Source organism: Nannobrachium achirus (genome assembly GCF_963921795.1).
Source record: "Nannobrachium achirus genome assembly, chromosome: 20".
Classification (NCBI taxonomy): domain Eukaryota; kingdom Metazoa; phylum Chordata; class Actinopteri; order Myctophiformes; family Myctophidae; genus Nannobrachium; species Nannobrachium achirus.
Window position 1 is genome coordinate 49,373,752 of NC_137827.1, and position 113,010 is coordinate 49,486,761.

The 113,010-nt window shown below is 41.7% G+C and overlaps 5 protein-coding genes across 5 annotated transcripts; 2 read left to right on the plus strand and 3 right to left on the minus strand.

Annotated features, from left to right (window-relative positions):
• Positions 1 to 33,807: 33,807 nt before the first annotated feature.
• Positions 33,808 to 68,497, plus strand: exoc3l4 (exocyst complex component 3-like 4). The gene is made up of 14 exons (XM_080751218.1): positions 33,808 to 34,062; positions 36,933 to 37,211; positions 38,622 to 38,747; positions 43,090 to 43,305; positions 44,858 to 45,497; positions 46,825 to 46,942; positions 47,993 to 48,148; positions 48,958 to 49,058; positions 50,058 to 50,159; positions 54,699 to 54,822; positions 55,354 to 55,476; positions 57,964 to 58,116; positions 59,215 to 59,336; positions 67,487 to 68,497. The coding sequence occupies exons 2-14, from the start codon at positions 36,935 to 36,937 to the stop codon at positions 67,701 to 67,703; spliced, it is 2,475 nt and encodes an 824-aa protein (XP_080607344.1). The 5' UTR covers positions 33,808 to 34,062; positions 36,933 to 36,934; the 3' UTR covers positions 67,704 to 68,497.
• A 554-nt stretch (positions 68,498 to 69,051) lies between these two features.
• Positions 69,052 to 70,341, minus strand: LOC308305408 (saccharopine dehydrogenase-like oxidoreductase; the record flags this gene model as incomplete). The annotated part of the gene is made up of 1 exon (XM_080750209.1): positions 69,052 to 70,341. One exon carries the CDS (start codon positions 70,339 to 70,341, stop codon positions 69,052 to 69,054), a length of 1,290 nt encoding a protein of 429 aa, XP_080606335.1.
• A 9,079-nt stretch (positions 70,342 to 79,420) lies between these two features.
• On the plus strand, positions 79,421 to 91,148 carry LOC308306223 (tumor necrosis factor alpha-induced protein 2-like; the record flags this gene model as incomplete). Its single annotated transcript, XM_080751122.1, has 10 exons — positions 79,421 to 79,430; positions 79,548 to 80,214; positions 81,112 to 81,211; positions 81,865 to 81,984; positions 83,814 to 83,821; positions 84,923 to 85,049; positions 85,322 to 85,441; positions 87,198 to 87,353; positions 90,181 to 90,302; positions 91,001 to 91,148. The coding sequence occupies 10 exons, from the start codon at positions 79,421 to 79,423 to the stop codon at positions 91,146 to 91,148; spliced, it is 1,578 nt and encodes a 525-aa protein (XP_080607248.1).
• A 6,696-nt stretch (positions 91,149 to 97,844) lies between these two features.
• On the minus strand, positions 97,845 to 98,612 carry tmem81 (transmembrane protein 81; the record flags this gene model as incomplete). Its single annotated transcript, XM_080751123.1, has 1 exon — positions 97,845 to 98,612. One exon carries the CDS (start codon positions 98,610 to 98,612, stop codon positions 97,845 to 97,847), a length of 768 nt encoding a protein of 255 aa, XP_080607249.1.
• Positions 98,613 to 103,048: 4,436 nt separating this feature from the next.
• LOC308306225 (histo-blood group ABO system transferase 2-like) lies at positions 103,049 to 104,113 on the minus strand (the record flags this gene model as incomplete). Its single annotated transcript, XM_080751124.1, has 1 exon — positions 103,049 to 104,113. One exon carries the CDS (start codon positions 104,111 to 104,113, stop codon positions 103,049 to 103,051), a length of 1,065 nt encoding a protein of 354 aa, XP_080607250.1.
• Between the last annotated feature and the right edge of the window lie 8,897 nt (positions 104,114 to 113,010).

Here is a 113,010-nt window from a genome sequence, read left to right on the forward strand (position 1 = left end):
AACTAGACTCTGAGCTGGTTATTATGACTGCACACCTGTTGTGCATCAAGATAATCGATGCACACAGGATAAATTAGCCCCCCCACAACGAGAGGCCCTCCGACATGACAGCATGATCCATCTGTTGTGTCTTGTATCTCTGATTCGTGCAGTATATAACTAATACAGTGGAAACAAAACAAGCACAAAAATCTCTACAATGATAGCTTAAGTAGTTTTGCGGGGTGTACGACTTACGTAAAGCAAGAAATGCCAGCACTCACGACTCAAGTCCATCTGGCCGAAACGCATTGGTGTCTGCCCATGCCTTATACATCTAATTAAAAGTACCAGAAGGGCTTGAGAGTGCTGGCATTTCATGTTTTACAAACAATATAACTAGGCTACTAAGACATGGTAAACAGTGGAATGTGTGCTTTGGCTTCCTTCAGAGTGCAGGCAAATCCAATTTGTTTCTCAAATTCAGTCTTTAGGAGTGTTCTCCATGCTGTTAGTTGCAGGCGTCGATCATGTTTGATTTGTGTATTCAGACATTGTTAACCTATCTGTGTTGGTTGTTGTGGTGACAACATAAAACCCATAGGCCTACGTAACAGCTCAGACAACAACATGAGCCACTGATGCAAGCAGTGGTGTAGAGTAACTAAGTATGTTTACTCAAGTACTTTTACTTCTACCCCACTACATCTCAGAGGCAAATATTGTACTTTTACTCCACTACAATTATTTGACAACTATAAGTTACTTTGTAGATTTAAATTATTATCACAAAATAGGCTATACATTGACCACTTCAGCCCTACATTTTGGCCATTTGAAAATAGCCGATCTACAAGCTCACAATGCGTTGCATCTGCTATTTTGAAATGGGACATTCTGCATAATGAGTACTTTTTTTTTTAACTTGTGGTACTTTTAGTGCATTTTGATACCAATACTTTTGTACTTTTATACATTTTGAATTCCAGACTTTTACTTGTAACAGAGTATTTCTGTATTGCGGTTGATACTTTTACTTAAAGGGGGCGTGACACGGCCAAAACAGCTAATTATGGCTATCAAATTAGCCAATTTTTTTAATGATGTCATGTACGCCCATGTTAAATGACCCAATCAAATTAATTTATTGTAGTTACTGTACTGAAAGTAGTACTTTCTGTACAGTAACCGAAATAAATTAATTTGATTGGGCTAATATGGGGGGAGGGGCGGAGTCGATTATCCATATCATTATCTTTTGAAACTGCCCCAAAAAAAGCTGTCCGAGGTGTCTTATCGACTTTCTAAACCAACTTTAAAACTATCAGTTCTAGGGGTAAAAATGATATAGCATTCGCTATAAAATCAATGGTTAGACCGAAAAAAAAGTACATGTCTTCTTCAAAAAAGGTGTCAAAAAAGGTGTACGAGGGTCAACACGCTTCTCCCCGTCTATGCGACGGTTTTGTCGGCCATACCCTGCTGTCTCTTGCCCTAACCTGACTGGAGCACCCGGGACACCGGAGCAACCGTAGAACCAGCGATCTCCTCCTCCTCCTCCTCCGCAGAGGAGGTCCGCGGCTCATACACTCTGTGTGTGTGTAGCCTGTGTGTGTGTGTGCTTTCGCGCATGTGTGTGTGTGTGTGTGTGTGTGTACACACATAATAGCTCTCGCAAATAGCCGTGCGGTGCAGCGCTAGCCACGCTACACGCACACAACGGACGAAGTATACATTGCGCGGCACCGCACGACGGACGAAGTATACATTCACTACTAACTGATACGGCCCGCCTCCTTTTCAGACTGTGTGAAGAAACACCACGTGACCTACTGTATCATAATGTGAATTTTCGGCCGGTGTCGCCACTCCTTTAAGTAAAAAATGGGGAAAATGTTTTTCCGCCACTGGATGGGAGAACGGAGAGCTGTCACCTCGCCCTTCATGCCTTATCACTCTCATCATGATGCAGGACTCCTCTGGAGGAGGCTGATAGGTTACACGCAGCTAGCAGCCATGGCAGACATTTCTCTGTTTCTTCCACTTACTGTACCAAAAACCCTGCTGTACCAAAAACACGGCTATCATGACATTTTGGAGGATTGTCATACAAATACTTGCGATTCGTGATTTACTTGTGTTGTCTTAGTACTGAACCGTGGACCATATAAATAGAAATTACACTTCTGTTGCCTTTTAGGCTTTGTAAACACAAATTGCACAGTGCAGATATGACAAATAACTGATAAATAATAATAACTAATATACAAAGCCACTGACATACAAAAGAATGACAGACAATGGCCAGTACCAATCATAAAAATAAACATTGTACTATGACGATCCTGGACAACCGCATATCCGCAGGGCTTCGCTTGGTGGTGGGCGCCGCACTCTCCTGAGTCCTTGCCGATGCGTGCGCCAAGTTTGAAGTCAGTTGGTCCCATATATGTACATGACAACCCATCTCCATATAAACCTATATATGGGGCATATCTCGTTTGTTTATGGTTACTGTATCACAGTGACATGGACCACAATGGAAACAAGTCCCCAGGACCTTTTCATGTTTCCTTTTAGCTTAATGTCTGACTTTAGCTTGTGCTGTTTACATTTCTGACTAATAAAGTATTCAATCAATCAATATTATATTATATATGGGCTTAGCGGGATTGTTTATGGTTATATGAGTCATGGTCAAGAGGTGCACTGCACGCACATCCAAACATTTCGACAGTTGCTGGATCAAAATGGATAAACTGTAAAGAAAGAGAGAGTCAGCTGCTTTTATAAAGATGAATTGTAACACTTCAAATTATTTGTGATTATAATAATAATTATTTGTGATTGATAATTATGAGGCCTATTGCTTACTACTGCCACATAGTCCTGCCACAAATATATATATATATTATTTGATGCCATTTCTGTTTTTATCGAAAAGTATACTGGGGAGAGTGACAAGAAAGATAGGCATACCATATAACTAATGCAGCTAGCAATACTACTGAAACGATGGATTATCATGTCATTTCTCAGCCTCAGACGGTCTTGGTTCCTTCATCTAACCATCCATTATTTGTAATCTAACCTCCCTGTTATCTTTCTAAAGGTTTTGTTCTGTGAATAAATGGCATCCTAAACATAAAAAACATAACCTTGTCCTCTCAACAGATCTTCCCTGGTTCCCATGAAAGGCACCCAAAGCTGTCTAAAAGGCTTCCTTCCATTGTGGTGGAGCCCACCGATGGAGCTGAAGTGGAGAGCGGAGAGCTCCGCTGGCCCCCTGATGACCCTGGCTCTTCAGAGACCCAGACAGAAAAGCGGATCTGCACACACGCTGCTCACAGCACACAGGACCAAACTGCAGGTGAGGTGGCGTGACGTAGGTGCTATTTGTGTATATGTGCCGGCTCTACTGTATGAATATGTACAAAATGTGCCTATGTAGTAGGCCTGTCACGATTCACTCAACTCACGATACGATTCGAATCACGATTCAAGGTTCACGATTCACGATGTCACGATTTTATCAACACAAATTTATTTTCCAGAAAAATGACCCCCCAAAAATCCACAATTCTTACAATTCCAGTATTTTCTTTTCTTTTAACAATACTGTTTTCTCTTATACTCTTTTCAATACAGTAGAACTATCAAATAACAAAAAACAATTACATTTCAGTTCTCTTGTCTTCTCTTACAAGGAATCCTGTATTTTTTAGATGTGCTCTTATCCTCTATACAGTAGCAAATAGCAAATGACAGAAAAGTGTAAACTTATCAATCTTAAATGTCAAATCCTGTTCTTTTTTTAAACAACACTCTTACCCTCTTTTCAATACTGTATCAAAGAATGCATTTTTCCTGTGGTACATAGCAAGCCAACTGTACTGTAAGCCAGGCACAAACTAAGGCATAACAACAACTCTTACCCTCTTTTCAAAATTAATACTGCATCAAAGTCAAGACCTAGTGTCTCATTGTGGATAGACGTTCAAAGTCCCTGACTTTCTAACCCACCATTTCACCTGGTTATATATATTGACTGTGTCAATTCTTGTTTTCACTAGAAACATATTTCCCATTGGCTACCATTGCCTTCTAAAGTTTGTGTATGCGACCTGGCGGTCGCTTACCTCCCGATTTAGGGAGTCTTACTGGTAATGTTTTATTTGCGACCGTAGGTCGCAGTTTACTATCAGAACCCTCACAGCTTGTCCGTGTCTGTCGGTTCAAGGTTCGTTTATTTAGTGTCCCCGAATGGGCAAATTGGGTTGCAGCGGCATACACAATACATCAAACAATACAATAAAAATAAAAACAGCAAATACAGAACACATGTAGCAGACAGATACCTGAATGTAAAAAAGTGCACATTGACCATAAAGTGCATGCGTTAAAGTTATACTATGTAAATTTTTTTATAAAACAAATCTTAAAATTGTCCTAACTGTTAAATCGCTAAAGTTTTAGAACCCCCACTCCGTTAATTTCAGCCCTAAAAGCCTTTTCTTTATATGTTTTCTACTTAGCCGTGACAGGGGCGGAATTTCCCGGCAAAATTACGTCATCTGCATCATCCGTATACGTTGTGTATACGTTGGCCAATCACATCGCGGATCATACACACATGATACACTACCGGCCAATCACAGCGTGTGCTGCGTCTCTTCAGGAAGTAGCCTCCCTCAGCTACAGTGTTTACGATGGTGAAGGATTCTTAACCTCTTAATCCCCAAATCCTGCTCAGAAAATTACGTTCTACCCTTCTACGGAATCGTATTGGTCGCGGTGGTTTGCGGTGCCGCTCCGGTGGTCCGCGGCGGCGGTCCGCGGCGAAAAACGGCCGAAAAAAGCAATACCGCGACTGACCACTAGTTTAGCAACTTACACAGTATCGCTTTAAAGTGCCATGCAATAAAGTGCACATTGTCCGTGAAAGTGCATCTACTTATAGGAAATACCAATAAAGTGCACATATGAGGAATAGGTTATCTCCTGGACCTACCCAGCGCAGTGTTCAGTGTGCAGATAGACACAGGAACAAATGAATATTTGTGCCTGTTTGTTTTGGCACAAGCGGCCCGCAAACGATGGCCAGATGGGAGGAGTTCATATTCTTTATTTAATGGGTGAGCAGCATCGGAACGGATTGACAGAGCTTTGTTGAGCACCTGTCTGTTGAAAATCTGTCCTAAGCTGTTCATCTGTGTGCCAGATACGGGTAATGCCTGACACTGTGGTTCCCCTGTCACATCACTGTGACGTCACAGGTGACATCACAGTGATGTCAGATACTCAGAGCAGGGATCTCCATAAATGGGCATAAACAGGTGACATCACATTGATGTCAGATACTCAGAGCAGGGATCTCCATATATGGGCATAAAAGGGATTCTGTTAGGGATCTCCATATATGGGCATAAAAGGGATTGTATCCCAGATGATGCCCTGTTAGGAGAACCACACTAACAGAATCCATATATGGCCAAGATAGATATATGGCCTTAGGCCTCTTACTGGTATACTGTATCAACAAATCAACCTGAATTGATTTTGTATAATCAACTAAATTGATTACCGGTAGTCTGATTAAGAACTTAAACCCTATTTTATACTGTTGCGCAATAATAGCAAAAATAGCTAATAACATAAATACATAATAAATAGACTATGTCTGCTCTTCCTGCTATTTCTGAAAATGTATTTAAATCATTTTTTCTAAATAACCAGTAAGACTCCCTAATCGGGAGATAAGCGACCGTTGGTCGCTTATCTCCACACACTGCTGACATCAGTATGACATCACACCGTACACAAATGACCCTTATATAAGACCGGCATTGTCTGACCTCACAAGCCCCATATTTGGACACGAACAACATATAACTCCATATGTTAAACAGTTGGTTGCTAGGGTAAAAAACATGGTTGCTATGGTAAACAGCTCGTTGCTAGGGTAAACAGTTGGTTGCTAGGGTAAAAAACATGGTTGCTATGGTAAACAGTTGGTTGCTAAGGTAAAAGAAACATGGTTGCTATGGTAAACAGTTGGTTGCTAGGGTAAAAAAATGGTTGCTATGGTAAACAGTTGGTTGCTAGGGTAAAAAAACATGGTTGCTATGGTAAACAGTTGGTTGATAGGGTAAACAGTTGGTTGCTAGGGTAAAACCATGGTTGCTAAGGTGGTTGCTAACGTACACTAACAGACCAGCAACAACAGACTGTTGCCACAGCAACGTACACAAAGGTTTGTGTACACATCACACTGCTGACATCAGATGTCATACTGATGTCAGCAGTGTGATGTCATACTGATGCGGAGATATGAGCAGGGCAAAGGTGTGACGTGTGACGTGATGGACGGCCGGTGGAGGTTTTGATACTAAACTGCGACCTTACGGTCGCAATCAATTAAATCGTTTGTTTGTTTGTTTGATTGATTAGTTGTTGCATTGCATCCCTAGAGTATGTGGAAGTAAGCTGTATGTTTGTGTACTGTTTGTTTGTGTGCATGTGCATGTGCATGTGCATGTGCATGTGCATGACGTGCATGTGTTTATTGTTCATGCAAGCTCACAGTTGTATGGTCCTACCATCTACCTGTTATTCTTCCAGAAGAGGAGTTGGACTTTGGGGTGGATGACTTTGGTGAAGAGGCATCTGGAGAAGTGGAGGACTCAAAATGAACTTTGTTCCTAGTCTAAACTCTACTGTAACTGTGAGTGGGCCCAGACTTGTATAGATAAAGACTTAGCGATTCTCAACCGTCTTCATTTCAAGGACCCCCAGTTTGTTTTGGAGTAGGCTACGCGCACAACCATTTGATACAATGTATTTTTAATCCGTGGGACCCTCAATCTACTCTGTAAAAGGGTGAATGTAACTCCCAGAGTGTACTAATGTTCCGTTTGTGCAGTCTCTGAGTTACAGACCCATGAGGGACAATTTAGTTCATAACTATCATTCATTTAGCTGGGTGCGTCCTGGGGGGTCCCCCCGTTGAGAACCACTGGCCTATGGTACAGAAGCAGGGGCGTCAATTGGGTATGGCAGGGGTATGCAGCTGCCATACCCTGGGTCCAGGGGGGGAAATAAAAGTTACTTTTAAATATAAATCCATGAATGTCTCTTTGTCTATTATGTTGTTAAATTACAGTAAAATAACTACAAATGCAAAATTTTACAAAATGGTCACTTTAACAAGGTATTATATTCTCCACACTTGTATTCTGCCCAGCTTGACAAAATGGTATATTCCCAGGTTCCGCAGGTCAGCTGCACAGGTGCAATGCATTATTGTTAATTGTGGCGCGTTTACTAACATGCTAAGTTTAGCTGCACTTTCCAGCCCAAGAAACCGTAGAAACCTGTGTAAAAAAACTTTCAAAACTCTTTTTTTTTTCAGACATTGTGAAAATAGCCGATCTACATGCTCACAACGCCTCGCAGCGCGAGGCGTTGTGAGCATGTAGATCTGCTATTTTCACTATAGAACCGTGTTATACTATATATTATATGAGGACTCCCATCTTTGCCATACCCTAGCTTTTGCTGAACTGACGCCACTGTACAGAGGACAGCTGGGATGGGGAGAGGAGAGGAGCAAAGGGGAATCAAACACTTCATCCCGAGGGCTTGGAGTCATCATTGTTCAAATTCATTTAGACTTTACAGAAGATATTATGTTCATGTTGTATGTATTGTTTATGTCATTTTTACTTAATCTTCATTTAATGACAAAGTTGCATTGAGGAAATACGTGTACCATTTTTAATGTTTCAACTGTCAGATGTAAACAAGCAGAATTAAGAACAAAGACAACATAAATGTCACTATACCGGTATTTCAGCAAAAACAATTACAGCACACTAGAGTCGACGTTCCCTCTTTACGTTATGAGAACGTATACAGGGTCTTATGATTAATTCCCCTCGTCCTTTAACTTCACATTTTGAATCTTAGATGGGTTGTGGCCTAGTTTCTTTATGCTCACAATTACAACAACGGATTGGAAACAAATCCCACCTGGTTTCAATACTTGAATCATAAACAACTTAAACCCTATATACTTGATCGTTGATCGTACTCATTCACGGCTCTATACTAAGCCCCCTTCTTTTCCCCCTGTACTCCAGGTATCGTTGCCCAAAATAACCAATCTACAAGCTCACAATGTGTAGCGCTGCGATGCATTGTGAGCTTGTAAATCCACTATTTTGCCAAATGTTTACCCCCAGAATAGGGACAAAAGGATTCTAGTGATTAAGCTAATTTATTTCACAAACAAACAAACTAACCCTTATGCCTCTCTTGCTCCAAGCTCTCATTGTTCAAACCAACACAACCAAACCACATCATCTGCATATTGTGACCAGAGAGACGGATGTCCCTAAACGCTGTCTTAAGTATCTAGTTCACATGTGCCATAATGTTACTGGTAGCTACTGTAACTTTGTTTTTACATTTAACATACTGTAAATGTAAATCACATCACTCTGCTATAGTAGAGACGCTGAATGCTTCAGTGACGTTCTCAGTGATCCATAGTTACAGATCCTCTTGTTGTTGATGATGAGTCTGTGTTGATTTTCTAACGATAGCCAACATGCTTTGAGAAATATAATTTTCGAAAATCTGTTTCTACATTGTGTTACACTGTGTATACAGTTTCTGCTGTAGGTCTGGCATAGAAGGAAATATACAGTAAATGCTTAATTTATTGTATGCTCCATCATAAGGACTGTGTTGCACACCGAAAATAACAGATCTACAAGCATCGCGATCTGCAACAAGTCAGCTTACAGATCAGATATTTTCGGCGCGCAACACTGTTGTACGATAAGGTGTAGATTGGGGCTTAATGGTTGTGACTGTTCTTTCTTTCTCGTATACATAGTATATTTGGAGCAGAAATCTATAAACTGTTTTTCTGTTACAGTGACTTAATAATAATATACAATAATATATAAATAAAAACAAACAATATTTTTAGGTGTTCGTAGCATCAATAGTATTTTTTTAGTTATTAATTACACAATAAAACATTTCAAAATTCCGTGACCATTGTCTATTTTCTTACTACAAAGTTATCTGTGTTCTAATGCTGTGTTCAGACCAGTTGTAGTTGGAACCAGAGGGTGTATTTATACATCGATACAACAGATTGGCAGTGGTGGACAGTGGTTCTGTGCAGTAGGTACAACAAGGCACCAAAAGATTTGTTTCGTTGCGGGTCCACCCTCATTATAAATGTGTACTCTCATGGCACTGATGGTAAAAAATGTCATGAAAGGTGACGGCACATGTGCCATCATGTGAGACAATAACATGTTGCTTTGCATTTCTTTCTTTAAAGGGGAAGACCACCCATTTTCAATATTGAAATATGTCATTAATATACCTTAGAGGAGTTGGTGTGGAAATAGAAAAAAAGTTCCCCCCCTTCTGTGTTGCCTAGAACTGGAGGATTGATTTGGGGGTTTGTATTGTAAAGTACAATGTGTGATGTCATCAAGTTGTAATTTACAATACAAACCCCAAAATCAATCCTCCAGTTCCTCCAACACAGAAGGGGGGGAACTTTTTTTCTATTTCCACACAACTCCTCTAAGGTATATTAATGACATATTTCAATATTGAAAATGGGTGGTCTTCCCCTTTAAGTGAAATTGAGCTGGAGATAGTGTACATTGCGGTGTCGAACTCATTTTGGGCCACAGGCCGGTTTGGGCCAAATTTGACTGGTAATTGTCCTGTGTAGTATTACATTCAGTATTCCTATTTTTTGGAAAAAGTCACAATGAAGGTCAGAATTTGCCTACATAATCCGAGAGGCAGTAAAAGGAATATTGGTCGTCCAAGGTTTGCATCCGCAGGTGCATTTGTGTATTCCTACTGTATTTGGTAGCTTTTCTCAGACTAACACTGCTTTCCCTGGAGGCTTTGGCATACTTCCACCCTCCCTGTCCCCATTTTAGTCTCTGATTTATGTGGCTTGTCTCCTAGTTATTCAAGGAGATAAAACATCTGTTTTAACTTGGTTTCTCCCGGGCCAATCTAAGCCGAATGTGCAAAAAGCCCCACTTGCTTTTTCAGGAAGTGAAATAATTCAAGATCCAGGTGAAAGCAATGACTCCAAACTAATCTAAAAAAAAGAAAAAAGAAAAAAAAAAGTAAATCAGATGAAGACTGCAACACAGGTTGAAGAATTATTTTTGAACCTTGACACAATTAAGGCATGTATGTATTGGTAATGCTTTTCTTGTTTTGTACATTCAATGAACTCCAGTCTCTGTATCCTTTCTATCTCCTCTCGTTCCATCTCCCCATCTCTCTCACTCGTATATGTGCAAACAGACAGGACACAACTCGCACAGTGCTGCCAAAGACAGCTTGATAGCTTGTTGTGGGCTCGCCTGGAAGGCGAGCACACGTATGTTATCTTCATTATTTATAGCTATATGTGTATCTCCTCAAAACTTTGGCGCGCTTCATCTCTTAAACGCATACACCTTTCAACACCATTCAAATTTTTATGTGTTCAGCTTACTGAGGACACGTGTGCTTGTATTTTTCGTTTTGAAATGTTTTGTAGAATAATTATAAAAAAATAAAAATGTTTAACTTTAAGCACCCAATGCATTCCCAATGAGTGGAGAGAAGGATAATAGACCCATGTTTATGTTAAGGCGCTGTGGCTGCAGTGTTCACACTTCAGATATGCTATCTATATCATTGCGTTCACACAGGTCTGCTCTCTGATTTGATCCAAATGTCTAAGCTGTGTGATGTATAAAACTATAGTTATAGTTAAAACTATAAATAAATGTCCCTCTCCACTCTACTGATTACACAGCTGTGATCAAGAATCAAGTCCGGGCGATGGGATGTAAATCCCATAGCCATATATCCTAGAGCCCGCAGGGACAGTCAGCCATATTAGTGGTTGTTGTTGGTTGTCAGGGAGATATCAAAACCAATGCATTTCCAAGTCAGATCCACAAACACAATAAAAGCCATGCTCCACTCCTCAGTCTGGAGTGGCCACATAGAAGAACGCCTTGGTTATAGACATAGTGGAGGACAGATGTGATCTGGGATTGTTAGCCTACAGCAGGGGTCCTCAATAGGCGGACCGCGGTCCATGTCCGGACCGCGAGGCACCGCCGACCGGACCCAGGACGAATTATAGTAAAGAGAAAAAAAAAGGAAAAATATCTCCACGCTTCGTTTCACTTCATTGCATGCGCTGTGAGTGTGTGTGAGAGAGAGAGAGAGAGAGAGAGAGAGAGAGAGAGAGAGAGAGAGAGAGAGAGAGAGAGAGAGGGGGACAACGACGAGCTGATTGGCTGATGCCAGCTGGGTCACTAGAGTTCATTCACAGACCCAAAATCTTCCTTGCACAGACCACGGTGACGGAAGCGAAGCGTCTCAGTAGTAAGCGTTCGGAGCTGCAGCCTGTAACAGCGCAACTATAAACCAGTGGGTTTCTTTCACGCACAACAACATCAACGTGAATACGTTTGTAGGATTGTAATCTTCTCTCCAGAGAGTTTGTCGGGACGTGCCACCGCCGTCTCTCTCTTTCTGCATGGATATGCAGCTAGCCATGCAGCTAAGCTAGCTGTGAGCTGCACGCAGTAGCCTCCCTACTCAGTACAGGAGTGAGCTACGAGCCGCTTTAGTCTCTGACGCGCGGTACTTGTTTTCAGATCGATATTCATGTTGTGAGAACTTGTGACACAAGCATAAATTATTCAAAAATTATCCCAGTGTGTTAAAAGAAAACAAAGCAACAAACATTAGCGCAAAATATCTCTGCTCCACTTTGATTTAAACATTCTGTAATCTCCCTTCAATGGGTTGTTGCACTTCAGTCAAGTGAGGTCCCCAAATGATTTTTGGAGGAATCCCCAGGCCAGATGACAGTCATAATTTAAGGACCTAAGACCCTTTTAATAAAGAATCTGGAAACAGACCATTAGCCTACTTATATATATTTGTTTTTCCGGACCCGGACCTGGTTCAAAAAAATATTTGTGGACCTTCAAGATTTCTATTTGAGGACCCCTGGCCTACAGTATATGCACTCAATATACTCCACTACAGTTGGAGTCCATTTGACAGTTGCTGGTTCCCAAACACAGAATCAAAAATGTAGATCTAGAACACATATAATATGTACAGTACAGTAAGGTTCAGTAGAGTACAGTAAAAGTACAGTAAGGTTCAGTAGAGTACAGTAAAGTACAGTAAGGTACAGAAAGGTACAGTACAGAAAGGTACAGTAGAGTACAGTACAGTAAGGTACAGTAAAGTACAATACAGTACAGTAAGGTACAGTAGAGTACAGTAAAGTACAATAAAGTACAGTAAAGTAGAATAAAGTACAGTAAGGTACAGTGGAGTACAGTAAAGTACAGTAGAGTACAGTAAAGTACAGTATAGTAAGGTACAGTAGAGTACAGTACAGTAAGGTACAGTACGGTACAGTAGAGTACAGTATAGTATAGTACAGTAAGGTACAGTACAGTACAGTAAGGTACAGTAGAGTACAGTACAGTAAGGTACAGTAGAGTACAGTAAAGTACAGTAAGTTACAGTACAGTACAGTACAGTACAGTACAGTACAGTACAGTACAGTACAGTACAGTAAGGTGCAGTACAGTATAGTAAGGTACAGTACAATACTGTAAGGTACTGTACCTTACAGTACCTTAAAGTATCCTATTTGTTGGGTTGGAATCGAGCCCACACTGTTTCGAAGGAACAGTATTTCTAGTTGAGATTGATATTGTCGGAAACCTTGGATGTCCAAAACCTTTACTTCCAATGGATACAATGTAGTTATTATTTAGTCACAAGCTAATATTAATATTAGTTAGATAGATCTTACATGACTGACTTAACCACTTATAACCCGGTGTCTTTATTTTGACCATGTCAATATAGGTGAAATTTTTCAGAAATGTTCAAGCCTTTTTCTAAAAATGAATTCCCTTTTGGCCCTACTGTACATGTAAGAAACCGAAGGTTAGATCCTGTAAAAATGTGTTTTATAAGCAAAATGGGCAGTCCACTGCCATTTCTATTCTTGTCATGTATTCTGGTCGTTTGAAAAGGTGAACAGCAGACAAGGAACAGAAAGAGATAGTGTGTTTCAGGTCAGGAAGGGGTAAACGTTAACCCACAAAATAAAATCTTCAGTGTTAATTTAACTCTGGATACGTATATAGGATATATATATATCTATATACCCAACCCAGACACATATATTTATCCAACCCAGACATAGTTTCTGCCTGACTGAGTGATTATATGCTCTTAAAGGTTAGATTGGTCTCTTGATCCAGACAGCAAGATGGATGGATTGCTGGGTTCTCCTTTTTTAGTTGTTATATATCCCTGTTTTCTTTCCTCTGGACGTGACCTTTCTGATGACAGCCCTGTGAAGAGCACTTCATCGGTGCAAACGGGGTCACCCCTGGGAAAATGAAGGGCTCGGGAAAGCAACGCTGTGAGAAGGGGAAAATGCAACACCAATTAGCTGTCAAATGTCACAAGCTGTTTTCTCGGAAAGTGACTCTAGTTTGAAAATAGCCATATACAAGATCACAACGCAATGTGCCTCGTTGTGTGCTAAATGAGCTTGTAGATCGGCTATATCCAGCGAATAGATTTGTTGTAAACTGTAAAGGGAAAAAATTAGAGAACCAAGGACAGAGCAGACCCCGGTCTTGTTTGATGGTGGACAGTTATTTTTCTAGACATGGTTGCTGAAGCACCACCAAGAGTGGAACATTTCCAAGGATTTACTGTATACTATTGTATGACTTTTACATGCAGAACATGTACCGGTACTTGCATCTGTCTGGTTGTCTGCTGGCCTCTCTGGCTGAATATCAATGCCTCCTTAGCTATATTTGTATCTACAGTATGTGCCTCTATATCTGCATCTATCTAATGGAGCCTGCGGTAGTTCTTTTATTTGTGGAAGGCAGGATGTGTTGTTGCCATCTCCCCGGACCCCCTCTTCATTAAGTAGTTAATTCATTCACACTCCCACAGAGCAGTCCGTCACCTCATGTTCATTCTCATTGGCTACAAGCTTAATTCTCATACGCCCTCTTACCCACAATGAATCTTAAGCAGTCTATTTAAGCAACTTCCTGTTCTATGTTCATTCTAGATGTTTAGCTGTTACTACTGGTTGTGCAGCTGTATGTGTTAAAAATCGCAATAAATGGTATGGTTAATCTTAATTGGTGTTGTTCCTCCTGAGCTGAAACATATAAAAGAACTCTATTTGTGATTTTGCACGTTTATCACTGAACCTGACGTTGGTACTGACTCCAATCAACCCATTCAATACAGACCTTAAATCATTTTCTTTAATGTGATTTTATTTCCTCATCCACCACATCGGCCAGTCAGCTGCTCTCTTAACGTCTCTATTATGTGCTATACCTTCATCTTCAATTTCAAACAAGGACACAGTAGACAATGGCGTGTGAGCTGCAGTCCACTTGCACGTCTCAAGTGTTTTTTAGCGAGGAAGTGTCTGTTTTAATGATGTCAACGTGTTCCCGTACGGTACCAGGACTCTCATCTCCCTCTCCTGCTGTCATCAAACGGGTCTTTCAAATGTGTTCGTGATAGGCCAAGGTAACCCACCCACTCACCCTTCATCTCCAGCTACCTGCGCTATATTGTGCTCTTCTTTTAAATGGACAGCTGGCAGCCCACTTCCCCATGTATTCCTTTGTTTAAAAAGCAGACAGGGAAGGGGAGGACCAGGCACGGTAAAGCCTCATTTATACTTACAATTTAATACATTTTCAAGTGCAGGTCATGACTAAAAATTAACCCAAAGGGTAGACTCTAGAAGTAGAGCTTACAACTCTTATCTGTTTCTACTTTTTTTTTTTACTTTTCTGTATTACTTTACTCATTGAAGAAAGACAGGACATGTGTGTTAGCATCTCCAGTTATGAAAAACAATGAAAGAAACACTGGTGAATTTCAATATTTTGTTATGAAAAATTCACATGCTGCCATTTTGTCATTTCACGGTTGTAAAGAGGAGATTATCTGTGTGCATGATGCTGGACCACATACTATACACACGTGCGCACACGCACAGGACAGGCACACGCACGCACACGCACACACACACACACACACACACACACACACACACACACACACACACACACACACACACACACACGCACACAGCACCTCCAGGTTACTCCAGTAACCTTTGCTATGAATAGTAAATGTCACCATAATCCATTTTAGATAGGGTTGCTCTGCAGGTGGAATCCCGAGTGGGTTGGTAGGTAGAGTAAGATGAAAGGTTGCCGTTACAACAGCCCTGCATGCAACGTCCCTGGATCCAGGTGTGCCACCCCATGCCATAGCGGATACTCTTAAATGGGCATCGTCCGGAAGAAAAGACTCACCTGGATACCCCAAAAAGCCCAAATTATCATCCCTGAAGGGTTTTGTTGGTGGAAGTGATGGATTCCCTTTTGGCCCCACGTGTAAGAAACTGAAGGTTAGATCCTGTAAACATTTGTTTTATAAGCAAAATGGGCAGTCCACTGACCTTTCTATTATTGTCATTGAAGCTGGTCGTTTGAAAGGTGAAAGTGAAATAGCAAACAAGGCACCGAAAATGTAGGCATTATGGTGATAATGGGTTTCACTTTCAGGTCAGGAAGGGGTAAACGTCAACCCACAAAACAAAATCTTCAGTGTTAATTTAACTCTTAGTGCACAAATGTGCGTCAAACCATATAAGGCATATGAGTTTACTATGACTCACTCAAACATAACCATACTATATGAGTTTACTTTGACTCACTCAGATATAAACATATAGAGTTCCCACTGCAGCTACACCCAAATGTGTCATCATCAGACTCAAACAAATCCTATAAAGATCCTTTGGGTACAGCTAACTTAGAACTCTGGTCGTTATGGTTACTACTCGGTCGGTCAATCTTCCAGAGACACCCATGCACATATTGAGATCCGGTGGTCCAGAGCCACACATCCGACCGCTATGCCCATACTGTATACAGCATGGTCATGCGCACCATGCGAGTGACGTCGTCCTTTAAAGGGAATAATCTGGACAGTATGAACCATTCAGAGCCATGGGCTCAGCGGCGTCAGTTCAGAAAAGGCTAAGGTATGGCAACATGACTGGTGTCTTGCACGCGCGCCCTCGCGCGCGCGCAAGACACCAGTCATGTTGCCATACCTTAGCAACAGGCACGATGAAAAGTACATTTTATTATTTCCCCCTGTAGCCAAGGTATGGCAGGTGCCATAGCTTGCCATACCCAATTGACGCCTCTGCATGGGCTGAGTGGAGTCACAGAAAGTATAATGGCTCTCGGGTGTCCCTGCCCTGGCAAACTCAATTTCCATCTCTCCATCTCTTGACCCCAGCCAGTAGACATGGTGGAAGATGATGATGTTACAGCATGCATTATTAAAAGTATCACCATCTCCCGTGTCATTGGACTTTCATATTGTAGATGTCCTCTTATGAGCTATCCTGCTGTGGTTTATATTACAAGTCCCAAACGTGGACCCCCCCCCCACCCCCTAATTGTTTTGATACAAGAGTTTTACAAACAATGTTGTGAAGAGCGCAGAGAAGTCATGAGGATGATGATGAATATAAATTATAATGGAGGAGGATGATGATGATGATGATGATGATGATTATAGCCCTGGGCTATATGCACAGATGGACATGACAGGGAGGTGAGGCTAGCCTGCAGAAATACATGCCTACTGTTATGTACTTAATAGTTTGTTAGATTTATGTTAGAGTATGTCACAATCCCATCTATATCACCTATTTATGGCAACAGACAACCTTCAAGAGAGGCTCTCCTCCTTTTTTACACATAGGCCTACCAATCGAGGTCAGAAATGGCTGCAGCCAGCTGATGTGTCTGATGTCTGAAGTCTCTGAACCACGAAAATAAACATCAAACTCAATCTTTATCTCTCATCTCCAGTTATTCTGACTCCTCAGAAGCACTCGGCCCAATTGGGACGGACAGACAGACAGACAGACAGAGAGGTAGTTGCGACCGTAGGTCGCATTTACTACCAAAACCTCCACAGGCTGTCCGTCCGTCCGTCCGTCTGTGAGTCAGTCACACTTTTGCCCTGCTCATATCTCCACAACCGTTGCCCCCATCCATGCCAAATTTTGCACACATACTCCTTACCTGCCAAACTACAACCTCCAAGGACCCCCAGAGCTCAGGTCCCTGGGGGACCCCCAGGTGTAAAAAAATGTCCCTCCGTGAGTGACACGTCACACGTCACACTTTTGCCCTGCTCATATCTCCACAACCGTTGCCCCCATCCATGGCACATTTTGCACACACACTCCTTACCTGCCAAACTTCAACCTCCAAGGACCCCCGGAGCTCCAGGGACCCCCAGGTCCCTGGGGGACCCCCAGGTGTAAAAAATGACCACATGTGCAAAAATGACCAAATGACCACCCCAACGGGGCTGCTCACGGGGAATTCCTGGGGACCACCCACTCCTGGTGCTCCAGAACGGATGCAAAAGTGGTGGCGCCCCCAGTGGAGGACCACTGCAGCTCACATCAAATGCCGTAACTCGGGCTAGGAGCGTCCGGGAGAGCCGGGGCCGGTACCTATTCGTCCGCCAAGGCAACGCGGAGACCCCACCCCTCATTTCTCACATGGCCCTCTTCTAGCGCCACCTGCAGGCCGATTTTTAAAAACACATTTTTGGACACTGCTCCTACAGATTTTGCCCTAAAATCACGGAAATCACTACACAGCATGTCTACACTCATGTCATCAACATGGATCAGGAAGATTTAGGAAAAACCCATTTTTGCCCTATTTGTGGAGATAAGCAACCTACGGTCGCTTATCTCCCGATTAGGGAGTCTTACTGGTACTATAGCAGGAGCAGGGGGAATTGTGAGGACTGTGTGTGTGTGTGTGTGTGTGTGTGTGTGTGTGTGTGTGTGTGTGTGTGTGTGTGTGTGTGTGTGTGTGTGTGTGTGTGTGTGTGTGTGTGTGTGTGTGTGCGTGCGGGCGGGCGTGTGAGTGTGTGCGTACGTGCGTTGAAGGCCTGTCAGCTTCTTCCTCTGTGGCAGACTGTCACACAGCTGGAATACCCAACACTCTGGAGCAGGGAGTCCACAGGGCGCTGCTGGGTTATTTTAGGAACTAAAACTGGAGGAGGGAGAGAGTACTTATCCTCCCATACCCCTATCAACATACACACACACACACACACACACACACACACACACACACACACACACGCTGCCTCCTCTGCTCTGTCTGACAGTTCGGTCCCTATGTTAATTTGCACAACCTGAATTAGCCACTGATCGGGCGGAAATAAAAGGAGATTGCTAGTCGAAAGGGCCTATTCATCATCACGCAAACGTGCATGTGCACGCACGCACGCACGCACGCACGCGCGCACGCACACACACACACACACACACACACAGAGGGGAGTTATTAATACATCTGAGACCTGGCTAGTGTTTGATGTTTGTGCGCTGGCGTTGAGATGGTTCCTGCTCTTACTTAACAAAACGTTTTTGAAAGCCCAGAGTCCTGAGCCACGGCAAACGCTAGTATAGGGCAAACATGGTCATTATTCACTTTCAAGTTAGTTTTTTTATTAAATATATCTTTAATTTCCAAGGCATCTATTTATGCTTTGTTTGATAATTCAATAGTCTTTCAGCTTTTTGAGCGGTGGTCACACCGTCTCCATAGCGTGGCCGTGTGTGTATGCGTGTATCCGTGTACGGTATGTACCGGTATGCATGTGTGTCACACACACACGCACACACACACAGACACAGCCTTGAAATTAATGGACACCACCGCTAAGTTCACACTGGTGTGATTTTTTAGATAGCTGAGTAGTGGAGAAACAACAGTATAGTTGTCCTGTCCAGCACCAGAAGTGTATGGAGAGGAGACCACCTCTAACCACTTTATATTCTATTAACATTCATTCACACCTAAATCAAATTGTCCTTTTACCTTTTGATTTTAATTATGATATGGCGACTTTGAGTATAAATGTATCTAGAAAAGCACTATATAAATTGGATGTGGCCTATATTATTGTTAATTCATTTTATTCAATTATTAGGACCTGAGCACTTGCTGGACCAGTGTGAAGCAATACAAATGAAATGAAAGGAATTCATTATTATTCTTTCTATACACAAATAAATTGCATTTTGCAGAGTCTGAACATGCTAAAAGAGCACACACATCACAAGTGGCAATGCAATAGCGTTCACATACATGTACAAATTCAGTATGCACATGTATCATGCATGGTTATGGTACAGACTTACAAACAAGCCTCTTGGAGACTAAACCCAACCTAAACCCAACAGGAGGTCAGCCATTTTGATCATTTGACCATTTACAGGGGTCATATTACTTAAATGAAATCCTCTTAGGAGGAGTTTGTGTGTCAAAAGCGTGAGTTTTCGTCCACGCTGTGGCCGTGGCAAAGCGTTGAATGTCCATGTTTCGCCAGCAAACAGTATGGGGACTGCTCTCCATTCCGACATGTCTCCATTTCGACATTGACTTCTTATTGTCGGAGTGGCAACACTTCCATAGAGGTTAGGTTTAGGGTTATAAGGGTTAGGTATAGGGTTAGTGTCGGAATGGAGACAAGTAACCAAACAGTATAAGTGATTTGCAACTCCACTGTGAAGCCCCACATTAAGATGTAAATGTGGTACAGATACTGTATCTATTATGTCTAAACATGCAAGAAAGCCTCCAGGTGCCATGACCTAATCCCAACAGGAAGAGCTATATGCTGTAAAAAAGGAGAGGAGAGATAAAAATAGAGTTGTTTTAGATGTTTTCTGTGGTTCACTTCACACAAGACGCCATACAGTGGTTGACCTTGATTGGTGTAAAAAGCACACACCTCTCTGAACTCGTGTGTGTGTGTGTGTGTGTGTGTGTGTGTGTGTGTGTGTGTGTGTGTGTGTGTGTGTGTGCGTGCGTGCGTGCGTGCATGCGTGTGTGCGTGTGTTTCCAGTCAGTGGTGGAAAAAGTACTCACATTGTTTACTTAAGTAAAAGTATCAATGCTGCAATATAGAAACACTTTTGCCAGTAGAGGATTTCTGCAAAAAACTCTCCATTCTCATTGGAATGCATTGGCGGATTCCACTCTAGGTATTTTGGTGTGAGGGCACCCTTACAAGTAAAAGTCTGGAATTCAAAATGTACTAGAGTAAAAGTAAGAAAGTGAGCTTAAAATATACTTATGTACCAAAAGTAAAAGTACAAAATGTTTGAAAATAGCAGATCTACTAGCTCACAACGCATCGCGATGTGACACGTTGTGAGCTTGTAGATCGGCTATTTTCAAATAGCCAAGGAGTAAATCGGTCTGAAGTGGATTATGTTTTATAATATAATCATTTATATCTGCAAAGTAACTAGCAACTAAAGTTTTCAAATAATTATAGTGGAGTAAAAGTACAATATTTGGATCAGAGATGTGGTGGAGTAGAAGTAAAAGTACTGAAAACTGGAAATACTCAAGTAAAGTACAGATACCTCAAAACTGTACTCAAGTACAGTACTTAAGTAAATCTACTTAGTTACTTTACGACACTGTTTCCAGTTCAGGATGGAGATATGATCCTCCATTCGGTCTGCCCCATGGTCTCTGATAGATATGAATTATGATACATAATTGTATGACTTACAGTATAGGAGACCATATTTTGGTGGTACTGTGAGTTCAGGCTTGTTTTGGTTATACTGTATGTCACTAGTGGAAAGTTACCAACACTCTACGTGTCTGTCTTCTTGTTATGATATGGGAACGAATCAATGAGTCCCACGATCATATTCTGTCATATACTGTATCCTTATATACTGTATGTTAACTTCCATCTTGGAAGAGAGAGAATAAGCAAAGCTGCCACTATATGGTATGCTCACTGTTTGTCTTCCTTGTCTGACTCTCTTCAAATACAGCAATTTATTGATAGTCCTTTGGCTCGTCTCTGTCTTATTTTGGTTATGGATTTATCCATATCCATATTTATTTTACTTTATTAATAATTTATTTAACAGTCTCTTTTACAGTACAGCTGGAAAGCCTCCATAGGGAGTCGCTCAGGAGGAATCTGTATTAGATGCCCAAACCACCTCAACTGGCTTCTTTACATGTAAAAGAACAGCAGTTCTACTCCAAGTCTCTCCTCGACCCGACCCTTATGACTGAGCTTCTTACCCTATCCCTAGGGAGCCACCGGGAGGGAGGGGGGGGGGGGTCACAACGGAAGTATCTACTTAGCAACCTACTGCCAGTGGCTCTGTAGCTACGAAACCACTCACCACTTGGTACAGTAGCATCTGGAACAGTCTATGGCATACATGGGCAACTGGCGGCCCGGGGGCCACATGCGGCACCCACCTTCACTTCACGCGGCCCGCAGGTTAATACCGGAATACTGTTATATTATTGATTTCAGCTGTTACAATTCCAAACATGACCTGCTTTAATTCCGTCAGTCTATATTAGTAGCTTAATGACTAGTATAGTAGTATTAAAATGTATTTTTTTATGTCCAATGTATTTGTATTTAGGTTCATGAAGTTAACATGAGTATATAACTAAATGCGTTTGAAATTAATTCAAAATGTTATTCCAATTAAAAAATAACAAAACATAATTCAGGATTCCAATTCAAAAGAAGCAAAAATAGCCGATCTACAAGCTCAAAACGCATCGCAGCGCGATGCGTTTTGAGCTTGTAGATCTGCTATTTTTGCTTCTTTTGTATGAGATACTAGAATGACAAAGTAGGACGTAGCGATATGCAACGTGGCCCTCTGGAGTGAAGGTGGAATATAGTGGCCCTCGCCATCATCAAAGTTGCCCACCCCTGGTCTATGGACACGTCTGGCTGTTTGATCTGGTCCCATCTTGCTTTGAACTATAGTCCGAACTCTGCTTGCCCAGTTGTCCCAGGTCTGCTCCCTTTTTGAGGTGAAAATCGTATTTTACGTTATCCTGACTCTGTGTTTTGAGTGTCTGCACTGGGGTACAATTGTTCCTTGACAGATTAATTGGCTACTCTAAGTCAAAGAAAGCATCACTTTTGAAGAATACTCTCAAATGGAATGGGTTTTAAAGGAGTTTGTTGACTTTTCAGGCACGCGGCTGACAGTTGGATTGTGGGAAATGGTTAGTGAATCGCTCCACTTACCTCTCTCCCCTCTGCTTTGAGTGTATGATTGACACGAGAGTCTGGGTCACCTGTCAGCCAAAACGACTGACGGGCTCATTTCCATTTCTAGCCCCCAACGAGGAGCTCTAGGGATGGTGCAGTTACCCAGCAATATAAAATACTCTTAAGTAAAAGGCATGTATTCAACATTTGACTTGACAAAATAATGAAGTACCAATGCCTACTGGATGTTTTACCATGGACAAAAAGATATGCTGCCCACTTCATTATGGCTCACTCATTTTGAGTGGTATATAAAATGATTTTGTATTTATAACATAACCCAACCCAGGATACAACACATCACATCACTTCACACACAAAGCTCCCATTATATTCTTTGCCAGTCCAACCATTACATAACTGCCTCCATCCCAACCACAGCCATATGGTACAGTAGGACCTTCTACATGTACCAGTGATGTTGTAATGTAGTAGTTATTTATTTTACATTTATTTCACTAGTGAAGACTTCTTCTAATACTTCAATCAATCAATCAAAAACAGTATAAATTGTCATTTTATTTAAGACAATGGATAGACGAAAGCCTGCATGGAATAAAAGGAATGAAGGATGGGGGGATGAAGGGAACATGGGGTCCAGGGGATGAAGGGGTGAAGGAATTAAATGGCGATGGGATGGAGGGTTGAGGTGAGAGATGTCTGAAGAGAGGGAAAATAGGCACATTTTGGAAAGATATTGTCTCTTCCTTATGTCCAGGTGTTACCAATGATACCAATTAAGGCTCTGTTCCATTTCGTTTAGCACAGTGGTTCTCAGACCTTTTAATTTCAAGGAAACCCATATCTCTGCAAGTGTACAAATGGTGTCTACACTCTTAGAGTTACGCACCCATAATGGGGCCATTTGAAACCCCCTCAAGTCCATGAGGGTCCCTATAAGGTCCAGGGAGGCTCAAATTTCTTTCCAATATGGCTGCTGTGCTGAGTTTATTATGGGATTATGGAGAGATGAGGGAAATGATTGAGAGATGGAAGGAAGGAGTTAGCCTATCAGATAAGAATGAATTGTATGCCTTTATTTGATAGGACAGTAGACTGACAGGAAATGAGGAGTGACAGGTCATCCAGATCGGGAATCAAACCGGCGACGCCGAAGCATCAATGCCTATGTGGCAATGCCTTATGTGGTATGCACCTGAACCAGTAAGCCAGCTGGCACCCCAAAATGAAGTTATTAGTATAGAGGGTATAACATGATATCATTGTACCTGGAAGTTATGCGGGAACGTCTAGTGAGTGGCAAAAACAGAGCGCTTCAGCGCTTCCAAACTCCAATGCTTCATTCACGCTGCTTTATGTTTGCCACTCAGTCTAGAATATGAGTGACATATGATGATTGAATAAGGCAATAGGCATTTATAGCATGGAGATGTTTTTTGATTTTGGTGTTTGGTGTTCCTCCTGAACATACTTTATTCCAACTCCATTTATAATTCCCATTGAGATTGACCACTTCAACCTATACATCCCTATGATGGGCAGGTTATTAAAGGGGCCATTTTTACATAATAGCCTACGTTTGTACATATACTTACATTCATACAGACAGATGGCCAGACAGACACAGGCTTAAGTGTGATGAATGTCTTTTTCAAGGGAGACCTTGAAAGTTTCAGAGAATCAAACATTAGTTAGATTAAATGACATCATCAGGTATGTGCCTCTTTAGCTCTGTACAATGCAACAGCATGCGCAACGAGCAAATAATCTCAATTATACATTCGGCAGCATGACATTATGTCATGGTGTAATGACATGTGGTCAAACCCATGGCTTAGCCCGTGACCTTATTCACTACGATTACATTATATACGGAAGTGATAATCCCATGGACATCTGCATCGGGCAACTGCTAAATGCATAGCAGCAGTGTAGACGTTGTATACTGTAGGCCTACATACATGTTCAAATGGATGCCTGCTCAAGAGAATGCATGCACACGCACGCGCGCGCACACACACACACACACACACACACACACACACACACACACACACACACACACACACACACACACACACACACACACACACACACACACACACACGCATGCACGCATGCACACAAAGACATTATATTCACCCCCAGCAACAACATCCCTGTCATTATAGTCCAGTCATTATATGAAAAAACCTAAAACAAATTGCAATAGTAGCAAACTCAACTGATTCTGTATCCTCATTATGTCCTTAGTGAGGGAAAAAAAGTCCCAAGGAATCCCATCAGGGCAAAGTTTTGAAAACGACCTACCTACCTTCACTTACTATACACTACACTATAAAGGAAAATATGACTCCCAAAAAATCTGCTTTAAGTGGGATGTGAGGGGTCAAACTAGGGGTTTTTAATTATTCTGAATCCATTGCAAGCATTTGTTTTGCATGAAAAACATTCCTTGGGTTAAAAACGGACCCCAAAAGACTGTGAAAATTGATGACTCATCACTAAACCATCATTTTGAGGGGCCATTTCTTACCGCCAGTTTGCTACTATTGCAATTTGTTTTAGGTTTAGCCTAATTTTGGCCTAAAATGACTGGACTATTATGCAATCCTAATCTGGGGTCTGTTGACACTAGCCTTTGTGTGGCAGGCAGCCTTTCTGAGTTCAGGCAGAGGAAATCACTGGATTACTGGTTCAGCCATACATGCCATTATGAGTCAGATAACACTTTCACCATCTACCGCCACTGTGTGCGTTTGACCCTTTGCATTTGTGCGTGTGTGCGTGCGTGCCTGCGTGTGTGTGTGACTGTGCGTGTGTAGGCTACTTGTGTTAACAAACCACTCTTGGCAATTCACTATCATTTCAGGGACAATGACTTGGTATGGTAGTCTGTCAGACCAACAACATTATTCGTCTCCAGACATTGTTCCATACATACATGTGACCGTATGAATATGACCAGTAGTTCGTTTTATATTTTGCTAAAACATAACTATATCTAGCAACTGTTACAAAGGTTTTGTGCTACCATTTAAGTAGGCATATATACAAAGCTGTGAGCGGGGATTAAGTAGTGTATTTGGAAATAAACAAGTTACTGATGACACTAAAGAGAGAAGCTGCAAAATGTCCATTGCATCCCTGTATGGCTGTGTAAACTGAGAGCACCATCTACTGGTACTCACGGCGTTCTGATGTAATATGAAGTAATAGAAGGCACAATCCTACTATGCTATTATAAAACAATAATAAAATGAAATGAGGAAAAAAAACTGTCCTGACAAACATTCGCTCTGTCCTCATCCACTGTTCGCAGTGGTTTGACCAATCCATATCTGAACTAGTACATTGGCATTGAACAATATGCAGGGATGAGTCAGGAAGTGGTTTTTAAACTTGAACCAAAGTGTAAGTTATGAGATAGGCCTATGTAGTCATGTTTGCAGTCCCAAGCAGTGGTGGAAAAAGTACTCACATGTTTTACTATACAAAATGTATACAAATCTTTTGAAAATAGCTGATCTACAAGCATCGCACGCATTGTGAGCTTGTAGATCGGCTAAATGGATGAAATGTATAGGCTATAGGCCGGGTTAAAGTGGTCAATGTATGTTTTGTAATAATAATCAAAATCTACAAAGTAACTAGTAACTAGTTGTCAAATAGGCCTAATTGTAATGGAGTAAAAGTACAATATTTGCCTCTGAGATGTAGTGGAGTAGAAAAGTACTGAAATTTGGAAATACCTACTCCAGTAAAGTAAAAAATACCTCAATATTGTACTTAAGTACAGTACTTGGGTAAATGTACTTTGTTACTTTACACCACTGGTCCAAAGTCTGCATGTTGTTCATTTGGGTGCACCATACCATGCTCGCATCCCGCATCCCCGGGCAGGTATGGACTAGCCTACATCTGAAGTTGCATCGGGGCTCTGTTATGATACAGTAGCATGAAAAAACTATCAAGTCGCTGTAGCTCTGGGGCTTGGTTATAGTGTTGCCACCTTGGGCTTTTTTTTAACCTATTTCCTAATATAGTATTACCTGGTGCAAACATCAAACACCCACAAGATCAGACCGAGAGCTGTTGCCTAGACCCCCAACACCTGAAATCTATTCAGTTCCTCGAGTCCACATCGAGGCCCCATGATGACCAGAGACATGCAGACCCCAGCCATCAGACAGAGTACTGTATGTATGTCGGGCTACATACCTCCCTAGAGAACCTCCTTACAAAGGACGCTTTGTAAGGAGGTTTAAATATCAGATCCTGGTAGATCATCTAAAATTCGAAGAAGCACTTTCTCATCACAGACTAGTTGTACACAAACACCACAACCTCCTTAACAGAGCATTATGGGCAACCCCACCTGTACATACATACATACGTATGTACATACATACGTAATACAGAGATTCCCTGCATTTATTGTAAGATGATAAGATGTTTGAGTCATTTAACTGATACATTGTGTTCGGCCTATGAGAGAGGGACTGGCAGCTAATTACAGGGCCAGGTGTGTTTGATTTAGTTTTAGCCGGGTGTGTTTGATTTTGTTTGAGCTATTAGTTTGTCAGTTCAGAATGTTTTCAAGCATTCACTTACAACTTTTGTCATTATAGCCTGGAAATAAAAATACTAAATAGCAGATCCACAAGCTGTAGATCAGCTATTTCTACGAGTTTAATATAAAATAGGGAATTAATTTATGAAAAAATAAATACTAAATAAATATAAAGATACTAGGATTCTGCCCAAAACAAAAGCCACAGATTCCATCTTCCTCTCAGTATAGCACACATGCAGAGCCAACAGATGATGTGATTCTGTGTCACTGAAAGGGGTCAGAGTCAGGAATGTGTGTGTGTGTGCGTGCATGCGTGCGAGACACGTGTGTGTGTTTGTGTATGCTGAACCATGTTGAATATGTGAAAGGAGTGAATTTATAGGAAACATCAGTATTAGTCTGAGCGTTTCAGGCAAACATTGTGCACTTTATGAAAGAAGAATGAAATTTAGCACACAGTTAGAACATGCCATATGGAACATTTGTGGCTATAGGGGCATCGCAGATTTGTCTTGGGAAACTTGTGGGAGCCAATCAAAGTTGCTCTCATAGACTTTAGTATAGAGAGTCAAATAATACAAAAAATAGATATGCTTTAAGTAGCATGTGAGGGGTCAAACTAGGTGTTATTCGAGATTCGGAATCCAATGCAAGCATTTGTTTTGCATGAAAAACATTCCTTTCCGAGAAACGGCCTCCACAAAACTTTGAAAAGTGATGACTCATCACTAAACCATAGTTTTATGGGGTCCGTTTTTAACCCAAGGAATGTTTTTCCTGCAAAACAAATGTTTGCATTGGATTCAGAATCCCAAAAAACACCTAGTTTGACCCCTTACATGCTACTTAAAGCATATTTATTTTTTGTATTATTTTACTCTATAGTAAAGTCTATGAGAACCCAACTTTAATTGGCTCCCACAAGTTTCCCAAGACAAATCTGCGATGCCCCTATAGCCAAAAATGTTCCATATGGCATGTTCTAACTGTGTGCCAAATTTCATGCTTCTTTCATAAAGTGCACGATTACATCAAAATACTGCCCGAAACGCCTGGACTATATGTGACAGTGAATCATAGATGAATGTGCAACATGGGCAGACTGATAAAACAAGGAGGTGACTAACATCTCATAGAAACAGCCACCTGTTAGCTCTTTGTGGACAGAAGCACATCTATTCTGGGTTGTTATTCTATCTTTTAGATGAATCTGCTTCTGGTACAGTAAATTGCTCCCACTTCAAAATGTTTTTTTCTTTAAAATAAAGAAACACTCTTGACACCTTTATTGTTAGTAACAAAACCTACAGAAAAATGCATCCCTGTGAAACGTCATTGTTTGCAGGCCAAGAGTAAGTGCTCCTAACTGTTTTGAGATGACATAATAATGCACCACACTTACGAAAGTGTGGTAGCCTGCAATGAGGGCCGGTATAAGGGATGCTGTGTTTTTGGGCACGTACCTTTTTGGCGAAGCCCGAACTGGCGAACAGGGGAAATGTCCCCTACCGTAGCGATCTGGCGAAAAAAAAGGGAAAAAAAAAACCTTCTGCATATTTTTCGTCTTTTTCGTTTAATCCTTCTGGACAGGGCGTTTATCGTGCGCTTGCCCAGGCCTTACGGCCTGGGCATAAATATAACGATTGCATTCACCACGGCTTCGTAACTCGCGCGCCGCTTGCAGTGTCGTGGACAACCGAGCGGCTCCGCCTGGAGCTGCGGCGTCATTTACAATAACGCCACGGGCAACAGGCGAGACCAATGCGCAAGCACTCAATAACTACGAAAAATGCCTTAAAACAGAGCCATGTTTAAGACAATAAAACGATGACTGTTTTTTCGCCAGATCGCTACGGTAGGGGACATTTCCCCTGTTCGCCAGTTCGGGCTTCGCCAGATCGGGACTTTCCCGAGTTTTTGCCCCTAGAAACAGCAGGGTGAATATCAGCATTATATGTCGCATTGTTGAATTGGTTTTGCTTCAAAAGGTATTTGCATATGCTTTGATCATGTGTTTCAACTCTTTGTCAATGGTTGGCCACCACTCAGACACGCTCTCTCCCCCAAATCTACAGTATGATGCCTTGATGCCAATCATGTAACTCATCATGTAACTCTGTCCTCGTGCAGTGTGGTGGGGCCATCCTGTCTCCATGAAACATGCTCCTTTGATGTGGTGAGTTTGTTCCCAGAGAGGAAGTATTTCTGCATCTTCAATTTACTGACATGTTTAGGCCCGCCATGACTGATAACACAACTCAGCATCTGCATTTCCACTTACTCTCCAGTCTGTAGCTTTATTTGTAATTTTGGAAATTCTTTGCTATAGGAGAGTATAGAGAGAAAGTGGGGGGAGAAAAAAGAAAGACATCACATGGCTCTGGCTGGAGTCGAACCAGAGATGCCACAACCATAAAGTCGGTGCACTAAACCGTTGCACCGGTCTGCACACCTATGCTATTCGTCACAATGCTTCTGCATTAATACACCACTAAGTCCAGCTACTGGCTAGACTGATGGTTGTGGCATCATGGAATGCAAGTGCCAGTACCAGGATGATCAGTTTTACCTTTTTAAAAGCATCATCTTGTGCCAACTAGAGTCAAGATTCAATAACTTAATTGCCATGTCAACATACGGTATACAATAGTTTATAGGAATTTGTCTTGGTTCACTCTCAGACATAAAACATAAAAAGGACAGGGCAGCAGCACAACATAATACGAACATCAATAAACACAGAAAAACACTTGTTGGTCTATAGCAGATCATTACCCAGAACTCTCTACAAACCATGAACTCCTGATAGTGGCTGAACTCATAGATAGAGCTCACCTTTGCAGGGGTTGGGGTGGATTCCATTTCCATTATTGCTGCAGTGCCATGTGTGAATGTGATCGTCTCTAAAGGCACTTGTCATTATTTCGTTTCAAGCCAGCATTTTTCAGGATTTGCTTTGCTGTCTGTAGTAGTCTCAACTGGTGTTCTTGTGGTGTCTTGCCAAAGACCAATAAGTCATATGCTCTGTAAGTATTTATGTCAGGAAGTGCTGATGAACATTGGACTTCTAAGCACATTGAGTTGCTTATGCTGGATGTGCTCTGTAAATAAAGTTTGATTGATGAATATAATTTGGTTTGTGCGTGTGCTGTAACTTGTAACTTGGTTAGTTCGTGCACGTGTGTGCGTGGGTGCGTGCGTGCGTGCGTGCGTGCGTGCGTCCGTGCGTGCGAGCGTGCGTGCGTGCGTGCGTGCGTGCGTGTGTGTGTGTGAAGATAACGAAAGCTGTGAGAAGATTTTATACATTTTAAAACAAACAAACAAATCTAAGAAATTCCATAAAGAAAAAATAATAATTAAGAAGTTGTGAAAATATCCGATCTAGTGCGAAGCTACGCGTTGCGCATCTATTTTCACCAGTCCCGGGTAAATGTCTAATCTCTATTTGGGTCTCGACCTGAAAGGTTTGGGAACCACTGGTGTAGACTAATAGACTAAGACTAATGGGGATCCTTAATAAATAAACAACGGTCAGACATAAAGTATGGAGAGGGAGAGGAGAGGATGCACTGTGGTTCAGTTACAGTATGTTAAGCTCGTGTGGACCTGTGACAGCGGGGACTGCCCATAAGTCCGAAGGTTCATTAGTCCGAAGGTTCATTAGTCAAAAGGTTCATTAGTCCGAAGGTTCATTAGTCCGAATTTAGTTAGGTTTACTGAGGTTAAGGTTAGGGTTAGGGTTTGAGTTAGGCATAGTACCGTATTTTCCGGACTATAAGGCGCACCGGACTACAAGGCGCACTGTCAATGAATGGTCTATTTTCGAACTGTTTTCATATATAAGGCGCACCGGACTATAAGGCGCACATAATAGACGCTACCTTTGCGTTATGCATCCAACAGATGGAGCTGTGCTAAAGGGAATGTCAATGTCATTGAATGATCCATATACGGTATAAGGCGCACTGGACTATAAGGTGCACTGTAGTTTTTTGAGAAAATGAAAGGCTTTTAAGTGCGCCTTATAGTCCGGAAAATACGGTATTCTTAACAAATTCGGACTAATGAACCTTCAGACCAATGCCATGGCACCGTGACAGCAGATACCAGCTCATGACTTTATACCAGGGGTCAGCAACCTTTTTGAAATGAAGTGCCATGTTTCTATTGTCTAGAGTGTTAGTGTGCAAATATTTTGACATATTTGTTTGGCAGGACATTGTTATAATGATCATTAGACCCAGAGCAACAATGCACCTATCTCCCCGACTCCCTCCCCAGTCAGAGTACAGAGTTTTAATGAATGTAGAATTTTGTGCAAGATGTAATTTGCTATAAATGAGCTAACTTCATTTAATTGACCACGCTTAAAAAAAGATTTGTTTTTAAAATAAAAATCCTCTCTCTCACACTTCTGCCAGTGTGCCGGTGATCACCCTCCCCTGTGCCAATGTTGGCACCCGTGCCTAAGGTTGCTTACCCCTGCTTTAAACAGTATCATCAGATGGACTGTAATCTTCCCATTCTGTTTGTCTAATACACAGAAACATAATAACACTCATAACATGTTAATATGTGTATATCATAACAAAACACACACATTGAGATGCTTGAAGGTGCTGCACCTCAAAGTTTGTTATGACTAATGTGCATTTAGTACTTTGATAATTATTACTTATTACTATTACCAAACACTGGTACTTGTTTTTATTTAAAGGTATTTCAGGTATGCTCCCCTCATATAGGTATTTGTTCCATGCTTGAACCAAGTGAAAGCACATTCATACCCACTCCAGTGATCTCCTTATGTTAAAGGCTCCTCCAGTGCACACAGTACTGAGAGAGGCAGCTTTCTCCATCAGCGGGCCAACAACCTGGAACTTACTTCAAAAATCCTTAAAACTGTCCTCCCTCTTGGCAGGTTCAAAGGATTGATCCTTACTACCTTTAATCATGATTCACTTGATTTATTAGTTGCTGTTCTTTTGTAAATTACTCTGTTTAATTTATCATTTTAATATTGTGTTTTTATTGTTCTGTATTGTAAACCTCGGCTACATTGAAAATGAGGGCTTGCCCTCAACTGTACTTCGAGTATAAATAAAGGTGATGATTACTATTCCTCATTATTTCTATTGTTGTTGTTATCACTGTTGTTACAATGTCGAGTAACCAAAACCAAAGAATTTTTCTGTGAGCCTGTATATAAAAATGCAATAACAATGTTGAATCTTGCACGCACGCACGCACGCACGCACGCACGCACGCACGCACTCACTCACTGACTCTCACGCACGCACGCACGCACACTATACATGCTTATTGTACACCAGCTGGTTAGTTTAGCAGTAATCTGATAACTGTGACCTGGCTGAACTATGAGAGGTTATACAGGGGCCTGGCTGAACTTATACAGAGGTTACACAGACCTACAGTATAGGAGAGATAGCGGCAGTAAATAAACACATTCTGTAAAATTACACTTTAAGCCTTGCCGAGCCATGAGGCCCATAGGAAACATTCTTTAAGTGAATAAAAAACTAAAACTAATCAAATCTAATTAATGCCAGTAATTTGAAAACCTCTGGACTCAGGGACTGAGCTGGGCCATTAAGTGTGTGGGAAGATGAACTCCTGACATTGGAGAGACATGGGACCTTGAGAGTCTGATTTCAGCTTTCAGAACATACAGTATACCTACTGTGTGTCAACAGCTGATAATATTTTTTTCTTTTTTTTTTAATATAATTTTTATCCCACAATTTTGTAACCCATTTTCACCCAGTGCCTATGTAATCCTGGGCTCTGCTCTCCCTCTGCCGACGCCTGGGGAGACAACGGACTGACCTCATGCTTCCTTCTATGCATGAGGAGTCCAAGTTGCTTCTTTTCACCTGACAGTGGGGATTTCCCCGGTTTGGACGTAGCGCATGGAAGGAACACGTTATTCCAACCAGTTCCATTCCCCTCCATCAGGCACCCCGGCTGGCCAGGGGGAGGCATTATAGAGGCAAGATTACTGCATGTTTTTGTGAGGGTATCTACCCTAAAGGCCTCTCCATACTTCGACCGAAATGTTCGGTGAGTTGTGTTTTCCGACGTGCAAATTTCCGAACTCTCATTCGGTCCAATGCTTTTCAGAAGTCCTGAGGGATATAATTTTATGGTAGAAAAGGACCTTTTGACCGAAAACGGCGGTTTCGGTCAAAGTATGGACAGGCCTTAAGAGACACAGGGAGAACATGCAACACAGAAAGGTGCTGATGACGCGGAGGAGGGAACATGCTAGCCTAGCACAGCTAAACAATTCACCCATGTTAAAACAAGGTGGGGATACTGCAGTTAGTTAGCTGCATTAGTATATAGTCTGGCCAAGCCAGGCTAGGAACACGCCCCCAGTGCAGTACATTGAAATAGACCCTATGACACATTGGGCATAGTCTATAGACCTACATTTAGGGCTATAGGCCAATGTGTTTTTCGTAAAATGGTTATTTTGCATGTCCGTGGCAAAAATGTAACATTAATGAAAATGTCCACCAGGAGCTGCCATGGTGATGACCCCATAGGGATGACCCCTGCTAAAAATTAAAAGAGAAACATGTTCAGTAGTGTCACGTCTACACGTTAATTTGCTACATGTCGCCCTCCAGTGGACTCGATGTATCATAGCAGGCCTACTAGTAGGTTGTTGAAAAGCAAGATTTTGCATTTGTGAACAAAATGCATAGAGTGAAGCCTAAGCAACGACAATAGTTTGTGCCAAATTAAATCTGCCAATAATTGTCATTCGCAGAGCTCTCGCGTACATAGTGGTTGTGGACGATTTCCCAAACTCTCATGGTGATTTATTTGACCCACCACAACCCTATTCTTCGTCTAATAATTAACTAATAATAAATCAACCATGCAGTGGTTGAAAGGTGATCCAGTTCTGCGCTTAGCCTACACGCCATTGACAATTCCCGATCAGCTGTGGTTAATTTGCCCGACGGAATTTCCCCCCTAAATGCCCGTTTAGTCTTTGTCCATCTGACTAGAAGGATCGGTGCCAACCAGGGCAGGCCCATTCCATTCAGCAGAGCGTTATGAAGAAGTGAGGAAAGCGAAAGCAGGTATTTTATACGGCAGGTGACCGCTTCACAGGAGGACGAAGAGAAGAGGGGACAAAGGTTGTACAGCCAGCCTGAGCTACAGGGCAGGCTACGCAGGTAAGGAAACATTCATTTACATAATTTGTCCTAATTTATCACAATGGGACCATTGTTTTTTCCTTGCATCGAGCCAACAACACAGCACATTTAGATTAGACTCACAGACCGTTAAAGTTCACTGTTGTGGAGAATGTGGGCGGAGTTGTAGCCAGGTTTACAGTATTGCACTTTATAGTAGTAGTGGGAAAAGTAGGCTACTCACATTCATTATTAGGCCTATTATCTTAAAGTATCAATACTGCAATGTCTAGAAGTAAAAGTCCGGAATTCAAAATGTACTTGAGTAAAAGTACAAAAGTATTTGCATCAACTTGTACTTTTAACCAAAAGTCAAATTACTTTTGCAGAAGGGGAGATTGGGGGTAAACTGAGACACCCCCTGTATCTAGGCAATGGAACACATTTGTGGTCATGTTACCATTATATTTTCAGGCCCCTTGAATGTCCCCTTGCCATGAAGGAGAGGACCTGATAGTGCTGTGGAAAACATAAAATATGTTTTTTTGCATGTAAAAGTACATTTTTTTGCTGTCAACATAATCAGCTGTTGTGTCAAAGCAAATTGATTTAGAGATTTTATATCATACATGTTGATGAACTACCAACATAAATCCACGTGATAAATGCTAGCTGAAGATTACCCTGAATTTATAAGAGCTCTTATCAATTCAGGGTAATCTTCAGCTAGCATCTAGATGTCCTTTTTTGGGGGGTAAAGTGAGACAATTGCTTCAGGGTAGTAATGTGAGACACTATCTCACATTACCCCAACATGATAGACAGGGAGAAAGCTGTAAAAACCTGATTAAAGGGTGTACTTCTAATAAAGTCTTCTATCAATCAATCAATCAATCAATGTACCAAACCTTTCTCATTTGATTCTTATGTATTTTTCCCTGTAGAATCCATTTCTGCAATACACATTTTTTGTATTGTGCATAATTAATGAGATAATTAGCATATTTGACTAAATATGCTTGTCAAATATGCTTGCAGATCTACAATCTCTATTTTCAAATGGACACGATAAGGCTGAAGTGGTTAACTTGTAGGCCTATGTTTTGTAATAATAATCAATATACAAGGTAGAATAGGCTATATCTACTTTCAAATAAATGTATTTGATTGATTGAAGACTTTATTAGAAGTTTGCATAGGAAAGGGTACCGTTTCATGACGGTACAGTATAGTGGAGTAAAAGTATAGAAGTAAAAGTTGCACTCAAGTACAGTACTTGAGTAAATGTAGCATACAAGTTACTTTACACCTGTGTTTAACACCAGCTCTTATCAGCAGCAATAACCTAATTAAATTGGGGTCATTGATGATGTTTTCCAATCACAACTCCAGCTGTAGCTCACATAGGCCTATGCGTTCGATTATAGCCTGTACGACGTTATGGCGATGTTCTATTTTAGCTTAATAATTTCGTTTCAAAGATTAAAATGTGTTGTTCAAGGTGTATCATGGGGAAAGCATCTACTAACTACAAAATATAGGCCTCTATCCTCATGTAAACCAACCAGTCGGGCTGTATGTGACTGACTGACTGTAGCATAATATGTTGCATTATGTGTCATTGTGACGTACACACGTTTATGGTCACATTTTTCTTTTTACATGTTTTTATACCTTGAAATAAACAGTAGAAACGTCTATTCCAGCTTTCGCCACAAGATGGCATTCTTCTCCCATAGTGAGACAGCTAGGGGATTTTATGGCAAGCTAGAGCAACTCTGTTGCCCAAACAGTGTGTTGGGAGTAGGACCCATTTGTTCGTCGCTGACAGATTTTTATGGGTCCCTTTGTTTTTTGTTTCCTACATTTAAAAAAAAATATATTATTATTCAAAGCATTAAAAAAAAAACATTACCAAAAATGATTTGTTTTGTGCCCTGGATCTCCTGATGATCTTTCAGTAATTTAATGGAGAAAACAATTAAGAATTTCCATAAATTAGAACACAAATGTTTAAGAAGTAGTGAAAATGACCAATCTACAAGCTTACAACGTGGTGCGAAGCTAAAAGGTTTGGGAACCATGGACTAGATCATATTATTTCCCCAACTATGTCTGTCTGTCTATTATGTATTATGTTATGTATTCTTAACACAGCACAGCTGTAAATGTAAAACAGAAGGTATGATTAGAAAGAAGAAGAGAAAAAAAATCTCATAGTCATATTCACAGTTCTACTGATATGGAGGTTGGTGATATTGCTTTCAGACAGACCGAAAGTGATAGAAGATATCGAATGAAACTGAGTCCATATCATTGATACTGTTTATTCAGGTTGATCTTAAGATAAATGTGAATGTGAATCTAATCTTAATCTGTTTACTGAGCCTTACCCCTGTGGGAGTTTAAATCATGTGTAGTTCCTCATGATTTTCACTTGAAAGATTAATGGCGAACCAATCCCAGTAACCTAACCCATAGCAGCCTACTTACTGTAAATGACTGACAACAACAGGACCTTACATTAAACAGTGCAATGCTGTGCCAGTTCCCATGGGTCTTAGCTTTTATACTTTTATTACAGGGCAAAAATGTTCTCTGCCGCTTTGGCCCTTTTCACTTTTCACTCTGAATACTTTATCTGTGTTTAGTGTGTGACACACCCAGCCAGTCACGCTCTTTACCCCAAAGCCACGCTGTTGTCAGTAAACAACATGTGTTCCTTGGCCGGCCTGTTCCTGCTGACAAGGGGGACGACAAGCCTAAACCCTAAACACAATAATGTATGTGTCTCTCTCTCACCTTGGCAAAACACACTGCTGCTTTCCTCTGGGTAGAGACCTGACTTATCAATGCTCTTTCCGTCACGGCCTGCGGCCTTCGATAATTTAATTCTTGTGAAATGGCAGGAATGGAGGCAGCCGCTGACACAGACGACAACGCCAACAATGGCCATTGTGTCGACGAGGAGGACGGGCTGTCCGTCTCCTCACCTGCGGAAGGGAAACGGCCGGACGGAGCCGCCAAGCAGGGGATCTTTAAGACGTTTCGGGAGAGCATCAGGGAAAAGAAGAGCTCCTTTTCGTCTAATAGCAAAGGGGCAAAGGTCAAGCCCAGTGTGGACATGGCAGCGGCCGGCAGTGACTCCACCATCGCCATGACAACACTGCATGTACCTCCGTCACCCAGTGAGTACACATTACCACTGGTGGAAAAAGCACTCACATTTTTTGAGATTTTTTAAAACTATCAATACTGCAATGTAGCAATACTCTGTTACGAGTATATCTGTTATGTCCGGAATTCAAAATTTACTGGAGTAAAAGTACAAAAGTGTTGGTATGAAAATGTACTCAAGAACCAAAAGTAGAAAGTATTCATTGTGCACAATGTCCCGTTTCACAAGTTCAAAATGTATAAAAAAATCATTTGAAAATAGTCGATCTATATGCTCACAATGTGTTGCATCGCGACACATTGTGAGCTTGTATATGTGCTATTTTCTAATGGCCGAAAAAGAAAAAAAAAAGAAAATGAGACCACTGCAGATTCAAATTACAAAATCATGTTCATGTTTTTTGGGTGTGGAAGACAGAATACATAAAATATACAAAAGTAAGTAGACATTCACAAATGACTCCCTCAACTTGTCCTAACTTATCAACAGTTTCAGACCGAGTAAACGATTTCATGAAGTCATACATACTAACTACTTGAAAAGTATCTGAAAGAAGGACAGGAAAAAAGTTTCCTCTAGTTAATATTACACGTTTTTGACATGGTGCAAAGTAAAATCTGCTGTGAAGTCAGCTTCGGAGGCAGGTCGTGAGTCGTGACCTCCACAAGGTCATGGGAACAGGAAGCCACGGCGAGATTTGAGCGGTGCTGTCGCTGTTGTACTGTAGGCAGCAAATGGATTATCCAACCCACCTGGCTTTAAAGGGCTAGTGTTACACAAGCTGGAGGTTTATAAATCAGGACATATTGTATAATTATGTGCTTAATATATTTCTTTCGTAATGATTATTCTATCGATTTATATTTTTTTAAATTAACTGAACAATCGAGGAGCCTGTTATTTTAGATTTATTTAACAAATCGATTAACCACTTAAAACTTACATTTATTATTTTACAAGTCATCACACAATGGTGTCATGAAGAAGTTGTGAAAATAGCCGCCTGCAATGCGTGGTGAGCTTGTAGATAGGCTATTTTCAGGGTTAAAGTGTTCGATACAGTAGCTTGCGTAGCATGGGAGTGTATCTTGACTGTATCAAGATACAATTGACTGCACTTGACTGCACTTGACTGTATCATAGACAGTCAAGTGCACATGGACGTGAGACTCGTGAGTGCATGGTTGCCTGTGGACTCACTGCAAGCTGCCGTGAAATGCACAGCGTCGATGACCTCATGTTCGTACTAGGCGGGTGCACCGTATGGACAGACAGGGCGCAAAACAAATGCAGATCATAAGGCATAGAGCTGGAGATGACCAGGGCTCTGGTCCCCATTTCACTACCATATCATTTTACAGCTTTCTCTTTCATATCTCTATATTTCTATCTTTCTCTGCTGCATTTCTCTTTGACTCAGGTTTGAGCACTGGGTCTGCTATGGTCTCTCCCCTGAAGAACATGGGTGGTTTGTTCCATAAGAAAGAGGAGAATGGACCAGAAGGCTCCCCGCCAGCCAATAAGAAACTACTGTCACATTCTAAAGGTATAATAATAACAGACCAATTAGACTACACTGTCTTGAATTCATGTCCTGTCGCAGCCTGCTTAGAGAAGTTTATAAGGGACATACCGGTAATATCATATTGTGATTTGTGACTATGTTGGTTGTTGGAATACACCTGGTGCTTTTCTTTAGGTTCATAATAGTAGCTTTCTCATAAGAAAGGAATCACACATGTTGTGTTTTATTAGAGGAATGTTTTATTTTTATTTTATTTTTCTCTCCTTCAGCCTATGCTTTGGATTCTGCCAATGGTTTTCAATGGGAATGGAGTGTTTTCTGTGTTTAAGTCGTTATATTACTTTTATTCACAAACGTGTTTGGAGGGGAATAGCCTTTTGATACAGTATGTTTGGTATCCCACAGTGCAACATTCTGTGATAGTAGTGGGGAAGCTCAAATATGTCTGGAAAATAGTAGGGATGTCCTGATCACATTTTCTTTGCCTTCAGTCCCGTTCCGAGTCAATTCATACTGGGTATAAGTACATTTAAACAATAAGGCAATTTTGTTTAAATGCTTTACACGAAACAGTAATGGTATTGAAATATGTTTTAGCTAATACAAGATAAAGGAAAATGGTGTTCTAGACTCATCTCAAAACACTCAGATTAAAGATGTTAGTCAAGGTTTGACTGCTGTGATTTACCATGAGAACATTTAATCACACAAAACATGTCTGTTCTCAAATCTACACAGCTAAAGTTCTTTGCCAATGCAATGGTAGAGATGATCACTATGGTTGGGGAAAAATAGCAAAATAAGGTCCAAGTCTAAATGCCTTGTATAGACATACTGTACACATTCTGAATCTAGCCGCTGCAAAACAGTAAACTCACATTTCTGCCTCGCTGCCAAAAGCTGTACGTAGGTGACGTCCATTTTCGACACCTACCGTACTGTACATGCTTTGCTCACAATGTTTTTTTTCTTTGTGACCAAATTTGTATTAATTTTCAATATTTCAGTGGAAAGAAACAGCCCCCTTTTCACAACATATTTGGGCAGTGAATACATTCATTTTGGACATTATGCAGGGCACAGATGTTGGTAAGAAAACCAAAAACAAGAAAAATACATCCACAGATCACGTCCTGCCGTTATGTTTGTGTGCAGGGCCATCCTTTCTCCACTTTCTCCTTCTTCCCTCCCCCTGAAACCCGCCCTCCCCCTGGTTCCAACATGACACAACCTACGAGACGTTACAATGAATTGATTGCGACCGTCAGGTCGCAGTTACTACCAAAACCTCGACAGGCTGTCTGTCCGTCAGTCTGTCAGTCTGTCAGTCTGTCCGTCACGTCACACTTTTCCCCAACTCATATCTCCACCACCGTTGCTCCAATCCATGCCAAACTTTGCACACACACTCCTTGCCTGCCAACCCACAACCTCCACCCGTCCCGGGACCCCCGGAGCTCCAGGGACCAGGGACCCCCTGTCGCTGCCGCCAAAAAGTGCTAAAATGACCAATGACCACCCCAACGGGGCTGTTCACGGGGGAATTCCCAGGGACCACCGACTCCTGGTGCTCTAGAATGGATGCAAAAGTGGTTGCACCCCTAGTGGAGGACCCCCGCCATTGCAGCGCACATAAAATGCCGTAACTCGGGCTAGGAGTGACCGGGAGAGCCGGGGCCGGTACCCACGCACCCGCCTCGGCGGTGTTATAGAAAAATATTAATATCCAGTCAGGGTGAAGTCAAACATTTATTGAAGATTTCAGCAACAGAGAAACAGCATACACAGCATCAGAGAGCTCTGGCCTCCCGGCCAGAGCTTTGCCCTGTTGGGCAGAAGACTTCCTGAAGTGTCATATGGGACACCTCTTATACACCAAGGTGCTCTCCCTAGATGGAGAGAGAATCTAAACAGCTATACTAAGTACCATACAGTATATAATAAGGCTGACTGGTTAAGTTGCAATGACCATGTATAGGTTCACTTAGTACAGGTTTTATGCTGACACAGAGTGAAGTAGTGGGGGAGAGAACTCAGCTGTTAGAGTGACAGCTGCAGGTACATCTACATGAGTAAGTAGCCTTGTGAGAGATTTAGACTATACATACACATATTGCACATTTGTAATACATTTGTTACACTATAAATATTTCTACCACATTCCATCCTTTTTTTTTGTGAATGAATAATCTATTCATTTACATACAACAGGATATTTATAGAGTGCCAAATCAATAGACATTTCAGACAATTACATGTTGAGCTATACCTTACAGAATAGTAGATCTGCTTGTTTGGGTTTGAGAGGTTTCTCTCGTTTTTAAGGGTTGTCTGAATTAAACATAGCATCACGTGGAATTGCAATAGTGCAATTCGCTACATGGAATCTTGCCACATGGAATTTAGTCCTCACGTACAAGTGTTTTCAACAGAACTACCCTTCTAAACATTTCTAGAATTTAGTCATATAGTAGTATTATTTAGTAATATATTGGTCTAGAATTTAGTAAATGTGGATCCATATTTGTTTGTACTTTGAAATTCTGTTTTCCAAAATCAAGAGCCCGCATGTCCACTCCCATCTGACTCAGTCTTTCTTGACTCCAGTCACCATGCAGAGCTGCTGACAACTCGTATGTTGAAACACCAGAATTTAGACCATAAAAACAAATATTCTCACATTAGTGGCAAATGCCTTGTTGACTCATATTTTAGATATCAACTTTTAGCTAATATTCTGTTTAACCTGAATTTCTCAGGTGAAACCTTTTACAACAATTATGCTCTTATTCATGACAGAGATAAAAGGAACAAGTCCCATGACGTCTTACATCTGCTGCGTAACTCCGTCTGACGTCAGAAGGCAAATCTATAGGACTTGTTAGATGCCTAATAATTTTGTCTAAAAGAGAACTTAATTGTGGTCCTATTTTTTTCCCTAAATGTTATTCCTATATAAATTACTCAGCTTAATATCAAACATATAGTTGTTGAAGTCTTCATGGCTCTTCTCTCCGTCTTCATTTGGCTTATGGCATGTGGCGGTTAGTGTCTCTGCTTCAGTGATCTCCTCTGGGCTGGTGGGGTCCAGCGTCCAGTGGCTCTCACACCGCATGTGTGTCTCCTTGGCTTGGTATCCTGCTGTGGCAAAAGTCTGTTGTTGTTCGACGTGGTGTCGATTCCGTCACCTCTGCTGTCAATCTGTGTGATTTGGTGGTAGGCTTGCTTTCCTTGTTAGTGAACAGCAAGCTTCCCTCATCCGCCCCCAAACACCCATGTCCCACACACATAAACCTACATATACAAAATGAAAAGATTAATCTGTCTATTATCCCCCACTTCTTCTCTTCCCAGAATAGCTGGCAGGGGGGATGGAAGGGGGGCAGGTGCAGAGGGGTCGCGTGTGTGTGTGTGAGTGAGACAGACCATAATACTGAAACAGGAATACATTTGGGGTTTTACAAGTTAGTATGTATCAAAGTAAGTATTCAAAATGTAGAGTTTCAGGGTGCTCAATCAATAATGTGAAATTGGTAATTAATGATGGCCTTTTTACGATAGCCGTCAACATGAATCTGTCCCATATAGCGCCACCATCAGGCCCATTTTTTTCAAACGCATTTTTGGACACTGCTCCTACAGATTTTGCCCTAAAATCACACAAATCGGTACACAGTATGTCTACACTCATGTCATCAACATGGATCTGTCCCATATAGCGCCACCATCAGGCCAATTTTTTTAAACACATTTTTGGACACTGCTCCTACAGATTTTGCCCTAAAATCACGCAAATCGGTACACAGTATGTCTACACTCATGTCATCAACATGGATCTGTCCCATATAGCGCCACCATCAGGCCGACTTTTTCAAACACATTTTTGGACACTGCCCCTACAGATTTGGCCCTAAAATTACGCAAATCGGTACACAGTATGTCTACACTCATGTCATCAACATGGATCTGTCCCATATATTTTTTCAAACACATTTTTTGGACACTGCTCCTACACATTTTGCCCTAAAATCACGCTGCGACCTGACGGTCGCTTATCTCCCGATTAGGGAGTCTTACTGGTAATTTATATCATTGTCTATAAAAGGCTTATGGTGGCAAAAAACAAAAACACAAAATACCTTGTTTCACAGTTCATAATTGTGCCTTGATCCTTTCTATAGCAAGTGTGAGTGCATCAATAGATTTTTGCTCACAATGTTGATGCTTCCACTGAAGCCCCTTTTAAACAGTTTCAAAAGTTAACATTACAAGCATGAGTGCAGTGCATAAACACATTATCATTATGTTGACGTTTTCCTCTGCGACACAACATTTACATGAATCCAATGCTGTTAATGTTTAGATGACTCCCTGATGAAGAAGGCTGCTTCCATTCGACGCAGCCTGCGATTCGGCAGCAAGAAGGACAAGGAGAAGAACATCAAAAAGTCTGACAACCAGGAGCATCTCCTCATGGTGTCTGAGGGCACAGCAGCGGAGGCGAAGGAAGACGTATCGATGTGGGAGGAGATTGAAGAGACGTACACGCTTCCGGAGATACCCCTCACACCACTGTCAGGTGAAACAGACATACACACTTCCAGAGATACCCCTCACACCACTGTCAGGTGAAACAGACATACACGCTTCCAGAGATACCCCTCACACCACTGTCAGGTGAAACAGACATACACGCTTCCAGAGATACCCCTCACACCACTGTCAGGTGAAACAGACATACACGCTTCCAGAGATACCCCTCACACCACTGTCAGGTGAAACAGACATACACACTTCCAGAGATACCCCTCACACCACTGTCAGGTGAAACAGACATACACGCTTCCAGAGATACCCCTCACACTAGGGCATTCACCAAATATTCGAATATTCGATTATCAAAGTCACTATTCAACGTTATTCACCGAAGTCGACTATTCGCTTATTTCAATAATTTTTTTATTGTTTTCTCTTTAAAAAATATATAGTTTATAAAGCTTGGCGAGATAGGAAGTCATAAGAATGAGTTGTCAATGCCCCTGGTGGATGAATTTGTTAATGCTCTATACCAGGGGTTCTCAATCCTTTTTAGGCCGTGACCCCCAAAATAAACATATTTGAACTGGGGACCCCCACCCTGACAAGCACTTGGAATTGTAGGTATTACATTTAATGTGACTCAGTTCCGCAGATAAATATTGTGAAAATAGCAGATCTACATGCTTGCAATGCCTCGCAACGCAAGGCGTTGTGAGCATGTAGATCGGCTATTTTCACAATGTTCGCCTCTTGCTTACTTAATATTTGACAGTTTGGCCAGTCCTGTCGAATATTCCACTATTCGAATACTTTGAGGTCGAATAATTCGAATACTAAAAATCACTATTCGTGAATGCCCTACCTCACACCACTGTCAGGTGAAACAGACATACTTTACACACTTCCGGAGATACCCCTCACACCACTGTCAGGTGAAACAGAGACAGACTGTAGGAAAGATCACATCATGTGAAAGGATTTACGCTTGTCCTTCAATTTCCCTATACCTAACCCAACACAAGCATTGTTAGGGCTCCTCGTGTAAGATATACAGTAAGCTCAAATTCATAATGACGAGGCATTTCAACCTTCATTTGTACCTTAACCTCATGTACCAGTTTCCTCTGTTTTCACAACAGAGATAATCAGGTATGGTATCTCATGACTAACGTAAATACATGTACCAGTCAGTGGCTTTACTCTTAATGGGGAATTTCGAACTATATTACTGTTTTACCGTGTTAATCTGATGTTATGATGTACAGTTTGATCGTTTAAATTTTTTTTTTCCATCGCATGTCCTTGGCAGCTCAGCGAACAGTGGGTAATTTACCTGCAGTGACAGCAAGCACAATAAATAAAGTTTTTGGTTACAAGTTCTAGTTTTTCCCCAACAGGAAATGATAAACTCTGTGCAATGAGAATGTTATTACATTTAATCTGTTTTAAGTCTGTCAGTAAAATAGTTGTCAAACTTCGTGGAGAAACCTTTCTCTCCACTCTCTCTTTTGTTTGTTCTCCTTCTCTCTGATACTCCTTGCTCCTATTTACTCTGTTCCTCTTTGGTCTCCTTCTCGTTTCTAACCATCCAGTGATGCAGATCAACCATCTGATAGACATGGAGGTCCTGGAGGAGGCTTATCTGAACCTCCTCTCCATGCGGCAGGAGTTCCAGCAGGAGCAAGGGAGTTGTGGCGGCGAGGAGGCTGTCTCTTCCGTGGAGCTTGCCAAGAAGGAGAAGGACCTCAGCCTCCTGTACGGAGCCCTGAAAGACAAAATCAAGACCATCGTGCGTGACTCCAACACCCTTCGCTCCAGGAACAAGGAGCTGCTGGTGCACGTGGCCCGCGTCATTCAGGAGGAGGAGAAGAGGGAGGGGGACCTTGGCGGTCTGGCGGCGGGGCACGGCGGCTTCTGGAGGGAGGCGTGGAGGGAGGCAGTGAGCGAAGGTGTGCAGGCCAAGTTGGGGAACGTTCCCTTGGACACGAGGGAGCAGAACGCCTCCTGGCTGGCCGTCCACCTGGGACTTCTGGGCAAGGCCATCCTGGAGGACCTGGAGTACGTGAAGAAGGACCTCCGGTGGTCATATCCGCGCAGCTTCAGTGTCTTCAGCACCTACGTGAGGTGTTACCACAGAGATGTTGGACAGCACCTGAAGAAGCTCCAACAGCAGGTAACAGAGTTGAAGGACTATTACGCTCTGCTGGACTGGATCATCAACCGCTACCAGAGGTCAGTGTCCTTTAGTGAACACATGCAGGGAACACCTTGGGAATGGAAGATTTTCCGAAATGTACAAACAAGGTCTAGGTCAAGGTTTATTAGCATGTCCCAAACTGGGCAATTCATATTACAGCAGATGATACGACTCTAAAAACGCAGCAAACCTACACAAACAAGAACATAGACATAGACATGGTATCCAGTAATAAAAAGCACACGTATAAGTGTACCAACAACGATCCTCCCTCCACCATAATTCTGGACAGCAGGCTACTTCCTCCTGCTTCCATTATTGATGGAATGGAAGCAGATATTCAGTAAATGAAAATTACAGTAGTACCTGTTGTTTTTAGTTGCAGGGGCCTCTAACCGTTGGCCGAAAGGCAAGAATTGATATTCAGGATTTTTATGGGATGAGAGCAGTCTGCTCTAATAGATGACGCTTTCTTCAGCACCTGCTCATCATATACAGTATATGACTCAGACAGAATTTTACCCCACAATCTTGCTAGCCTCTTCACAACCCTTTAAGTGCATTTTTCTGTCTAACACCAAGGTTTCCATACCAACATACTAACTTTCCAAAGTAAAGTATTTGTGCACCAGCTTGTTTTGGGATCCCTGTCTGTGGTGACAGGGTTTGGTGACCCATTGATGGTAGGTTTTGGTCTTTCCTGTGTAAATTTAAGCCTGTTTTAAAAATGTTAAAGAAGAAAGGAGGAGAGAGTTCTAAAAACATGTTTTGTCGAAGCTGAACCAAATTGTTTACACATATCCTGGATGCAGCCACGCCAGTGTAACATGGCTTTGTTGTGAAATGTATCTGAGAGGCAAGGCAAGGCAAGTCTGAACACTTTTGTTTACATACTGTAACTGTATATCTTGCTGGTACGTGCACACATACAGTAGACATCAAAGGGGGCTTGAGCCCCTGCCCTTTTATCCATCTATAAAAAGTGCCCTCTCCAGACCATGAATGCAGTTTTGTCTATGGTGGAAAAAATGCAAATGCCCTCTTTCCATGCCATAAGGCAAGCGAATTGCCTTGTCCAAACACTCTTATGTTGAAAGAATTGCCCTCTCTGTGTAGAAATCCATGCCGTTATCTCCAGTATTGACTTGATTATGCTTAGTTCAGTGTGGTATCAAGCACCGAAAATAGGAGGCCTGCTATTTTCGATATTTCCACCAAAAGGCCCTTTTAGAACTTTCAGCACCTGCCTCTCTAACATTCTCTGCACGTCCCTGGTATCTTGCATGACTCCAAGCCAGTGTGGCACCAAATGATGGATTGTTTTTAAAAGTATGTGAGAGGTGTGGAACTTTTCTCTGGCAGTGAGAGGATTGTGGGTAGCCCGTCCCTGCAGCCAGAGATGGAATCGGAGAGCACTTGCCTCTCCCTGGAGGATGGCTTCCTGGATCAGCTCAAAGACAGATACTGTCGCAGACTCCAGGTGAGAGGTTGTACAGTACAAGCACATGCATGCTAATTCATCTTTAACCACTTGAACCCCAGCACGCCTATTCTGGGTGGAACATTTGGCATAAAATAGCCATCTATAGCACTGGTTCCCAAACTTTTCAGGTCAAGACCCAAAAAAGAGATAAGACGTTTTCCCCGGCTCCCAAACTGGTGAAAACAGCAGATCTACAAGCTCACAACGTGTCGTTTCGTGCCGCGTTGTGAGCTTGTACATCGGCTATTTTCCCTACTTGTCAAACAGTTGTTTACTAATTTATGGAATTCTTTGATTTTTCTTTGATTCATGAATTTTTATGTAGGAAACCCACAAATGTCCCAGAGGGTTTGGTAACTAGTGATCTATATACTCAGGGGTTTTCAAAGTGGGTGACGGGGCACCCCGGGGTGCCGCGACAGCAGTCCAGGGGTGCCGCGAGATCATTTGATAATATTTGGAATTTATTTGGACACTTGAAAAAAATATTATTTTGTATAATTTCAAACTTGAAGTACAAAGTTATTTTCAGTCAGTTCTAACTAAAATGGTTATTATCTCAACGTTTTCCTCGCAACATCACTAAAATACCGTCACTGTCGGGCAGAAACCTTGTATCTCCAAGTTTCAAATGTGTGCGTCTTTTGCCCTGCTTCATCATACAAGACTGTCGCACAAAACTAGCGAAAACAGCCGATCTGAGGCGTTGTGTGCTTGTAGATCTGTTGTTTTCACTAGTTTAGTACATTTTATAGATGATAAATACAAAATGAACGGTTTTGAACATACAAGGTTTCCACCCGACAACGACGATATGCTATGGGGTGCCTCGGATTCAAAAAATATTTATGGGGTGCCCTGAGACAAAAAAGTTTGGGAACCCCAGATCTATAGGCTCACAACACTACCTAACACGTTGTCAGTAGAGCCTGGCATCAGTCAAGCTCTACTGACAAGTAACATGACACAGTGTGTTTTCTTACTAAGGCTATGTTCCTGAGAGTTTTAGATCTTTATACCGTCTCCTTCCTCACATGCATCTGTTAGGAGGACATGCATTCAGCACTGGGCAAAATGATAGACCTGGAATATGAGGAGTTTTGGAAGGACAGGACGCCACTGCGTAGTAATGACACTAGTGACAGGCCGCCGGATAACAAGGACAACTTCCTATGCTCCCAGTTCCCCATGGATATCTGGACGGTACGCTACTGTTGATTCTGTTCTCATATGTTTATGTATGCATGTGAATACACCCAAATGGCGCCAGGGGTCATCAATATGCCCGTACACGGACAAATGTGTCTGTGGCAAAGACTTGTCGTTGTCCTTGGCAATTCCTAGATTTTCTGTTTTACACACCATTGTAATGTTCTTATTTTTATCATAAGACTCCAGATTTTCTTCAGAATACAGTATGTAGGCCTCTATGACCCACGACACAATATGACATTAGGAGTCCACTAGTACTAGTGGATCTCAAATATTTTTTAGCAAGATCTCCCATAACTCTGAGAGCGTACACATGGTACCAAATGGATTTGGTAAGGGTCCATTTGGTACCATTTGTACACTCGCAGAGTTACATACCAGTTATGGTCATTCAGGGCTTGCTCTTCATGTGTTTCTGGTAATATTATTGTCCACTCATTTTGTATATCCATGAAAAAAAAAATGTCCACCACAAGCCAGCATGGAGATGATGACCCCTGTACATCATTATTGATCAGCATCAGACCGTCTATTAGCCAAATAGAATCAGAATGATCTAATCTCCATTGTTCTAATTACTAATCGTTAATGCATTATTTATATACCAATAATGTTTTCATTTCCGATTTTCTGTGATCCTCACTGTTGTACAGGGCTAGTTGTTCAGCAGCCTATGTCACAGTGTAATGTGGTTATATAGCCACTTGGGGGCAACAAAGATGCTTAAATACTTTACCTAGTCTTCATCCTACACAGGTCCTGACATTATTACATTATTAAGCAACACATTCTTTCTGCAGACTGTGAAGAGCAATTTAACAAACTCCAGAAAAATTGATGAACAGCTGGAAATGAAAGTAGGCTATTCCTGCTTCGAAGAGTTGAAACACTTTCCAAAGAGGTATGTACAGCTACAGCACCACAAAAGTAGACTTTCACTGTTTATAGTTTACAGGAGTATTGTAATAGATAGGTGCCATAGCAGAGAGGGCCATAGACACTACGCCCAGCTAAGGGGCATGGGTGCTGCTGGGTGATGCAATAAAAGTAATTTCCCCTCCCTGGAATCTGAGAATACTCTTGTCTTTAAATTCCCAAAGGCAAAGAGACAAACTGAATAGTGCTACTGTAGTTTTCGTCAGACACGAGACAGTCAGTTGACAATAAAAGATGATGGTTAAACGGCAGAAAACAGGAAATTTCGATTTCCAAACTAAAAACCACATGATTGTTGGCTTTTGTTTTGGGCAACGAGAAAGTTGACTCCTCCTTTAGTTGATGAGTAATACTGTTTTCACTGTACATTATATTGAAGAGCTGTGTTCCTTTATTGTGTCCATTTGAGACAGATTGTCATCATTAAAGAATTGGCATGAATACATTTTATGAACAATGTTTGACTTTTTTCTTTTGCAGGGCAAGTTATAAGAAATACATATTTAATTGCAAACCATAAAAAATGCTCAAGATTGTTCCAAAAAAAGTTTGAAAAGATCTACAAGCTCACAACATGTCACATAGTGACGCTTTGTGAGTAACCAGTAACTAAAGTTTTCAAACAAATGTAGTGGAGTAAAAGTACTATATTTGGATCCGGGATGGAGTGGAGTAATTATACGTAAAAGTATTGGAAATACTCAAGTAAAGTACTTTACACCACTGTTTTTCTTTTTTTAAAGATTTGTTTTTGGGCTTTTTATGCCTTTATTTGATAGGATAGTAGACTGACAGGAAATGGGGAGAGACATGGGGAATGACATGTGGCAAAGGTCGTCCGGATCGGGAATTGAAACGGCGACGCCAGCAGGCATCATAGCCTAGTATGTGGTATGCGCCTTGACCACTAGGCCAGCGGGCGCCCCACTTTACACCACTGTTGATGAATGTATTCAATGTGTAGGTTCGAGGCAGAGTTCAGACGCTGCTGCAGCTGTGGCGATGTCCCCACTCCTCTCTGGACTGAATACCAGATAGCATACATCAACAGCTTCATCACTTTAAAGTAAGTGTCTCAACCAGTGTTGATTTCGTCGACTAAAACTATGACGAAAAATGTTTGTCGACTGCGTTTTTTTCACTGACGAAAACGAAATAAAAACGAAATAAAAACTAAGCTGTGATGACTAAAACTAAGACTAGATATATTGAAAATTTCGTCAACAAAATAAAAACTAGACTAAAACGTTAGGGAGGGACTAGTGGAGAAGAGTAATTTTATGTTTGGTTGCTGTCAGGTGTTGCGTGCAGATCTACAAGCTCACAACGCGTCGCGCTGCGACGTGTTGTGAGCTTGTAGATCGGCTATTTTCAGCATGCAACCAAATGTAAAATCAGTCATTACGATGTCATCAAGGCCTGCCAAAATACATTTTAGTTGACTAAATCAACTGTAGATTTAGTCAACTAAAATCTCATGATATTTAGACGACTAAAATTTGACTAAAACTAAAACTTTTCAGGTGCCTAAATTATGACTAAAACTAAATGACATTTTATTAAAAAGACTATGAATAAAACTAAATCAAAATTTGCTGTCAAAAACAACACTGGTCTCAACCACCTGGCCAGGTTCATCGTATGACCTTTTTTTTTTTCTTTTTTCTTTAACGAGATCAGTATTGGCAATTACGTATGTTGTTGTCCACATTAATGACATCATGCTCAACACACACAGGATACAAATATGCATTTTTTCCCCTTTTGTTTCGACATATCATTCCAGAATACCTCAGAGGTAACAACACTGTAAAGCATTGTAAAGCCATGTGTTTTGAGCTGATTATTTGACTGTTTTTGAATTTGAATCCTGAAAAGCTACAGTTTTAGAGATATGAGGTTTCCACCCGACAGAGACAATACCATCTAAAAAAGTTACATTTGTTTTTTTTATAGATTTGCTTATACAGTTGACTACGTTTTCCAGATTGATTTCAATATTTTTCCCCCAAACTATCCGTCAAAACATTGGTCATTGGTGGGCAAGGGTTCTCCAAAGTCAGGATCTGCATTGGAATCCAAAATAATTCTATTTCCAGATATTTTTGCCTCCTCTGTGGCCGTCCCCACCCCCACCCTCGGAACGAACTCCCCAAACCCGTCAGAGATTCCCCCTCCCTCACTACATTCAAAACCCATCTGTTTACAATTGCCTTCCCCAGTTGACCTTGTATCAACTCTTGTTATTGTCTTATTGTTCTCTTATTGCACTTTCCTATCTTATTTTTCCCCCCTAATAAAGTTGTTGCTGTTACCTACCCTCTCCCCCTAGCCCCCCTCACACTTGTAAAGCAACTTTGCGTACTCAGAAAAGCAATATATAAATTCCAGATAATATTATTATACTGTACAAGGAATTTCGTCCTCTTTGTTTGGTGCATTACAATACACTGAATTAACAATATAGAAAGTAATACATTACTAATGCACATTACTCAGTAACTATTTACTCATTATGATTATAAACGAAAACAATGAATGTACTGTAATAGTGCATTGAGTGAGACAAATGCGTTGAAGGGCTTAGATACAGTTTACAGTTTAGGCATTTTAATTCCAAAGCCACTTACAATAAGCTGGTATAATATAATAAGCAAGATAATATGTCAGTACATCAACAACAATACAACAAATGCATAGATAAAAGTTATATCAACACAAGCTACATTCATCAATTCTACTAAACACACTTCTACTTCAGTACCAACAATAGACAGAAAACTAACTTAAGGAGTTACAGCTCTTGGGTCAGAAATCAAATGAACAAGCTCAACACAACTTATCTTCGACTGGGTTGTGTATCTGAAGTGCACAGAGCTGTGTCTATTTCAGAGTCAGTCCCTTGAGAGGGAAACCCCCGCAGCGTGGCACTGTAGTGGGTCACGTGCTTTAAGGGAAACGGGGCTGTGTATGTGAAATGCTTTTACTGTCTATGACTCAGAGAAAGGGAACGCAAACACTATAAACCTGCCCTATGGGCTCTGTCAGTTTAGAATAAAAAGCAGATGTCATGTGCACTTGCAGGGAACCACCACTTTGTTTGCTACATGTCATTATTGCGACCGTAAGGTCGCAGTTTAGTATGAAAACCTCCACCGGCCGTCCGTCGGTCACACGTGCGGTCGACCGCACGTCACACGTGCGGTCGACGTGTGATGAGGTCACGATGAGTCATCTATGCCCAAATATAGATTTCTAGGTCAGATGGCCCATAGAGTTTGTGATGTCAAACCTAGTTAATAGTATAAACATATATTATTGCGACCGTAGGTGGCAGATTAGTATGTGAACGGTCACAGCTTGTCCATATGTATGTATGTATCTCTGTCACGCCTGACACTGTGGTTCTACTATGGGTTTGTCGCTCTGACATCACGCTCTGATGTCACTGTGATGTCAGTGGAACCACTCTTAACAGAATGGGTTTGCCGCTCTGACATCACACTCTGGCTTCGCTGTGATGTCACACTAACAGGATCCCTTTATGCCCTACATGGAGTTCCCTGATGTCATCAATATTAAGTCCATATGTAACAGGACCTCATTTGGGAATGCCCGTATATGGAGTCCACATCGGCCACAAAACCATCTAACAGAATCCATACAGTATATGGCCAAGACAGATGGTCAAGACAGCCCATATCTGTGTGGCTGGTTCTACAGACAGGGATCTCCATGTATGGGCATAAAAGGATTAGATGTCAAAGGACTTTCACTTAATGAATAACTGAGTAAGCATGTTTGGGCTCTCACAGCATATTTCCATATACAGTACAGTACATGGATCTCCATATATGGGTATCAGGGGTCTGCATATATGGGTAACTGGTCTGATATACATCACTGGCCAGATGGCCAAGAATTGGCGCGACCTTGTCGCCCTGAGGCGTCTTACTAGTGTTAAATACTATGAAAAGCTCCACCGGCTGTCTGTCAGTCAGTCAGTCTATCCGCCATGTCACATCAAACTTTTGGCCCTACTCTTATCTCCGGCACTGTTGCCCCTATCCATGCCAAACTTTGCACACACACTCCTTGGCTGCCAAACCACAACATCCGCCCCTGATTTCTCACATGCCCCTCTTCTAGCGCCACCATGAGGTTGCCGACCTGACGGTCGCTTATGTCCCGATTAGGGAATCATACTGGTGTTAATATGTATTCTCCACTTGTGTACATTTGCCTTTAGATTAATTGTGACTAAGCAATACAATATAATATACGTCATCTGTCTCACAAGACACTTTGACCGCGACAACAGCCTCAGAACATATTCCACTTCACATTTAAAAAGAACAAAACACATTCCTGGTGGGGATCTGTCAGCACTTAACTCCACCATGCTGGGTTGCATAGCTTGGCTGTGTACGTCATGGGTTGCAGACAGTCACCAAGATACGAGCACTTCTAATTTGGGGTTGATTGATGGCTGTTGTGTTCCTGTTATGGCATTTTTTGTAAGAAATAAGGCCCTTCCACAATTGTATTCCCCGAAAATTATTCCCTGCGAGAACGAAAATAGCTTTATGGCTTTCTGTCGTTTAGAGGCTCAATGTGTGTTTACAATTTTTGCTGGAGTATACTACATCCCTGAGTTATGGTGTTTTTTTTGTAAAATAAACTTTGGAAGACATAATGTCTACTGTTTTGTATGAGTGTTTAACAAAGTATTTAGTAGTAGTAGTAACAAAAAGTGTGTTTTGCAGAAAATCTACTTAGCCAGAAATGGGCGAGACCTATATATATGTGGCATTGGGTCAGGATCCAAGGAATCCAGGGGGAAACGTTTTTTGATCGTACAAGTCACAAACTACGGCTACGGTTCGAGAGTTGTGTGCCAAAACATAAAGTGGCCTGGTATAGCGTCACCATGAGGCAGAAGAGAATGTTTTCAGTTGGAGTGTCTTCCTTGGCCTGCTGGAAGAGTGCATACAATGTTTGTTTGTGTTTGCCCAAAGTGTGTTTGCCCATGTCCTAAAGTCTCAAAGAGTGGGCACTAAAAGTGCCAACTAGGAATGTATGTTCAAATATCTATCTATTTATTATGGGGGGAACTTTAAAGGTGATACACCATGAAATTTCACTTTTCCTATTTTAAAACCTTTTTTGGGGTCCCACTAGCACCTTCTATCCTCACAAAGTCCCATTTCTGACCGTTGTGTCTTTCTCTGGTTTTGGGAAGGTGGAGGTTAAAAGCATCCCACGGGTTCTCGAAACAGGCTGTCCAGATTTGCTGCCGTCGCTGACGGCATCGACGGCCGTTTAAAAAAAAAATCAAACGATTTTGAGGGGGGGGGGGGGGGGGGGGGATTTTATTTAAGTAAAATGTTCATATCATTCAATATCTCTAAAATACACTGGATGAATTATGTAAAAGTGTCCATTAATCATTTGTCTACCATAGACCTCAGAAACCACATCTTGTTTTATGTGCTGTCAAACATTTTGTTTGAGAAGTCTTCTGATCTTCTAGTAAACTGAACATATCAACATGTCACCCTCAATCACCTCAGACCTTACATTTCCCCTGTTTCTCTTTCCCCAGAGAGTACATGGATAACTACAGGGACACCAGTCCAGATCAAGCAGACAATTTTAACAAAGAGGTTGACTGGCTCATAGGGTGCCTGGGCCAAGGTCTGGAGGAGCAGTACAAGAATGATGTCAAGGTAGGTTGAAGAACAGTTTACTGCTTATTCCTCTAATCATTTTCTCATCCTCTGAACCTGAAACCTGGTTCTGTGGGCAAATGTCTGGAAACCGGCAATCTAAGAGCAATAACTATATCGTCGTTGTCGGGTGAAAACCTTGTATGTCCAAAACCGTTCGTTTTGCATTTTTCATTTTAAAAATGATTTAAACTAGTGAAAACAGCCGATCTACAAGCACACAACGCCTCGCGGTGCGAGGCGTTGTGTGCTTGTAGATCTGCTGTTTTCACTACTTTTGTGCGACGGCCATATGATGAAGCAGGGCTTTACTTTGTGAAATTTCAAACTTGGAGATACAAGGTTTCCACTCGACAACGACGATATGCTTTGCCGTTTGCATTCCTTGAATGTCGTAACAGGTGTGTTGTCATTCGCTTACTCTTAACATCTTAAACCATTTCAGCCGCCACAGAAAAAAGTTCCAAGTTCAAAGAACTTTAAGATGCTTGAGGGTTACAGACGCTGTGTGCTAATCACTGTGTTTTTCAGATCTACCAGAGGAGGATGATGACCAGGAAGTGGCTCACCAATGATGATGACTTCCAACAGCTTTATAAGCGAACAGAGACTCTTTCCCAGAACTGTGCTCTCATGAGACCTCCTTATGTACAGGTGAGGAACACTGTGAAATAATAATATTGATAATGGGCCAAACGTTGATATGTCAATGTTACATTATGTGTAAACCTCTTCACCAAGTGCTTCCATATTTCCTCACATCTTTACTTACTGAAATTAGACACATGAATAAAGAGTTTTGGGAGAATTGTTCCCTTTACAATATTAAAAAATGCAATGAAATTAAGAATGTTTTCAACATCTCAGTGTTAAAGTTTTTTTTTCTTTTTTTTTTCTTCGCTTTCCTAAGCCAATTATTTTAGGAGACTCTTTGTGTCTCCATAAGGAACAAAGCTGGCTCTTTGTGTCTTCTGGTCATCAAATTATTGGCTTAGGAATGCGACAAAAACAACAAATATATCCATGAATTTAAGTCTCCACGGGGTGAGTAATCAATAGAATGTTTTTGGGTGAACTATCCCTTTAAGGCGATGAACAAGAGAAACTAGGTGCTCAAAGGAGGTAACGGCAAAGTTTAAACCGTGTAGTGGGTGCTACTAGGATCAGTGGGATAAAACTTGAACAAAAGAGGACAGATCCGAGCACCTCATATATGCCCTGATGAAGACCCAGAGAGGTCGAAACATGTTGGCTTTTATTATTATGAAATAAAGTACCCAGTTTTTACGCCCGCTCTCCTCCTTTTTTATCCCTTTAAGGCTTTCACATTTTCATTATCTTATCAGAGAGTTTATTGCGGTATGTTTTTCAACTCCTTGAGGGAAGACTTGGCAGGATACAGTCCTCGCCAATTACACTATATCATTTATGTACTGCGTGGGCTTCCAGAGAAGGATCCTTACGCAAGGCCTGAACATGCAGAGCAGGAAATGACTTTTATGGCCCCTTTGACACAATTCCCGGTAATTCCCAAGCCTGCCAGCCAACTTTCACTAATTTAACTTGATACAATAGCTGATGAATTCCCCAGCTTACCAGCCAACCTTCGCTAATTCGTCATTGAGATTGGTTGAGAAAGCCAGTGATAGTTCTGTTAGTGATTGCCTGTCACTGGTGGTTTTGTGTCCCACCAAGTCTTAACTACAGTACTTACATCCTGGTAGGGTGGAAAACCATCCCAAAGACCTGGATCGGGAATAGAGTTCAGGTCAGGTTCGGGTTTTTAGTACTCATGTGTTTTAGCAAAGAAATAAAAAAGAAAAATACTGAGCTGTTGACTCCCTCTTTGTCTTCATCAAATGATATTTAGTCTGTGGTATAAATTGTGTTGAGATTGCATGGATCAGTCGTTTGGATGCCATAGAAGTCACCATGTCTTCTATGGAAACATGTGGCATGCTGAAAATAGACTAGTCTCTAGAACAGGGGTCTTCAACGTTTTCAGCCCAAGGACCCCTTAGTTGAGAGAGAGATGAAGCAGGGACCCCCACAACCTTTTCATAGATTCCATATAGTTTCATCGTTTGACAGCACAATCGTCAGTGTATTTTGGATTCATGTCAATTTGTGTTTTCAGATATTTAACCACTTGAGCCGTCATTACCTAATAAACTTGACATTTTACTCTGTATTAGTCTGCTCTTTTTCCCCTCTAAACCAAACTCTTCGACGAAAATAGCCGATCTAAAAGGTTGTGAGATTGTAGATCTGCTATTTTTGGCAACAGTTCTCAGAATATGGTCCCGGACCCCCTGTTGAAGACCCCTGCTCTAGAATCTTACAACACGCCGCAGCTTGTAGCCCATTTTTGGTTATTAGTTATTCTTATTTTAAAATTAAAGAATATTCGAAGTGGCAGAACTAGCAATAAAATGCATGTTGAATCTCTCAGAAAACCCTAATGATCTCGGATATTTATTGAAAAGCAAAGGGTTAAAATATGTGCAATTTCTTCAACTGGTTGGCTGTATAGTATTGCTAATTGTTTATGAAACACAGCGCTAGTCTGCGGGGATGTCCTTTCACACCGTTTCACAAATCGCAGATTAGGATTTGTTGTGTTGATTTGCATTGCATTATGTAGACAAGCCTCAACCACAGCCAAAGACTTGTGATTGATGGTAGTTATCTCCATCAGGCCAACAAGCCAGGAGGAGACTGGGCTAAATTTCGCCCTGTCCCGCTAGGTCAGCAAATACACTCCTTTTCCGGTTCCCCTCTAAGGTGAGGAGGAATTCTGGGAAAGAGTGATGAATATTGTAATGTAATGTACATACCTGCTGTACATTGGTATCCCTCAATGGAAATCCTTATTTACTTCCTGATACCGATCTTAATTAAAGAAATGAAATTCCCAGGGGTCTACTTGAGCTCTTGAACTGTTGTCGCTGTGAATGGAAAACATGTTTATTTAGGCAACAGGCCTAAACTAATAGCCGGATACAAAGTGGTAGAGGTGAGTTGTGGGCGGTCAATCATGCGATAGAGGAATAACATCAATTCACCTTTTCTTTTTATATCCTGTTATTGTGTCCACATGATGATTTAAGTTTTTGTTATTCTTGGTTTTTCTGGTAACAGACGCTGGTGAACACATTACATTTGCACGTGGTGAGAGAATACGTGTCGCAGCTGATGAAAAATAACTACTCGTGCAAGAACAGGAAGCACGAGAGAGCGGCGGCCAAGATTCGTTCTCAGTGGGCAAAGCTCAGGGAGCTGTTTGAGGATATGGTAATAACACTTCACTTTCTATTATGTTGTCGCTGTCGCGGAAACCTTGTATGTCCACGCTTTTTAGGAAATCAAAAGAAAATAACATGCGTTCCAGTGGATCCAATGATGTTATTATTTAGTCACAAGCTCTTAATACTTTTCATCGGGTCGATATTTATAAAACTCACAGACAACCTTAACCACTTTAATCCTATTTTGGGTACGTAATTACTCGTTGTAGGCAGAAATAATAAAAACGAAATGATCTACAATGTATTGTGATGTCTCTTTGTGTCACAAAGTCTTAAATAGGGCATTATTGTAAAAAGAAATTATGAAAACAAAAAAGTATGAATTATGAAGATACTGTACAAGGTTTTTGTCTGACAGCGTTGATATGTTTCACTCTATGTATGGTTTGGAGAAGATGTGTGGCAATACAAATAAAAGAATGGTTTGGGGAAGATTTGGGGCTGTACACATAAAAGAGGAAAAAGAGCAGTTTCAGTATACGAGGAAAAAGAGCAGTTTCAGTATACATCCTCATCCAATCACCAGAGGAATATAGGCTACAAGCATTGGTTTAAGATGTACACAGATTTTGTTACGGTAGCAATAACACACAATGTAGAAATACTCTGTTACAAGTAAAAATCCTGTATTCAAAATGTGAAAAGTACAAAAGTAATGGCATCAATACTTAGTAAGTAAAAAGTAAAAGTACTCAAAAGGTTTTGAGAATCGCAGAGATAGATCGGATATTTTGGAGTAAGTAAGTATAAAATCATAATAATAATGTAAATCTACAAAGTATCTATAAAGATGTTGTGGAATAGAAGTACTGTATAACGTTTAGAAAAATAGTATAGTAAAGGTAACTCAAAATTGTACTTGAATAAATGTACTTAGTTACTTTCCACTAGTGGCTACAAGAGAGGACTTTAATAGCACCCAGCTTAGGACATTTTGAAGTGTCAAGTCAACATCGACCAGGTGCATCATATCTTTTAGTAAATGTCACTGCATCGTGTCACATTAATATTGACGTCACTAATGCTGTATAGAGCCCTGCGGGACTCCCGTCAACCATTAAGTGGTTTAACGTCCACTTTGCAGAAGTCCACCCATGAATGGCTGCACCCAGTGGGAGACCACCTGAGTGACATCATCGGAGAGAGGAACAAGAGGGACATAAAGAACAACCTTCAGCCTCTAGTGGACCACTACCCTGATATCAGGTAAACACTGTGCTTCTCAGCCTCTAGTGGACCACTACCCTGATATCAGGTAAACACTGTGCTTTTCAGCCTCTAGTGGACCACTACCCTGATATCAGGTAAACACTGTGCTTTTCAGCCTCTAGTGGACCACTACCCTGATATCAGGTAAACACTGTGCTTTTCAGCCTCTAGTGGACCACTACCCTGATATCAGGTAAACACTGTGCTTTTCAGCCTCTAGTGCGAGGTTTCCCAAATTGGGTGCCGTGATGCCAGTCAAGGGGTGCCTCAGAATAATATGATAATATTTGGAATTCATCGATATCTATACATTAATATCACTTCACTATACTTAGTAAAGACCTGATTTGCACTGTACTATTGATGAGTTATTTTTCCATCTACAGCCAACACTCTTCACTAAATGTTTTTCTTTAACTTCGTCTTTATTAAAGATTGCACATTAAGAGTCACAAAGACACTAATAAAACAAAAAGAGACACATACAAAACACACACAGACAGAAAGAAATATATAACATTGGGGTTTACACTTTCGTCACCTTCACATCAGCAGTTCACCTCTTCTGAATCTATACATCAACCATTTTTCCCATCTTTTATCAAAAAGTTATTCTTTTATCTTCAGTTTGTTCACTAATGTTTCTGGTGAACAGAATAGGGATGCTGGGGTTCAAGTGGTTAAACGTCAAGTATAACGTTATTTTCAGTCGGATATTTCTCCGTGACATATAGCCTATCGTATCTCAGGTGGAAAGATGGGCCTATTTGTGCAAAATATAGTACAGAGTTTCTTAATAATCCGGGCAACTCTAGATTTTATCTTTGGCCATGGCGATTTTCTCAATTACGAGTCTGTGACACAGCTGTTGGTAACTGTTTGGTTGTCTGTCTGTGAGAATGATCTCCCCGCTCGCTCACGCAATCTAACTCTACGAGGGTACAGATGGGACCAAATTGACCCGTGGTCCATGTATTTGTACCCTCTTGCTCTCGGAGTAACAAAAACAGCCACAAAAGGCTCTTCTATTAGCCACTTGCTCATATTGAACATAATTCTTAAAGGAGCTATATATAGTCAACCTTTTCTTGAAAAACGGACGCTAAAATAAAAATAATGTTTCGAAAAAAAATATATAATCTTTTTTATAAAATATTTTCGAAACATTATTTTTATTTTAGCGTCCGTTTTTCAAGAAAAACTTGACTATAGCTCTTTTAAGTAATTCGTGTTTGAACAGTGAGTGCCTCAGCCTGTACAGGGGCTTGTGTGTGTCTTGTGTTCTGCTTCTCCTTCGGTGTTGGAGACGGAGTGTGTAGTCAAGTGGCCGTCCTCTTCATGTTGGTCGCTTTAACTCTACTAGCCCTTACCCGTTCAAAGATATGAGCTCCAAAATGATGTGCAGTGTGTGGGTTATGGGATGTGCACTGTGCACACAGTATATGAGGGATGGAAAGTAACTTTAACTGGTGCTTGCATGATGTACTGTAGGAGCATCAATGTAAGAAACCCGTTTCGTTTAATGGCTACAGAGATACTGTCCCCCCCCCCCCCCCCCCCAGCCCGCCCGCCCACCCGCCTGCACACACACCCGCCTGCCTGCACACACACACACACACACACACACACACACACACACACACACACACACACACACACACACACACAGAGCTGGTTAAACATTTTGCCTCATGCTAGATGCAGAATAGATGTGCCTCAAGCTAGATGCAGAATAGATATAGATACAGCATAAAAATGCTAATATACAGCATACGATTTGTGAAAGTGACAAACGGGCTTCACAGTTATGTCAGGTGTGTTCATATGCTAATGGTGATGCGATTTCAGATCAATTGCTCCAGCCACTGAGGAGAAACGCTGTGACAGACACTCACTCACTCAGACAGACATTCGCAAAATTATAGTATAGATGGTTGGTGGGAACGACCTCACACGACCCCAACGGCACCTTCCCGCGACCCCACTTTGGGTCGCGACCCATACTGTAGTTTGAGAACCGCTGCTCTAGTGTGTACAAACACTCCCAGAGTCTGTGCTTTGATGCTGTGGTTCTCAAAGTGAGGTCCGGGGACAACCCAGGGGTCCTAAATGTGTTAATACAGCGTCGCAATCATTATAACCACTTTATCCATTTATGCGTTGGCATTATCCAAAAAAAACAGTGACACACTGTGAGCTTCTGCTATGTTTGAAAAGTCTTGAAAATGTTCGGAAGATTTTGAGCAAATCTTCTCTTCTGGGGGTCCCTGGCACAAAACATTTTCAGATGAGGGTCCGTGGCCAAATACATTTGAAATTGGGAGGTGACACGAAGAGAATCTCTGGTCTAAGGGCTCGAATACACTGCACGATTTTGCGTGGTCGGCGAGGCATCAGATCATTAGAGTATTTCACACTGAACGATTGACTTTCTTGAAATCGGCTCGTTGTGGTTTTCGCCGACAAGATTGATCACCGACAGATCACCGACAAGGGATCACACACTGCCAGATATTTCACCAGGATGCATCGCCGATACATAGACAATATTACATTTGTTTTTAATTCTAATTATGCACACCAAGCTGGGGGTCCTTGAAATAAAGTTTGAGAACCATAAACAGCAAGTATGATAGTCTGAGGCTAATGAGGATAAAGGGACAGGTTGGAACACTGATTACGCTGAAAGAGACAGACAACACATCACGCTGTAATTTCCCAGGGAAAAACCACCCGATGAACGTGCTTCGGCTGGATAAACAGGATATACTGTAGGAGTTGGTGATGATGGAATATCTGACGTGAAGCTGCCAGCATATCTAGGTCATCTTAGGTTAAGAGAACCAAGTAAATCATTGGATCCTGCCCTAGACCTGTGCTCCATGTTCTCCCCTCTCTTCCTTTGTAAGGACTATTTTCAGTACACAGTAGTTAACAGGATTTCACTTGACATTTCAGCCAACCAGATTATAAATGGACCAATCTCCATGATTGGTCAAGTTTCACGTGACACCATACTATCTTACTATAATAAACTCGTTTTTGTAAAATCTTGAAAGTTCATCTTAATGAATCAAAGGGCAAACAGACAGACAGACATAAATAAATTCAACTTGGTCATATTTATACGTATATACTAGGGCTGGGACTCATTATAGAGGTATATTTAAATATTTTAAATAACAGTTTAAAACATAGTAAAGCATCACATTTTGACATGTACTGTTATGTCACTATTTGTTGTACAATTAATTATTTATTATGCCATAACCTGACTTGAGGCCCGTAAAATGCCCTCTAAATCAGTAGTTCTCACACTTTGAAGATTTTCTGAAGTGCAACGTCTTTGATTGTGGTGAATGTTAGGAAATGGGACTCCCCTCTCTCCCCCTCTTCCAAGAATCACCAGCATCACTCTTTTAAGCTGGAAGCCTGTAGAGGAAAGCCCACAGGAACTGGGTGAAATCTAAACTATCAGTTAGCCAACTGATAGTCGCGTCGCGAGGCGTTGTGTGCTTGTAGATCTGCTGTTTTCACTAGTTTTCTGCAACAGCCTTGTATGATGAAGCAGGGCTTTACTTTACAATGTCCGATAGTGACGTTATAATCGATTATTTATCCCTTGGGACACTGAAACACACTTATACTCAAAAGGATTTTTCTCCCCCAGCCCCCAACGCTGTGTAATGTAATGTAATGTAGTTTAAATAATCGCACCTGTGTGAAGTGAGAGTCGCAAACACGACACACGTGCATATCTCCTTGTATGGGCCGTTCTGTCTGTGACGTCAGTTACTTTATTTGTATGAGCACGGATCATCTGTACTAATACATTTTGGCTATCCATACATAGAGATCCGTACTCATACACACAAAGTGAAATGTAGGAGCGGTTTGCACCCCCCAAAAATGGTCATAAGAATAAAGAATAGAGAAGGAAGTGAAGTCGGATAACAAGACACAGTAGGGTTTGTACCTGCTGCTCAGTGAGTGCTCGCACATTAAATCTAGGTAAAAATCACACACAGTGTGAAGTGAGCGATGCCTTTGAGCAGTGTTAAACTATATGAATTTTTCTGTTATCCATTAAACTATATCAGAGATTTTCAACTGGTTGTCCGTGAAGGTATTGCATGTGGTCCAGACCCAAGCATTTGTATTTTATTTTATTCTTTCTCAACCACTAGTTGAGAAACACTGCACTAAATCACCTGGTGACCTATGGTGAGTTGATGACGTGTCAATGTTATCAGTTACTGGGAAGTCTGAGGTCAAGAAATGCCCACAGAAAAAGGGAGTTACAATCTCAAGAATGGTGTACCCAGAGCCTTGTAAAGAGAGTTCTGCCAATGCGGGGTCAGAAACAGCGCCAGTCACGTGGTTCATGATGTAACTCGAAATGTCACTTTACCCTCATAGACTCCAATGCATTCTGTAAACTTCCGCTTTGCGCTATGTCACTATTCACCAATAGATGTGTATGTTGAAGACCTGGCCCCATGAAGGGAACGGAGGTGGCGCGACTCTCTCTGTATACAATGCTCTGGGTGTACCAGATTCCTTGGGTGAGTCATCATTATTATTAGGAAATGATGATCACATGGAGTTATCTGTTGGATTGGATTGGAATGTAGGGGTCAGATCTGTCACATCTGGACCACGTCAGAGACCGATGATTGTTAAGCCCAGTCCAGTCCGATGATTAGCAACACGACGACTTGTAACTTACAACCACTTGCAACCAAATCATTTCCACAGTAATATGTGATAAACAACAGACAGGGCCGTCCCTAATCTGGACAGTGAGTGTCAGATGGTGACACATCAATGTGAGGCACAGAGTTAGTTTACCCTTTTCATAGCAAGTCAACCTATTATACCAGTAAGACTCCCTAATCGGGAGATAAGCGACCGTCAGGTCGCATACACAAACTTTAGAAGGCAATGGTAGGCAATCAGGAGGGAATATGGGAAATGGGACAGATCCATGTTGATGACATGACTTTAGAGATACTGTGTACCGCTTTGCTTGATTTTAGGCCCAAATCTGTAGGAGCAGTGTCCAAAAATGTGTTTTTAAAAATCGGCCTGCTGGTGGCGCTAAATGGGACAGATCCATGTTGATAACATGACTGTAGACATACTGTGTAAGCTACTCTTGAATTATTTTTCTCTCTCCTTCTTGACAGGTGCATGTGCTGTAAAAAGAAAAAAACACAGACTCGCACGAGAGGATTTTACAGTTTAGATTGACCCAGAGCAAAAAAAAAAAAAAAAAAGTGAAAATGGGGGTCTGTGGAGTCGGACTAATGCTTATCAAACTGAAATGAAAACGATTGAGAGTCAATGAATGAAACTCGTAATCCATCTTAACTCTGAAAGTGTACAAATGGAATCAAATGCACAAACAATCTAATTAGGGTCCTGCTTCCTACCCTGACTCACCTCACCCCTACTCACCAGTCTAGCGTGGGGTGGCTCAAAGTAGATGACAGAGTACAGCATCTTGCAATGGGCCTAGTGTACAAGATACATTACACCACTAAGATACTTGTAAATACTTCCAAAACGTCAAGGATGTCATCAATTACAACACCAGAGGCAGCACCAAACCGTGTTCAACCTAGAGTCAACTCAAACAAAGGATCAAATTCGTTCTTCTGCTATACCAAAACCGCTCTGAAAACCAACTTACAGGCGGCTGCCACTCTAAGCTGGTAACAATAAACCTAACCTTATCCTCCCCCTGACCCTTCTTTGTAAATACCGGTACCTTTTTATTTTTCATTGTTGTTTTTGTTTACAACTGTTTTTGAAGCGGTGAAAACCGCTTCCAATGAATGGCTTTGTGTGTATCAAGCCCATATATGGTTATTTCAGTCCAGAATGAACAGGCTTTTTCAAAAACAGAATGTCCGTTTAATTACCATATATGGTGATCTCAGTCCAGAATGAACAGGGTTTTTCAAAAACACAAAGTATGTTACCTTATGTCCATATATGGTCACTCCAGGCCAGAATGAACAGGTTTTTCCTGTCCCACAGAATGTCCGTTTAATTACCATATATGGTGATCTCAGTCCAGAATGAACAGGGTTTTTCAAAAACACAAAGTATGTTACCTTATGTCCATATATGGTCACTCCAGGCCAGAATGAACAGGTTTTTCCTGTCCCGTACGTGTAAAATATCAGTCCAGAATGAATAGGCTTTTTCAAAAAGCAAAATGTCGATGTCCCTCCCGGTTAGATGAATGGATACTTTGAGGATTGGTCAAGCTTCACATGATAATTTGGCCTTCAGGGTTTAAAATATGTAGTAAGCCACAAATACATTCAGAATAGAGGTTTTATCTGTCCACCGCTTCACTTCGAACCGAGGTTTGATTTTTATCTACTGTATAGTACTGTGTTCTATCTGTCTGTCATTCAATGTTCATGAGTTAAAGAGAAGGATCTCCTTGGAAATAAGCTGCAAGACTCACCCAAGTCTCCTTTTAGTTGACCTTGTACCAGTGAACTGTACGGTCATGAAACTGTACCTTTCCCTATGCAATCTTCTAATAAATGCTTCAATCAATAAATCAAAAACAAGCAAGGTTCATTTGGTTCCATTCGTTCACACTTCAATGTTACAGATCTTCAAGGGTCGATTTGGACACCTGGTGGTCCCCAGACCCGAGGTTGAGAACCAGTGATTTAGATACAGCATGTTGTTTATTTGACTACAGTAGACGCAAGGTACAGCTGGCTATGGCACATGTTACATTTGCTAGCTCAGAAACACCGGCTATAAATAAATAGTAGAGCCTTGTGTGATGACAGATTATGTTTACATGAGTTCAAACTGCCAACTAGGCCATCTTAAATAATAGATACAAGAATACATATGAAAATCACCCAGTGTGAACAGGGCAGGACGGACATACACACACACACACACACACACACACACACACACACACACACACACACACACATTATATAGACACAGCCAGATGTAGGAGCGGTTAGCACCGCTCAAAGATTTGAAGAAAATCACACCCAGTGTGAAGTGAGCGATTCTATTTATGAGTTAATATCATTAAGCGTTCTGCAAAGTTTGGCCAATGTGGGATGGGGCGGGACATACGTACAAACAGACAAAGCCAGCTGTAGGAGCAGATAGCACTGCTCAACAAAAAAAAATAGATAAATCTGCTCTCACCTACCTACAGCCCCACCACCCTTCCTTCCTTTTTCAAGGACAGTTACACTATGTCAGCAAATCTCATCCCCCTCCTCCCCAAAGCTATGCTTTACTTCATCTGCCTTTTAAGGACCACAAGCCATATTGTCCTTGTGAGCTGTGTTTCATTGGTCTGGTCACGCCACGTGTACACGCCATCCCGTATCTTTTCTGAGCAGGGTCATGCCTCTCACGCGCACAGACATGCATCAATGCAAAACAACCTCCAGGTTCACACCGCGACAACATCTACAAACGCTTTAGTGTGACAATCAGGGTGTTCTAACAAAAGAATGAGCCTTTATGCATATGAATGTCTGAACCGGTTACTGTAAGTCCTGTGGAGTAGTGTTAAGCGTGTCATTAAATGAGCGTACACCCAAACATTGAATCACCAATGCAACGCTGCTTGTGAGGGAACAGAGGTCACGATATGGACCCAGAAGGGTCATTTGTCCACTCTCGGAGTGAAACCAACAGTGAGGATTTGACTGTGTAGGCCAGGGTTCCCCAATTAGTTTCCCCCAAGGGCCGAATTATGTCTAGGGTACCAAGCCGAGGGCCACAACATTGCAGGGGCAACGGTGGCGTTCCCGCTACTCCAGCGACAGTTCAGATATCGTCGTTGTCGGGTGAAAATCTTTTATGTCCAAAACCGTTTGTTTTGCATTTATCATTTTAAAAATGATTTAAACTAGTGAAAACAAGTGTGCTTGTAGATCTGCTGTTTTCACTACTTTTGTGCAATGGCCTTGTATGATGAAGCAGGGCTTTGCTTTACATAAGAACATACAAATTTGGAGATACAAGGTTTCCACCTGACAACAACGATATACTAGTGTTGTTGCTCTTATACCACCATTATTACTGGGGTTGGTGGGGGCCACCATATTAATATGCTCTTTCCTTCCTCTGCCCAGTAAGAAGCACCTGGCTGCCGTGCTGTACTTCAGGGGTCTGGTGAGGGGCCGGGAGCGCCAGCTGATCCTCCGGAAGCTCACAGAGTTGAAGAAGGACATGGGAAACAATCCCGACAGGAGCAGGGCTCTGTTCAGCGACATGCATGTCCCCGCCAACAGGGACTGCCTGGCAGATATAGCCTGTCTCAGCTTCTTCCTGCCTGACAATGACAACTAGTTGGACTAGATGTTTGGACAGGACTGCGAGCAGGAGGGGAAGATGCTTGGATGTCACTGTTAAGCCCTTTGCACACAGGACAGTTGCGTTTTTTTCGTTTGCTGCATGAATAAAACGCATTGGATTTGGTGTGCAATGCCGTGCGGAATCGGCGCTGCGGATCCCAAAAGGAGTCATAAAAGGAGTGATGAGTTTTTTACCGCATGCGACAAGACGCACGAATCGAACTGGGTTCGATCAAGAAAAAAAACGCACGGCCGCAGCCACTCGTCGCACGGCTAATTCGGATCCGGTGTGCATGAGGTCGTAGAGAATCATTGTTTTCTTTTTAAAAGATGAAATTGTCCGTGTTATCTGTGCGGATAAACGCGCCTGTGTGCAAAGGGCTTAAGTGTTGCGGTCAGTGAGGTGCCCGTGAGCTAGGCATCGGTCGGCATCTTTTTCGAGATGCAACAGAGGAAGAGAAGGGACTCGATGACTCAGTGTCTCCGCGGGGACCGACAAACAAAGCAATGTCTGAAGTGGGACGATGGCACTGTGTTTTCTGTGAGGAACTGGGTGTTTGTTTTAGCCTTTGGAGCTTTTATGAGAGTATTATGCACAGAATGATTGCTTGGCCAGATCATATCCAGATACATATATACTGTATGTATGTATATATATGTATGTATATATTTTAGTTTTAGTTTCTTAACAAATTACCATGAATATCTGACAATGACCTGTACAATGATTTTTAACAGGTGACCAGAAAATATTGAAGTTGCAGAAGAACAATTAAACTGCCTCATACAAATCAAGCAGGCTTGTTTAGATTCTGTCCTAAACCATTCCAAACTTTCATTCAGAGGATATTTTCTTCATCAATGTACTTGATCTGCTCTTGGTGCCTCGCTTGGTGCATTCTTCCCAAGGTGCTCCACCTGGGGCTGTCCACTTGGGGACTGCCACGGCCCTGTGACGTTTTTGGGGCACATTCTACAGACAGAGTACTGGAAGAGCATGGGAGGCGTCTACTGTACCTCAACATCCTCTGTGACTTTGTTTTGGGTGAGTGTATTACTGCCTACAAATGTGTTCTTTATGCGTTTATACCGGTATGTAGTTGTGACCTTAATTTTCATGTGAAGTCATTCCCATTCCACTCTTGTATTTGTATGTGTTTGCACACACACCTGTGTGTGTCTGATCTTGCAAACTGTTGGACAGGTCAGTACTACATTTCTTTATCTTTGATTTTATATAAACTGAAGTCAACGGAGCACAGTTTGGGCCAAATAAGGAGACAGGTGGGGTGTTGGGTTGATGCAGGAGGGTGGGACCTCTAGAAATGTCTAACGCTGGAGGGTTATGAGTAACTCCTGACTGAGAACGTAATGCCATGGTCATTGAGGCGGTCGATGAGGCCAGTATTACAGAAGGCAGCACCTGGAGTGTACACGCCTCCCCTTCCCGGGAGTGAATGCACTTCATTCAACAAGGTGACCGCCGCCTGGACCATAGCTGCTGGTGTGGCAACATAGCCGGGCTCTGGACCTACGACCTGAGTGCAGATCTTGGCATTGGGGTGACCTTGTGAGTTGTCTTGTTGTCCCTCCGAGTAGCCCTCCCCAAAGAATGTGAGACTGAAACTTGAGTCCTCCATCTGCTTCATGGTTGGACCGGCCTTGGAGAAAAATCCAAAAGAGAAGAACGACGGAAACATAGTGAGGAGTTTCCTGCCCAGGCTGAATGTGACCATGAGCTTGAAGAGCAGGCCAGCGCACAACAGCTTAGCAAGTGAGAACAGACCACCGACCCCAACATAGGCACTGTACTGAACTGGCGAACGTTCTTCTTCCTCATAAAGATGTCGCTGGGTTCTCTTGACTACAGAGGGGTCGGAGCCCATGAAAGGGATGGCATACTGCTGAATCTCCTCGCTGAAGAACACGGAGCCCCTCATTTTAACTCTGGCTCCCACCACAGGCATGGGTTTGTGGTGAAAATCCCTCCTCAGCTGGCGTAGAGCACGGCTGTCCGAGAAGCCGTAGATGGCAGACTGCCAGGTCCCGTCGTGGATGACGGCCCCCTCGGGTCCAGTGGTAACGGTCAGGAAGCTCTGCACCGCTGTCAGCGTTCCTTTGAACTGCTGCTGGGTGTAGAGAACGCCCATGTCTGCCGGGATGGAGTCAAACCCACAGCTGCCAATCACATACACTCCTTTCTCCATGGCCTTACTGTGATACACCAGCTGCATGCGCTCCAAAAAGTGAGGTTCCCCGCAGATGTCGATGCAGTGAGCTCCGTTCTCAATGCAGGCTTTCACCACTGGCTCTCCGTAAAATCTGTATGGTCCCACGCAGTTGAGAACTACCACCCCTTGTTGGCACATCATGGCCAGCGATTCATCATTGGACACATCTGCGACAAGTATTTCAACATCGGTTCTCAACTGTGGCATATGGAGCCTCTCTGCGGCTCGATTTAACACCCCTTCCAGGCGTTCCCAGCTTCTCCCGGCCACGGCCCATTTGAGGGAGTTGTTGGAACGTTTGGAGGTGCATCGGGCGACCTCTTCCACCACAAACTGGCCAGTAAACCCAGAGGCGCCGAATACGATGATGTGATACGGTCGATTAGACGCTTCAGCCGCCATGTTGTATTTGTAGGCACTGTCGACACTTCATTATATGGGTGCATATCCGTGTATATGCCGTATATGCAGATTTGCGTTGATGTCGGGCACATCCAGTCCATATATGGGCATATGGGCTTGTATGTATCATCTGCGTTATTGCGCTGACAACATGTTGTGAAGTGACTGGTTGAATAGCATGTTCAGGTACTGGTACCCAGCAGACTCTTTACCTCCCTTGCTCCCCTTCTCACTCTCCCTCTCTCTGTCCCACTGCCCCCCTCCTCCTTTGTCTCCACCAGCCGAAAGGCATGGGGAGAGTATGTTTTCCCCTCCGTCCGTCCGTCCATGCGTCCGTGCGTACGTCTGTGCGTCCCTCCAGTTTGTTACCAGCTAATCTCCGGTGCCGTTGCCCCGCTCTCTGCCAAACTGAGCCCACACACTACCTGGATGCCAATTCAGAACATTTTTCACATGGGCCGGTTCTAGCGCCACCATGAGGCCGATGTTTACAAACCACATTTCTGTACACTACTCCTAAAGATTTTGTCCACAAATCATGCAAATCGGTAAACAGTATCTCTACAGTCATGAGATCAACATGGATCTGTCCGATTTTCCATATTCCATCCTGATTGGCTATAATTGGCTCCCAAAGTTTGCAAGATTGCTCTGTTTCAAACAAAATGACTCAAATCATGAACGTGCAATCTAGGCCAAGGAAGAAATGCCACTTAAAATTTCTCAAATCAGCCTCATGGTGGCGCTATAACAGGGCAATTCGTGTTTTTACCTTTAACTCCACTGATAATTGGAAAACTTTGTATGTGCACTCCCTAGAGGCTAAGGATAAACCTTTGCCCTGCATTTTCCAGATTTGCCTTTTATAGCACCACCAGGAGGACAACTTATGTTAAACACATTCTTTGCTATTACTCCATCAGATTTTCTCCAACAATCATGCAAATCCGTACACAGTATCTCTATAGTCATGTGATCAAGTCCGATCCGTCTGATATTTCATATTCCATCCTAATTGGATAATACTGGTTTCCAAAGTTTGCAGGATTGCTCGTTTTTTTTACAAAATGCCTCAAATCCTCAACGCAACTTGCGATTACCGTGAAATTTGCCACACATATTCTCACTACGTCAAGGTCAAGGAACAAATGCTACCCTTTTCACATTGGCCTGTTATAGTGCCACCAGCAGGTAGACTTTAGCAAAACACATTTTCGGAACACAATGCCTCAAATTATGCATGCAGCATCCGACTGCCATGAAAGGTCTAAGATTGGTGAAGAACACATGCCACGCTTTTTACATTGGCCTATTATAGCACCACCAGGACGCCTGGCCTGGTGGAGACATGTGCTCTGAAGAGCACTGCTTCTAGTTATTCTTGACTTCATTCTGTTTGTATTTTTCCTATTACATTTCTTTCTTAGAATAACAAGAATGTCACTGTCTGCTATATTGCTACCAGCTGTATTGCCTGCAATGTTGCTTCCAGCTGTACTGTGTGTGCATGTGATAAATCAACTCGATGAAAACTGTACTTTTTTTTGTTTTTTTGTATCTGACAAGAGTTTGCATTCATGTTGGCAAGTTCATCTTACCACAACATTGTTAATAACTTCTCCATTTATTTTTTTAGGGAAGTGAAAACCTATGATCTATCATTCTTAGTGTAAAACAGAATATAATCCATCCCATGACGCAGGAAACCATAGAGCAGAAAAGCTGAGATTTTTATGTGGAAGTTCCAGCAGCTTTGTTGCTTAGAACGCTAATTATACTTTCCAAGTGTGTAATGCCTGGGATTTGAATTCAGGTCTCCTGTGTGAAAGTCCAATATCTCAACCATTGATCCAAAGGGATATTCTTATGGACTGAGGGAGATACTAGACTTTTGAAGCCATCAGGCTGAGGCAGTGAGGCACTCTGCTACACTTTCACGCGGGAGCTACCCGGGTTCGAATCCTGGTTGTTACAAGTGCAGTAAGATCACTGTCTGTTGCCCCCCATCTTCTGTTATTACTATACATTATTATTATTATTATTATTCAACCTATTCTGTTGTATTGCTCAGCATGTTTCTTCACTATACTGTCCATGCCTAACAGAAACAAACTTTACAGTATACCCGTACTGCGTCCAAGATCATCGGACTTCCCACACCAACACTTGCAGAGATGAATGATAAAGCCATCACACGCTTAGCACTCTCAATGACAAATGACACTGATCATCCTCTGTATCGCTACTTCGACCTCTTGCCATCGGGGCGTAGATACAGAACCTTGACGTGGCACAAGGTACGGTTTAGCAGGAGTTTTGTCCCCTCAGCCATCGCTGCACTAAACAATCTGCTAAGCAAGCGCCCCCGTCGCTAGGATGGTTTTCTGTGAATAGTGGGGACCTGATGATCTGTCTTGTGATGTTTTGTGTTATATGGTTTTGTGTTGAACAGACTGTGAAGACAAATTTCCCCTCGGGGACAATAAAGATTATTATTATGTAATCTAAAATTTAAATTACTCACTTAGAAAGATTCCCTTGTGTCAAAAGTAAATATGAACCAAGACCATGTATATCTTAACCAACATCCTTGCATCAAAGGCTTGTTGTCGCGTCATCTCTTCTGTATTTAAGTGGTCTGTAGAGTGTGCAAAGGAGTTCTTATCTTTACTTACTGTATGTGAACCTTCTGTATTTGAGAACAATGTGTTTTACAATTAAGAGCTGTCTTCCTTCCAGATTAGACCCGTGGGCACAGAGGTAAGAAGAACTCAAGACTCCACATTTAATCTTTGTAATTTGATGATAATAATAATAATGTAAATGTTTTACTGATCACAATGAAGCTAGTTTGTAGGTGCTTCAATTGCACATAATATTGTAAATGGGTTCATGCATAATATGAAAAAAGAAGAGGAGATCCAAGCACTCAAGAAAGTGGAGGATGGCTAAAGTTTAAAACAACATTTATTCTATTAAAAAAAAACATGTTTTTGATTGTTTAAGCCTTTAGGCATTATGTCTTCATCAGAACAAGAACTGAGGGTCAGTGCATACTTGTACATAGCCTTGTTGACAACAGTCGAGAGGTCTTTATTCTTGAAGTTGGCTGTGTGTTTGTTTGACTTGTACAGGCTTGTTTATAATAAGTGTTGAAATATCAGACACTACTGTCAAACTTGGGTATAATTGTACACTATTTGTACTAATATTTGTTAGCCCATATTATGTATACAGTAGGCCTACATGAATGCAGGATTAATGGTGTGGGGAAGACAGTTTCACCTGTGATATTCAACAAAACACTGACATGTTATTTTTGAAAAGGGGCTTACTGTAAGTGGTTAAGTGTTCAGGAAGTACTGTATCTACATAGTATATTAATCCATTCTCTTTAAAATATAAGCTGAATCCTGATCATATTTCATAAACTAGTTTGAATTACATTTCCTAAAGTAAATTTAGAGTAGCATTTCTATTGAGAGTATAGCTTTGTTGTGTTCAACTTATTTCATTGTGAAGCACAAGTTGGTAACTTGTAAAACGTTTTGTGTCCAAAGGACAAATGCGACCTCAAAATGCGACCCTGAGGTCGCATTCCACCCTCAGGTGTCTTACTAGTACTTTAAAAAATAAAAGATCTGCTATTTTTGAAAAGTCGTGAAAATGTGTGCAAATCTTTGAATATGTGTATTTTTTAAGCGAACATTTAACTTTGGATGGGGGTCCGTGGGCCAAATACATATCATTTTGGGGGTCCTTGACATGACAGTTTGAGAACCACTGACAGAGGAAACATATATATATATTTGTTTAAATCTTAGAAGGATTTGAAATATTCAAAGGCTTGCACAAATTTTCACGATCTTTCAAAAATAGAAGATCTACAAGCTTGTATATCTGCTATTTTTCAATAGTTAAAGCACAAAACGCGTAATAATGCGTTCCCAGTCTAAGTGGGTTAAACCCTCTCCCCCTATGAAGAACATTCAAGGGGGGCCCGCAGTGAATCCTTGTACCCAGGGCCCAGATTTAGGTGTGACACCCCTGCACACACACACAAATAGATGCATGCATACAGGTATACACACACACACACGTGTAAACACACACACACACAACGGAAAACAACACAGAACATAAAAAGTTGTCAGTGCTGTAAACAACCCACACAACCACACTTCATCCATGCAGTAGCAAACATTATGAAGTTGAAACTGAAAACAAATTGCAGATACACAATACTAAATATGTGGTTTCAACATTCATACAAAATTCACACAAATTAAAGTTAGGACTCATATCTGTAGTACTGTTTCATGCACACAACCAGTGCAGTGCCAGTGTGTGATGTTGGGTAGAAGAGTCATCCAATACAAAACAAACGAATTGCTTCAGCACTGCTACAGAAGAGTTTCTGGATTCATGGTGCTGCCAGGAGTTGATTAATGCAGATAGATGTTCATTAGTTCATTGGTCAAGGTTCAGTATGAACCAGCCTAATCAGGCATGATCCTTGTAGTGTACATTGACTGTTCACAATGTTAGTCACTGCAATTAAAGGAGTAGTTGAACAAATCTATTGATTACTCACATCATGGAGACTTGAGTTCAATAACATTTCTTGTTTTTTTGTTGCATTCTTAATACAATAATTTGATTACAAGGAATGTACCCCATTGATTCTGTGGGTCCCCATCTGGAATCAATGGGGGTAAATTTACTAAAATCATTTTTTTTTGTCTTAGGAAAGCGACAAATTCCAAAGGAAAAAAATATATATATTATTGATTATTGAAGTGTCCATGGGCTTGAGTAATTATTAGAAAAGTTCATTTTGGGGGTGAACTATACTCCTAGAAGAGTGTTATACTGTAATATATGTATGTTTAAGTCTTATTTGCATGCACAGATGCACTGAAATACAGGTTTAAATTTGGTTCCTGTGACCTTGAGACCAGACAGTTCAGTGTCTGTGATAATGTTTCAAACTGTTTAGTCTGTGTGAATGTAATTACAGAATAAACAATCAAACAACAATCGGGTCACACTCCTAATTATAGGCTACAGACAGGATCTTGTTTTATGGCATTTCCCATAAGTCTGGGGAGCTCCCCGAAATGGAGTAGTTGCAGCCAGGGTGGGAGGAGGGTCCCGAACACTGTCCACTCCTCCTGCAGCTGTCATGGGGGGAAAACACCGCCTCATCTTTGGAAGGCATATAGCCTACCACCCACGGACCCACCAGAGTGACTGCAGAGACGCGAATAAAAGCAGACAACTTAGTTTAGCGCTACCCAACTTCTGGACTACATGGTTGCAACCATCCCTATGGAAAAGGCTTACATAAATGATCATTTAAATACTACACTTTACATTTAGGACAATAGATGACTGTTCGTTTCGGGTTTTGTGGCTGCAACTTGCAGAAGAGAAACCCGTGAGGACTCGTCTTCTTTGTCATTTTTTTTTATCTAGCTACCCATCTCCATCCCAGGACAAATGACGCTTTCGCCGCAACAGAACGGGAAACCTAAAGGAGGTTTCAAAAGTCCATTCAAAGTGCCGAACTTGAGACGAAAGCCGAAAACAGGAACTTCCAATTGTAATGATACTGTTACAGCAGATAGTGGGCCTACATCTGCTATTGAGACACTCCGAGGTGAGTAGCCTATCCATCACCCAGCCTTTTTACGTTTATTATAGGCTACCCGCTCGTTAGCGTGTATCTATTCTGCATGAGGCAAGACCCAAATTAGGAACCTCTGTTGGAACCCTTACCCCATATGATGAAAACATAAAAAAATTGTAATTCTTTCGTGCTGGATTTGTGCTGTACATTTTACAATTTGTGCTGCTATCTTTTTTTCTTTTTTTCTTTTAAGTTATAAATTTGCTGAACCTTGCACCCCAATTTTTGGGCTCGAAATCCCCCCAAAATGCATTCTTTAGTGCTGGATGTGCTCTAATTTGTGCCGTCGAAATCATCAATGTGTTTTTATATATATTTATAGTCTAGGCCTATATATAAATATTTATTTATAGAATTAGCAGAATATAGCAGCATTGCAGTGGTGTGGCCTACAAAGGGCGGTGTGGAGCAGCAGTACTTAATAGTAGAACAGCAGCAGAAAAGTGGTGGTGTATGTAGGCCTAGATAGAATAACAAGAAAATTATACCAGCACAAATTATAACATTTACGGCACAATTCAGCACAAATCCAGCACTAAAGAATGACATCATTTTTATATATGTTTTCATCATATGGGGTGCTAACTTCACAGAATTTGGTGGGTCCCTGACATGACAAAGTTTGAGAACCACTGGCAGATTCTACAATCTACTCTTCTAAATCCTAACAGTTTTCTGAAAAACCTATGTTGCTATATCAGTGGTTCTCAAACTGTCATCATGTCAAGGACCCAAAATGATAGGCCTATCTGGTCGCGTTCCAGGGACCCCCAGAGGCAAAGATTTTAGTTAAAATGTTCACTCTGAATGGGTCTGTCATGAAACTGTAGCCTACTTTTTCCTATGCAAACCTGAAACCTCTAATACATTCTTCTGTCAATCAATCAATCTGTCTTGCCTCATGCTAGATGTAGAACAGACTGATACTAGCCATAAATCATAACTCTTGCAAGAGTTCTGATTTATGGCTAGACTGATACACGCGCTAAATAGAGCAAACTAGCAAACTATTATAAATGGGCTACAACTGTGTTGTGTGCTACAATAGAGTGAATAGACAGATGAGAGGATTCGTTTAAACTTTAAAGACAAGTGCCTATCTGAACTCAACTGTCACACACTGTTGCAGAACGCAGGTTTAGCAGTGCTTTTGGTAGGTTTTAGAATAAAATAATGCCCATTCATGAGGTGGAAAAAGTAGGCTACTCAAATGTTTTACTCGTAAGTAAAAGTAGGCCTATCAATTCTGCAATGTAGAAATTGGCTACTCTTTTACAAGTAAAAGTGCAGAATTCAAAATGTACTTGAGGAAAATACAAAAGTATTGGCATCAAAATGTATGCCAATACTTAAAGTACCAAAAGTAAAAGTACTCATTAGGCTATGCAGAATGTCCCATTTCAAGTTTTCAAATGTTTAAAAAGAAAAATCTTTTGGTAGATGGGCTATTTTCAAATGGCCGAATGCATAGGGTTCATGGTGCATGGTTACTGTATGTTTTGTAATAATGATAAAAATCTACAAAGTAAGTAAGTCACTAGTAACTGTTCAAATAAATGTAGCGGAGTAAGGGTGCCCTCACAGCAAAATACCTATGAGAGTGGAATCCACGTTCCGCCAATGCATTTCAATGAGAGTGAAGCGGTTTCATGCAAGCAGAGGATTTCTGCAAAAAACGCTCCCTTATCATTGAAATGCATTGGCGGAACGCGGATTCCACTCTCATAGGTATTTTGGTGTGAGGGCACCCTAAAGCCCGTATCAGAGTCTACGGTGGAGACCTATCCACCGCAAATTTGAGGTGGAAAGCTTTCCACCTCAAGTCAGAAAATAAGTGCAGGCCATCATAGTCACGGCCCACGGTGAAGTCCTTTACCCCGTCTAGACCGGTTCAGGTCGACCAATCAGTGAACGGGGTGTAGAGCCTGCCTGTCTGATAGTAAAAACAGAGAGATGTGTTGGGACTCACGGTAGCCTCGCGTAGCCAGGCTTACTCATCTGCGAAGAGAAAAGCCTGGTGACAATAGAAGGCAGAAGACGTTCTGGGAGGGGGGGCTGAATTTTCCCGGAAGCTGTATTTTTTTCCACAGTGCGGTGTTCCTGCAAACGTATTCCCTGCACGAAAAAAGCTGGTCTGCGTCTCCTGCTCCGTCGGTTACGCTCGCAATAAACAACATACAAACAAAAACATTGATTCAAGCAATGTTACACCTATTCAGAGTGAGTTAAGAGCTACAATCTATTTTAGTTTTTTCGCTGGGGAATGTAAACAGACCCGCATCGCATGACGTAACTTCCGTTAACCGCAGCACTTCCGCTAGGAATTTTGACACACACCGCAAGCCCTATTGTCTACAGGGTGGACTCACGGTGTAAAGCTCTCCACCGTGAGGAATGATGTAACGTTGTAGTTTCATGACTCAAAAAGACTCGAAAAGACTACACCGCGGTGTAAAGCCTTCCACCGCGGACCCGACTATGATACGGGCTTAAAGGTACAATATTTGAATCCAATATGTAGTGGAATAGAAGTAAAGGTTTGGGAAATTGTTGTTGTTTTCACAATACATGACTTGTTTTATCCTGCTTTTCTTATTTCAATATTAATTATTAGACCTACACTGTTGAATTATGCCTTCTGTAATCTCGGCATCATTGAAAATGAGGGCTCAATGTATTTCCGAGAAAATACATTTTAATGAATAAAGTAAGGGAAATTCTTATTCTTATTCTGACTTTGAGAGTCAGCAGTTTTAAAGTATAAACTGTTACAAGTAAGTCCTGTATTCAAAATGTACTTGAGTAATGATGTTTTGGTATAAATATCACTAAGTACACAAGTAAAAGTACATTTCACAAGTTTTCAAATGTAGACTATAATTTAAAAATCTTTTGAAAATAGCAGATCTACAAGCTCACAATGCTTCCCATCGAAACAGTGAGCTTGTAGATCGGCTATTTTCAAATGGCCGAAATATATATAGGGCTGAAGTGGTTAATGTATGTTTTGTGCTAATAATCGAAATCCGCAAAGTAACTATAGTAAATAAAGTTACTCCAGTAAAGTAAAAAAAAATCTCAAAATTGTACTTGATGCAGTACTTGAGTAAATGTAATTAGTTACTTTACACCACTGAAGACCTTCAGTTAGATCCGGTATATAACATGTTTAGCACAGAACCATCATGACTTTATATTAGAATCAATTGCAGCACAAAATAATTTGTGACCCCCCCAGCATGTCTGGGGGGGTCAATTGATCACGCAACCTCCAGCAGCCATTTAGCCAAGGCAATAGCGCCAGTTGGGGGAAAAAGACAGAAAATAAATAGTTTGATAGCTAAAAAGACCTAAAGAGACATTCCAGACCCCCCTCCGGCGCTTATGATGTACAGCAGTATTTAAGTAAATGGCTAGTTTACGCCACTGAGAATAAACTAATGCCCAAAACTAAACTCTAGTAAACTGTTACAACTTCGTGGGAAATTGACATTCTGTTTGCTTTCCTCTTCAGATGAACACACGTTTGAGCAGAACCTGGTGCATCTCCGTCTGTTGGAAGCTGGAAGGCAGCTGATCGACAGAGAAGAGCGTCTGTTCAGTGCCACCGTGGCGGGCCGGGGGACGACGGACCCGCTCCTCTGTCAGAACGATCAAGTAGATCAACTCGCTAAAGACCACACGGCCCTCCTCGGGGGTGTGACGCAGGCTATAAGGGAGTCCCTCGACCCGGCGAAGGAAAGCGTAGAGGCTATAAAGTCCGCTGTGAGAGCTCTCCTTCAGGAGGCGGAGCAGGACAAGAGATGGACTTCAGCGGAGAGGAGAAGCATGACACCCCCAGCATGGAGGCCGAGTTGGTGGAGACAGCTGCTGGACTCGACGCTCCAGAAGACTGTGGAGGAGCGAATGGACGTGCCGTCTACGACCGCGGACCAGGAGGGGCCGGGGCGGTCGTCTGTTCAGATGGACATAGACGGGAAGGGAAAGAGGATCAAAGAAGACCTCCAGAGGGTGGTGGAGGTCCTCAAGGACTGCTATCCGTTGGAGATCGATATTTGTAACCTCTTCGCCAGGCTGTACCACCAGGACTTCAGTTCCAGACTCTGTAAGATCGCGGTCTTAGTGCTCAGCGAGAAGGACTGCGAGCATGTCCTGCGTTGGACGAATGATTACTATCCAAAGTAAGTACATTTGTGGCGTTCATTTTTTTGGGGGGGTTAAAACAAACATTTTTATTATTATTATTATTACCCTTAATAATAATAATAATATTATTAGGAAAAATCACACCGAGTGTGAATTGAGCGGAGTTAATTTCATCAAGCGTCCAGCTGGCCAATCACAGCGCTCCCTGCAAAGCTTGGCCAATGGGACCCTGAGCGTACAACAAACTTTGAGCCGTTTGAGATGTAGGCCATGCTTCAGTTTAATTTAGGGCCCGTACTCAAGTATGGGTAACTGGAGGCAAAGATGGTGCCGGGGGTGAGGCGTGGTGACAGAAATGGGCGTGGGTACAGAAAGTGGCATCACGTGGATGTATGCACAGGAAAGCTTTGATTGTCATTTGTTTGCCTTGTGCAACAGCTGTCGTGCACAAGCTGTAAAGGTAATTTTTGCCATATTTTAGCTTTCGACGATTAATTCCACTTTATATTATATTCATATCATCTATTATGACAATTTTAATTAGACAATTGTGGATTTATCAGTGAGCAGTAAAACAACTTGTAGCCTCCTTTCTACTTCATATTATTTTTATATGATCTATTTTGCTTTAAATTATTAATACTGTCAGTTAAACCAGGCTTTTGCAATCGATTGTGAACCGGGGACCACAACCCTGACTAAGAATCAACCTGGGGACCACTGGATCAAATTGGTGTTGACCTGAGAATCTTTTTCTTTTACTTTTTCTTTTTCGTTTACTAAAACGCTGGAAAGACAGGGAGACCACTGTTACTGAGCAGACACTTTACATAAATGATGATGATCAGTAGGTAGAGCTACTGAGCTATAAGTAATATCACATATCTTTAAGGGAGGGTGCTAATGTGACTGACTTTCTCTCTCTGTGCCAGTATACTTCAAAAATATGAGAAAGACATCGACGCATTGGGGAAGCTGTTGCCTGAGGATGTGTGCAAACCGATGGAGGAGCAATATCTAACCAACTCACAGGTAAAGCAGAGATGTCTTGGTCTATATGAGGATTGTTAATTATAGGGAGCATTCTCACATATAATTCAGTATACTGGGTGCGATTGGGAGAGGTGAAATAGCAACATTCTTGCATATTTAATGAATGTGTTTGTGCTCACACTGCATGTTGTCAACCACATGCAGCAAGGAACCGAATTAGACCACGTCCGTATTGCATTAGTTTGTTTGATCCGCAATACGCAACAGGATTCGTTTTAATCGCAATAACAGGCACGTTGCCTGTGTGAATGCACCCATAGACTGGCCTGATCTCTAAATTTCATTGCCTTCTTTTACTATTCTGAAAAACATTGGGAAGCTTGGCTGTACTGCAAGCTACATATTAGTGGTGAATAAATGGAATTCCTGAAGCTGTTTTGAATTTAAAAAAAACAATAGGCCATTTGAAGACTTCTAAGAGCAGAGTTCTGCAGCAGAACACAGGAGTGTGTGTGTGTGTGTGTGTGTGTGTGTGTGTGTGTGTGTGTGTGTGTGTGTGTGTGTGTGTGTGTGTGTGTGTGTGTGTGTGTGTGTGTGTGTGTGTGCGTGCGTGCGTGCGTGTGTGCAGCTGTGCGCCAAATGAGAAGAGAGAAAACATTATTGTTTGTGTGTGTATGTTATCTCGTGTCTAGGCGAACACAAAGAGGCTCATCGACGGAATTCTAAAGAAGGAGAAAGAAGCCTGGATGAAAGGAGATACTCCTGCGTTAGAAGAACATTACTCAAGTCCATTGGCCATCGATGTAGTTCAGGTCAGTGGTGGAAAAAGTACTCAGATATTTTACTAAAAGTATCAATACTGCAATGTAGAAATACACTGTTAGAAGTAGAAGTCCTCAATTAAAAATGTACTTTGAGTAAAAGTATGAAAGTTTGGGCATTAAAAAGTACCTAATTTATACAGATGGAAATTAGGCTTTAATGATAAACATCTTGGCAAACGAATGTATCGATTTATTTATTTATTCTAAAGGAGCATGTGCATGTTCTATTCCTATTCCAATGATGATAATGTTTCTACCTTGCTTGAGCATGCTGCTGCATGTTAGGGTCTGTACTGGTATCATGTTTTATCTTTCTATTTTTCTTTGTGACAATGGAGTACATCACAAGGTTTTAGATGTCTTGCTTTGAATGGTATGCCTACATGCGTGTATCTACAGTATTCTGCATCTAGCATTTGGCAAGCCCCAACATGAACATTTTTAAAGGGATATTCCACTTTCAACAGGGAGCAGTGGAAGGGCCTCTCTCCACATACACACCCATTGTAACTTAAAACTCCATTTTAACCATGATAGATTCATTAAAAACACCCATTACTTTTTGGTGACTCATACTACCCTCCTAATACGTGACCAGGCCGTGTTTTTTCGATAACTTTTTTCATTTATTTTTAAAAATTATTTGGGAAAATGGAAAAAATGAATACAAAAACGATAATTATTAAAAATAAATGAAAAAAGTTATCGAAAAAACACGGTCTGCTCACATATTAGGAGGGGAATATGAGTCACCAGAAAAAATAATGGGTGTTTTAATGAATCTATCATGGTTAAAATGAAGTTTGAAGTTACAATGGGTGTGTGTGGGGAGAGGCCCTGGGCCTGGAGGGCCTGGTAACATTTACATCAAATATCTAAATATTCAATCAAGCTAATTAAAAACTGTTCAAGGTGTTCATAAAAGCCTGATTAAATGATAAAATTACCAAAAGTTTTTTTGAAAGTGAAATATCCCTTTAACTCAAATCTTTGCTTCTGGGAGTCCGTGGATCAAAATATTTTTGGATGGGGGTCGGTGGCCAAATACATGGGGTCCTTGACATGACAAAGTTTGAGAACCACTGATATAGGCTGATTCTACAAATGTCTTCTAAATATCTAGATGTTTTTGTAGTGTTCATAATCCTTTGAATTTCTCCTGAATATAGTGTATCAATGGTGGCAAGCGTTCAGCAGAAGTTTATTTAGGAGACCAGCAGAAGGCTCTGGCTGTAATGTGCCTTCTTAAAGACTTCCTACAAAGGTAATGGTGCGTGCGTGTGTGTGTGTGTGTGTGTGTGTGTGTGTGTGTGTGTGTGTGTGTGTGTGTGTGTGTGTGTGTGTGTGTGTGTGTGTGTGTGTGTGTGTGTGTGTGTGTGTGTGAGAGAGAGAGAGAGAGGGAGAGAGAGAATTATACTGATATTAATAAGTAACTGTTAAGTGTCCTTTTAATTTATTACAGATTCAATAAGTTCCACGAGGATGTAATGAAGGGAACCCCTGCAAACGGCAAGCCTATAACGATGGCAAACCTCATCTGTGTGGAACAATTTAGGTATGTGTCAAAATCATTTGTGTCCCCAGAAATACATGAATGAAATGATATTACATGATGAAAACAAAATGCTCCATTTAGACCGTTGCAAGAAAATGTGTTTTCACAAAAGGTGGCAGCTCATCCATCATCCATCGTAGTTTTACACAGCTTGTCACATTGAGGAAATGATGCATTACACTTGTCTCTAGCTTAGATTTCAAGCCACGTTTATGTGGCCTTGTTTGATGTGTGCCAAGTATCTAACTCAACCGTTAATCAGTGCGGAGGGCAAGTTCCTTGTTAATTATTATGATTGATTAATTGTTGGTCTGTAGTTGACAAAGAACAGTTAGTTTAGTGTTACGCGGGGCGAAGATAGCTGAATGGGTAGAGAGGCCTCCTGAGAACAGAAGGTCCCTGTTTTGTATCCAGGGCCCCGGAATATGTGTGGAAGTGTCCATGAGATAGACACTAAAGCCTCGATCAGAGTCTGCGGTGAAGAGCTATCCACCGCAAATTTGAAGTAGAAAGCTTTCTACCTCAAGTCAGAAAATAAGTGAAGGCCATCATAATACGCCACGGTGGAGTCCTATTCACAGTGACTGACTAGTCTAGATTGACCAATCAGTGAACGGGGTGAAGAGCCTGTCTGTCTGATAGTAAAAACAGAGAGATGTGTCGAGACTCGCGGTGGAAAGCTCTTCACCGCGAGGAATGACGTAACGTTGTAGTTTCATGACTACGAGCCGACTCTGATCGAGGCTTTAAACCCTAAGGCTTCATTCACACTAAAGAGTAACATATCCTCTCTGTGTCGTTTGAGAATGAGGGGGGAGGGTGTCGTCCAATTCATTCTCTATGTAAGTCACATGGTTTCATGTCTCTTCCAAGCCTCTTGGCTTGAATCTTCTTGTCTCTTGACCAAGAGGCTTGGAAGAGACACGAAACCATGTGACGTCCATAGAGAAAGAATTGGATCCACTCTACCCCCCTCATTCTCAAACGATACGGAGAGGATATATGACTTTACTGTCTGTAGGAAGCCTAACTGCTGTCCATGGACACTACCCCTATAGTGACCTCTGATCCTGTTACTTAGCATGCATTATTCAAATATAGTGTGATAATTACCCCGAACGAGTGCAGACCAAATTATTATTATCCTTAAATGCACAAAATCTCTGCATCCGAATAACTGTTATTTAGGCACAAAGCCAAAGAAGAAAAGGGCATGTGGTCAACATTTAAATTGAATAATATACTGTACCAGGGGGTGAATTTTTCAGTGAGTATGATGTAACCACTTTGGCTCAAAGTGACAGTTCAGCAAAGCTGCCTGTTGTATCGCCCTAATGGTTTTCAGTAATTTTCACAAATCCCTTTGCGCAGGGATTTCATCATCAAGAAGACAAGTCTCTTCCCAGAGGAAGTAAGGGAAAGCTGTTTGGCAACCGTGACCGCTATGAAAGAATCAGGATATGCATACTTACTGAGCCCCTTGCACAAGGACCTGAAGGTATTCTTCATATTTTTCTGCAATGTTGTCCCTATCCAACTGTATGAGTTTTCAGAATACCTTTTTTTTTTATTTTTAGAATGTAGGCTACAGTATAGCAAAAGTGCAGGAATTTGAGCAAAGCTACAATATGTAATTTAAAGGAGATCTCATTTTATGATCTATTGTCATATTCTTCTTCCTCTATTATCTATTCTAATTACTAGTGCCGTTTTAGCTAAGGGGACCGTTATCTAAGGTTTTTTTTTTTTTCTATTCGCTCTCTCACACAGCCTCAGTACAAAAAACTTGGAACCAGTGAATGGCTAAACAAACCTTTGTTTGAGGAGCTGCTGGACAACGTGGAAGAACGTATTCAGGATCTCAAGGGGCTGAACGAGTCCTGTCATCAGGTTTGCATCTGCTATTTTGGAAAATTATATGGTTTCAATTTAAAATATGGAAAACATAGCCTTGCATCAAGGAAATTGCTGGTTTGAATCTGACCTTACTTGGAATATCAGGGAGAGAGAGGTTTTGGGGCGAAGTAGTGCTTTACCCTCCCTTAACACTGCTATCATTGAGACACACGCAAACAAGCTAGTCAATCACAGACCGCTGCCATCTTTTGGTCTAGTAGAGTTACTGAACTGTCAAAAGTCAAGGGCTGGATGGTATGGTATGGTTTATTGCTTAGTCCCAGAGGGGAAACATGTTTTGCCACCAGAGCGAATACAAATACACACACAGCAAGTAACAATAACAGACTTGACAAATTACTTAACATTACACCCTCCCAAAACAAAGCTAGTGGTGTTCGTCAAGGAATCTAACAGCAGCAGGAACAAGCATATATAGGCATCAAAAACCTATTGCTAAACTAGCTACGCAGGTCCTTAAATACCTTATAAGAGAGGATGACCTTTGAAGGAAAGAATAGTGTTCAATTTGGTCCTCATTCGCTTGGCTATAGTGATATCCAAAGTATCCTGAGGGAGGCCAATCACTGAGCCAGCCTTTTTAATCAATTTATTGGATGTAAATGTGTGTATGCGTGCGTTCAAGCCCAGTGTTGCTTGACAAGACCTTCTACTTACAACGATAACCGTTGCAGGTTAAGATTAGATATGTTGTCCAGCTGCTATTTTATTTTACAGTTGTGGACAAAAGTATTGGCACCCTAGCATTTGTTTAAAAAAAAACACACACTTTATTCCAGAAACTTGGCAAATGAAAACATATTTTGGCATCAACATGTACTTATTTGGTTTGCAGAGGAACACAACAAAAAACTGGAATAAATACAGAATCCTAGCTCATTCTACACAGAAATTAAAAAAAATAGCATGGACATGATTATTGACACGCTTTTAGATTTGCATGACATACTTGAATTTCAAGCAGGCTATTCACCTGGAGCTCACCTGTGGTGGGTGAAAGTTGACTTTAATGTTTAGTAATCACTAATCCAACCGGTTTAAATGGAGTAAAGCCCTCATGGACAATCCCAAGGCTCCCAAGTCCATCTCCAGAGACCTTGATGTTCCTTCAATGTGCGCACTGTGTTCCTCTGCAAACCAAATAATGTTGATGCCAAAATATGTTTTAATCTGCCAAGTTTCTTTCATGCAAAGGTTAACAAAAAGCAGATTCACTTTGCTGGCAAAAGGTTCTCGGACTGAGAGCAATAGTGTGTTGCCTATAGCAGTGTTTCTCAACCACTGTGCCTGGGGACCTTTGGTGTGCCTCTGAGAAGGGTCAAGTGTGCCCCTTGAAACTGCGTGAAAGCCAGTATTGTATTTATCATTTTAAAAATGATTTAAACTAGTGAAAACAGCCGATCTACAAGCACACAACGCCTCGCGGTGCGAGGCGTTGTGTCCTTGTAGATCGTCTGTTTTCACTACTGTTGTGCGACAGCCTTGTATGATGAAGCAGGGCTTTACTTTGCGAAGGAACGTACACATTTGAAACTTGGAGATACAAGGTTTCTTCCCGACAGTGACGATATTTACACCTCTGTATTATGTTGGTGTGCCCATGGATTCTTGGGACATGAAAAGTGTGCCCACTGGCCTATAGCGACCACACTAATATAGTAAAAGGAAGATGATTTGATTCTATGACCTATTGTACTTGACTGATTGACCATTGATGAACGTATTGCAGGAGCTGATGGGACGGCTGGAGAAGGAAGTGACAATGGAGTACGTCACAAGGCTTCTGAGAGACAAGGTCAAGCTGAGGAACAAGAGAGAGCAAGAGCAGGCAGCCAAAACTGTGACTGAAAATGGACATAGCCTCCACAAGCTGTTTTCTAAAATGGTGAGACATTAGTCACTTCACACACGTCAGAGGGAATAGAGGGACTCTATGGATTAATATAGCCCTAGACAATTTTATTACAGTTAACTAAAACTAAAACAAAAAAATAAATATTTTGTTCTTATTTTATAGTAAATGGCTGTTTTTTCTTTCTTTCTTTTTTCTTTCTTCCTTTCTTTCCTTCTTTCTTTGTCAACATGCATTAAGTTCTGGCTTTAGACATAGAACACCTAACCCTTTGTATAATGGATATTATGTGCTGAATATTTCATATTAAGTGGTTTACATGCACACTTAAACCCTGTATATTTCATCATCAAAGGAATAGTTAAAACATTTTCGCTAACAACATGCCCAAAATAGGGTCTCCAGGTTAGAGGATAGCACGGGTCTTCCAGGACCCGATAACCCGAGACCCGAACCGAGAACCGAGCCGTTTCGGGTCTAAAATATTCACTTGTCCCCCGGGTCAGGGTAGGATAGGGTCTAATTGCCTCGGGTCTGTTCGGGGCATTCCAAAATGCATTTACCCACAAGGTTCCGAGAGGACCCGAGATTAAAAAATATACTGTGTAGTTACCCTTCAACTTTAAAATATATAAATATATATTGTTTTTAATGAGACATGCATTGTAATTATGCTCCCAAATCCATATTATCGTCTGTTGTCGCTTATTGAAAGAGTCACGCTCAGCGCATCCAATCTCAAGCGCAGTGCAACGCTTGAGATTGGATGCTGAAGTGAAAATCATGGAGTTTTTTTTTGCGAGGTGAAACGCAAACAAAGGCCACCTGGAAGATGCAGGTTGGAACGTCATTTAGCCTATATGGAGCATGTTTCTGGACATCATCTGCTGGGACGGGCGACATTAAGTCGGCAAAAATCTGCCTACTGTATGTGCAACACAAACGCACCGACGCACACAAGCCATTTGAGTCTCGTCTCAGTCTGTAATTACTCTGGTGGGGCAGTCGAGAGCGCAGGAGGAGGAAAGTTTTGTGATGCGAGCTGTGGTGTCGTGGACACTGACTGGACAGTAACTCTCACTGGACAGGTTGATGTTTGTTGTGAATGTCACGGTGATTGTTCAGCTGGGGACTGAGATGAAAATCTAACTGTGCTGCATGACACACGGCGCACGCAACCCTCCGCAATAGCTCTCACCTCTCGGTCCTCGGAGCAGCGGCTGAGGTGCGCTGCTGCTGCGCTCTAGTGTCTAGGTTATTAGTCTCAAAAGTAATGGTAAAAAATAAGCATTATATAGCATCGGACACAGTTCGGGCCAAAGACCTGGCCAGATCGGGTCAGTTTCCCCCGGTTCCATTTCAGGGTCGGAACCAATCACTCTCGGATCCATTTTGGGTCGGGGCTAGAAAATCTGCAATTTTCTAGGGGCCATTCGGTTCGGTCCAAATTTCCTCGGCTCCATTTCGGCTCGGCTCCCATTTTTTGGACCCCTGCTACCCTCTACTCCAGGTGCAAAGTGGTTAATGGAGGCATAGTTCTACTAACTCTATTGCAAACACTGTGAAGAGAAAGACTCGTTCAAACATGCTTTCCAGTTTGCTGAAGTTGATGGCTCCTCTGATGGGTCGCTGGCGCTGTTGTCAGCAAAGTTGGTGATATCAAAAGGAAGAGTAGACAATAAAAGCCATGATAAAACATGTTGAGACTCAAAAAAGTTTGTTTTGAGTTCAGGACCATCCAGGGTGTGTGGCTGTGCGTGACATACTCGATTCTCGAGACCTGAGCATTCAGCTTTCCATGTGCAGAGAGTTTGCACTGGACAAACAATTAAACTATGGAGGTAGGCTGGATTCCTCATTTAATGATGAGAGATCAAGCTCTTGGCACACAAACACATTGGGACGAGGTGTTGCCTGATTTACACACATTCTCCTCACAATAGAACAATAGAATTCGTGTTTACTTATTTAATGTACCTGGGGCCCAGGAGATTATTGAGTTCTGTGGTGGAAGTTGGATCTGAGATATGCTGGCAGTAGTGATGTTATGAACTATCACCATCAAAGCAAACATTTGGCCTTAATATTAAGTACATGGTCGTTAACACTTTGAATGGGGCACAGGACACTTTCCATATCGAGACTACGTGCACAAACACACAATTTAAATGCACATGCACTTACTAGCACTGTACTAGAGTTCTCAACAGGCCTGAAAATTAAGGCCCGGCCCTAACTGGGCCCTAACGGGGCTGGCCCAAGGCCATACCTGGCCCGACTAGTTAGCATACATTTTAGGCCCTACCCGGCCCGAAAACGTCGGGTCGGGTTCGGGTATGGTCAGGTTCGGGCAGAATTTGAGAACTCTAACCTGTACATGCTTTATTTCTTCATTAGTATTGCTGCTATTTCTTGTCTTCTTATTCTTTGTTATAGTTTATTATTTCTGCTACAACATTCCATAATGTGGAACCAAAACTTAACACATTTTACTCTTGTGTTCTCTAATATAAGATGTAACAATAAGAACAATGGCTCATGAAAACATGTTGGTTTTATCGATCAGCAGCAAGCCTTTTGGGGTCCTGGGGGATTTTAAGGAATTTCTAAAAAGAGAGGAAAAAGAGAGGGGGGAGAGGGAAGAGAATGGAGAGGGAGTTGAAACTGGAAGACATGTGACACAGGTCATGAGTTGGCTGCAGTAATACAACACCCGCATGCATTCACATACCAATGAAGCAATTTATCTATGCATGGTCACATATTGCATATGTACATTTTAGGAGTCAGATATGGCACCGTCATCATAACCATGCAGTAGGTCCTACCATCGTTTAAAGAAGGTCATTGTTGTTAACAGGGTTCCAGGGAGGATTGGCTGGCTGACATTCTGCCTAAGATTGCAGAAGTTCTGAGACTGCAAGACCTTCCTGCTATTCAGATAGAAGTAGGATCACTGGCAGCATCTTACCCTGACCTGAGGTAACCTCTACATTCTATTGACCTACTTTTACTGGCCTCTCTGACTTGCGGGGAAGTTGTGTATCACTTGTCAGCAAAGTTTGACAATGTACGAAATGCTGATTAAACATTTGCCTAAACATCACAAAACTAGAATTTATAATGGTATTGTGAAGGAACAAAATAGGGAAAGTGTAAAGATGACAGAGCACTCAGGAATGTTTTGGTGTGTGTGTGTGTGTGTGTGTGTGTGTGTGTGTGTGTGTGTGTGTGTGTGTGTGTGTGTGTGTGTGTGTGTGTGTGTGTGTGTGTGTGTGTGTGTGTGTGTGTGTCATACCGTTATTAACCACTTGAACCCCAGATATTTAATGTAGAGACCTCACCTGAGTGACTCTGAAACACTTAAACTCTATACGTTGTTGAGCAATCTCATTATGTAGAAACAGAGTGAAGAGGGAAGCACACACATCCAAAAACAATTCACAGGTGATGAACTAAAATATGTACATTTAGAAGAGGAATGGAAGTCCACACACTGTATATCAGTTCCCAGACATTTTATTATATTAAAGTACAACATTTCAACCCTAGCGGGTCTTCATCAGGTCTGGTACAGAGACCCGTTAGGTTTGTTTGTTCAGATTGTTATTATGCGTTGACTATTTTATTTTGAAAAGATTTCATTGAAATTCATTCATCCTTTTCTTTCTGACCTACAGTGTCAGACACATCTCTGCCCTGCTGAAATTGAAGACCAACCTATCCAAAAACGACAGGGAGACGGTGAAGGACACATTTCAAGATAGTTTGGCTGAAACCAATCGTCAGGATTTTATTTATTTTTTCTCCAAAATACAGATCAAATAAGGTCTCCACTCTCCAGAATGCAACCACGATGGTTGCACTTGCGACCGAGAATCTGTGAAGAACTGACCCCCACTCTGCCTCCGATTAGCTCTCACTCTGATATTCTTATATGATGTATGGGGTGAGGGGGGCGGGGGCATAAGGCAGATATGGAACTGTGAACCTGTACTTTTTCTGAAGCAACATCACAGGAGCACACATTATGCATTGCAGTTCTTGCAAAGAGTGCGGCCAAAGCGTGGCTGGGAAAAGTGCTTTTGCTGTCGTACCATCAACATTCCAAATAGGCTCTGTGCATGATTATAGTTGGCTCAGCAGCAGGAAACACTTGGAAGTGGAAACACATGAAATTAAATACGGACCTGGAACAGGGGCGTCAATTGGGTATGGCAGGGGTATGCAGCTGCCATAGCCTGGGTCCAGGGGGGAGAATACAAGTTACTTTAAAATACAAATCCATGAATGTCTCTTTGTCTATCTGTGCTGTGTTGTTAAATTACATTAAAATAACTACAATTGCAAAATTTAACAAGGTATTATAATTATATTCTCCACACTTTTATTCTCCCCATCTTGACAGAATGGTATATTCCCAGGTTCCGCAGGTCAGCTGCACAGGTGCAATTCATTATTGTTAATTGTGGCACGTTTACTAACATGCCAAGTTTAGCTGCACTTGAACAACCGTTCCAGGCTGCCATATCCAGCCCAAGAAACCATAGAAATTTTTTGGGGAAAAAATAGAACTTCTTAAAATAAATGTATCATTCCTGTTGCTAAGGTATGGCAACATGACTGGTGTTCGCGCGCGTGCAAGACACCAGTCATGTTGCCATACCTTACCTTTTACTGAACTGACGCCACTGACCTGGAACAGGAAAAGGGAATGCCACCTTCTGGAAAAGGGAACTATAGTCATGCACAGAGCTTATTGAAACCTAAAAGATAGCTCTATATGCAGGTGCTTATAACAATCATATTAGGGAGACTGATTGTTTATACATGGATGGGAGAGTGTTACAGCTATCTTAACATATGTCCAGTAATGGAAAACTCCAATTATAGCCATGTGTCCTTGAGCCTTGAGCAACTGTGAACCTAATTTAAGTTGTATAGTGGATATGAGTGGCAGCTAAACACAGTATTTAATATGTTAAAATACATGTTATAAAAAAAAGCTAAGTACAGTATCTAAAAAGGCAAGTTGTGGTTAAATAGCCTCGCGGGGCCAGATCGACTCATCCACCCAATGGTTATTCTACAAGTGTCCAGGTCTTATGTACATGAAATGTTTATTTTTTTGTTTTGTTTGTTTTTCTTATCCTTTGTGTCCATTCTTGAGTTCAGCTCAAATGAACATTATCAGTGAGGATATGAGTTTAATACTGTATTTTCAGTGTAGTTGTTGTTACCAGTCTTATCCAACTGCTGTCAATGCATTCTCAGTCAGCCATACAGTATATCTTATATAGCCATATATGTTTCCATTAAATACATAAAAAATGCATTTATAATGTGAATTAGATTCAAATGTCAATGAAATATATGACCTATGTCGTGCAGGTTTCTGGGTCTGAAACGGGTTTCAGCTTGTAAGTCTGTTATTTTAGAATTCGGGTTTAAGTGGTTGATTCATATTCTATTCTAGTCTAGTCTGCATTTTCCTGGGGTTCCCATCCTATGAACAGAGTTTAGTCAAAAGTACAATATCTTTCTTTCAAAAACTGTACAGATTCTCATAAAGTACAGTAAGTAAGTAAGTAAAGGTGTTAATGTTAAGTATCCCAAGAGTCAATAGGTCATGCCATTTGTGTTACACTTTATTGTGTTTGCCCTTGATGTGCTGCTTGTTGTGATTAGCTGCTTTTACCCACCTGCCGTTCCTAGTTTGGGCATGTCATAGGTGGAAATGTGTATAATGTATATGATATATAATATGTTTATTTTTTCAAAAATACAACACGTTGCATCCACATCGTAAGTAATCATTTTCACTCATTGAAAAGAAATTATGTATTGTATTTAATGTGTGTATTGCATAAGGAGGTGCTCAAGTTCCCACTATTCAGTGCATACCGGTATATGTCTGTTTCTCTGTTATGTTATAATACGCCAAATAAATAAGATTGACTATGCAAATACAGTAATTTGGGTGTCCGTATATGAATGTGATTAACTGTTTTTTGACTCAGAAAGGAAATTGATATGTCTAGATGTATTCAATATTCATATTGCAGTTTAGACAGATGCTTATAATTTGGATCGTAAAAGTTGTCTCCACTTTTATGTATGGGAGCAGTGAGTCCTTTATTTCACAACACAGGAAAATATCCTGTATGAAGAATGTTTAATCATTTTTGTAATTGTGGGCTCGCCTATAAGGCGAGCACACTTTAGATATTGTCAATATTTACTAGGCAGGCAGTCAGTGCAAGTATCAAAAAACTTCGGTTCCTTTCTACTCCTACATACTTAGTGAGAAAATGAAAATAAAAACATCAATGTGTTCAGTTTACAGTGGCGAAGTGTGCTATTATTTTTTATAGCAATCGGCCAAATGGTGGCGCTGTAGGAAGCCTTCGAAAGTGCGATCTTTGAACAGGTATAGCTCATGCTGTGTTATACATACAGCCATGAAACCTGTATACACTTATGCGTCTCCTCATGCCGAACAACTTTTACCCTCTAACTTTTGACCTCTGACCTTTAGGTCTCCCACAATTCGGAATTATATGAAAAACAGTAAAAATCTATCTCCTCCTGGGATTTTCGCGTCAAGTGCACAAAACTTTTTTCACATGAACTTTGAACCTATATCTACACAGGCTATGTGGTGAGAAGTTTGTACGTTAAATAATGATTTTTTAATAATTCAATATATATTGCAGTTTTATGCAAATTATTCTTCGGCCTCTAAATCATACATGCAAAGTTACACGTTCATGGCATTTGGCAAAGATGTGGAGGGTTAGTCAAAGTATCACTGAAACCAATTTTATTCCAATCGGCCAAAGGGGGGCGCTATACGAAGCGTCTGAAAATTCAAACTTCAAACGGGCATAAGTCATGACTCGTTTCGTTTGAAGACATGCGACTTGTTACGCGCGTGCTTTGACTCAAGCGGAAGACATCTGTGTCGTTGTTAAGTAAGCTCCGCCCTTCGATTTTCCGCCAATTTGAGCAGTTTGTAAAACGCGTAAACCCGCTTTTAATCTGGAATTTTCGCGTCACGTGCACAAAACTTTTTTTACGTGAACTTTGGACCGATATCTAAAGATCTGTCAGATCGGATTTCTTTAACATTGAAACATGCTTTTTTAAATAATTCAAACAATATTGCATTTTTATGCAAATTATTCTTCTGCCTCTAAAACATACATGCAAAGTCACATTTTCATGACAAAATAGTGTAGAGGGTTAGTTCAAATATCACTGAAACTAATCTTACCCCAAATGGCCAAAGGGGGGCGCTATATAATTTTGAGCAGTTTGTAAAACACTTAAACCCGTTTTTATTCTAGGATTTTTTTTGCAATTTGCATGAAACATTCTACACGCAATCTAAGGACCTTTATCTAACATGCCTATGAAGTGCACACAAAAAAATTATAAAATAATAATAATAAATATAGCTGCAAGCAGCGATAAAGTATCCAAAGCCAAAAACACCTCAAATCATGAACACAGCCTGGGATGTGCGTGAAATCTTGCAAGCACATTCCCAATAGGTCAAGGAACAGATACCAACCTTCTCACATTGGCCTGTTATAGCGCCACCAGCGGGTCAACTTTTGCATAACACATTTTTGGAACAAAATGGACCAATCTTTGACGTCAGTAACGTCAAAGAGAGCACTGCCTGCGATCTTGACATTTTGTGCTTTTATAGCCATTGTTTTCTGGCTTGAAGCGAGCCCACAATTGTTTCGAAGGAACAATATTTTTCTAGTTGTCAATTGACATTTGTCAGTATTCAAGCATAATTTCATTTAGATTGCCATAAGCACCACATGCCTTATTTACTTTCAAGGCTTGGAGTTCTTTACTCAGTAGCCTACTACCTTCCTAAATATTGTAGCAGCAATAACAAAGAGATGACTACTCACTACTGTAGAAAGATGTAATTCTGGGAAATTGCGAGTGTGGTTGCCGTGATGCCGTCACACTTGCAACGCCACTTGAGCTTTGTTTGGTGTTGTACATTTTTTGAGGCCACAAAGGCCAAATGCCAGGGCAGGAAGGTCATCAAAAAAGCAATGATTCCCTAAAAGTTCACATGCCCAGCCTGGACAAGGAAATAGACCTAGGAGAAAAGGGAGCAATCAACTGGGTCAGGGGTCTGGAGGATATTGGTGGGGGTCCAGGTTGGGTAGCATCCTGCTATTGATCCTCTCTTTGACAAGCTTCTATTCTCAACTTCCTTCTCTTGTTTCCACTTCTTGTTGTTTGTGTTGTTTGTATATTTCTTTGTATGTGTGTGTGTGTGTGTGTGTGTGTGTGTGTGTGTGTGTGTGTGTGTGTGTGTGTGTGTGTGTGTGTGTGTGTGTGTGTAGAAACTCCTCCTGGTCCATTTCCCTGGACTGGCTCCACCCCTCACCTGCTCTCACTCATTCTCCACACCTGCGCCCACTCACACCTAATCACTAATCAGTGACTGCCTATATAAACCATAGATATATCTATGATATAAACTGCCCGAGTGTTCCGTCTTGTTGAGCAGCAGAAGAAACGCCTACCTGATAGAGCCCTGGCCTGGAGTCCTGTCCTTATGCGTCACTGATGTGAGTTTGTTTGATGTTGTATTTATTGGTTATTGTGATTGCTAGCTACCTTTTTGTATCGATGCCTTATGAAGATGTGTCAAATGCAGTGTGTGTGTGTGTGTGTGTGTGTGTGGTGTGTGTGTGTGTGTGTGTGTGTGTGTGTGTGTGTGTGTGTGTGTGTGTGTGTGTGTGTGTGTGTGTGTGTGTGTGTGTGTGTGTGTGTGTGTGTGTGGTCTTTTAATAAATCCCAGAATATCTTTTCATGAATTGTAAATATCTTCTATGGTGTGTCTCTGTAGAGGCTAGTCATAAATAAGAGTCTGATTGTACAAAGCTAATCTCTGAAACCACTGGACTGACCAGCACCATAGGGGCGGCAGTGACTCAAGGGTAGAGGGGCCACTTGGCAACTGAAGGTTCTCAGTTCGATCCCAGGCTCCCCTAGCTCTGGTCCATCGCGTCACCTCCAGTGCCAGAGCTACAGGCTCCCCCAGAGTTAGTGTCGAAGTGTCCTTGAGCAAGACACTGAACCCCTTGTTGCTCCCGATGTGCAGGTTGGTGCCTTGCATGGTTTCCTCCGCCATCTGTGTATGAATGTGTGAGAATGGGTGAATGTAACAATCTATGTAAATCGCCTTGGATAAAGGCGCTAAATGCACCATTTACCATACTGTATGTCTTGTGCAACTGTCAGTTGGCAGTACAGTTTCCGTTCCTAAAATATGTAACTTTTAATTTGACCATTGAAGTCAATGGGGCTCAGATTGGGCTGAAACGTGTCCAAATTTGGAGACTACTAACATCGTCAATATGCCATGTATTGTGAAGGTTATGTACATGCACCTTCATTGTTTTTACGGTGTGGCTTTGTAAGCTGAACAAAAACCGATGCAGAAAGAAAACAAATGATTCACATAACAGACACTCACATCAATATAATGTGAGACGAGACGTCCAAGCATAGCAGCCACGCCGTTGGACCCCATCTTGTTTACTTTTTTAAATCGGAGGTCAATGGATGTTGGATCATATTTGGCTTTAACTTTGCCCAAGGTGACTGTCATAGTACTGTTGTAATCTAGTGGCCAGTGTCCACATTATCTGCAAAAGACAGACAAAGGCACTCATTGAACCTACCATTGTCAAGGTTTTGGGTTCAGTGGGTGCATTTGCAACTTCTGTGCGACTATACGCTTCTCAGCTCTATCTATCTATCTATCTATCTATCTATCTATCTATCTATCTATCTATCTATCTATCTATCTATCTATCTATCTATCTATCTATCTACGCCCGTAGCCAATCAGAGAGGGGTAAAAGGTGTCATCATAATATCAAGGCATATGTAAGGTTGCATACGAGTATTTATCCACCTTATAAATAGGCAATCTCTAAACGAGGTAAGGATCCCTTAAGGATGGGTGAGGCGATGGGATGGATCTAGATTCTTCAAAAACTGACAGGAGTTAGTTACTCATTGTGCTCAACAAAGCATTGGAAGCTGATAAAATGAGCGATGGTAGAGGGAATAGAGGTATTCGTCTAGATCTCTCTCTTTCTCTCTCCTCTGAGATCTTCTCGTGGAATATGTGGTGTATTCTGATCTCCTTCTTGCCCTCTTCTCAACCAGTTCCTCAAAAACAGCCTGTATAGTTGCTCACTCTGATCAACAGAGCCTTGTAAGCTTGGCCTCCCCTAAGTAACAAGAAATCTTGTGAAATAAAATGTTGTCAAGCAATCATCAAGGATGATGATACACGAAAGAAAGAAAGAAGTAAGCTGAGGAAATGAGTCTGAGCAGATCTTGGGTTCCTCCTTTCCCTCTTCTGAGCCCTTTCTTCAGAAACAGCCAGTAGGTTCCCTTGTTTTCTCTCTTTCCCTCTGCCCTCTGCCCTTATTCCCATGGAATATGTGATGTATTCTGATCTCCCTCTTACCCTCCTCTCAACCATTTCCTCAAAAGCAGCCAGTAGTTGCTCACTCTGACCAGCAGAGCCTTGTAAGCTGAGGAGATGAGGCTAAGCAGAACCTGAACTCTTCTCAGCCCTCCCTTCAGAAAAAGCCAGTAGGTTCCCACCAGAACCAGCAAAGCCAGAGAAGCTGAGAAGATGAGGCTAAGCAGTATCACGATGCCTATGTTCCCGGTGCTGTGTTCAATGGTTGTTGGGTTGTCCCACCGGGCCAGAGCGCTCTCATAGTCCAGATTCAGAAAGTGCTGAGGGAGAACACGCACTCCCACGTAAAGCCTCTTCACCCTGCGCATGGCACGGTTCTGTACGAGACATTTGTATGTACCGGCGTCTTCTTCCTTAACAGGGTCCAGTACCAGTTTATCCAGTAGAGGATTTTGCCAGTCACTAAACAAAGTCTCGTCAGAGGTGATTATCCCACGGGCATAACGCCATGACACCCTCCATGTATGTTGCTCGTCTGCCATGCCTCCCATCACCTCTCCTAGACAGTCGATGACCAGCCTTTGTCCCGTTACCGTGGTGACTGTCCTGAGTCCACACTGCCACGTCTCCAGGCAAGTTACTGTACGCACTCGACACCGTACCTCTCCGCTTACTTTATCTGTCTGACACAGCGTCTGTGTTTTCAGTCCCAGGCCACATGTGGTGCTACAGTTAGTGCTGTCTGTGATCACCTCTGATTCTACTTCCTCTTCCGCAGTGATGTCATTGGTCTTATTGGATGACATTGATGGCCCCTCAGATAAAGACTGAGGTTGGGCACGATGATGTAAGAAGAGGAGGAAGAGGAGGATTGGAAGAGAGAATTTAACAAGGTGCATGTTTGCTGTCACTGGACAAAGGGCCGACTACACACATCCTTACCATTTTCATAGGCTGACCAGAGCTATGGTCTGACGTCACATACAACACAAACCCGTTGAACATGCGTGCCAATCAATGCCGATTTGCATCACTGCTAGCGGTTCTGCGCCGACCTGGGGGACGTTTCTCTCTGCTTAGAGTTGTGTTTTGGCATACTGGTTAACATTCACCAGGTTAGCATTCACCAGCGTCGGCAGGTTAAGCCCCTGAAACACATACTGTAGCAATTTTTTCATCAACATCAACCAGCAACGACCAGAGGCGTCAATACGTCTGAGTGCAAGATTATTTGAGTACAATAGCAGAAGATCTACAAGCATTACACACTTTGTAGATTTGCTATATTTTTGAGCGGTGGCAAACCGCTCCATAGAGTGGCTGTGCGTGTGTCTGTAGCCTTTTTCAGCGTTTTGCCATAGCAAAATGTGTGTACGTAGCATCATGTTTGTCTAATGTCATATGTCTGTAGCCTTTTTCCTCAGTGTGTGTGTAGCATAGCCTGTACAATACATCCTAGACTCAAATACGCTATGCAAGCACGACCACCGCTCACTTCACATTGGGTGTGATTTTTTGCTTTTGTATGATGAAGTAGGGCATTCATTACGAAAAAATCAAACCTCGGTTCGAAGTGAAGCGGTGAATCTGAGTATAAAATATTCATTCAGAATTCTGTAGCTCTAGACAATTATTGTCTAGAGCTACAGAATTCTGAATGAATGAATGATTTTATCTGGAGGGCCGGATTGTCATGTGAAGCTTGACCAATCCTCATTTTTAGGGAAATTTTTAATCATCCAATCATCAGACCGGGACGGACACTACACACATATTCTGGACGTACGGGACAGATAAAACCTGTTCATTCTGGACTGAAATGACCATATATGGACATGGGGGACACACATGGGACACACATTTACGGACAGATAAAACCTGTTCATTCTGGACTGAAATGACCATGGACATGGGGGACACACATTTAGGGACAGATAAAACCTGTTAATTCTGGACTGAAATGACCATATGGACATGGGGGACACACAAAGCCACTCCTTGGAAGCGGCTCTCACCGCTTCAAAAAGGACGTTTTTGGTATTGAATCTAAGAAATCAGCGTATTGCTTGGTTCAGTTTGATATTGTGTTTTTGTTGAATGAGAGCTTGTCCCGCTGTACTAATGGCATGAGCAAAGCTTCAGTGCAGGACCCGCCTTGGCCGTGGGAAGTCATTTACAGCAGCAGGTGCTGGTCCAAGGACACTTCCTGTGTTTTTTTTATTTTATTTTATTTATTTTATAATCGGTTTAATGTCTGTGGCACAGACTCTGTGGTACAAGTATCTTGTCAACGTTGATGTCAAATCACATACTACCAGTACCACCCCCCATTTTTTTAACATATTGCAAAAAGAATGTTCGAGAACTCTCGACAACTGGTCTGGTTGTCTGTCTGTCTGTCTGTCTGTCTGTCTGTCTGTCTGGAATGATCTCCCCAATCAGGGCAAGCGGGTCGGTAATGTTAATGTTACATCGCGTCGCGCGATCGAAATATAACACTGCGAGGGTACAGATGGCAGTTGGAACCAAAATGGACTAGTGGTACATCATGAAACCATACCGGGGGCAGACCTCTGTTCAGAAACACCCCTACTTAGAAACTTCCCTATTCAGAAATACCCCCACTGAGGTGCAAAAACCACCCGCTGATTTTAAACAATCCTGGGAAATCGTTTAGGAACATTTAACTTAAAATCAGTTTGTGTCTGCCTCTGCAGTCTTTCCTCGGTGGATTGTGTGTGTGTGTGTGTGCTCGCGCGCGTGTGAGGGACAGGAGTGTCCGTTCGTTTCACGCTGGTCGCACATCTCGCAAGTTCAACAACTTCACTTTTAAAGCGTTTCTTGCAGAGCCATCTACCTACGGAGAATTGCGTCACTCCCGTTCACTTCATGGGGCCAGGTCTTCTACGCACACATCTATTGGCGTATAGGGACTGTCGGTTATGACATCACCGCAAGATTCAGGGCTTAACTCCGCCCACTTTGGCGGCCATTGCCATTGTTAGGTCTTGGATGCATCAAGAGCAGTCTGTACTAGTTCTACTTGTTGAGCAAGCAACGATACTTTACTTCAATTGCTCTAGGCTTTGATTGCATTTCAATAAAACCATATTTGATCAACATAACGATCACACACATTTTACTGTTTATAGGGAATGTTAATTATTATAAACCGATCTTTATTTCCAAAGCAATGGATGAATGTGATTGCTGTTCTGATCTGCTTGTGCTCTTTCTGCGCTCATGCATGGACAGCCGACGTCGCGATTTTAGCGTGATATCTTTTTATTGAGAGGCAATATGAGCACCAGCAAATGAAAGCAGACATTCCAGTGAATATGGACACGTTTAAAAAAACATTTTTTGATGAAAATTGACAGAGTAATGGCCGAGTCAAATTGCAAGTGGTCTTGGCAGTGGCCCAATAACTGGCTGTAGGCACGCTATGTGGTGTAAAGTAATTAAGTATATTTACTTAAGTACACTTTTGAGCTATATGTACTTTGCCAATATTTGTACTTCTTCTCCACTACAGCTCTGATCCAAATATTGTAGGCCTGCTTTTACTCCACTGCGTTTATTTCAAAACTTTAGTTAGTAATGCTAGGCCTACTATACTTTGTAGATTTTGATTATTATTACAAAACATCATTAACCACTTCAGCATATAGGCCTACATATATTTTGACCATTTGAAAATAGCCGATCTACAAGCTCACAATGTTAGATCCATGCTATTTTCAAAAGATGTTTTGATAACTTGAAAGGGACATTCTGCACAATGAGTAGGCCTACTTTTACTGTTGGTACTTTAAGTACATTTTGATACCATTACCAATACTTTTATACTTTTACTCATGTTTTAATAGGCCTACTACTGGACTTCGACTTGTAATAGAGTAGCCTACACTTGCATTGACCAATCCATCTTGTCTACAACCAGCGAACTGTCATTGCTGTTCTCCGGTCATCGCTTCCTTTTATCCAAGAGTCTCACAAGAAAGATAGGCTAGCAACGAACATGGCGGGCGGAAGTGGCCGATTTTTGCAAGGCCACGCCCAGTCCTCACTAACTATAGTGACAAACGGCGAACCGGAAGTTTACAAAATGCATTGAAGTCTATGAGGTGTAAAGTGACAATGAACCACGTGACCAGCGCTGTTTCTGACCCCGCAGTGGCAGGACTCTCTGATTAGAAGGCTCTGGTTTCTTGGTTAAAATATATTCATTATTTATTTGGTTGGCAATGTGCGACCCCCACGTTGGTTTGGGACCCATAGTTTGAGAACCGCTGCCCTAGTGTTGTCGAGAGGGAAGGATTCCGTGAGCCTTTTTTTTGGAGCAGCGCATTTTGCCCTCTTTATTCTCAACTGTGCAGAAAAATAAAAATATATTTTTTTAAATTAGCCCCCCTTAAAGGTCTTAGGTCTCCAAACTGTCACTTCACGCTGTCATCTAGAGCAGTGTTTCTCAAACTTTTTTCTGCATGGGCACACTTTTCTAGCCTGGTTAATAAACCAGACTGCACAACACCACCCCCTGTTGGTAGTGGTGGTGTTGTGTAGTCTGGCCCTACACATTAAATAAGCTTTTTCCACCAGCCCTCAGAAAGGGCGAGCCAATCAGGGCTGTAGGCTTGGGGCACGTGGTGGCTGGTGGCCTGGTTCAAAACCATTCAGCCAATCAGGCGAGTGTGTGTATTCAAACACATTCCCCCCTCCACTCTTATTACAGACATCAAACAGATTGTAGTCTTTGATGCTTTCAGTGACTAACGAGCTATTGACACTTGTATGGCTCAATCAATTACAGCAGCTCACAATCCCTTTGAAGTTCAGAGGGAGCAATTAAGAGCAAGTCAACTTAAAAAAAATTTAAACCACCCCTTGGAAATGAAAATTCTGCTCCTGAGTCCAGACTAATATCCGACACGCAGTGAGGAATTAGTATGAGCAACGCCAGGCTAACACGTTTCATGTCCCAAGAATCCATGGGCACACAAACATAATACAGGGGTGTAAATATCGTCACTGTCGGGAAGAATCCTCGTATCTGCAAGTTTCAAATTTGTATGTTTCTTCGCAAAGTAAAGCCCTGCTTCATCATACAAGGCTGTCGCACAGCAGTAGTGAAAACAACCGATCTACAAGCACACAACGCCTCGCATCGTGCCAGCACTTTCCAACGGACCGTACGGTAAGCTTGCCAGCTTTACTGTATATACAGTATATAGCAAATGGGTTAATTGGGTCGTACTTCGGCGTAATCCTTAACGACCGAAGACAATCGTTTGATTTTCATCACTTGGTATTTGCTTAAGGGCACCCAGTCGTGCCACAAATACTCAGGGGACAAGAGCTTGGTGGGTTTATACAGGAAAAGGTATTTGTTATAATGAGATTCGTCCTGCCATATTGCCTCTATTGCTCGCTGGGCGTCAAGCTCAATATTGCGTCCACATGTCGAAACCAGATGATGAACGTAGGCCAGCTGCCCTCCAAAGATGTTTGCTTGGTAATAATAATCGCCTTCATCAGGGGCCATATACGCCTCCGACGCAGGCCTGCGTTCGTAAGTGAACTCACTGCGCTGCACAGTGAAGAACCCTGGGTGTATCCCTGCGACGAGCTGGCCGAGGATCTCCGTTCCAACGGGAGCGTGGAACATCATGTCGACATCAAAACAAAATATGTAGTCGGCGTGGCCGCGAAGCTCGTCTTCAATCAAAGATTGGATGTATCTCATTCTGCCAGCTGTGATGTCCTGCCAGTGGTCTTTGCCCTCTACAGACCTGACCAACAGCTGTCGTCCGGGGCCCAGCTCCACAGAAGGCACCTCGTCAGGGTGGTCTGTGTAGACGTAGTAGTGGACATTAGTGCGCAGAAGGAAGTAGCGTTCGGCCGTCTCAAGAAAGTCCCTCAGAAACCGTGTGTACTTTCCATAGGCGAAGATCGTCACGGCAACGGTGATCTTGCGCGGTTCGTAGAGTGCGTCTAACAGTGCTGAGTCAAAGGTCCCGGTCCAAACGATCGGCGCGAGCCACGGTGTTGTCAGTTCCACGTCAGTACGCCGCGGGTCAGTCACGATGTTTGGTTGCTTCAAGGGCCGGTTCGAAGCCAGTGGATGAAAAGCTGTAACTCTAAGACCCAGTGGTGGCCCAAGTGGCGGCTGATCCGGACCCAGTGGCCTCAGTGGGGGCGTTTCATTGTATTTCAGCCCCCTTAAAAGACACTGCCCAAGGATGACTAGAGTGATCAGCAGCACCACCAAGCACCAGCGTCTTTTACAATTAAAATATCGCTTCATTTTCTCTTCCCCTTGGTGTGTTAGCGCTCCTTCCTCCTTCCTTCTTTCCTTCCTTCCTTCCTTCCTTCTGTAGTCTTATTAATTAATAAAAGCCTTACAGTGAAAATTTGCAATCTTAGATCCGGGAAGTTCCCTGAATTTAATGAGGTTGTATTCCAACAATCTTCCTACATAGACGACTGATATAGAATGCAATGACAAAAAGTCCTCAACCTGTTATATACATTTATAATACGTACATGTGATGTCATCTATGATGTAGGCTACTGTGACGTCAGACCATCTCCATATTTGGGAATAGTAATAGCCTGGAGGTAGTCTGTGACACGCAGCATGCATACTTACGCTGTGGCACATTTGGCGAAATTCAGAGAGAACATTTGAACGTTTAAGCTCCAAACAGCCCAGAACAAACTGATTAGGGTCGTGCTTGGTCTTCCTCCTCGGGCCCACCTTACCGTTCATCACCACAAAAGCGTGGGGTGGCTCAAAGTAGCTGACAGAGTACAGCATCTTGCAATGGGCCTGGTGTACAAGATACACTACACCTCCAAGGTACCCATGTACAGTACCTGACAAACTACTTCCTAAACGATCACAACACCAGAGGCAGCTCCACTAAACATGTTCAACCTAGATGTAACACTATAAAAGGGTCTAATTCGTTCTCCAGCTATACCACCAACATGTGGAACGCCCTTCCGCAAGCCTTAAAGGAGTGCAAAATCCCTAGCCTCCTTCAAAATTGGTATGAAAAGTCACCTTCAGGCGGCTGTTACTCGAGACTTGTAAATAGACTAAGCCCCCTTGTTTCCTCTCCCCCTCCCCCTTTTTCTCCCCCTTTTCTGCTTTTGTAATTGATGTTATCCTACTATAGTACCATGTTCTATCCGTCTGTCTTTCAATGCTATATGAGATACATAAAGTGGTTCCTGTGTAAATAAGCCATAAAACGTACTAGGATCTCCTTTTAGTTGACCTTGTACTTGATTTGTGCTGTCATGAAACTGTACTTTTTTCAATTGCAAACTGCTAATAAACTCTTCAATCAATCAATCAATCAATCAATGACGCTGCTGTAATTTTCCAGCGTGTTTGCAAGCGTGAGTGTGCCACGTGATCACAACATCCAGGTATGTGGGTAGGTAACTGAATTTGGTAGGCCATCAACTGTGGTCACAAGCGTAATTTGACAGGGTTTTGGGGTTTTAAAAACCCAAGGGCCCCCCCTAGTGGCGAAAATAAAATGTGTTTTTAATAGGCCTAAATAAAAAAAATGCGCCCATATCTACATAAATTCATACCACTGTGGATTAATCATTGTAGTTTGCGCTTAAATCGCGCAAAGACAACAGACCCGGGCCCCTTTGATCAGGGCCCCCTTGATCTGAAAACCCATGGCCGGGGAATAAGGTCTAATTTCGCCACTGACTGTGGTGTAACAGTCCGCCATGTGATCAATGACCTAGTATAGATGGTGTAGCAAATACTTTTGCATGAAATTATACCATAATACCATTCTCTGCTTTATTTTTGCAACACTGCCTGTCTTTGAGCATTACTCTAGGAGTAAGAGACTCATTATTGTGCTGAATGACTTACATAGGCCTGGAAATTGGTTTAAATATTCTGGAAAAGTTTTGGAAATTCACTTCAGTTGTTACTAAATGTTTTAATTTGGACCCCCAGAACTCTGAGAGTGTATCAGGCCTACATGGAACCAAATATCTATTTGAGTTCCAGATAGTCCCTTTGCACCCCCTCCTCAACTCAAGGAACCCTGAAGGTCTACCCATGGGCGTCAATTGGGTATGGCAGGGGTATGCAGTTGCCGAGTGCATCTCTCCACTCCGACATGTCTCCTTTCCGACATGTCTCCATTCCGACACTAACCCTATTTCTAACCCTAACCCTAAACCTTAGGCCCATGGGAGTGTCGCCACTCCGACAATAGAAAGTCAATTTCGGAGTGGCGACATGTCGGAATGGAGAGAGCCTCCCGCAGTTGCCATACCCTGGGTCCAGGGGGGAAAATAAAAGTTACTTTTAAATATAAATCCATGAATGTCTCTTTGTCTATCTGTGCTGGTTACGTTGCTGAATTATAGTATTCTCCCCATTCTGACAAAATGGTATATTCCCAGGTGTCATTCAGGTGCAATTCATTGTTGTTGTGGCACGTTTACTACATGCCAAGTTTAGCTGCACTTGAACAACCGTTCCAGGCTGCCATATCCAGCCCAAGAAACTGTAGAAACCCGGGGAAAAAAATTACTTCTTAAAATAAATTCATCATGCCTGTTGCTAAGGTATGGCAACATGACTGGCAGGGTCGTGCTGGCCATTTGGAAAAGCGGGATAACTCCCGAACGGCTGGTTCATTCCCGGCCGGTCCAGGCCGGCCATTAGGAAGAAATCAAACCTCGGTTCGAAGTGAAGCGGTGGACAGATAAAACCTCTATTCTGAATGTATTTGGAGAGCTGGTATGACAGTTGGTATAATAGGTTTAACAAGAATATAGATTAAAACACATACATTAAAATAAGAATTTGTAATTAAATAAATACATAAATACCGGGAGGGACACCGCACACATATTCTAGATGTACAGGACATATAAAGCCTATTCATTCTGAACTGAAATGACCATATATGGACATGGGACACACACTTTGCTTTTTGAAAAAGCCTATTCATTCTGGACTGATATTTTACACGTACGGGACAGGAAAAACCTGTTCATTCTGGCCTGGAGTGACCATATATGGACATAAGGTAACATACATTGTGTTTTTGAAAAACCCTGTTCATTCTGGACTGAGATCACCATATATGGTAATTAAACGGACATTCTGTGGGACAGGAAAAACCTGTTCATTCTGGCCTGGAGTGACCATATATGGACATAAGGTAACATACATTGTGTTTTTGAAAAACCCTGTTCATTCTGGACTGAGATCACCATATATGGTAATTAAACGGACATTCTGTTTTTGAAAAAGCCTGTTCATTCTGGACTGAAATGACCATATATGGGCGTGATACACACAAAGCCATTCATTGGAAGCGGTTTTCACCGCTTCAAAAACTGTGAAAATGTGGAGATAAGAGGTTTCTGCCCGACAGCAACGATATGTATTTGGGTCAGTGACGTGACGCCCCAAAAAATGTGTTTTTAAAAAAACTTTAAATTGCAGGCATAAAAGTTATTTACTTTTGTTCTACTCACTCTCAACCTTATGGAAATACATTTTGTTTTTAGATATTTTATTGGAATCAGACTTTATTCAGCAGTTTGTTGTACTTGTGCCTAAAATCGTCATATGGTGTGACATGAAAATAATTGTTCATAAAATGAAAATGGAGTACATCTTTCTTAAGTTACTCACTTTATCAAAGTCCTTTATCATAACTAACCAGTGATCCACTATAGTTTTTTGAAAATTAATTATATCTGTATATTTTTTTCATAATCGACACTCTGTGTGAGGCCCATGTTCATGATCTTACAACATATTTTAAATGTATTCTGTCAAAACTTTCTCTAAAATTACACAAATATTTGTGACTCTTCCTGATAATATTCTCTATGTAATCCATAAACATTTTTTTGGTTTAATCATTAATAAAGGTATGATTTTTCACTATTTGGAATGTCACACCAAATGATTTAGTGTCACACCGTATGATCATATCTTCATGTGTCAAAGCAAACTGTGTTTTAACCTACCTATTAGTGAGTACTGAACTTTACTGATTGATTAAACAATTACCCAGGATAACATGGCCTTAATATTTCTGAACAGGATATTATTGTAGGGCTTTAACATGGGATAAGAAAGAATTGTAGTAGTAGATGGATGATGAGGATGTGCACAGGAATGCTACGCACACCTAAGTCTTCTGCCGGCCCACGGCAGAAGGATCCTAAAGAGACAATAAGGCGCATAGCCACACTTGGAGCCAAGGCAACATTTTATTAACACCAATTAGTGGAAACAGAACTCAGCATTCAGGTAAATTGCTTTTTTTCCGAAGTCTCCTGAACTTGAACACAGCATTTTGTGTTGAACAAATGTAATTAGGAATCATGACATTACACCACATCTCCACTAGCTAAAAAGTGCTGGGTTGCGCAACTCCGAAAATAGCTGATCTACAAGCTCTCGCAGCACAACGTGTTGAGAGCTTGTAGATCAGCTATTTTCGCTAGTTTTGTCTCGGGTCCTACCTTAACACTGTCCACTGTCCAGTCCAGTGAGTGAAAGTACAAAAGTATTAGATCAGATTAGATTATACATTTAGACCGTATTGTACATCAGCCAGTCGTATTTGGTGAGGGTAGCAAACCGGCTGCCTTGTTGCGGTTCTGCTATGCCACAGACAACCTCCTGCTCTTCGTAGAAAATGCAGTCTCACCCCTTTGGCTCCTCTCTCCTTGCTGGGTCATTGTTTAGTTTCTCCCTGTACTTTCTCGTTCTCTCAGCACTTGTCATTTTCCAGCTGACAAAAGAAAATGGAATGTATAGTTTAAGACAAAGAGAAAATATTGTTTAGATTGAAACAATATGTTAAGGTTTCTGTGAAGGGGTTTCTGCTCTGTCTGATGAATTTGAAGTATCACTGAATGAAGCTAAATTACATTTTATGTAAAAATGTTTAAAACAAATGTTTAAATGTACAAAAGAAACATGGAACTTTGTTATTTATTGTTATATCTGTAGTTAAATACAGTATAAATCATATGGTGTGACAATCAAGTCATATGGCGTGACAAGCAGACATGTCACACCATTATGATTAAGTGTCACACCATATTACGTTTTCTGCATTTAGGTTTACCTTGAGGCTACTATGTACACATTAGCATGCTAACAGCATGCTAGCTATAACAAAGCAACCTAGATCTACATGGAAATATGACCAAAACTTCAAATAACTTAAGCTTTTTTTAATGAAAAGGTGTCACACCAACAGACATCCAAAGTGGTGAGTTTGTCAAAGTTTCAACAAGATGGCATTTCATGAAAATGTTAAAATCATAACTCACCTCAGACACCTGTCTTGCAGTTGTGCTGGGAGTGCTGAATAGCCTTACAGAAGAAGGACCTCTCTAGCCAATAGGTGTCCAAATAATTGCCTGTTTAATTTGTCCAAACTAGTGTCACACCAAATGATTTTGGTTTGGGGGACAAAATGTTTTTGATCAGAAATGACTGAAAACATTATGCTTTGACTTTGAAAAGATATAGGCTCACAAATAGACATTTTTTTAGCCTAAATTCATTTTCAAATGATTTTTAGCAATTATTTTTCTTAGTTTTATTCAAGTTCCCACTTTGAGAAACAAGGTCAGGACAGTCACACCATATGAGTTTTGCCATGTCTGGTTGAAAATTCTGAAGAAATGAGGAATGAAATGTTTTAATCTTGAGTAAGTTCACATAAAGCTTAATGTCCTGCACAATATTCAGAAGGTTTTTGACAAATATATTTTTTATTTATACATGTTTGACACCGAGGACAGCGAAAACGTTACGTCACGTCACCCACCCATTTAAGTATTGTATGTTCTAGATCTACTGTAGAATAAACCCCTTGACATGGTGGATTCCAGGCTCGCTCAGCTCTGTATAAAAGGCTGCCAGTTGAAAACAGACAGAGCAGTGGGTGGAGAGCTGGGCAGTGGGCACCACCAATGCCATGGGTGCTGTGAGTTTTCTATTTTTTGTTATTCTTTGTGTTGGTGAACATGCCCATCCATGCCTGCTGTACTAATTTCCAGACAGATAATTGAGCCAAGAGGGTACAACAAGTATTGCATAACAGGAGGGGCATGCATTTCCAATGGGTGTCTAGTGTCTTGACACGTGAGTGAAGTGACAAGACCAAAAGCTTCTAAAACTGCTCCTCCTTGGGCCAAAGCAGAAATGCAATTTGAAACTGTAAAAGAACAGCAAATATAACCAGTAAGACACCCTAAGGGCGCGCACATGGGTGTGTGCACATGGGAGCGTGCACAATCTGCACATGGTTGCTTTGGCATGTATACCCTTCTCCTGACCTGAGTCATCACTGTGATGTCAGAACAGGTCAGTTATATCCATATATGGAGTCTGTGAGGTCAGATGTAGAGGTAGTTCACCAGTTCCATACAGTATATGGAGATCTAGGTGATGATCCAGTCGTCTCCATGTATGGATAATCTATCCAGGGTTTGATGAGGTCAGTGTCGTGATCTTCATATATGGTGATGATATAGTCAGCAGTCTTGATTTGCAAATGAATTCTGTCTTGGCCATATATGGAGAGTCCATATATGGGCATTGCCAAATATGGGCTTAATATTTGGGCATTCCCAGATATGGGCTTATTATTGATGACATCAGGGATCTCCATATATGGGCAATTGGGCATGGATATCCAGGTGATGATAGTCAGCAGTCTTGACAGTCAACAATGTGATGTCAGAACAGCTATAGACATTGAGGCGTTACGGATGGACGGACGGACAGACAGACAGGATGTGCCGGTTTTCCTAGTAAACTGCAACCTACGGTTGCAATAGCATAGCATTAACAAATAACATTACAAGTAAAACGACTACATACCTATAAACCAGTAAGACTCCCTAATCGGGAGATAAGCGACTGTCAGGTCGCAGTGTGATTTTAGGTCCAAAAATGTGTTAAAAAAAATTGGCCTAATGGTAGCGCTATATGGGACAGATCCGTGTTGATGAGATGAGTGTCGACATACTGTGTAGCGATTTGTGTGATTTTAGGGCAAAAACTGTAGGAGCAGTGTTGAAAATTTTGTTTTAAAAAATCGGCCTGAAGGTGGCGCTATATGGGACAAATCCATGTTGATGACATGAGTGTAGACATACCGTGTACCGATTTGCGTGATTTTAGGGCACAAATTGTAGGAGCTGTGTCCGTAAATGTGTTTTGCAAGAACCGGCCTCATGGTGGTGCTAGAAGAGAGCCATGTGAGAAAAGAGGAGATCCATGTTGATGAGATGTGTGTAGACATCTCTTTGTCTGTGGCAGAGCAACGCGGTGAGCAGCCGATTTGTGGGCGCCATTTGGTAGTTTTTTAGCTTTTTGGTGGGGGTCCCTGGAGCTGCGGAGGTCCCTGGAAGGGTGGAGGTTGTGGATTGGCAGACAAGGATTGTGTGTGGAAAATTTCACATGGATAGGGGCAACGATGGCGGAGATATGAGTATAGGCAAAAGTGTGACGTGACAGACAGACTGACGGTCAGACAGGCGGTGGAGGTTTTGATCTTCAGGGGAGTTGTCGGGAATCTTCACTCCCACTTCCAGTTTATTTGTCATGAGCTTAATTTACTGCAAACTGGCTAGCCGAAACTTGCCATAATGGGTCTAATCTTCGAAAGGAAGGATATACCTACTAAGCAGAAACAATGTGAGGATATTGCTAGAGTGCCCCTTCTTTCCTGGAAGTCCGCCAATGTTTTCATATTGGTGTGATTCGTGTGAAGATAAAGGAAATGCGTCCATGAACAGTTTGTTATCAGTGGGAATCTGGGGTCAAAGGCTCTTTCTTGCGGAAGGTGACAGGAGGTGTCAGATTCTTCTAAAGGTAGAAAGGCTACTACTGTGCATGAGTATCCTGGGGTTCATTAATGTGTTGACCACATACCAGCAGCTATGGCCTTCGGCGTCCTGTCTCTCCCTGTGCCCTGCCTGGAAAAAGAAAATATAAGGTCAAAAAGACATTTATAACAGTAGCTGGTTCAGTTCAATGTCAGGAGGGAGTAATCCTACCGGAAGCTAGTGTTGCCATCCAATAGTGTGCTTGAGCAATAGTATTGGAAGGCATAGAACCTCATTGTGTGTCTGCCCTTCTTGGACACACACACACACACACACACACACACACACACACACACACACACACACACACACACACACACACACACACACACACACACACACACACACACACACACACACACACACACACACACACACGCTTACTGCACTTTACGCACTCACCTCAATACATGACTTCATACAATTCAATTCAAAGGGATTTATTTAGAAAGCATTGCTGGTTTTGGCGGCTGGATCTTTTTTGAAATATCATTATTTTATATGTCTAAACCAAGAATATAGTCTTGGTTTGGACATATAGCCTACTCTCCGCACTGGAAACAAGCTGTCAGCTTTTTTGAGTTTGTCCTTTTGATTATGGTGGGCCATACACATGTTGTTGTATATGCAATGCATATATGTTTTACATGAGAAATAAAGACTAAAGATGTCATTCAATCTATACATTTAAATAATCACAACGGTGTGAAGTGAGCGGTGCTGCTGATAGACCCATATGACACACGTTGGTGTTCCAATATCAGTATTTGGTACAATGGAAAAACACTTGAAAAACAAATGGTCATACACACTAAGCCACGTACTGGAGCAGTTGGCACCGCTCCAAATAACACTGGTCTAATAAAATGCCCTTGTGATGGGGGAACATGCCACTATAGGCCTATGTGTGCCTAGCGTTGTCTCATTTCGTGCACCATATTTGCGATTTCATCTTTACCGATCTGTTTGAACCGTAAATTGTAATTGGTTTGTTTAAATAACAATTAACAAGAGAAATAAGACTGTTTGCAAAATGGATATTAGCCTATTTGTTTAAGTTTACGGAAATTTGGGCCACAGGACCACTTTCTTTTAGAAGTAATATTTTGATGGCCCTTTATCATAGAAGCTTACTCATGATTTCAATTAATAGAAGACATCCTGAAATAAGGGTAGATCCTATCTCATTTTGCCTTGCTTCCAGGACAACTTAAGTGAAAAGTGGCCTATCTTACCACATTCTCCCCTATATGTGGACATTAAGTATGTTTCTAT

Coding starts and splice junctions, on each gene's coding strand:
- exoc3l4 (XM_080751218.1), top strand. CDS start 36,935: ATGGAGGCAGCCGCTGACACAGACGACAACGCCAACAATGGCCATTGT. Junction 50,160..54,698: donor AACAGCTTCATCACTTTAAA/GTAAGTGTCTCA, acceptor CTCTTTCCCCAG/AGAGTACATGGATAACTACA. Junction 55,477..57,963: donor TGAGACCTCCTTATGTACAG/GTGAGGAACACT, acceptor TTCTGGTAACAG/ACGCTGGTGAACACATTACA.